The 129,157-nt window shown below is 52.5% G+C and overlaps 1 protein-coding gene and 1 pseudogene across 2 annotated transcripts; both read right to left on the bottom strand.

Annotated features, from left to right (window-relative positions):
- Positions 1 to 72,343: 72,343 nt before the first annotated feature.
- LOC108177337 (CDGSH iron-sulfur domain-containing protein 2 pseudogene) lies at positions 72,344 to 75,103 on the bottom strand (annotated as a pseudogene).
- A 321-nt stretch (positions 75,104 to 75,424) lies between these two features.
- Positions 75,425 to 113,971, bottom strand: KCNK5 (potassium two pore domain channel subfamily K member 5). 2 transcript variants are annotated; one of them, XM_017344780.3, is made up of 6 exons: positions 113,811 to 113,971; positions 113,414 to 113,526; positions 81,487 to 81,598; positions 80,454 to 80,620; positions 80,122 to 80,290; positions 75,425 to 77,876 (listed from the first exon to the last, which is right to left on the bottom strand). In XM_017344780.3, exons 3-6 carry the CDS (start codon positions 81,518 to 81,520, stop codon positions 77,014 to 77,016), a joined length of 1,233 nt encoding a protein of 410 aa, XP_017200269.1. In that variant the 5' UTR covers positions 81,521 to 81,598; positions 113,414 to 113,526; positions 113,811 to 113,971; the 3' UTR covers positions 75,425 to 77,013. The 2 variants fall into 2 exon arrangements, with proteins under 2 accessions (XP_017200269.1, NP_001076174.1); NM_001082705.2 differs by lacking the exon at positions 113,811 to 113,971 and having other exon boundaries at positions 76,599 to 77,876; positions 113,414 to 113,704.
- Positions 113,972 to 129,157: the final 15,186 nt, after the last annotated feature.

Below are 129,157 nucleotides of genomic sequence, written 5' to 3'. Positions count from 1 at the left end.
CTCGGCCCTGTCACTCTCGGAATTTGGGGACATCTGGGGACAGGTAATTCTTTGTTGTGTGGGCTCTCCTGTTTTCTTGCAAGCTTCTTCATCCCATCCCTCAGCACTACCATCGGCTAGTTATAACAAGCACAGATGTCTCCAGACAGTGCCCAATGGTCTCTGGGAGTCAAACTTTCACCCGGTTGAAAACCACTGGTTTTAGGGCCACCCTGCCATGAGAATGGTAAAGGTAGTGGATGATTCAGACCAGTCCTGGTGAAAACACATCCCGTGCATTTTATGAATTCACTTGAAAATACTCTTGTGATGGAGAGGAGAATCCTTCTATGGAACTCCAGAGTGGCAGAACTAAGTTGGGAATTACAAGGTGACAAATGTGGAATCTGACAACAAGAGGGGTTTGGGGGCCACACAGCAACAGAATGTGTTGAGGAGCAAGTTCCCACACTAGCAGTATTCAGGAGGAGAGGCTGGCTGACCCCTTGTTGGGATGTTGTAGACGGGAACTAAAGAGAGTGATTAACCTGCATGACTGCCAAATCCCTTCCAACTGGAGAACCTTATGTTTGCATCCAAGCACAGCAAACTGGGAGAAGATAATGGAATGCCTAGGGGCATCAAATTATAAGGCGCCAGAGGACAGGACCCTACGTGGCTTCGGCCAACCCAACTCTTTCCTGCTATTGCTTGCAGTTCTCAGGAAGAATGCAGCATCTTAAAAAAATTATCAATGTACTTGAAAGGCAGAGTTACGGGGCTGGGGAGACAGAGAGAGAAATTCCATACACTGGCTCATTCTCCAGATGGCCACAATGGCCGGGGCTGGGCCAGGTTTAAGCCAGGAGCCAGGAGCTTCTTCTGGATCTCCCATGTCGGGGCAGGGGCCCAAGCACTTGAGCCATCTTCTGCTGCTTTTCACAGATGCATTAGCAGGGGGCTGGATCAGAAGTGGAGCAGCTGGGACTCGAACCAGAGCCCATATGGGAAGCCAGTGTTTCAGGCAGTGGCTTAATCTGCTACACTATAATGCTGGCCCCAGAATACAGCATCTTGAGATGAGGAGGAACTGTCCAGGACAACCTGGGTTCTTCCCTTGACCCTCTTGCAATAGGATGTCCTGCAATGCCTGAGTTCCATGAACCAAGGGGCACCCAGGGTATAAAACCCAGAGCAGAAGATGGCCTCGTGGTACAATGGGTTAAACTGCTGTTTACAACACAGGCATCCCATATTGGAGAGCTGGTTCAAGTCCTGGCTACTTTGCTTTCAATCCAACTTCCTGGTAATGGGCCTGGAAAGACAACAGAAAATGGCCCAAGTCCTTGAGCCCCTGCTACCCACCTGGGAGATCCAGAGAGAGTTCCTGGTTCCTGGCTTTAGTCTGGCCCAGTCCTGGCTGTTGTGGCCATTTGGTGAGTGAATCAATGGATTAATGGAAAATCTCTCTCTGTTTCAAATAAAGAAATAAATCTTTAAAAAGCAAAAGCAGGGGCTGGTGCTGTGGTGTAGCAGGTTAACACCCTGGCCTGAAGCGCCAGAATCCCATATGGGCGCCGGTTCAAGTCTCAGCTGCTCCTCTTCCAATCTAGCTCTCTGTTATGGCCTGGGAAAGCAGTAGAAGATGGCCCAGGTCCTTGGGCCCCTGCACCTGCATGGGAGGCCCAGAAGAAGCTCCTGGCTCCTCGCTTCGGATCAGCGCAGCTCCGGCTGCTGCAGCCATCTGGGAAGTGAACCAGCAGATGGAAGACCTCTCTCTGTCTCTGCCTTTCTCTGTAACTCTGTCTTTCAAATAAATAAAATAAATCTTAAAAAAAAAAAAAAAGCAAAAGCAAAAACCTGGAGTGGAGTGCTTCCAGGGTTGCACAGCTGCCCTGAAAGATGGGGCATACCTAGGTGATACCCCATTTGCCCTGAGCAGCTGTCCTGAGCCCTGGGGGAGGTTGGCTCCCCCAGAATCCTAAGCTTCTGTTGATTCTTGTTGCCTGAATGAAAGTGGAGTAAAGTTGGTTTGCCTGATGTAACACTTAGAAGTTCTGTATTACAGGATCAGACCCAGTGTGCAAATGGTAGAGGTGTGTCCGCTGCAGCAGCCAGGTGTGCTTTGAGCCTTTGCCAAAGTCAAGAACACTTGTAGAAATCTGGCTGCTGGGTTTGAGCAACACCTCCTTCCAGAGTTAGAACAAGACACAGTGAGCTTGGGACTGGTAACAGGTCCACAATTTTCTTTTTTTTTTTTTTAATATTTATTTATTTGAGAGGTAGAGAGAGAGAGAGAGAGAGAGAGAGAGATGTCTGCATCAGCTGGTTCATTCTCCAGATGGCCAAAATCGGCAGAGCTGAACTGAAGCCAGGAGATTCTTCCAAGTCTCCCACAAGGGTGCAGGGGTGCAAGCACCTGGGCCATTTTCCACAACTTTCCCCATGCCATCCATGAGCAGAGAGCTGGAAAGGAAAAGGAGCAGCTGGGACTTGAACTGGCGCCTATATATGATGCCAGCACCGCAAGTGGAGGCTTAGTCTACTGTGCCACAGCACCGGCTGCAAGTGCACAGTTTTCTGCTTTATCTGAAGTGTTGGTGCCATGGCCCATATCCCCTTAGAGCTCATTATTGTTGTATGTGCTGATGGCTTGCTTCTACAAGCACCTGAGGTCTTCTTCTGGCTGCAGGAGTATATCTTAACTAGTGCCTGAGACAGACCAGTAGTGTGGGGGAATTACTCCTCCCGTGCTTAAATAGCATTCCACCAAGTTTGGGTGGGAGTTGGTGGATAAATACCCCAACCCCTTCACTCCTTATGTGGGGATCACTCCAAAGTGTATTCCCTAGTAGCCTAGGGTCTTCAACAGGAATGAGCCTCAGTTGCCCACAGCAGTGCCTGCTCACTTTTGCACCCTGTGTCACCTTTCTTCCCATTCTCACTTTCCTGCTCCCTGTTCCTGGAATCACTTTGTCAATAAGTTTCTCGCATTCCACTCTTTATCGCGGGATCTTCTTCCAAGGAAATCTAAGATAAGCCCCATGCAAGACCTAAGCAAGGCCCCTGACTTGCTGGCAGAAGGGAACCGCATTAGAGGGCTGAGTGGTAGTTCACCGTCTTGTAAACAGAGTTTTAGACTGCCGTGGCCTAGGGTCCAAGGAGAAGGATCTCTGGAGATAGTAAGTTTCTTGAAACCAAGACTGAGGAAGGAGTGGGGGGAACACGGTGCTTCAGTGGAGTCATCGTGCCCAGTATGGCTTCTGGGAAGGTGACCCAGCCCTCAAAGAACAGCTTAGGCAGTCATTCTCCAACTCTGTGCTCCACCCTGCCCCCAACCCTGGGAAGACCTGCATTCCAGGCCCCCAGCCAGGCTCTGAGGATTCAACCCTTAGGAGTTCTAGGTCTAGCTGTGCTGAACCGATCCGAAGCCAGGAGCTGGGTATTTCTTCCTGGTCTCCCATGCGGGTGCAGGGACCTAAGCACTTGGGCCATCCTCTGCTGTCCTCCTGGGCCACAGCAGAGAGCTGTACTGGAAGAGGAGCAACCAGGACTAGAACCCGGGGTGCTATTGCTGCAGGTGGAGGATTAGCCAAGTGAGCCACGGCACTGGCCTCCTTCAGGTTTAAATACAGAGAAACTGAGGCTCAGGGAGGGAAAGCAGATGCAGTCATACAATTCCCGGTCATTGCTGCAGGCAAGAAATCATCCTTTCAATTCCTATAGCATTGTTTTACACATTTGCATGGGTGTTGGTTCATGCTCTTTGTACCCCTACCTGCTCTTGGCTTGGAAGTCACAACTGCTTCTCCTGACAGCTGCTGCTGGCTTGCCCTTCACTGTTCTGTGTAGCCCCCACCACCAACCCACCCCAACTGCAGGGATCTGTGTTCCTAAAGAGCCCAGCCGTCTCTGCTGTTTTTCCCAGTCAGCCCTGCCCAGTCCCATTCTTGCCCTCTTCTACTCCCTAATTCCCTTTAGTTTCCTTCATCTCAGGATGTGACAATTTCCTGCCCACCTGACTCGCCAGTTCTGTTATGCTTAGCTCTGATGCGCAGAGAAATGCCTCCTGTGGCTTGTAGGGCAGACGAGCAGACAAAGCCCACAGAACTGCCACCAAGACGACCTATTTGCAACACCCATCCCAAAACTCTCCCGGAAACTAATTTGGGAAGGAATTGCTTTGCACATGAAAATGGCCATGAAGAAAGTAACTTGTCATCCAGGGTTATGCATGAGGATAAAATTGGGAGACAAGCTTTTGCCCTTTAAAGTCCTTGGAAGAAATGGGTTGTTTTATTAAAATATGTGTGCATCCACCCAGAGCAGTGTATTTCCTGACTCTTAACAAAAACCGGCTGATCAACCAGCTCCCTGGAAATTTCTGCTTTAGCCCTCGCATTTCTCTTTGCCATCGACCTTCTAATGTCTTGCCTAAACACCAGAGTTTGGGACTCAAAAGGACCCATCTTTCATCCTAGCAGCATTAGCTGCTCCTGGAGCTCAAAGACAAAGCGGACCCTTTCTGCATGACTTAGCAGCGGGAACGGTGCCCAGCAGCCTGGGCCCCTGCCTCTGCCCGGTGTTGCTCGGCTGTTAGTCATGGCAGCGCCCTGCACACTGGGGAGCCATTACTGCAGTCTAGCAAGACGGTCATGATGGAGGGGAAGTGAGGCGACTCCTACCCAACGCTCGGCCTTCTTCCAACATGGGTGTTACTTCTTCTAGACTTGGTTCCTATGGGAAACAGAGTTTCTATCTCTGAGCTCACACTTCAGATAGATAGATAAGTAGATGATAGATAGATAGATAGATGATATTTATTTTTTAACCTGGAGGACCAGTTGATTCATTTACCATCAACGACAAATACTTGCTGAGTTCCTAATCATAGCTGACCTTTGGACAGTGACTAATGTTTGCCAGGCATTGTGTCATTTACCTGAAAATTATTATGTACTTTAATTTTCTCAACAACACTTCAGGAAGCCAACCAGATAGGGATTACCTAATTTGATGTCACAAAGCGAGCAACTGGCAGGGCTGCCATCAAACCTCCCCCAAAACTGATTGGAGGAGTCACTGTAGAACCCAGAACTGGGTCCACTTGCCCAAGTGGCAAGCCAGTCACTGCCATTGAGGTGATGGAAAAGGGCAGGCAATTATTGTAAAGCACAAAGCAAGGAGTCAGGTGGGTACTGCTCGATTCCCAGACTCCCCAAAGGGAGTAAAGGCAGTGAATCTTATAGTTCAAAGTTGGCCATGAGCAGCACACGACCAGCTCACGTGTGGGCATCTGGTTGGTTCAGAGTGCACTGGCCTTCCTTTGGTCAGTGATATGGGCCAGTATGTCTTCTTTGGAATGGCAAAGGTGGACTCCAGTCTGTTTCTATGGGTAGACTGGGTGTTGGTTTCTTTGACCAGAGACTGGTAGTCCCTGTAAAGGTTCTCAGAATAGAGGCTAGCATTGAGAAAATAGCATTCACTATTTTACCTGTAGGAGCAATTATGATCCAGGATCTGTTACCCATGTGTCACTCCCTTAACTTGAGTTAATCTTCACAGAGAAATTCCAAGCTAAAGAAGAGATATTGAGGCCCAATAAAATCTGCATCAAAAGCATCAGGGGTTGAGGTTGGCTTGGGTCCAGGATTTGAACCTGCAGACTATGATTCCAGAGCCAAGGAATCCATTGTTCTTTCTCCTGCAGACCACTCTCAAGATTCTGGGAAGACAAACAGGTGTCAATTATGATCCCCAAACCCCAAAAACCTTGTAAGATCAGAGGGAAGATAAAACAAAAATGTGAAATGATAAATAGTGCCAAAAACTACTGCCAAGTGTCTTACCAGAGGAACAGACAGCAGGAACTTACCAGGCAGAGGAAGAGATCAGTAAGAGAGGGTGCCTGAAGACTCCAGAGGAGCATGGTATTTGATTGACTTTGAAAGGTGGTAGCCGGCGCTGCGGCTCACAAGGCTAATCCTCCACCTAGCGGCGCCGGCACACCAGGTTCTAGTCCCGGTTGGGGGCGCTGGATTCTGTCCCGGTTGCCCCCTCTTCCAGGCCAGCTCTCTGCTGTGGCCAGGGAGTGCAGTGGAGGATGGGCCAAGTGCTTGTGCCCTGCACCCCATGGGAGACCAGGAGAAATACCTGGCTCCTGCCATCGGATCAGCGCGGTGCACTGGCCATGGCAGCCATTGGAGGGTGAACCAACAGCAAAAGGAAGACCTTTCTCTCTGTCTCTCTCTCTCACTGTCCACTCTGCCTGTAAAAAAAAAAAAAAAAAAAAAAAAAAGAGGTGGTTAGAACTTAGGTAATCTGGGAGGAGAAAATCAACCGAGAGCTTTGAATGCATGGGTTCAAGTCCCAGTTCTGACACCATCTGTGCAATCATGGGAAAGTCGTTTCTTCTCTTTGTTCCATTTCCTTTTCTGTAAAGAGAGTCTCAGGCAAGTGATATGAAGTAAAGGAGAGAAGAAATTTCAACTCAGAAGACCTGGCTTCACAGAGGCGTTGGGGGAGGAGTTAATGATTTGGGAGAGAGGGGTGTTTACAAAGTTCTTACTCTTCTTTTTTTTTTGTTTTTTTAATTTGACAGGCAGAGTTAGACAGTGAGAGAGAGAGACAGAGAGAAAGGTCTTCCTTCTGTTGGTTCACCCCCCAAATGGCCGCTATGGCCTGCGCACTGCGCCAATCCGAAGCCAGGAGCCAGGTGCTTCCTCCTGGTCTCCCATGCGGGTACAGGGCCCAAGCACTTAGGCCATCCTCCATTGCCTTCCCGGGCCACAGCAGAGAGCTAGACTAGAAGAGGAGCAACCAGGACAGAATCTGGCGCCCATATGGGGTGCTGGCGCCGCAGGCAGAGGACTAACTTAGTGAGCCTCAGCGCTGGCCCAAAAGTTCTCCTTCTGAAGACTGGTTCCATGGATAATCACTTTGTGGTGATTCACCAAGCTGTAAAAGTTAACAAATAAAGAAATAACTTCTAGGTTTCATTTTGTCATGGGCAAGGTACTTGGTGCCTTTGTTTCTTCATCTGCAGACAATGATAATACCTCCCAGGAAGGCTATCAGGAATGAGGAGAGCTGACGGGTGAGTACCGGTTTCACCATAGACCCTTAGTCAACCTGTACAGCTAACAGAGTGTGAAACCAGCATGGTCCAAACTCAGAGGACTAAAGCCCTGGGAAGACACAGAAGAAAGATAAGAAGATCTTCCTATCTCAGACAACATTGGAATTCGTAGGGGCCGGCACTGTGGTACAATGGGTAAACTGCTGCCTGCAGTGCTGGCATCCCATTTGGACACTGGTTCGAGTCCCGGCTGCTCTTCTTCCAGTCCAGCTCTCTGCGATGGCCTGGAAAAGCAGTAGAAGATGGCCAAACTGATTGGGCCCCTTCACTGACATGGGAGACCTGGAAGAAGTTCCTGACTCCTGGCTTCAGTCTAGCCATTTGGGAAGTGAACCAATGGATGAAAGCATTTCTCTCTCTCTCTCTCTTCCTCCCTCTCTGTCTCTGTCTCTCTCTGTAACTCTTTCAAATAAATAATCTTTAAAAATTTTTTAATTGGGATGTGTACGGATAATCCACACCTTGATAGGTTTTCTTCTTAAAGATTTATTTTTTTATTTATTGGAAAGAGTTACAGAGAGAGGAAGACACACACACCCACACACACACAGAGAGAGAGAACTCCACTGGTTCACTCCCCAAATGTCTACAATGGCCAAAGCTGAGCCAATCTGAAGCCAGAAGCCAGGATCTTCATCCGGGTCTCCCACACAGGTCAGGGGCCCAAGGACTCGGGCTGTCTTCCACTGCTTTCCCAGGCCATAGCAGAGAGCTGGATCAGAAGTGGAGCAGCCGGGACTCGAACTGGTGCCCACATGGGATGCCGGCTCTGTAGGCTGGGGCTTTGGCCCACTGAGCCACAGCGCTGGACCCCTTGATAGGTTTTGGACTAGGGAAGCTACTATTCATCTGAGCTGACTGAAATTGTCTCCTCATAAAAATGACTGACAGGTGGCTTCTGTTCCTGCCTTCTCCCCGACTCCCTTCACTCTCCAGGGCTTGTCTGAACCAAAACCAGCTTCTTTCTCTCATTACCTTAGTGGGCTTGGAATACGTTTCCTGAGTCACTGATATTGCTGTGAGGTGCTCTAGAGGGGCCTATCGGCCAGCTAGCCTCCCACAGTCTATTTTCAGGAAACTTTGGGGATTCTTGTCTGCTCAAAAGAAATCCAGTTGGTAGGGACAATGGGCCAAGCCCTCTATGAATTGGAGATCTCCATCAGGAAGCTAATAGTAGGGAGAAACCATATGGCACTTATCTTTAAATTTCAGTCTCTCCCCCCACCCAGAATAGCCAAAGGCCTGGAAGTTTCAATGATGAGGGGGTTCCCTGGTGAGGGATCCCTGGTGAGTGTTGCATGTTGAGAGTTCCAATGGGAGGACTCCTTGGTGATGGTTACATTATGAGGAGCTCCAGGGGGAGGGGGTCCCGTGGTGAGGGCGCTCTGATTGGGGCATTCCTCACATGATCACACCCCTGGCTTTCCCAAACAAGCCCCGGTCTCAAGCCCTAGCCTTGTTACTTCCATTCCTTGCAATGCTGAACCACAATTTCCTAAACATCCAATGCTGTTAATGCTTCTGTTCCTTTGCCCACACTTTCCCCCTTCTCTGGGCATTCTTTTCTTTCTTCCTCAGTGGGCTAAGTGCCGCTCACCCCACATTCTTGGCTTAAATATTTCCTTCCCTAGGAAGTCCCTCAAGCCTTGTTCCCCAGGTAGGGTTTAGTTCCCTCAGGTGTGTTCTCTCAGCACCCAGTACACCCTCTATCCCAACCTTATTCATCTGTATTACAATGTTTGGTTGCTAGTTGATAGGGTATGGCTTCTTATTTATTATTAGAGACCAAAAGGGATAGTGGCTTGAATTAAATAGCATTTTTAAAACATATTTATTTATTTGAAAAGCAGAGTTACAGAAGTAGAGGCAGAGGCAGAGAGCCCCTCCATCAGCTGGTTCACTCTTCAGATGGCTGCAACAGCCAGGACTTGGCCAGGCTGAATCCAGGAGCCAGGAGTTTCATCCAGGTCTCCCATGTGGGTGCAGGGGCCCCAAATACTTGGGACATCCTCTTCTGCTTTCCCAGGCATGTTACCAGGGAGCTGGATCAGAAGTGGAACAGCTGAGAATCGAACCAGCACCCATATTATGCAGCAGCTTAACCCACACCACCACAATTCTGGCACTCAAACAGTGGTTTATGCTCTTCCTGTAGGCATCACAGGAGAGTGCCATTAGGTAATGACCCAGGTCCCTTCCATCTTGTTGCTCTTCCATCCTTATGATATTGTCTGGCATAGTGCAAGTTGACTCACAACCACACCAGAATTCTAGCCTGCCTTACCTGCCAAGCCAACCCCTTAACCAGCCAGTTAGTGAAGCTGAGCTCATGATAGGTGAAGAAAGATGTGAAGAAAAGTAGAAAAATCCAAGTTGCATTGGGAGATGCTTGAGTACCTGGTGGGTAAAGGTGGGGGATGAGGTCAGGAAGGTCAGACCTCCTTGTGCAGAACTTGGACATCACAAATAAACTTGATGATGACAGTGGCCTTCGTTGCCAGGTGGTATCACCTCTCAGACATATTCCAAAATTATTGCCTCTGAAACGGGAATCAGACTCAAGTGCCTCTGAAGACTCTCTAAATCTTTTTACATAATTTGGAGAGACGTGGGTCAGCTCTCGACCAAGAGAAATGGAGCAGACAAGTTGGCACTCAATGAATCACTTTTAAAGCAGAAGCCCATGGGCCTGAGCCATCCACCTTCTGAGCTATTTCCAAACCTGACTGATCATCATAATCACCTTGACACTTGAATAATAAAAAAGGAACAAGATCCTGAGCTTTCCCCACAGCTCCTTGAACTTCTAGGGTGGGACTTGGGGATCCATATACATGTGTAAAATTCTCCCAGTGATTCTGATGAAGAGCTGGAGATGGGCACATTTGCCCCAGGAGACCCAAGACCACTCCATATATTGTAGCTGCAGATTCACCAGCTGAACTCCTTCTTCTTTCAGGGTGGAGGTGTTTTTCTCTTTTTGGACCCATGGCAAAGTGATTCTTGTTTGACATTCTCTCTGAATGTGAAGCCCCAAGTTATTGCAAAGTTCAGAAAGTCTTGCACCTTCTCCAAGCCTACTCAGGGACAAATCCATTCTTTCGAAGTTTAAATACAGAGCTGAGCAGCTCTAAGTTTTTGTTAACCTCAAACCCAACCCCTGTATATCTTGTAAAGAAGCTTGGAAGATCATTCAACCTTAGCATTTCAAGAGGACACTGATAGGGTCCAACACTGCGGCATGGTAGGATAAGTCTCTGCCTGTGGCACCGGCATCCAATATGGGCACTGGTTCGTGTCCCGGCTGCTTCTCTGCTGATCCAGTTCTCTGCTATGGCCTGGGAAAGCAGTGGAAGATGGCCAAGTGCTTGGGCCCTGCACTGACATGGGAGACCTGGAAGAAACTCCTGGCTCTTGGCTTTGGATCAGCTCAGCTTCAGTTGTTGTGGTCATTTGGCGAGTGAACCAGAAGATGGAAGACCTTTCTCTCTGTCTCTCCCTCTCTTTGTCTGTAACTTTACCTCTAAAATAAATAAATAAAATCTTTAACAAAAGAGGATGCTGACAGAGATTTCTTCTTAGCTTTGACCATCCATCCTCCATGAATCCCAACTTATCAAACTCCTAGACAAAGCTTTCTGTTTTTGGAAAATTGCCCAGGCAGGAGCCTGATTGCAATAGCAGAAACTTTATTTAGTGCCTCCATGAGCCATGCACTTTCTACATGTCATCTCATATAGACCCTCTTGCTAAGCTGGAGAGACTAACGTGATTAGTCCCAATTTATGGATGAGGAATACGAAGCTCAGAGAAGTAGGAAGATTGGGTTTCAAACCCAAATAGGTTTGGATCTAAATTCTGAGCTAGCCAACTGCTTTTCTGAGGCGGGGGGGGGGGGGGGTAGGTGGAGAAACAAGCATTTTCTTGGTGGGACCTGCTCTCCCTCCACATTCTCAACATCTGCCAACACAGGAAGAGCCACTGATGCTCCAAAGCAACTCAGCAGAAAAAGTTGAGCTCCTTCTGCAGAAACCGGCTTCTCCTCTGCATTGTATTGCCTCAGTGGGCCCATAAATTGCACTTCCAGCTAATCATGTATGCGCCAGACAGTTAGGATATACAATAAGTGATTAACACGTTCAGCAGATTCCCTTGAAGACAATTCTCCAGATTTATTGGAAGGCATTTTATTCAAGAGACCACACAGATCTCCCTTTCCCGTATCTCCTTCCTTTGCTGATTCACCCTGTATTGTGCCTGAACCATTTGGCTTTTCTAACTCCACAGAGCTGAATGAGAGAAGTCTGGGTACATGATGACTCCTGGGAAAATGGCAGGTGTGACTCATGAGAGACAAGGTTGGTTCTCTTGGGGGTCAAAAACATTCCACACTGAAGCACTGGAAGAGTAAGGTGGCTGTTGCATTTGCTTCAAGGCTTCCCTTGAGACGGAGTTCACCCCCCACCCCTCCCACAAATGCTGTTATTTGCTGATAGGAGGAGAATTATGCTGGATCCCTTTGGTCTGTAGCAATTACAGTGAACTCTCCTGTGGCAGCCTGGGTCCTCTAGAGCTTTAATTGGTTTTAATGCAGAGTGGTTTAAAATAACTCACTCTTCCACAAGCTAATCTCTCCTTTCCCAGAGCAGATTGAATTGTGCGGAAATGAGCCATTGAAAGAATTCTTCTCACTCTGCCCTAAATTTGTAATGTATCTTTCCAGAAAAAAAAAAAAAAGAAAAAAAGAAAAGAAGCTGTTGTGAGGCTGGGGTTGGGGGAAGCCAACTGTGTCTGTTCTGTAACTCCAGAATTTTTTCTCTAGTCGAAAAAAAAACTCATCCCTGTCTTCCACACCCGATTTCTGAGATGTGTACTGGGAAAGACATTCTATTCCCCCACCATTCAGAGCACTGGATGACTAAAACATAATGTTAGCCAAGGGCAACTGTGGGGAAAGTGTGTCACGGTACAAGTTCATGCCCTGGCCCTACAGCTACCTATCTCAATTTTCTTGTCTGCAAATCGAGTCAGTTGGATTGGATTCACAGCTCTCTGAAGACTAAAATTGGAGAACAGTTTGATGAAATCCGCTTCATTATTCTAAAACAAGGTTTCTCAATCTCAACACAAATAACATTTGTGGTCAGATAATTCTCTATTGCAGGAATTGTCTTGTGTATTGTAGAATGTTTAAAAGCATCCATGGCAGGCTGGCATTGTGATGTGGTGGGTTAGCCACCAACAGCATCCCATATTTGAGTGCTGATTCAAGTCCCAACTGTTCCACTTCTGATTCAACTCCCTGCTACCTGGAAAAGTAGCAGAAAGTGGCGCATATGACTGAGTCCCTGCCACACATGTGGGAGACAAGTTTGGAGCTCCTGGCTCCTCACTTTCAGCCTGGCCCAGTCCCAGTCATTTTGGCCATTTGGGGAGTGAATCAGCAGATGGAAGATACCTCTCTTTCTCTCTCCTCTCTTTCTGTAATTGTCTTTCAAATGAACATATATTTTAAAGAGCATCCATAGTCTATTTACTGTATGTGTTTTGATCATCTGTCCCTGAGTTGCAACAACAAAAATTATTTCCAGACATCAACAAATATCTCTTAGGGAACAAAATTGCCCCTGATTGAGGATGACCTTCAATAGCACCCCAGTGCCTACAATAAACACACTCATTATTGAATTTTTAATATTATTTATTGGATACCTACTAGGACCAAAGATACATGAAACTCAGTCCCTGCCTCAAGGAACTCATAGGTTAATGATGGCAGAGGGGGCAAAGTGATCATTATAATCTAATGTGGCTCTGGTGTGGCACATCTAATGACCAAGAGAGATTCATAGAAAGAAAGAAAAAAATCACTGAGGGTTAAGGTGGAGGGAGATCAGAAAGTTTTCAAAGAAGTGAGTGTTTAAATGGAACATTAGAGGGTGAGTAGAAGTTGGCCACCAGGGACAGGCATTTAGCCTAGCAGTTAAGACACCTAGGTTCTACATCAGAGTACCTGGATTTGCTTCCCAGCTCTGGCTCCTGACTCCAGCTTCCTGCTAATGCAGACCCTGGGAAGCAGCAGTGATGATTCAAGTAATTGGGTTCCTGCCACCCATGTGAGGGACCTGCATTGTGTTTCCAGCTCCCAGCCATTTTAGGCATTTGGGGAATGAACTGGTATGTGGGAGCTCTTGTCTGTCTCTAAAACATATTAAATTAATTTTAAAAATAAATTAGCCAGGCATTCTCAACTGAAGGAACAGCATGAGAAAAGGAATAGTGGTGAGAAAAATTACTCAATCCCGTGGGGCCAGTGCCATGGCTCCCTTGGTTAATCCTCTGCCTGTGGTGCGGGCATTCCATATGGGTGCCAGTTCTAGTCCCGGCTACTCCTCTTCCAGTCCAGCTCTCTGCTGTGGCCTGGGAAGGCAGTGGAGGATGGCTCAAGTGCTTGGGCACCTGTACCCGTGTGGGAGACCAGGAGGAAGCACCTGGCTCCGGGCTTCAGATTGGCGTAGCTCCGGCTGTAGCGGCCATTTAGGGGGTGAACCAATGGAAGGAAGACCTTTCTCTCTGTCTCTCTCTCTCTCTCTCACTGTCTAACTCTCTCTCTCAAATAAATAAAATAAAAAAATTAAAAAAAGTATCCACTCCCATAAAGCTCTCAGAACCAGGGAGTGGTGAGGATGAATTCTCCAAGGACAAAGAGATGACCCCAGCCCCCAAATCTCAGCAGCTTATGGTGCCTTGTAACTTCCCATTCTGGGGAAGTAGTAGAACCCTAAAGAGCTCCCAGCCCATGGCCTGCTGAGTCCATCACCGAAGCCTACTGTTGTGGAGCTCTCCAGGGTACTGAACTGTATTCCTTGGAACCCTCTTTAATCAGAATCCTTCTACTCAGACCCAGACACCTGCCTAGGCCCCTGCCACTTCTTGCCTAATTCTGCTACCCTTGGCTGATGTCATATAGCAGAAATAGCACAGGCTTACCAACCTGAAAAACAAGAAGAGAGGCAAATAGATGGTAAGTTAATTGTTATAAATTATGATGAATTTCTATGAAAGATATTACACTGTTTTAGTGGCTTTATAGTTGTCTTTTAAAAATGTATTTAGAACTTTATGTTTTCTAATATACTTATAATAAACATGAATTTCTTTACTCATAAAAAATACCATGTAAAACATAATGATGAAGAGTTTTGGGATCAATAGCCTGGGATGTGAATCCTAATTCTGCCACTTAAAAGCCATCTGACCTTGGGGCAGTTAATTTACTCTCTTGGGCTATTTACTCAACTGAAAAATTAAATATATGAGTGTGTACACACACACACACACATTCATTTTCAATACTTCCCCAATGCCTGCTGCATTAGTCAGCTCTTAGTTACTTTAAAAATACCATAGATAAGCTACTTAGGAAGGAAGTAGCTTCCAGGGAGCAGAGAGAGACAGGAAACACACCCTGCTCTATAACCAACCCTCTCAGGAGAACTACCTTCCGAAGACAAGCCCTCAGGGACCCAAAGACCTCTCACTAGGACCACTTCCTAGATGCCATCCTTAGGCAAAACCTCTACCCGTAGTCCATCAGCCATTAATATTAATCTACTAACCATCAACATGAGACTTTGGCGTTTAAATGTCTGCTGAGTCTGGGGAGCCAAAACTATTCAGACCACAGCATCTACCATGCAAGCCTCGTGTGGATGGTGAATGAGCTTAAGCTCAAGCACCTGCTTACTGTGGGTAAATAAGAGACACATTCAGCAAATTCTTGTTTGTCATTCCTTATCTCATCATCTGGATGCTCAGTTTTCTTCTACATCGAGGGGATGCTGGTGTATAACAAGGTGACAACAGGTCTGGTAGGGATGAACTGACAGTGCCTTTTCTACCTCCCATTCTTGGGACTCTCATTAGAAACATTGCTCTGTGGGCCAGCATTGAGGCACAAGCCACCACCTGTGAAACCAGCTTTCCCTAAGAGTCCCAGCTGCTCCCCTTCTGATCCAGCTCCCTGCTAATGTGCCTGGGAGAGCAGCAGAAGAGGATGCTACCCATGTGACAGACCCAGACTCAGATGGTGTTCCAGGCTCCTGGATTCAGCCTGGCCCACCCCCAGCCAGTTTGACCACCTTTGGGAGAGAACCAGCAACTAGAAAGTTAATTTCTCTCTCTTCCTCCTTTGGTCTCTGTAACTATGCCTTTCAAATAAATAAATAAATCTAAAATTTTTTTTTTTTTTTGACAGGCAGAGTGGACAGTGAGAGAGAGAGAGACAGGTGAGAAAGGTCTTCCTTTGCCGTTGGTTCACCCTCCAATGGCCGCCGCGGCCGGCGCGCTGCGGCCAGCGCACCGCGCTGATCCGATGGCAGGAGCCAGGAGCCAGGTGCTTTTCCTGGTCTCCCATGGGGTGCAGGGCCCAAGCACCTGGGCCATCCTCCACTGCACTCCCTGGCCACAGCAGAGGGCTGGCCTGGAAGAGGGGCAACCGGGACAGAATCCGGCGCCCCGACCGGGACTAGAACCCGGTGTGCCGGCGCCGCTAGGCGGAGGATTAGCCTAGTGAGCCGCGGCGCCGGCCAAATCTAAATTTTTTTTAAAAAAAGGAAACATTACTGTGGGGTAGAATTAACTGTGACTTAAAATGCTTCTGTCATTTCCACATGTGGCTCCCATTAGGTTAGCATCTAGACCTAACCCTCATGGCAAGTTACTGGAAGACTGTTTCCTGGTAATCTGATCATCTGAAGAATAAATGCCTAAGGACAATTGGGTGTTCTCCCAACAAGAGGCCCAGATAATCTTACTTTGAAGCTCAAGGTCGATAGACTCCACTAGCCTGCTCAGAACTTCCATTTGGTCTATTGTTTTTCACTTTTCCTTCCTTATTACAAGCTGCAAGCCCAGTCTTACTTCTTTGTTTTACATAAAGATTTATTTATTGGCTGGTGCCGCGGCTCATTTGGCTCATTTGGCTGCGGTGGCATTCCAGGTTCTAGTCCTGGTTGGGGCGCCGGTTCTGTCCCGGTTACTCCTCTTCCAGTCCAGCTCTCTGCTGTGGCCTGGGAAGGCAATGGAGGATGGCCCAAGTGCTTGGGCCCTGCACCCACATGGGAGACCAGGAGGAAGCACCTGGCTCCTGGCTTCAGATCAGTGCGGTGCACCAGCCGTGGCAGCCATTTGGGGGGTGAACCAATGAAAGGAAGACCTTTCTCTCTGTCTCTCTCACTGTCTAACTCTGCCTGTCCAAAAAAAAATTATTTATTTATTTTGAAAGTCAAAGTTACAGAGAGAGAGGGAGAGAGACAGAGATCTCCCACAATGGCCAGCACTGGGCCAGGCTGAAGATAGTAGCCAGGAGCTTCTTCCTGGTCTGCCACATGGGTGGCATGGGCCCAAACACTTGGGCCATCTTCTGCTGCTTTTCCCGGGCCATTAGCAGGGAACTGGATCAGAAGTGGGGCAGCTGGAACATGAACCCATGCCCATATGGGATGCAAGCATTGCAGGCGGTGACTTTACCTGCTTCGCCATAATGTGCACGCCCCAAGTCTTACTTCTTTTTTTTTTTTTTTGTAGATTTATTTATTTATTTGAAAGGCAGAGTTGCAGAAAGAGAGAGAGAGAGAGAGATCTCCTATCTGCTGGTTCACGCCCCAGCTGGCCACTAATGCCAGAGCTGGGCTGATCTAAAGCCAGGAGCCAGGAACTTCTTCTGGGTCTCCCATGTGAGTGCAGGGGCCCAAGTACTTGGCCCATCCTCCACTGCCTTCCTAGGAGTACCATCAGGGAGCTGGATCAGAAGTAAGGCAGGGGGACGGCACTCTTGCATACTGGGCTAAGCCTCCACCTGCGGTGCTGGCATCCCATACGGGCACCAATTCTAGTCCTGGCTGCTCCTCTTCTGATCCAGCTCTCTGCTATGGCCTGGGAAAGCAGTAGAAGATGGCCCAAGTCCTTGGGCCCCTGCACCTATGTGGGAGACCTGGAAAAAACTCCTGGCTTTGGATTGGCCCAACTTCAACTGTTGAGGCCATTTTGGGAGTGAACCATCAGTGGAAGACCTCTCTCTTTCTCTCTGCCTCTACCTCTCTCTCTGTAACTCTTCCTCTTGAATAAATACATAAATAAAATCTTAAAAAAAAACCTTGAACCAGCGCCCATATGGGATGGCAGCAGCTTTACTTGCTATGTTATCATGCCAGTTCCCCAAGTGTTACCTCTTTTTATTTTTTAAGATTTATCTATTTATTTAAAAGTCAGAGTTACACACAGAGAGAAAGAGAGGCAGAGAGAGAGAGAAGTCTTCCATCTGCTGGTTCACTCCCCAGTAGGCTGCAATGGCTGGAGCTGTGCTGATCCGAAGCCAGGAGCCAGGAGCTTCTTCCAGGCCTCCCATGCAAGTGCAGGGACCCAAGGACTTGAGCCATCTTCTCCTGCTTTCCCAAGCCATAGAAGAGAGCTAGATCAGAAGTGGAGCAGCCGGGAGTTGAACTGGCACCCATATGGGATACCGGCACTGCAGGCAGTGGCTTTAACTGCTATACCACAGTGCTGACCCCTCTAAATCTTACTTCTTTTTTTTAAGATTTTTATTTATTTATTTGACAGGCAGAGTTACAGACAGTGAGAGAGAGAGAGACAGAGAGAAAGGTCTTCCTTCCGTTGATTCACTCCCCAAATGGCCACTACGGCCGGAGCTACGCCTATCCGAAGCCAAGAGCCAGTTTCTTCTTCCTGGTCTGCCACACGGGTGCAGGGGCCCAAGCACTTGGGCCATCCTCCACTGCCTTCCCCGGGCCACAGCAGAGAGCTGGATTGGAAGAGGAACAACCGGGACTAGAACCTGGCGCCCATATGGGATGCCAGTGCCACAGGTGGAGGATTAACCTAGTGTGCCACCAGGCTGGCCCCAGTATTTACTTCCAAGGAAAGACTCTAACATGAGGAAGAGATCTCAAAACACAAACAAAAAGGCAATTTGGCAGAAACAAAAATTTTACAGGGAAATAAAACATTTTAAGTAAATTCTGAAATTAATATTCTTAAAGTAAAAGAAAAGCTCCTATGGAAGAAGAGCAAGATGCTATAGGGAAAGCAAGTATATTTAAGGAACAGGGAATGTTCTTGAACATTAGAAACCAATGGACAATAAAAACTCTAACCAGGAAGGAGGATAATGTGGAGGAAATCTCACCTCATTGCCACATTCCCTCAGCTCCCCCAAGAACCATTCATAGAAACAGACTAATAGAAAACAAATTACGGAGCTGGTGCTGTGGCGTAGTTGGCCCGCAGTGCCAACATCCCATATGGGCGCTGGTTCGAGTTCCAGCTGCTCCACTTCTGATCCAGCTCTCTGCTATGGCCTGAAAAAGCAGTGGAAGATGGCCCAAGTGCTTGGACCCCTGCACCCACGACAGACCTGGAAGAAGCTCCTGGCTCCTGGCTTTGGATCTGCGCAGCTCTGGCCATTGTAGCCATCTGGAGAGTGAACCAGAGGATGGAAGACCTCTCTTTCTCTCTCTGCCTCTCCTTCTTTCTCTGTGTAACTCCGACTTTCAAATAAACAAATAAATCTTTAAAAAAATTAAAGGGCCAGTCATGAAGGTCCAACATCAGAAGAATGGAAATTCTGAAGATGAAGAACAGAGAATATGAGGAAAAGGAGGAAATTCTCAGAGGGAAAAGGCAAGAGATTTCCCTAAATAGAAGGACGCAGCCTAGTAAATGAAAGAAATAAGAGAACTTGGAATGCATATTTGTCCCTGTGAGATGTGATATCATGGGCAAGAGTTGTGTGCAGTGGTTACTATGTGGGTAAGGATGCCCACATCCCATATCAGAGTTCTGGATCTGAGTCTCAGCTCTGCTACTGAGTCCTGCTTCTGCTGAAGTGCACCCTGGGAGGCAGCAGGTGACGGTTCAAGTACTTGGATCCCTGTCACCCATGCAGGAGACGTGGACTGAGCTCCCAGCTCCTGGCTTCAGCCTGGCCCACCCCTAGCTGCTGTGGACATCTCAGGAGTGAACCAGCATTTGAGATATCTTTGTTTCTCCACCTCTCTCTCTTCCTTTGTGCCTTTTAAATAAATAAAATCATAAAATAAGGTAATTAAATAAAAATTTTTAAAAAGAGAGATTTCAGATCAACAGGGACTAAGAGAAAATTCTACAAGTTACCAGAGAGATTATCAAAGATCGGAAGCAGAATGGCTTCAGATTTCTCAACAGTAATATTCAAAGCAAGCAAGCAATGGAGAAACAACTTCAAAATACAACAGAAAAAAACGAACCCCATCTATACCCAGCCCAAGCATGAATCAAGAACTATACACTAAGAACATTTCTAGATATGTAAAAATGGCATGCCAGGGAGACACCAATGCCGCACCATGTTGGGAGGTAATGAGATCATATGTTCACACGTGCTGTCTGGGCTTTGAACTGAGAGAAATAAGAGAGCTCAGGGCCAGTGGTGTGTACAATGGGTTAAGTCTGTCCCACTGGCATCCCATATGGGTGCCAGTTCGAGTCCTGGCTGCTCCGCTTCCAATCCAGCCCCCTGCTAATGTGGCTGGGAGAGCAGCGGAAGATGGCCTAAGTGGCTGGGCCTTGCCATCCACATGGGAGACTCAGATGGAGTTCCAGGCTCCTGACTTTGGCTTGGCCCAGCCCTGGCAGCTGTAGCCATGTGGGGCGTGAACCAGCAATGGAAGATGTTCTCTCCCTACCCTTCTCTTTCCCTCTATCACTCTGCCTTTCAAATAAACTAAATCTTTAAAAAAGGGGATGGGGTGAAGTGGGGCCTGTGTAACAGGTGAAGCCACCGCCTGCAGTACCGGTATCCCATATAGGCGCAGGTTCGAGTCCCAGCTGCTCCACTTCCAATCCAGCTTTCTGCTATGGCCTGGGAAAGCAGTAGAAGGTGGCCCAAGTCCTTAGGCCCCTGCATTTGCATGGGAGACCCAGAAGAAGCTCCTGGCTCCTGGCTTCAGGTCGGCACAGCTCTGGCTGTTGCAGCCATCTGGGGAATGAACCAGAGAGTGGAAGACCTCCCCCCACCCCTGCCTCTGCCTCTCCCTAACTCTGCCTTTCAAATAAATAAACCTTTAAAAGGAAAAAAAAAGGGGGGGGGTGTTCTCGAGTTCTCTCTCTCCCTTTCAGAGACATAATCGGGAGCAGCAGGGATAGCAATGAAATACCAAGCAGCAGCACAATGGTGAGGATTTGCAGAGCAGGTTTTTTTTTTTTTTTTTTTTTTTTTTTTTTTTTTTTTTTTTTGACAGGCTGAGTGGATAGTGAGAGAGAGAGACAGAGAGAAAGGTCTTCCTTTACCATTGGTTCACCCTCCAATGGCTGCTGTGCTGGGCGTGCTGCGCCGATCTGAAGCCAGGAGCCAGGTGCTTCTCCTGGTCTCCCATGGGGTGCAGGGCCCAAGCACTTGGGCCATCCTCCACTGCACTCTGGGGCCGCAGCAGAGAGCTGGACAGCAAGAGGAGCAACCAGGACAGAATCCGGCGCCCCGACCGGGACTAGAACCCGGGGTGCCGGTGCCGCAGGCGGAGGATTAGCCTAGTTAGCTGCAGCGCCTGCCTGCAGAGCATTAACAAAGGGATTTCACAGTGGCTGAACGTCCCCAAAAGACCTCTGTACCAACAACCGCCGGTGAGCTGACGGCGAGAGGCTGGCTAGCTGCGTTTTCTTCCTTTGGCCACCCAGTAACCTCCTCCGCCCCTTCCACTTTGCCCTGTGCCCCCTCGGCTGACTTCCTTGCTTCCTCCAGGCTCCCCTGCTCCTCGGCTTTTAGCGGGGTCCTGTGGGTGGGAGGCACTGGCAGGGGGTGGGAGGGCAGGAGGAAGGAACGAGGAGGCCGCCCCCGCTCCCCACCCCTCACCATCCCTTCCGAGGTCCCCACCGGCAGCCTCCTATTAAATTCTCTTCAGTGCCTTCCATTTCCTGCCAGGACTCTGTGACTGGTTTAGTCTCTACACATCCCTGCCCAGAGGGGACCTTTCGGTGTGAATATGGGGTTGAGGACCAGAAGGTCCTAGGAGCCCAACGAAGCGGCTCCCGGATGGGCCGGTGTGTCAAGCCCTGTCCCACAGGCGTTCCCACGCCCACCATCGCCTCACACCGTGCAGCTGGCTGGGCTCCACAGGCAGCCGCGCCTGGGAGAGGGAAACTTCTGGACCCTCCGCCCTGCAGCTCCGGCTTCTTGAGAACAGCGCAGACCTTGGCTGGGTAGCCCACGAGTGACAGCGAGGCCTGGGAGCATCTGCCTGGGCCTCGTGGACTCCTTATTCCCTTTGCACCCCTGCGTCAGAGCGCAGGAAGACGGGCAGGCATGCTCGGTTCTCACAGCATCCTCGGCGCTTCGTTCTGCGCTGACCCCCTCTTCACATCTCTCCTCTTCCTGCCGCCCTTCCCCTCTGAAGATCAAAGGCCACCTCAGGGGAACCTCCAGAGGGAAGAAGTGGCCAGCAGAGTCCCTAGGGACAGGCCGGGAAAGCAAGGAAACAAGGGACTGACGCACTTGTAGCCAGTCTCCGCTGGGGGCCGGGGCGAGGAGGGAAGCTGAGGAAGCCATCCCGGATGGGGGCGGAGCCCCGGAGGGCTGGGGACCCGCGCATTGTTCCGTGGGGTTCCCAGGGAACCAAGCAGGCGTCCAGCTAAACAAACGCGCCAGGAGGACCGGCTCTTACACACGAGAGACGGGCAGCGACTGGCTGGCGAGAGGGTGGGTGTAAGTGCAAGGGGCTGCTCTGGGAATCCGTGCACTTGGCTCCTAGGGGACTCTGGGGGAAGAGGGAGAGAAGCCGGGGCAGGAGGAGGCGGTGCTGGGGAGCGTTGGACACAGGGGGGCCTCTGTAACTGTGGCCTTGGAAGGGGACTGGTCAGCCCTCAGTCAGCCATCTTCCCAGAAGACTTCATGAGATAATCCACCGCCAGTGTCTGGCACACAGGACGTCCTCCCAGAGTCGCCTGCGCTTGCAGGTTAAGGGGCGTGGGGAAGAGTGAGGAGGAGGCCCGCTGAGGAGAGGCACCCACCTGGCTCTGGATGAGATTCTGGCACAAGGTCATCGCGAGAACCTGAACAACATCTGGATCTCACCTCCCTGGAATGATGGTGCCCAGGATTTGTTTTTGTGCCAAGATCTGGACCCCAGAGAACTACATCCACGGGGTGACTAGGAAATTCCAGGACTCAAAACACAAGAATTCGTAGGCAGCACGGGAGGTGTCTGCTCCCCCTCACAGTCGCCTCCCTTGGAATTCGACCCTCATTATAAGGATGCTGCTGTTTCTCCAAACACACTCAGGTTCATTGGCTGAGAATCACCTGCAGAGCCGAATTAGAAAACTGTCTTATTGCTTTATAGCCGCAAGCTGCTTCTTTCTTTTAGTCTATTTCAACATTTAATCAAAAAAGAAAGGAAGGAGGGGAGGGGAGGAGGGGGGAGGGGAGGGGTGGGTAGGGTCTCATTCCTCATTCCTTTAAAGCCAATTAGACTCCAGTGCCAGTGCAGCTAGCTCACAGCCTGACTGGAGTCAGGGCCTGGGGCAGCAGGTCCCGGGAGGTGCTCAGCTCTTGGCTCCCAGCAGGCAGTAAAACAGGAACACAATTAAGAACACACAGTATTTGAGGGGACTTCAAAAAGTTTGGAAAATGGAATTAAAAGATTTGTTTATTTTTGGTGAAAAAGAATTGGAATCCATGTATACTTGATTTATAATATGCATTTTTCCATGAACTCTTTGAAGACCCCTCATATGTATGGTTCCCCCTCCCCCTTTTTTTTTCTTTGCACTGGAGCAGCTCCCTGCAAATGTGGACCCTGGAAGGCAGGGGTGACAGCTCAGGTAGCTGGGTTCCTACCTTGGCCATTGTGGAGTGAACTAATGCATGACAACTCTGCCTCTAAAATAAATGGGAAAATTTTTTTTAATGGGCACCAAAGTAAAGTCACTTTTAGCTTCATTTTCCAGAAGTTTCAGAAGTCCCCTCATGTATATCTTCCTGCCTTCCTCCTGCCTTCCTCCCTGCCCACCATCTTTACTGCTTTCTCCTCGACATAAATTCACAGAATACTCAACGATCAGCCTCCAAGTGATTTCTTCCACTTCCCAAAACCCACCTTCTTCAAGACTTGCTACCCTGAAGGATATTCAAACGGATGTGCTCAGGTTCTCAAGATTTCTCTTCACAGTGAGACTGTCTGTGTGGCTGCATGAGTATGTGTATGCGGGCACTTCAAAGTGATCATGGGAAATGGAATTAAACGATAAGGGGCTCTTGGGTGCAAAAAATTTTGAAATTTATGCATACTATTTTCATAATAGCCATTTTCCATGAGCTTTAAAAAATATTTGTTTATTTGAGAGGCAGAGAGACTGGGGTGTGTGGAGAGAGAGAGAGAGAGAGAGAGAGAGAGAGAGAGAGAGAAATATTCCGCTGGTTCACTCCCCAAATGCCCATGATGGCTGAGGCTGGGCCAGGGGCAGGGCCAGGGAGCTGAAGCCAGAAGCCAGGAACTCGAACTTGGTCTCTCACGCAGGTATCAGGAATCCAACCACTTGAACCACTGCTGTTGTCTCCCAGGGTCTGCGTTAGCAGGAAGCTGGAGTCAGGAGCTGTAGGAAGATGTTGAACCCAGCTGCTAGGGATGTGGGAAGCCAATGTCTTAACTGCTAGGCCAAATGCCTGCCCCCATGAACTTGGTGAAGTGCCCTCATACATTTGATATTTGGTAAAATACTTCACCCCTGTGAGACCAGCAGAGAGAGCCACACCTACACTGAGATGCCGGCCCAGCCCCTGGCTTCAGAAGGCAGGGGTCAGGATGACACAGAGAGGCAGAGACACACGGAGGACCAGGACTCACATTGCAGCCAGCCAGACCTGGCCTCCAGGCTTAGAAAAGCCCCCCTGGCTGGCTGCCTCTGTCACTCACAGCATCCTTTGAAGTCTCTGTTTATTCACCAGGAAAATGGGGATGATAACACAAACCTCCTAAAGCTGCTCTGTAGACTCTAAGTGCTCATTTTATGAATGGGCAAGAGGCATCAGTGGGTGGGACTGTTAAGTTATACAGAAGTGCATTGCACAAGGCACCGACATGGGAGGGGACTTCAAAAGGGCCATGGAAAATGGAATTTAAAATCCACGCATAGTCTGTTCATAACATGCATTTCCATAAATCCGTGATGTATCCTCATACTTGCTCCACACCCCTGGGAAATCATTTCTCAGCCTCTCTCCAGGGCCAGTGCGCCCAAAGCCACCAGGCACGCCTCAAGTGTTTACCAGCTTCTGCCTGAAGCTGCCTGATTGGTTTATCAGCCCAGCCCTGGGAACGTTTCCTGACAATGAGCAGTGACATTTACAGCTTTGAGAAGTGCAAGGGAAACATTTTTCTTGCTGACTCCTCTTTCTCTCTCTAATGAAGCAGTCATTATGGTCTTTGAAAGGTGGACTCTGACGGTCAAAGATGGAGCATAACTTCCCAGCAGGGAAACACAGCAAATGTCAGACCCCTGACAACACTGTCTGAGGTGCACATGCTCAGCTGCCTGAAAACCATTGTCTTCCTGTTCTGCCACCAGAGCTGGCCTCACAGGCAGCCCACCTGCACAGTGACACACGATTCTGAGCTTGGAAGGGCCCTGCCCTTGGCTTAAAAGTGGCATTGGGGGTTGGGGGACCAGCGTCAGCTTTGTGGCATAGCAAGTAAAGCTACCACCTGCAATGTCCACATTCCATAAAGTGTGCTGGTTTGAGTCCCAGCTGCTCCACTTCTGATCCAGCTCCCTGTGAACCCACCTGGGAAAGCAGCGGCGAACGGCCCAAGTCTTTGGGCCCCTGTACCCATGTGGGAGACCCGGATGAAGCACCTGGCTCCTGGCTTCTGTTTGGACCAGCCCTGGCCATTGTGGCCATCTGGGAAATGAACCAGCAGATAGAAGACCTCTCTATGTCTTTCCCTCTTTCTCTTTGTAACTCTGCCTTTAAAAATAGATAGATAAATAAATAAATAAATAAAAACAAAAATGATTAAGAAAGAATAAAAAGTGGCATTGCACAATATAGAGCACAGTGAAATACATGATAATAATTTGGTTTTGAGGTTTTTTTATGCTAATAATTTGAGACCTTGATTTTTCTTAGAATAACTTTAGGGGCTGGTGTTGTGGCATAGTAGGTTAAGCTGCCGCCTGCAATGCCAGCATCCCAGATATCCCACGTGGGTGTGGGTGTGTATCTCGGCTGCTCCACTTCCTATCCAGCTCCCTGCTAATGCACCTGGGAAAGCAGTGGAAGATGGCCCAAGTGCTTGGGCCCCTGTACCCATGTGGGAGACCCGAAAGAAGCTCCTGGCTCCTGGCTTCGGATCAGCCCAGCTCTGGCTATTACAGCCATTTAGGGAGTGAACCAACAGATGGAAGATCATTCTCTCTGTCTCTCCTTCTGTCTGTTTGTAACTCTGCTTCTCAACTAAATAAATCTTTAAAAAATAACAAAGGAAAAGTTGAAAAACAGAAGAGAGGAAAAAAACTATATTTTTGTGCATCTGATGGTACTTTTCCCTTGCTCTCTGAAGGAGTCCTGCAAATTAAGTAGCCAGCCCTGTCTTCAGCAGGACACACAATGGACATGTCTATCATAAGGATAGAAAATAAACATAGTGGCCTGTGCTGTGGCATAAGGGGTAAAGCTGCCACCTGCAGTGCTGACATCCCATATGGGCACCAGTTCGCATCCTGGCTGCTCCACTTCCTATCCAGCTCTCTGCTGTGGCCTGGGAAAGCAGAATAAGATGGCCCAAGTCCTTGGGCCCCTGCACCCACATTGAAGACCCAGAAGAAGCTCCTGGCTCCTGGCTTCAGATTGGCACAGCTCTGACCGTTGTGGCCAACTGGGGAGTGAATCAGTGGATGGAATAATGAACAAGGGCATAAGCCTCAGCCATTCTTGCTCATTGCCCAAAAGATAGATAAACACTGGAATGTGTTCCTTGCCCTTGACTCTCAATTGACTCTCATAGCTTACTGCCTTCATACCCCACCCTGCATTCTTTTCCAGGTTCCCAAGCCCCTGCACCCCCAACTCCAGGGAATTCCCCTCAATCCACTGCCTCCTCCCCCACCCCCATCCCTAGCCCTCCTTTCAAAGGCCCAGCCTCTGGGGGAGGGAGTCAGGACCTTCTGCCACGTGTTCCATCAATGTGCACGTGGGCAGTTGGTCACCCACCTCTACGAATTGATTTTCTCTAAATAAATTTGATCTGGCTGTAAATTTCTACACTGCCTCCTCTCTATTCTGGGATTTTTTTCCTAACATGGAAGACCTCTCCCTCTTTCTCTGCCTCTCCTTCTCTCTGTGTGTAATTCTGATTTTTAAATCAGTGAATACATACTTTTTAAAAAAGAAAATGAACATAAACACAAAGTGTAGACGCGTGGGCACAACTCACCTAGCAGTGGTGGCTTTTGTCAAGTCTCCTCTCTAGCGTGTGTCTATTCCCTGCTGTCTGCATATATTTATTCTTTTTTTTTTTTAAGATCTAGTTTACTTATTTGAAAGAGTTACAGAGAGAGGTAGAGACAGAGAGAGAAAGAGGGGGGTCTTCTATCCGCTGTTTCACTACCCAGTTGGCCACAATGACCAGAGCTGCGCTGATCCAAAGCCAGGAGCCAGGAGCTTCTTCCGTGTCTTGCATGTGGGTTCAGGGGCCCAAGGACTTGGGCCATCTTCTGCTGCTTTCCCAGGCCACAGAGGAGAGCTGAATGGGAAGAGGAACAGCCGGGACTCGAACCAGCACCCAAGTAGGATGCCGGCACTGCAAGCTGCAGCTTTACCCTCTATGCCACAGTGCTGGCCCCTATATTTATTCTTGTCTACACACAAAAAAGCTGTCCACTGCAGCACATGTGTTCCTCTCCATTCCCACTGTCTGGTGTTTTGTCTGCAGTCAGCTGTAGAATGCTTTGCTAGGCCATGGTTGTCACCAGGACTCTCAGTGGCCCCGTCTCTCCGTTGTTCTCCTTGCTCTTTCCCATCACTGTCAGTTTTCTCACCTGCGTCAGAGCTCCTGAGGAGGTTGGATTGAAGTCAGTAGTATCCAAGAATCTGCAGACACAACCCGGCCTCCTCCACCATCGCGGTCCAGGAGAGCTGGCCCTGGTGCACTTGTCTCTGCCACACCCCCTGATCAAACCACACCAGCGATTCGAGGTTTGGTCTAACCTCAACTAAGAAGGGATTTCCCAAAATGTGTTGTAAGGAACTGCTCTCTGAGAACGGCCTTCAGCACTCAGAGGCATTGCAGAAGTGCTGTGTCACTGCAGTTGTCTGCTAAGGGCCCAGAGAAGTCCTGCAGCAAAGACAGACACAGAAGCCCGTCTGCTTCTCCTGGATCTACTCAGAACTCAAAGCTCAAAACTCACCACTGGGGGCCGGCGCTGAGGCGCAGTAGGTTGATCCTCTGCCTGCAGAGCCGGCATCCCATATGGGCGCCCGTTCTAGTCCCGGCTGCTCCTCTTCCAACCCAGCTCTCTGCTGTGGCCTGGGAAAGCAGTAGAAGATAGCCCAAGTTCTTGGGCCCTTGCACCCATATGGGAGACCGGGAAGAAGCTCCTGGCTCCTAGCTTCGGATCGGCGCAGCTCCAACCGTTGCAACCACTGGGAAGTGAACCAGTGGACAGAAGATCTCTGTTTTTCTCTCTTACTCTCTGTAACTCTACCTCTCAAATAAATAAATAAAATCTTAAAAAATTCACCATTGTTTAAACTAGTTTTGACCCCCTTCCTTGTGTAGCACCTCTGAACATCCTTGGAATCATAGAGTAGCACCAGGCTTACACGCCTGGCTCTGGACCCACACTCTCTGGATTTGAATCCTGCTTCCCCCAGGGTCCTGGAGGAAGTCTGTTAATCCCCCTAAACCTCGGCTTTCCCAGAAGTAAAATGGGGCTAATGATTGCATGTTATGAGGAATACGATCAGAAGTAGTGAGCATTTAGCACAGTGGTTAATCTGCCGCTTGGGACATCCGCATCCCAAGTCGGAGGGCCTGAGTTTGAGTCCTGACTCTGCTCCTGACTGCAGCTTCCTGCTAGTGTACACCCTGGGAGGGAGCAGGCGGCGGCCCAAGTGCCTGGGGTCCTACCACCCAGGCGGAAGGCCTGGATTGAATTCCTGGCTCCTGACTTTAACCTAGCCCAGACCTGGTTGTTAGAAGCATTTAGGAAGTGAACCAGTGGATAGGAGATCTCTCTCTCTCTCTCTCTGACTCTACGGTTTCCTAAATAAATAAATAAATAGTAATATGTGAAATGCACACAGTAGATTCTTTTTTAATATTTATTTATTTATTTGAAAGGCAGAGTTACAGAGTGGCAGAGGCAGAGAGAGAGAGAGAGAGAGAGGTCTTCCATCCACTGGTTCACTCCCCAGGTGGCCACAATGTCCTAGCTGCACTGCTCTGAAGCCAGAAGCTAGGAGCTTCTTCTGGGTCTCCCATGTGGATACTGGGGCCCAAGTACTTCCACTGCTTTTCCAGGCCATAGCAGAGACCTGGATCAGAAGTGGAGCAGCTGGGACTCGAACCATGCCCATGTGGGATGTCGGCACTGCAGGCAGTAGCTTTACCCGCTATGTCATAGCGCCAGCTCCCACACAGCAGATTATTGTTAAAGGCAAAGCCATTGTTGTTACTGAATTCCTAGGAAGCACTTCCCTGCACAAGCTGTTTTGGCCCTCAGTGGTCCTGTGCTGTCTTCATGTTCCTGGCCCCTCTGTCTCTCCCCGTTCTCCTCACCCTATTATGAGCTCGACTTTGGTCCACTTCGTCATAAGGTCCACACCCGCCAGCCTGATAGCTTGTGTCTGTGGCTCTTGTCTGCAGTAGTTTTTCTCAGCACCAGCCTCAAACTGGACTGCAGTGGGGAGTGGGCCAGGGGAGGGTGAATCCACATTTGCTGCACCCAAGAGGAAGAGTCTGTGGCCTCCCTCTTCATTTGAGAATATGTTTGTGTTAAGATGTTCCTCTCGATGCACCCAGTGTTTGCAGTTGTAAATATTACAAAGTCATAAAATCTGGCTGGGCCGACTGGCGTCTGAGAGGCAGACACAGAGTCCAGGGCTGAGCAACAACCAGAGACAGAACATTATGTTCACGAAGGTTCCGTTAGTGGAACTGTCTGCCCGACATGGAGATTTCAATCCAAAGCAAAAGCGCCAGTGCAGTTAGTAAAATGTCCTGTGCCAGGGTGGCTCTGGCTGATGCTCGCTCTGTTTTGTAGGTCGTCATGGCAGCCCTCATCACAGGGCCTGCTAGGCAGGATCGGGAGACCTTCCCAGACAGGGTCAGGGGTCGGAGAGGCGGCGTCACGCAGCCACCCTTGGTGACGTCTTCTGCAGCAGCCAGGTCTCAGAGCAGGAAGCAGAGCCCACACTAGGCATTTCCGGCCTAAAGCAATGACACTGAAGACAGGCAATCCAGTACTGAAGAGAGAAGAGAGGTCAGAGGTCACTCCAAGGCTAATAGTGTGTCGCTCCCCCTCTTCGTGGAGGAACGACACTAAATCCTGCCTAGGCTTCATATCCGAGTCACGGCACCATTATGTCGCTCCCCGTCTTCGTGGAGGAACGACACAGGACCCTGCGCTGTTCTTTTGTCTGCTCGGCCCTTCCCGGGTTTGCTGCTGGTTCTTCCCAGGTTGGCTACCGACCCTTCCACCTCCGTGGAAGGGCGGTTCCCCCTGCCACTTTCCCCACTTCCGCGGGGGAGCGGCACACCGCCGGCTGGCTCTCTCGGGGGCTGCACAGGTGTTCCTTCAGATAGATGTTCCTCTTAGATGTTCCTGGTGCATGTTGTCTCTCTCCTCCTTTATAGTCCTCTTCCACCAATCCCAACTCTGCTACCCACACGCTGAGTATGCTGCTCTCCTCCAATCAGGAGCAGGTCCTACAGTTTATTGGTTGAACTGGAGGCAGCTGTGTAGAAGCTGTTTACTCCTCTCCCAGCGCCATATTGTGGGAGAGCAGATGCATAGAATAAGTCTTAATTCCAGTAACTTAGTCTAGTCCGAGTTGCTCCCAGTTGCTCCCCACAATAATGGTTCAAGGATACACCACCACAGCCTGAGGCTGGAGGTCAAAACCTGCTGTTACCACGATGTGAACAAATGAAGTTGGTTGGACCACCACTCGGCCGCAGGCAGGGTGAGATCCTGTCACTACGTGAAGTGAGCTAGGACAAGCACAGGAGGACAATTACTGCAAGACCTCACTCAGAGATCATTTTTAGAGGTGGGATCTAAAATAGTTGATTTCATAGAGGTTCAGAGTCTGATGGTGGTTACCAGGGGCAGGGGAGAGGAAAGGTTGAAGTTACAGTTAGAAAGAATAATGGGGGCCGGCGCCGTGGTGTAGGAGGTGAAGCCTCTGCCTGCGCCACCAGCAAACCTTATGGATGCCAGTTCAAGTCCCGGCTGCTGCTCTTCTGATCCAACTCCCTGCTGATGGCCTGGGAAAGCAGTGGAAGATGGCCAGAGTGCTTGGGCCCCTGCACCTGCGTGGGAGACTTGGAAGAAGCTCCTGGCTCCTGGCCTTGGATTGGCCCAGCTCCGGCTGTTGCAGCCATTCAGGAACTGAACCAATGGATGGAAGACCTTTCTCCTTCTCTCTCTCTCTCTCTCTCTCTCTCTCTCTCTCTCTCTCTCCCCCGCCTCTTTCTCTCTCTCTCTGCCTCTCTATAACCCTGCTTCTTAAATAAATGAATAATTTTTCTCTCTGTCTCTCTCTCTCACTGTCCACTCTGCCTGTCAAAAAAAATAAATGAATAATTAAAAAAAAAATAAGAAGCTCTGGTGCTCTGTGGCATAGTACAGCAACTATAAATAGTGATCTTGGGGGCCGATGCTGTGGCATAGTGGGTAAAGCCGCCACCTGCATCCCATATGAGAGCCAGTTCAAGTTCTGGCTATTCCACTTCTGATCCAGCTCTCTGCTATGGCCTGAGAAAGCAGTAGAAGATGGCCCGAGTCCTCGGACCCCTGCACCTGCTTGGGAGACCTGGAAGAAGCTCCTGGCCTCAGACTGGTGTAGTTCCAGCTATTGCAGCCAATTGGGGAGTGAACCAGTGGGTGGAAGACCTCTCTCTCTCTCTCTCTCTCTCTCTCTCTCTCTCTGCCTCTCCTTCTTTGTGTAACTCTTTCAAATAAATAAATAAATCTTAAAAAAAAAAACAAAACAGTGATCATGTATGAGTGTTTCTCTAAACACACCCTCACACACAACTGGAAGAAAAGATTTTAAATGTTTCACCATAAAGAAATGCTGGATGTGTGACAGATCGATAGGCCTGCCCTGGTTAGACATTGTGCATATGCCTTGTGCACCCTTGGTACCCCCTACCAGGACCTGCAGCTTCCCTGAGCCTGAGCCTGAGCCTGGGCTGGCCCCTGGGTGGGAAGGAGAGGGGCAGGAGGAGGAATCACACAGACAGGCCGCGTCCGCAGGAAGCCAGAGTGTGCCAGTGGGGAGAAGACAGGCTTCCTTGGCGCCAGGCCAGCGGCTGTCTACGCCCATTGTCAAGGCTTAGAGGGTTAGAGGAAGAGTCCTGCTGGCTGAGAAGCCAATTTCCTGTATGAATTTCTGCAACTATCAGATCAAGGAAAAGCAGTGCTCACTCCAAGTTTATACACAAAGGTGACTCAGAAGTCTATATATATTGTGACTTCCGCTTTGGAGCAGGCTGGAGTAAGACGGCTTGGATTTACCCTTCGCCTAAATTAAATTACATTTAATTTAAAGAGCAAACAAAACATTTGAAGCAGTAATGCTCAAAATATTGAACATCCTTCAGTGACATTCCCTGATCCCTGTGAGATGGGAAATAAACAAGAGTCCTACAGTTGTCCCTGGTTGTGGCTTAGTGAGTTTCCAGGTCACAGCGCAGAACAGAGAAAAGTCGGGCAGAGCTGGGTGCTCTCTCGGTTCAGGAGATGCAGCTCAGAGTCCTGAGAGCCTGAGAGAGCTGGGGTTTTCAGGACAAAGAGAAGCGAGAGAGGGAGGAAGGCAGGGAAGGAGAGAGTGGGAGGGAAAGAGAGAGAGAGATCTACAGAGGGCCCCCTGGAATATTTAGCTGAATATTGATCAGTGCATGCTTCCAAGAAAGCTCGCTGAGGCCAGGGCAAGACAAGAACCATCTGCAGAGCTGGAGGGAAAATTCTCTGTAAGATCACAAGGAGGCAAGTGCTCTCATCCCTTCTACTGATACAAGCAACACCACGGACAGATACGAATTTCATAATAATTATACTGAGTTACAAAGGTGCTGGTTCCTGGTACTTGACTTTGGAAATATCAATGCCCCAAAATATGGCCAAGAAATATACTCGGAAAAGCAGCCATGCCTGACCGCAGTGGAGACTGAGAGCTGAATGGGTACATTCGTTTTCTATATTCTGTTTCTCCTAATCATATCTACACACATGTAATTCCTTTTCCATCAACTTATTTGAGAGGCAGACATATGAGAGCGAGAGTGAGAGAGAGAGATCTTCCTTCTGCTGTTTCACTCCCCAAATGGCCACAGCAGCCGAGGCTAGGCCAAGCTGAAGCCAGGAGCCAGGAGCTTCTTCTGGGTCTCCCATGTGGGTGCAGAGGTCCCAGCACTTGTGCCATCCTCTTATGCTTTCCCAGGAGCATTAGCGTGGAGCTGGATCAGAAGCAGAGCAGCCAGAACTTGACTGACACCCATATGGGATGCCAGCATTGCAGGCAATGGCTTAAACCCCTTCTCCACAATGCTGGCCCTGAGGGCTGGATTTTTATAATATGTGCTGGGAATATGGAATGTCTGTGGCTGTGCAGGGAATGGAACATGTGTCACTTTCATTGGAGGAACATTATTTTCCATAAAGACTAGAAGACATCAGATGACTGGGTAACAGTGCCCAGAAGCTTTATATGATCTTGGTAAAAAACGGAGAAAGCATTTAAACATTGTCAAACTTATTTTGTGGATAATTAAGGACATTTTAATTTAATGTGGTTCACACTTTAGATTTTGGAATTATTATTGATTTTCTGAGATGTGAACATGGTACTATGGTTATGTAGAAAAATGTCTATTTGTACATTTATGCTGAAATGCACAAGGGAGTCTTTAAAACATTTTTGGAACTGAAATAAAAAAGTTCATTTTGGTGCAAACAAATTTTGAAATCTATGCATATGGGGCTGACACTGTGGCATAGCAGGTAAAGCCACTGTTGGCAGTGTGGCATCCCATATGGGCGCTGGTTCCAGTCCTGGCTGCTCCACTTCTGATCCAGCTCTCTGCTATGGCCTGGGAAATCAGTAGAAGATGGCCCAGGTCCTTGGGTTCCTGTACCCAAGAGGGACAAAGCTCTGACTCCTGGCTTCAAATCAGCACAACACCGGCCATTGTGGCCAACTGGGGAGTGAATCAGCAGATGGAAGACCGACCTCTCTCTCTGTCTCTCCTTCTCTGTATAACTCTGACTTTCAAATAAATAAGTAAATCTTGGGGAAAAAAAAGGAAATCTATGCATATGAGCAATTTTCATCCTGGCTGATCGACTTTTGAGCCATATTCCTGCTAATGGCCTGGGAAAAGCAGCAGAAGATGGCCCAAGTGCTTGGGCCCCTGCACCCAAGTGAGAGACCTGGATGAAGCTCCTGGCTCCTGGTTTCAGCCTTGCCTGGTTCTGGCCACTGCAGCCATTTGGGGAGTGAACCAACACATGGAAGGTCTCTCTCTCTCTCTCTCTCTCTCTTTCCTCTTCCCTCTCTGTAACTCTGCCTCTCAAAAAATCTTTAAAAAAAAAGTTAATGAAAAAAACTAGGCATGTATTTTAAAATTTGTTTGCACCAAAATAAATTTATCTTTTGATTCTATTTTCCACATATTCTTTGGACTGCCCTCGTATAGGGTGAAGTGCCATAATACCCGTGATTTGCTCTCAAATGATTGGTGAAAAAAACTGTAGAGAACACACAAAGAAAAGGAAATAGAGTGAAATGTTAACAATTAGTGAATGCTGGTGTTGATTAGACTAACCGGTCAACTTATCGCCAGGTGTGAAGCTTCCAGAATAGAAAGTTACCTAGTTAAGAACAGAACATCAAAGCAGCAAGACACCGTTTGGGATACCAAGACCTAAAACAAACATCTCCCCGAGGAAGTATCTGGGCTTAAAAACACAATCAGATGACCTGAAATTATGCAAATACATAGGACCGTGTACCTACAGCCTGAGATCTGGGAAGTAGAAGGCACTGGAAGACTGGGACTCTGTGGAAAGTTCACACCGTTTTTTAAAATATTTATTTCTATTTTATGTGAAAGGCAGAGAGAGAGAGAGAGAGAATCTTCCATCCACTGGTTCACTCCCCAAATGGCCACAACAGCCTGACCTGGCCAAAGCCAGGAGCCAGGAGCTTCATCCACGTCTCCCACGTGGGTGCAGGGGCCCTTGCACTTGGGCCGTCATCTCTGCCTTCCTGATACGTGAGCAGGGAGCTGGATCGAAGTGGAGCAGCTAGGACTCGAACCAGCTCCCATATGGGATGCTGGCATCCCAGGTTATGGCCTCACCAACTGTACCACAACACCGGCTCTGGAAGGGTTACACATTTTTGCTAGTAACTTTATAAAAATTTCCTCTAAGTAGAGAGAAAATGGTGCATGTGCTGTAATAAGTTCAAGGAGAAAAAAAAAAAAGTCCAGATTTAAGTTAGCATGGAACTATTATTGCTTGAAAAGGAGAAGACTGGAATGAATGAAATACTGAGCTCAATGAATCAAATCCCATCCGAATTTTGGAAATTGCTGGGAGAAACTTTATTGCACAAAGAGAATGAAAATCACTTTGAATAATTACACTGGGCTGCTGAAACCTGATGACCTGGCTGAGCAGATAAGAAGTCCGGGAAGACAGACAATAGCTACCTCTTGGGCAACATTAAGAATGGTTAAAAAAGTGGAGTTCATTTCCAATCCAAAGTGAGGAAGGAGGTGGCAGCCAGGCCTAAGCACACCAGCACAGGGAAGCTGGACTCAGACCCTGGGCAGAGCTTTCCATTCAAGCTCACGTGGAAAGTGGCTGCACAGCCTGCAGCCGAAGCCCAGGTTCTTAATGACCAGGACAGGCAGGCTGTGCCTTGGCTGGAGTATGACTGGGAAGAGGGACCAAGGACAGGCAGAGCGCTCAGCGACAGAGGAAGAGAAAGCTTCTAGGCAGATAATTTAAAATCAGGAGGAAGAATTACGAGGTGGAGGGATGAGATCTCGTAGGACCCACATTGCAGAAGGGTCGGGACAGGAGGCTGACGGCTGGTGCTGCATCTGGAGCCCTCGTTGGAGGCAAGTGAGCCTGGGGTGGAAACTGACACAAGCAAAACCAAGACATGACTGCTTTAAATACCAATGGCCGTAACGCCAGGAGGACACGACCATCAGAGCCTACCGCGGAGAGGGCCTCTGGGCCCAGGCTGCTCTCCTGGTCCCCTTGCAGGAATGGGAGGTGTCCACTACCCAGAACCAGCTACTTGGTTTGCTGGGTCCACTGAAAAGGGAAAAATTCGAGTCCCTTGGTCAAAATGCAGAGAAAAAATGCTATTAGAGATACTAAAAAATATATCCCTTTCTTTCTTCTGAGGCCTCTCTTTCTCTTTCTCTCTCGCTCTCTCTCTCAGCTTGGTATGGTGCTCTCTATTTGCTACTTAAAGTCAATGTAAGGTTGGGACTGGCACTGTGGCATAGTGGGTTAAGCTGCTGCCTGCAGTGCCAGTATCCCATTTGGGCGCCGGTTCGAGACCCGGCTGCTCCACTTCTGATCTAGCTCTCTGCTGTGGCCTGGGAAAGTAGTAGAAGATGGCCCAAGTCCTTGGGCTCCTGCATCCGCATGGGAGACCTGGAAGAGGCTCCTGGCTCCTGGCTTCGGATTGGCACAGCTCTGGCCATTGCAGCCAATTGGGGAGTGAACCAGTGGATGGAAGACCTGTCTCTCTCTCACTCTCGCTCTCGCTCTCGCTCTCTCTCTCTGTCTCCTCTCTCTCTCACTCTGCCTCTCCTTCTCTCTCTGTGTAGCTCTGACTTTCAAATAAATAAATAAATGAATCTATCTTTTTTTAAAAAAAGTCAATGTAAGTAAAAAAATTGACAAATTTTAACTATTGGCATGAATTTTACTAATCATCTTCATATTACCCAATGACAATGTTGCATGCAAATGGACTAGCATTTGCCTCATATGCAATCGCTGAAGTTACATCATTGATTTCATAGCTCACACATGCGTGTGGGTGCACTTCTTACCAGAACAGCGCAAGGGCCGTCGTTTGCCTCTGGCACACACACATGCCACCAACAGCCTCTGCCTGGATTACTGACGAGGCAGGAAGGCCTGAAGGAAGAAGAGCGCTGAGTGACCTGTCTCTCCCACTCCTCCTGCGTAACGGCTGCAGTGTAGCGTGGGCTACTACAGGGGAGTGGCACGGTGCCAAGGATGCAGCAGAGTTTCTCGGTCCCTCATGACTCTTAGGACACCACGGTCTCCTTTCTGTGCTCAAAACACGTTCTGGTTAAAGGGAAAGCACGGGCTAGCGCCGCAGCTCACTAGGCTAATCCTCCACCTAGCGGCGCTGGCACACCGGGTTCTAGTCCTGGTTGGGGCACTGGATTCTGTCCCGGTTGCCCCTCTTCCAGGCCAGCTCTCTGCTGTGGCCTGGGAAGGCAGTGGAGGATGGCCCAAGTACTTGTGCCCTGCACCCCATGGGAGACCAGGAGAAGCACCTGGCTCCTGCCTTCGGAGCAGCGCAGTGCGCCGGCTGCAGTGCACCAGCCGTGGCGGCCATTGGAGGGTGAACCAACGGCAAAAGGAAGACCTTTCTCTCTGTCTCTCTCTCTCACTATCCACTCTGCCTGTCAAAAAAAAAATAACACACTTACCTTGCTGTCTACTTTTCTTACCTAACTCTCAGGCCTGGTGGGTCCACCAAATTCTAATTGCATGAAGCCAAAACACAAGACCAAAGAGAAAAGTATAGAGTATTTCAAGATGGCAGCCACAGAGTGTTGGACCAAGCCTGGGACTTGTGTGGCTGGGGCTCTGTGCATCTGTGCCAGCTGCATGCCCACAATGCCAGCCCTGCCTCTGTTCCCCAGATTGGGATGGGTCACCCTGGGAGTCTTTTTCTCTTTAAGAGCAGGATTTGGAGAGGGATATATGACTGTCCATCAGCCCCTGCCTAGTTCTAGAAGCCTCTCTCCTCCATGCCCTGATGGATGACATAGTTGGTGGCACCTAGCAATGTCAGTGTGATTGCACCCAAAGAAAATGCCATCGCTTTGGCAACTCTACCAGCTCCTGACCATGGCCACCTAAGGGGCCTCCACCTCTTCTCCTTGGAGAGTACCCCCAACCTCCGCCAGAAATATGGGTCTTGTGAGTGTTTCATGGATACCCATCTTCCATGTTGTTAGTTTTTCGACCCAAAGCCACACTTTTCTTCTTGTGCCCACTTCCCCCTCCCACCCTCACTGCCATCCAAGCGTTGCTTCCAGCTTTAGCTGGGATGATAGCCCAAGTCCTTCGGCCCCTGCACCCCCGTGAGAGACCTGGAAGAAGCTCCTGGTTCCTGGCTTCAGATCAGATCAGCTCAGCTCCAGCCATTGTGGCCATTTGGGGAGTGAACTGGGAGATGGAAGTCCTCTCTCTCTCCCCCTCTGTTACTCTGTTTCTCTCTCTCTGTAACTTTGTCTTTCAAATAAATCTTAAAAAGAAAAAGTCTATCTACTGACCAAGACTACTCTGAGTTTTGTAGTTGGGAAAAATAATTATATTTATTCAAATAATGATTACTTTAGAAACTTCATCTTGCTACATATTTGTTCTGGTTTTAGCTTCTATAGTTTGGATAATTGATAAGTTTCTGTAAGAGATATATTTATTTGAAAGGCAGTGAGAGAAAGAGACAGAGAGAGAAAGAAGGAAGGAAGGAAGGAAGGAAGGAAGGAAGGAAGGAAGGAAGGAAGGAAGGAAGGAAGGAAGGAGGGAGGAGTTATCTGCAGGTTCACTTTCCAGATGGCTACAACAGCTGGGGCTGGTCTGAGCTGAGGCTAGGAGCTCAGAACTCCATCTGGGGTCTCCACTCACATGGCAGGGGCCCAAGCACTTGGGCCATTTTCCACTGTTTTCCCAGGTACATTAACTGGACGTTGGACCAGAAGCAGAGCAGCTGGGACTTGAACCGGCACTCTGCTGTACAAGATACCAGAGTTGCAAGCTGCGGCTTAACCTGCTGCACCACAACTGCAGCCCCTGGTAAATGTTTTTAAATGTTATGAAAACATCAGACTTTTAAATATTTTTTCTTTTCCAAATTCGGAAAACACCCGGTCCCATCCTACCAGTAGAAGATGACTTCATTGATGAATACACACAACAATCCCAAGACATCTGGGAACACCTCACTGTGCACTGATTCCTGGGGGTGGCACCTCAGCTAGAAGCACAGCTGCTCCCCTCCTGGACTTGTAGCCAGGCCTCATCATCCTGCACAGGGCAGCGCGGGTGAGCCTCAGCTCCCCCAAGGAGCCCCAGATCCCGGGCCAACCTGCAAGCTGAAACCACCCCCTCCGAGCCCCTCAGCACTCTCATTTCCCCCTTCAATTACCTTCTGCCCATCATCAAACTGCTGAATTCTTTTCCCAGACAAGAGTCTACATTTGGAGCATGTGGCCCAGAGTGTTTCCAACTATGACCCCAGACCCTCCAGGGCTGGGTTGGGACTGCAGAGACTGTTAAAGTTCAGACGCCAGCCTCTTCGGCAGGTACTTCAGGGCAGAAGCTCTGAGAATCCTAGGCACCTGTAGCTTTAACAAGTTCCCTAGAGAATTCCAAAGGCCACTGGAGTGTTAAAAAAATCACCAGAAAAAAAAAAAAAAAGGCGTGTGCGGAGGAGGCGATGTGGTGCAGCAGATAAAGCCACCGTCTGTGACACCAGTATTCCATACGGGCACCAGTTTGTGTCCTGGCTGCTCCACTTCTGATCCAGCTCCCTGCTAATGGCTAGCAAAAGCAGTGGAAGACGGCCTAAGCTCCTGGCTCTTGGCTCCTGCCTGGCCCAGCATTGGCCATTGCAGCCATCTGGGGAATGATCGAGCAGATTGAAGATTCTCTCTGTCTCTTTGTCTCTCTGTCTCTGTCTCTCTCTCTCTGTAAGTCTGCCTTTCAAAACAAATAAATAAATCTACAAATAAACAAAAAATCACTGACCTCATTCCACCACCCATTGTACAGTTGAGAAAACTGAGGCTCTGAGATCATCCAAGTCCAAAGCCGTGGAGTAGGAAGTAAAACCCAGCTCCTCCCCCTCCTGTTCTATCCTGAGTCCCTAAGCCGGGAGGTCTGGTTGCCCCACGGGGTTTTGGTCTGCATCTTGATGCTCAGTCACTCTGTGAAGCTTTCCAAGACAGGGACCAGGTGAATTGAGCTTTGTACCCAGTACGGGGCTGGGAGCAAAGGTGTGAGCCGTTAGCTTAGCAGGTACACCAATGAATGAATGAATGATCCCTTCAGGGAGTCTTCCCAGATAATTTTAAAATCACTCCTAGGTGTCTTTATTGCTGGCCATTATAGATCTTCCTTGGCAAAGGGTGAGTTTAAAAAATAAAATAAATGAGACGAATGAAAGCAAGATGTCCTGGTGGACCCCAAAACCTCTGCCTGCCCATTCGTGTGCCCAGACCAGGGGCCCCAGCATAAGCCCTCCTCAGCAGTGCCATCCTCCACTCCTGCCCTCCGCCCACACTCTGACTGCAGTCCTGCCTCAGCCATGGCTCTCTTCACCCTCCCCACGTGCACCCAAGGTCAATCTGATGTAATATTTATCATTGTCTGTTGCCTCCCGTTTGAGCTGCCGATGCTTTGATTACAAAAACACCTGCTGCTTCTCACAGGGCCAGGGGCTGGTGCGGAGAAGTTCATTATCGTTCCCAGCCGTGGTAATATTTCATGTCCAGTCCGTGGGTGGAACAGCCCACGCATACTCCAGCCTGTCCGCACGGCATGGCTGGCTGTGGGCGCTGGGGGTTAGTGGCTGCCTCTTTAACGACTGCACGGCTGTTGCTGGAACAGGACACGGCGATACCTCTGCGGTCAGGTGGGAGCGGCGGGGTCTCTGACAAAGGCAGATAGGTGTCCTCAGAGCGCAGGACAGGTGTCAACAGGTGCATCCTTTCCCCACAAACCTTAACCCCGCCGCTCCCACTGGGTGCCCCATTCCTGATGTGGATGGTTGAGTGGAATCACGACAGCTGAACCAACAATAGTGCCAGAGCGTCCAGAGTGAGAGGACCCTGTAGACCTCTGGGTCTGACATGCTCAGAGGAAATGGAGGCTCAGTGAAAATTCCTAAAGATGCAGGACAAACCCAGAATATTCCAGACTCCCGCATGGATGCATATGCCTATCCCGACGTTGTACCGGCTGCCCCTCGCCCATGTCGAGGCTCTCTGCAGGTGGGAAAGCATGCCCCCATTCCTCCCGGTGACCCCAGCCCCGCGCCAGGGGCGCCTGGCGTGATGAGCAGGGTGCAACTGGATGTGAGCCCCTTGAACAGAATACAACCTGCCCACACGTCCCCAGAGGCTCTGGGGAAGTGCAAAGCTTGTCCCCCCGGGGGGCCGGCTGTCATCAAGTGCTGGGCCTCTCCAGCTCTGGGACGTGATGGAAGAAAGGAGAGGGGAGACGGAGCAATACTCAATGTCCTTGGAAATCTCTTACATGAAGCTTCGGGGAGGAACAAACAAGCAAAGCCCAACAGCCCGCGTGGTAGAGGAAAAGAAAGCCAAATGCAATCGAGCCCAATTCGTTTGCTTAAACAACATTAGACTCCAGAGGAAAACGGAAAGAGAGGCCCGCCGACAAGCTCTGAGCTGCAGAGAGGGGCCAGACAATTATATTAGGGAAAACAGATAAGTGTGTGAGTTGCCAAATAAAGAGGCAATCATGGAGATAAAAGCAGGCGCTTTCCCCAAACGGAAAGCAAAACTCAATCATTTATCAACTTCCCAGGCGGGGCCCCTGCACCTGATCTGCAGACAAATAAGGGGGCTTTGTTTTTAAACGGTGTTATCTGAGTAGCCTGATTCCTTTGCCTGCAGCTAATTGGGATTAATCTGTCTCCGCAGGAGGCTATAAAATTCTTCCTCTCCTTCATAAACCTCTGTGAGGGTGATCACTCCTGTGTAAGCGAAGTTTGAATTTTCTCCTTACTCCGGTGGGGGGCGGAGGGTGGAGAGGAAGAGTCTGGAGGAGATGATGTTGTCATGAGCACAGAGGCCGGCACTGTGGTGCTGTGGTGGGAATGCCCACATTCCATACCCCAGGACCTGGGTTTGAGTCCTGGCTGTTCCACTTCCAATCCAGCTCCCTGACAAAGTGCCTGGGAAAGCAGTGGAAGATGGGCCAAGTGCTTGGGCCCCTGAATCCACGTGGGAGACCCTGATGGAGCTCCAGGCTCCAGGCTTTTCTCTGGCCCAGCTCCAGCCACTGCAGCCATTTGGGAATGGATGACCTCTCTCTGTCCCTCTCCCTCTCTTTCTGTAACTCTGACTTTCAAATAAATAAAATATTTTCAAAAGAGATTTACTTATTTAAGGGAGCCAGAGCAAGAAAGAGAGATCTTCCATCTGTTGATTCACTCCCCAAATGGCCACAACAGCTGGGTATGGGCCAGGCCGAAGCCAGGAGACCAGAACTTTATGCAGGTATCCTATATGGGGAGGAACCCAAGCACTTGGGCCATCTTCCACTTCCAGGCACATTAGCAGGGAGCTGGATCGGAAGTGGAGTAGCCAGGACTCAAACCGGTGCCCCTATGAGATATGGGTGCTGCAGGCCGTGGTTTTAAATTGCTGTACCGTGGCTCCGGCCCCCGCTGCCCTCCTCTTAAAGTCATCTCTGGCCTGTGTCACCCCAGAGCGGGAGTCACTGTTTCCCTTGGGAATCTAGTCCCCGCCTCAGAAAAGATGTGTATTTGCATATGCTCGCACACTTAGACAAGCAATTTCAGAGTGCCTGCCCCTACCCCCACCCCCACCCCTCAGGGCTGGTGCTTGCATCCCAAGTTAAAAACACCTGCTCTAAAGTCCAGAACAGAAGCCATTTGGGAGAAGATTCTGGAAGCTTACATGTAACACCATTGTCCATTTTGCATTTTAAATGAGTTCTAAGGCCTCGTCGCTTTGTAAGAAGAGGAAGCTTGGAAGTCAACTTCTAGAGGCGTTAGTGAGGCCTTGCGGGAGAAGGAGCAGAAACCGGCAGGGAAGCGCCAGCACGATTTTTTTTCCCAAAGAAATCTTTAATTTAAGAAATACAAACTTCATGCATTCATAAATACAGCTTTAGGAATATAATGATTCTTCCCGCCATACCAGTCCTCCCTCCCCACCTCCTCCTCCTTCTCCCATTCCCAGTCCCATTCTCTGCTAAGATCCATTTTCAATTAACTTTATACACAGAAGACCAACTCTATACCAAGTAAAGAGTTCAACAATTTGCACAGAAAAACAACAACAAAACTGTTCCTCAACAGTTACGGGCTGGTCAAAGTCATTGCATCTTGAAGTTAATTTCATTTTTTCTTTTTCTTTTTTAGAAAATTAACTTTAAAGAAGCACCCAAGAATGATACATCTTTTGTGAGCACTTAGACATAATTGTAATATAACTTTTTGAGGACAGAGGTCCTGCATGGGAGTTAGTACACAGTGACTCTTGTTGATTTAACAATTAACATTCTTATGTATGACGTCATTGATCACCCAAAGCTCTTGACATGAGCTGCCTAGGCTGTGGAAGCCTTTTGGATCCACTAGCTCAACAAGGCAAAGTGGAAGTTCTCTCTTCCCTGCAGAGAAAAGTACATTCTTCTTTGATGGCCACTTCTTTCGGTCTCACCCACAGAGGTCCTTCGTGTAGGACATTTTTTGCCACAGTGTCTTGGCTTCCCATGCCTGAAATGCTCCCGTGGGATTTTCAGCCAGACCAGAGTGCCTTAAGGGCTGGTTCTGAGGTCAGAGGCCAGCACGATTTTGTAAGGGGCCTTCAACACTCAAGATGTTAGGTTTCCAGGGAAGATAGCCTGTAATTTACCAATACCGCCACAAGGTGGCAGTGCTGTAGCCACACTGCTTTTGCAAGTACACTTGGGTTCCAAAATCAAACCAGTTATTTTCCACTCCACTTCCACAATAACTCAAGAATATACCCGGAGTGAGCCAGACACTTGCCTACCAAGTGACAAAGATAAAGAAGGTGCACAGCGTCCTTATGTTCCAGTCTTTCTTCCTCAAGTAACAACTTGCTGTTGCGGGCTGTATTTTCATCCCTAAAACTTTTTTTTTTAAGATTTATTTTGTTTATTTTAAAGACAGAGCAACAGACAGAGAGGGAGGGAGGGAGAGAGAGAGAGAGAGAGAGAGAGAGAGAGAGAATCTTCCATACACTGGAGGCGGCTGCATTCCCAGATGGCCTCAATGGCCAGGGCTGGGCCAGGCTGAAGCCAAGAGTCCAGAACTCCTTCCAGGCTCCCAAGTGGGTAGCAGGGGGCTGGGTATGTGCCCATCTTCTGTTGTTTTCCCAGGTGCACTAGCAGGGAGCTGGATCAAAAGTGGAGCAGCCGGGACTCAAACCAGTGCTCTGCCCCGGGGTGCTGGTGTTGCAGGTGGCGGCGTCACCCTCTGCCCCAACACTGGTCCAGTCCCTGAAGCTCTTTCCAGCATTTTCTCTTTCAGAGAGAGGTGGTGAGCGCCTCCGTATATTTTCCTTTAATTTCAGGAAATCTGCCTGGTATTTTTCTTCCTGGACCTCTTGAACTCTGAGACGCTGTGAGGTCTTTTCTCTGATTAATCAAAATAAGAATTGTGTACTAAGCTAGCTAACTATTAGGCAGATGACAAGGTAGTGCTTGTCACCAAGGTATTCACAAAGCTCTTCATAGGCTAGAGCTCCTAGATGTCCCTGCACCACACTTCTAACACACACACACACGCACACACATGCATACATACATATACCCATGCACGTGGGCACACACGCCCATGCAAACACATATACACACAGGGCCCCAGCCACCCCCCACACACATGCACACACACCCATGCATACACAGGGACCCAGCCCCCACCACATGCACACACACACACATTCATGCACATGCATACATGCCCATGCACACACTCACACATGCATATACAGGGCCCCAGCCCCCCCACATGTATATACACGTGTGCACATGGGGCCCCAGCCCCCCACACACATATACATGTATACACACATGCACACATACCCAAGCACACACATGCACATACAGGGGCCCCAGCCCCCCACATGTACACATACATGTATACACACATGCACCCATGCCCATGCACACACATGCACACACAGGGTTCCAGACCCCCCACATGTATAACACATGCACACATGGGGCCCCAGTCTCCACAATGCATACACACGTATAGACACACGCACCCATGCCCATGTGCACACATGCACACATGTATACACACGTGTGCACACATATGTATGCACACATGCACACACAGGGTCCTGTCAGTGCTGTGATTGCAGCCCCTAGTGCTGCAGTTGTCCTTCTGGACTCCAGAGCTTTGAGAATGAACGTCTGCAGCCGAAGCTGTGTGTGCAGTGTGTGGTCATTGTTACCATGGTTTTTACTGTATGTCGGCATACCACATGGGTGCTATTAGAGAACTGGCTGCTCCACTTTCCATCCAGCTCCCCGCTAATGCACCTGGGAAAGCAGTGGAGGATGGCCCAAATCCTTGGGCCCCTGCACGCACATGGGAGACCCGGAAGAAGCTCCTGGCTCCTGGCTCCAGCCTGGCCAAGCCCTGGACGTTGAAGCCATTTGGAGAGCGAACCAGCAGATGCAAGACCTCTGTGTGTGTGTGTGTGTGTGTGTGTCTGTAACTCTGCCTCTCAAATAAAAACAAATCTTAAAAAAAATTTTTTTGAAAAAACCTGGAGCTTCAAAAAGGAGACGTGGCACCAAGCTCTCCCAAACTTTGCAGGGTCCTGCAGACGACTGAGCAAGGCAGGGCCCCTGCAGGGCGTCGCAGCCAAGCTGAGCCTGGGAAAAGGTGGGCGGGGACGCTGAGCGCCCGTTTCTGGGGGTTCTGTCCTTCTCGCGCCCCTTCCCGGGCTGGCCTCTGCCTGTGGCCCCTGGCAGCGTCCTTGGCCTGGGCTCTGCGCTGCGAGTCCCACTTTATAAATGAGGACAGAGAGGCTCAGAGAGGGGATCCGACTTACCCGGGACACACAGCGTGGTGCAGGCGGCTGCATTCCAAGCCCGGAGCGGGCGGACCCCGCGGCCTCGGCTCCTGGCGGCGGTTCCCGTGTCGGGACGCCGAGCCGGAAGGGAACTTGAAGCCAGCAACAGCCGTGTCCTGCGTTGCCCAGTGCAGGCCCAGGCCAGGGAGCCTCTCGGGCTTCGGCGAGGGCCTTCGCGGCCACAGGCGCTGGGGGTTTGCCGCCTCCCTCGCCCGTGGCCGGGGGCCAGGGACCTGCAGCGCTGCGGCGGCTGTGACCGCGCGGGGGCAGTGGCGCCTGCGGGATGGCTTGCGGGGCGCCGGCGCACGGGTCCTGCTCGGGTCTTGCTCGGGGCTTTGCTTTTCCTGGGCCCTTCCCTGAGCCCTGCCGCAGCCGCCTGAAGCAAGGCGGCCCTGGCCTACGGGGGTCTTCTCCAGGGTGTCCTGCGCTGGGGCTCGGCTTCCTGCTGGACACGGGGCGGGGCGGGGCGGGGCGGGGCGGGGGGGGGGGGCAGGCAGAGAGGATCTGCACCACTCCCCACCACCACCACCAGGATTCTAGAATTGGGACAAAAAAGCGCCTGCAGGGGCTCCCGACCTGGATCCCGGGAGGGGCCTCAAGGGCCCCGCGTGGGCCGGGGAGGGGTGACTGCACCCCGGCCCCTCCAGTCCCGTCACCCCTTCAAAACTGGGGCAGGGGGGCAGTCTGTGAAACACTGACCTGACCAGCTCCCATTTCACGGATGAAGAAACTGAGCCCCGGGGAAGGACCTGCCGGCCTGGACCCCGGGAGAGGAGCAGAGGCAACCCAGGTCTCCAGGCCGCCTGGGGGACATCCAGGGCGGGGTGGAGGGAACCAGAAAACCACCCACGGGGTTGTCACTCATTCAGTAGAGGAAGCAAGTGCCTATTATGGGCCAGTTTCTAGGCACTGAGGTGCAACACCAGCAAAGCTCCAACCTCTGAGAAACTTACTTTCCTGGGGTGTCCTGTTTGTTCTGTGTCCAAGCAAAAGTGCTGAAATAGAGGTGGGTGTCGGGCACAGCGATTCAGACACCCAGAAGGGAGTGCCTGGGTTTGATCCCAGCTCTGCTCCTGTCCCCGGCTTCCTGCTGATGGAGACGCTGAGAGGCAGGGATGACTCGGGCACTTGGGTCCCTGCCACCCACATGGGAGACCTGGACTGAGTCCCTGGCTCCTGGTTCTGTCCTGGTCCAGCCATGAGGGCATTTGGAGAGTAAACCAGCAGATGCAAGATCTCTGCTTGTGTCTTCCTCTCAAAGAAATGAAATGCATTTGAAAAAGAATTGATGCATTTAGAAAAAAGATTTATTATTTATTTATGCACTTGAAATGCAGAGTGACAGAGAGAGAGAAAGAGAGAGATCTTCCATGCACTGGTTCACTCCTCAAATGCCCACTGCAGCCAGGGCTGGGTCAGGCCATAACCAGGAGCCTGGAATTCCATCCTAGTCTCCCAGGTGAGTGGCAGGGATATGTGGGCCTTCCCAGATGCTTTCTGGGAGGCCGAATTAAAAGTGGAGCAGCTGGGACTAGAACCTGCACTCCGATATGGGATGTGGGTGTTGCATGCGGTGCCTCAACCTGCTGTAGCGCAACAGCCACCTGCTTTCTTTTCCTTTAATGGTAAGGTGGGAACTGGACAAACCATCCTGCCTCGGCTGCCTTCAGGGCTCTTCAAGGTTTTCTGCCCAGTTCATCCATGATCCTCATCCCACTCTGCCTTTCCCTCTCTCTGTCTGCAACTCTGCCTCCCAAATAAATCTTTAAAAAAAAAAGAACCTTTACTTAGTATAGGGTTGGTCTTCTGTATACAAAGTTAATTGAAAATGGATCTTAGTGGAGAATGGGGCTGGGAAGGGGAGAGGGAGGAGGAGGAGGAGGGGTGGGAGTGTGGGTGGGAGGGCTGGTATGGTGGAAAGAATCACTTTATTCCGAAAGGTGTACCTGTGAAATTGGCATCCCTTAAAAAATCAATTTATAAAATAAATAAACAAGGTTAGAGTCTTATGAAAAAATCAAATTAAATTTTAAAAGAGGTGGGCTTGTCACCCCATCCCGGTTACCATGGAGACAACCATGGGTCATCCCCTGAGCATGCGCAGGGTTGACAGATCTAGCCCGCAGGTGAGGTGTGCAGCCTCGCACCTGGCAGCCCAACCTCCAGGTTCCCCAGACTCAGCCCCCTCTCAGAGCCTACAACATGCTTGCAGCTTTGCTTCTGCACAGGGATTGAGATGTTATCTTCAGTGCCTGCTTAGAAGACTTCTTTCTGGGCCAGCCCCGCGGCTCACTAGGCTAATCCTCCACCTAGCGGCGCTGGCACACCGGGTTCTGGTCCCGGTCAGGGCGCTGGATTCTTTCCTGGTTGCCCCTCTTCCAGGCCAGCTCTCTGCTGTGGCCCGGGAGTGCAGTGGAGGATGGCCCAGGTGCTTGGGCCCTGCACCCCATGGGAGACCAGGAGAAGCACCTGGCTCCTGCCTTCGGATCAGCGCGGTGCGCCGGCTGCATTGGAGGGTGAACCAACGGCAAAGGAAGACCTTTCTCTCTGTCTCTCTCGCTCACTATCCACTCTGCCTGTCAAGAAAAAAAAAAAGACTTCTTTCTGAATGTGCGCATGTGATGCATGCATGTTGCCACGTGTGTGCGAGTGTACATGCATGAGCGAATGAAGCAGACAGAAGGGAACAGAGACAGAAAGACAGTGGCAGGGGACGCTATATAAACCCCTGCCCCCTGCTCCCCACCCTGCCCCTCACTGAACAGGGACTCCAGCTCAGCGGCTCAGGCTCCTGATTCAAGGGCACAAGTGCTGGCCGGGGGCGTGGTGCAGCAGGACCTCTGCTCCCTCCCTCTCTGCCTGCCCACCTCGGGATCAGCTCTCGCCAGCCCTGGGTGGGCACCTCGTGCCTGTCTCCATATCTCCCTGGAGGAGGGCGGTGAGGAGGGGTGCAGAGGCAGGTCTCCCACGTGGATGGCTGAGGCCCAAGCACTTGAGCCATCGCCTGTTACCTCCCAGGGTGTACATCAGCAGGAAGCTGGCATTGGGAATGGAGCTGAGACTTAAACCCAGGTACTGTGATCAGAGTGCGGGCAACCCAGGCAGGATCTTAGCCGCTGGCTAGTGCCTGCCCCTGAACTCACCATTCTGTCTCATCTTCCGCAAACGTTCTGAGGAATCCTTTCAGGCCCAGCTTCCTTAGCGTCCAGACCAGGTACCAGCCTGTGAGCCTGCCAGCAAACAGCTCCAAGAGGCCAGGACTCCGGGCCTGCACTGTGGCACAGCGGGCTAAGCCTCCGCTTGCGGTGCCAACATCCCATATGGGCACTGGTTCAAATCCTGGACACTCCATTTCCAATCCAGCTCCCAGCTCACTGCTTCCCTACCTGGGAAAGCAGTAGAAGATGGCCCAAGTCCTTGGGCCCCTGCACCCACATGGGAGACCTGGAAGAAGCTCCTGGCTCCTGGCTTCAGATTGGCCCAACTGCCATTGCAGCCATTTGGGGAGTGAACCAGTGGACCCCTCCACCCCCCATCTCTCTCTTTCTCTCTCTCTCTCCCTTCTCCCTCTCTGTAACTCTGCCTTTCAAATAAATAAATAAATCTTTTTTAAAAACTATGCACAAATTTCAATTTTTTTTGCACCAAAATAAGCCTATATTTAAATTCTATTTTTCCATGAACTGTTTTTCTTTCCCTCTTCCAGTGTCTGAAGACCTTGTTTGGTGTGGATGAAGCTGTCCAAGAGGCAGGGAGCTCCCTGACATGTGTGCTGAGCCGCAGAGCTCAGGGAGACAGCAGGGCTGGTGTCGTCCATGGATGCCCCCCGCTGTCCTTATTTGGGTCTCTGTGCTGGGGAGGGTCAGGGGTGTGAGGAGGAGGGGACCCTAAGGGGGTTCCATCCACTGACATTTGGGAAACACCCTCTGGCACTCGCACGATCCTTGTTGCTTTCTCCCCCCATGCAAAGGGACACGCCAGTTCATCCAGAAACATAGAAGCCCAGAGCTGTGCCCAAGAACCAGCCCTGAGCGAGAGAGCGGAGGGGACGGGAAGGAAAAGTCAAGAAAGCCGAGAAGCCAGGAAGCTTCTCGTTTCCCCAAACGTCTTTCCTAGGGCTCTGCAATGTCTTCCTCTGTGCAGCCTGGAAGCAGAGAGAGAAACAACTCGCCACCCTGGACCACAGCAGCTCCGAGTGACAATGTCACCTGTTCCGCAGTGACAGTCGCCCTACCTGTTGTCATGGCACAGGGCACAGGGCTCCCCCCTGAGAAGCCGCCCTGCCCCGGCTGCGCAGCACTGGCTGCGCGAACTGGGCTGAGAGGCTGCTGGCTCCCCTGCCTTCCGTCTGATCTCGGCTGACCCTGGCTAAGACGGGAAGCAAGGGGGTGGGGGTGAGCTTGAGTCCCGCTGACGGGTCTCAGAGCCTTCGTGGCTCCCTGGGAATTTCACCCTGGGAAGACAGATTTCGGGGATGGGACGTTGTTCCTGGTGGCAGCAGGGAGGTGGAGGCGTCGTGGTGAGGAGGCTGGGGTCGGAGCCGTGCTGGGAGCCTGGCACATCTGCCCAGGGCCCAGCCCTGTCCCATCAGCAGGGCTGGGGCGGGAGGCGGGTGCCGGGGCTGGCACGGCGCCTCTTGCTTTGGCACTTCCCACACCTGGATGTCGGTCCAGCCAGACTTCCTGTGCAGGTCTGGCCAGTCCTGAGCCCTTGGGGGTGTGGTGGGTCAGTGCAGGAAGAGGCGTACATGCCCTAGGGCTACTCTGCCTGTCTCATGGACAAACAAGATGTGTATTGAGTGCAAGTGAAAAGAGGCAGGACGGGCATGAAGCTGCAGTGCCCTGGCCCTTCCTGCCTGCCTTCCCCTCCTAAAGCCTCGTGAACCAGCCAGGAACTCAGCACTGCAGTCAGAGGCCCAGGGAGACCCCAGTACCAAGGACCCACAAGCAGAAGTCAATCAACCCTGGAAGAACACAAGGTCAAAAGGGTGGCTCTAGTCCACAGGTGCCTGGAGAGCTGGCCTGCCGAGGGCAGGGGGTGCTGGCTGGCTGCAGGGGTGAGGCGTGTGGAGCACAGCTGCCAGGCTTGTGGTATGCACAGACTTGGCCTTGATCTTGGATGCTGTCCTAGGAGGCCGATCGGACCTGCCTTCCTGGAGTAAGGAGCCAAGCTGTAGGGCCCCAGCCAGAGACAGACAGAGTCGGAAAGTGGGCAGATGGATAAATGGACCACAGGAGGGAATCTGAGGCCTGCCAGGGCCTTGCTGCTGTTCCAGAGAGCGGCTCCAGGGCCGGCAGCATCAGCACGTGGGAGCCATCAGACATGGGAGCCTCTCTGAGATGCAGCACCTCGGGCCCCCCCCGCCCCCGGACCTACTGAACCAGAGCCTGGGCATTCACTGTGCGTGATGTTCAAAACGGCTGTGGAAAATGTGTGCCATGAACAAGCTATGCGTGGCTTTCAATACGTTTTCATACCAAAATAAACTTTCATTTCATTTTTCCACACACTTTTGGAAGTTCCCCCTTACGTGCAAGTCTCAGAGGCATTTTCCAGGAGCTTTCTGGACCCCGATGAGGGCTTTGCGTGCCTATGGCTGGGATGATCCCGCTCACAGCAGGCTCCTCTCCTGGGCTGGAAGGCACCTTGTGAGGTCAGTCCAGCTGTTTCCAAAGCTGCAGGTGGGGGAGCAGCCCTGGCTTCTCAGGTGCATCCAGCCGTTAAGTTCGCAAGTGCTTGTGGTAGTTCCACGCTAGGCATGAGAGAGGCAATAACAAGCAAACACCGGACATGGCCCTCTGTCCTCTTGGTGATTCAGGCCAGTGAGCCTGACCAGTAAGGTTTCCCAGGGAAGCACTGTTTGAGCTGCATTAGGAAGAGGTCCCTTTGGTGAAAAGCGTGGAGAAACAGATTCCAGACAGTGAGAGCAGCCCATGCAAAGGCCCTGCGGTAAGACAGGGCACGACTGGTTTATAAAATTCAAAGGCCAATGTGGCTTGGGGGGCAGAGTAGAGAAGTCCATTGTATCTGACAAGGCAAATGGAAGAATCTCCAGTGAGCCAGAGGTCCCCGGTGCCGGCCGCATCCTTGCCTATAGGTTTCAGAAGATGCTAGAATGTCCACCACGAGCGGGGCTTGGGCTTCAGCTAGACTGGCTTTGAGCCTGGCCCCAAGCCTCATGCCTGTCGCAGCTGAGCTGTCAGTGTGGCCTGTTTGCTGTTTCTCATTTGAGAAGTGCAGGGCTGCAAGAAGTGACGCGTTTGCCTGGGCCGGGAGGGGGTCCCCTAAGGCTCCGTGGAGGATTTACTTTAGTTAGGATACATAGGAGGCCACTGTTGAAAAGCAAACCCAAACACAGTGGCTTAAGCCAGAAATCATCTCATTTGTCTCTCGTGAAAGTCTGGCTAGATAGCCCAAGGTTACAGCAGCTCGGAGTGGGGGCAGGGGCAGGGGCAGGGGGATGGCGGTTGTCTCCTCCCTTGTAGTAGAACACCATCCTCGACACATGGCCTCCATTTCTCATCATCCAGCATGGTCCCTCCTGCTCCTGCCATCACATCTGCACCTGCTTCCTTCTAAGGCACCGTCTAGATGTTGCAGGTGGCACTTTTGCTCCTATCTCATTGGCCAAAATGTACGCCACACCTAGCTGTAAGAGAGGCTGGGAAATGTAGTCTTTTTTTTTTTTTTTTTTTTTTTTTGACAGGCAGAGTGGATAGTGAGAGAGAGAGACAGAGAGAAAGGTCTTCCTTTTGCCGTTGGTTCACCCTCCAATGACCGCCATGGCTGGTGTGCTGCGGCCGGCACACCGCGCTGATCCGAAGGCAGGAGCCAGGTGCTTCTCCTGGTCTCCCATGGGGTGCAGGGCCCAAGCACTTGGGCCATCCTCCACTGCCTTCCCGGGCCACAGCAGAGAGCTGGCCTGCAAGAGGGGCAACCGGGAAAGAATCCAGCGCCCCAACTGGGACTAGAACCCGGTGTGCCGGCGCCACTAGGTGGAGGATTAGCCTAGTGAGCCGCGGCGCCGGCCGGAAATGTAGTCTTAAGCTAGGCAGCCATGTGCCCAGCTGGAAAGTCAGTGACTAAGTAGGATCAGGAGAATGGATGCTGGGGCGGGGGGGGGGGGGGGGGGGCGGGAAGCAACTGATAGCCTCACCGCAGTCGGAAGGAAAAGTCGGAGCCAGGGCAGCCAGGGGACTCTCCGGGGTTCTCTGCACGGATTTGAGCTGCCTGGCCTCCTCCATTGAATTCAGCAGAGTAGGGCTCCCTCCTGCTCCACAATCTGCCCCGTTCCTGCCAACGTCAGGAAGTGGACCCAGCCTGCAGGGGCTTCTGTAGTGTGGGGCTGCAGCCACGGCAGGAGGACCAGGCCTTGGCCTCCTCCCCCGCCCCCCGCCTCACACCTTGCACTGGGCTCTGGCCGGGCCAGCTTGGGAAGAGGTAGGAGCCTGACACTGACCTCCTGATGGCCGCCCACTTGCACCCTTGCAGCAGCCAGGGAGGCCAGTCTGGTGTGGGCAGTGGGCTGCTGGCCCTGCTCCTGAGCCAGGGCGAGGGGTGGTCCCCCAGTCAGGCAGCAGCCAGAGCATCTCAGGGTCTCTTTTCCATCCGATTGTCTGACCTCGAGAAGGCCAAAGCCAACAGCAGCAGATTCTGGAGGCTTGCATCCCACCCACTGCCTGGGCTGCTTGTCCCAGTCCTCCCTGTCGGGGCCTCTGCCCGCCACTCCTGTTTTCTGTGAGTGGGATTAGGGGTGTGGGTGAAGCAGGGGTTACAGCAGACCAGGCTTTCTCAGCGTCGGCACTGTTGACCACTGGGGCTGGAGAGGTCTTGGTGGGGGTGGGGAGCTGCCCTGCGTACCACAGGACGTGGAGCAGCCTCCCTGGCCTTCCACCCACTGGAGGCCATGGCTCCCACCCTCGCCCCCTCCTCCTCACTCCCACCCGCCCCAGTTCCCAAAAGTCTGCAGGGACTGTAGCAGGAAGCAAAAGTCTAAAACTAAAAACCACTGGCGCTGGTTCAGGAGGTTCTGATTTAGCAAAGGAAGAAGCCAGGGATGGATGAAAGGAGAGAGTGAATGAGAGAGAGAGAGAGAGAGAGGATGGAGGAGCAGGATGGGACAGTCACAGGTGCAGAGAGGAAAAATAAGGAAGGGGAGTTGCTGAGTGAAAAGTGAGCTAAAAAGAGAAAAGAAATAACAGGAGCCAAAGAGAGAGGCAAGCGAAGGGGACCGCGAGGGTTGGGCCCCCAAAGGGGTGGGTGGCAGGAGGGGTGTGGCCGGCAGGCAGACAGGCAGGCCCTCAGGACTGCGCCCCTGGGGCTGGAACGCGCTGGGGCTGTGCTCCACAGTGAGGCCCTGGCACCCCCACCTCCTCCCAGCCGGAGAGCGCCTAGTGGTCATTCCTAAGAGCGGGCCAACAGACCAGCCTCCAGAAGTTTCCTCCAGGTCTCCAGCTGTTGTGCTTTCTTAGCAGGGTTGGGAGTGGGACATGGTGCCTCCTCAGCGATTCTCCAAGTCTCAGTTTTCACCTCCAGAGAATGGGCCAATGCTGAAGAGAAAGCATGGAGCATGACCACTTACTTCTCATCTCCGCTCACTCCCTAAAGCTCACTGAGATGTTAATGGTAAGGCAGGAGGACAAGAGAAGCAAAACCTTGGCTTCCGGGTCTGCTGCCTGCTGCTAATAGTGAGATGCACCTGCTGGGAAGGTCGGGTTCTGCCCCAGGCCAAGAGACTGCATCTGGTGACAACCTTCCCTCCTGCCAACAGTCCTGAGGACATCACACAGCCAGAGGCAGGGAACACTAGAGACCAAACTGGCTTGCAGGGCAGACCTCACTTCCACATAAGCACATTCACACAAATGGATTAATCCACTTCTTCAAGGTGGCACCCTTAATAGCTCATAAAGGAGATTAAATTTCCACCAGAGTGTTGGAGGAGACCAACATGATTCAGATCACAGCATGGGACCATCAGCAAAGTTCTGGAAGCCAGAAAGGGGATGGCCTGTCACTCACCTCATGGAAGAGGCTGCACAGTGCCTGGGGTGGGGCTGGGAGGCCGGGCAAGACCGCCAAGGAAGCAGGCTGCTTTGAATGCGGCTTCCTTGGAGGGCCCAGCAGGTGGAAATGCCAGCTGCCTCTCAAGGGGTGCAGGATGGAGCTGGGGGCAGCGGGTCAGGAAGCATCGAGAGCCCCAGGTCCCCATCCACTTCTTGCAAAACTGGACATGCCTTCCCCCACCTCGCAGAAAATGGGCTGGCTTATTTAAAAAAATATTTATTTATTTATTTATTTGGAAATCAGAGAAAGAGAGAGAGCTTCTGTCCACTTCCTAAATGGTTGCAATGGCCAGAGCTGAGCCAGGCTGAAGCCAGGAGCCAGAAGTCTCTTCTGGGTCTCCCACATGGCTGCAGGGGCCCAAGGACTTGGGCCATCTTCTACTGCTTTTCCAGGCCATAGCAGAGAGCTGGATCGGAAGTGGAGCACCCGGGACTCAAACCGTCACCCACAAGGACACCCATGTGCGATGCCTGCACCACAGATGGCAGCTTAACCTGACTGAGCGACAGTGCAGGCCCTGGCTGGCTTTCTTACAACGAGGTCCCCAAGCAAGGCTAGGAATTCAGGGTGAGTCTGCACATCGAATGGCATGTTTCCCAGAGCCCTTGCCCAATCAGCATCAGTCACTGAAAGTAGGGCTGGAGTCCCCAGGAGAAAACACCCACAGATCCTGACACTTAAGGGTTTCTCAAAGAAAAGTGTGTCGACTACCAGGTCTGGCACAAGCCCTGTTCAGGTCGTCAGAGATTCAGACTTAATTATAAATACACAACCACCACAGCACATACAAGAGTAGACCCAAGGCATTACATCACTTAGTCATGTGGCAGCCCTGCAGTTAGTGAAAGCACACTCTGTGATGTTCCCACACAATAAAATCACCCAAGGATGCATCTCTCAGGACATATCCTGAGACTATGCTGTCTTGTTGAGCCCTACTCAGAACAGTACTGACACACTGTGGAAACAGGAATAAGGTGCTATAAGAAGGAAGTCACAATTGCAGAATAAGAAGAAGTTAAAACTGTGATAGTCACCTAGGCAGTATCCTTGCTAAAGATATTTAAGCCGCGTCTAAGCATTATCCAACTTCTGGTCTCTACCAGACACAGAGGATAGAGGAATGAACTAACTCACATCAAGAGGAAGCAATGGATACATCCAGAATGTAGAACATTCTGCAAGTCTTGCCTGGACCCTTAGAAGGTCGACGTCACAGGGGAACAAAAGGATAGGAGTCCTATGGAAGATGTTAAAAAGACCAAGGCGATCCAACAACCAAATGGACTAGTCTGGATTCCAGTTCAAACTGATGGGCCATGGGGCGGGCACTGTGGTACAGGGGGTTAAGCCGTGGCTTGAGATGCCCGTATGCCGTATGAGAGTGCCAGTTTGAGTCCCAGCTACTCTGCTTCCTGTACAGCTCACAGCTAATGTGCTTAGGAAGCAATGGATGATGGCCCAAGTGCTTGAGTTCCTGCCACCCATGTAGGAGCCCCAGATGGAGTTTCAGGCTCCTGCCTTTGGCCAAGCCCAACCCCAGGTTTTGTGGCCATTGGGGAGTGAACCAGTGAAGAACTCTCTCTCTCTGTGTCACTCTACTTTCCAAATAAATAAATAAATCTGTTTTAAAAAAACAAACCTGACCAGCTACAAAAGAAATTCTGAGCAAAATTAAGGAAATTTGAATACAGACAAGCTATGACAGTTATTAGGGGATTTTTCAGTTTGTAGGAGGTGTGATAATGGTGGTATCATTATGTATAAAACCCTTAATTTTAGGATCTGCAGGCTAAAGTATTTAAAGGCCAAGTATAATGTTGTCAGTGCGGTCTACAAGTGTCTTTCAAATGTTTCTGCCAAAATACACAGGCAGTCCATTTGTAATTAGCGGCTGCTCATTCTAGTTCTGCACTGATTCAGTAGGAATCAGTCACACCCTCTGAGCACCTGCCGCCACTGGAACAGGTTGTGAGCACAAAACACACTCTGAATTTCAACACTTAGCACAAAGAATCTAAAGCATCACATTAATGATATTACATTCATTTCATGTAGAAACAATATTCTCAAATAAATAACATTTGTTGCTAGAGTTAATTTTACCTCTCTTTTTTTTACTTTTTTTTTTTTCTTTTTTGGGACAGGTAGAGTGGATAGTGAGAGAGAGAGACAGAGAGAAAGGTCTTCCTTTGCCGTTGGTTCACCCTCCAATGGCCACCACGGCTGGCGCGCTGCAGCCGGCGCACCGCGCTGATCTGAAGGCAGGAGCCAGGTGCTTCTCCTGGTCTCCCATGGGGTGCAGGGCCCAAGCACTTGGGCCATCCTCCACTGCCTTCCCGGGCCACAGCAAAGAGCTGGCCTGGAAGAGGGGCAACCGGGACAGAATCCGGCGCCCCGACCAGGACTAGAACCCGGTGTGCCGGCGCCGCTAGGTGGAGGATTAGCCTATTGAGCTGTGGCGCCGACCTCTTTTTTTTTTACTTTTTAATGTGGCTACTGGACAGTTTAAAATTGCACACATGGTTCATATTATATTTCTTTTTTAAAACGATTTATTTATTTATTTATTTGAAAGGCAGGGCTACAGAGAAGGAGAGAGAGAGAGAGGGAGGGAGAGAGATGTTCCATCTGCTGGTTCACTCCCCAGGTGGTCACAATGACCAGATCTGAGCTTCTCCAAAGCCAGGAGCCAGGAGCTTCTTCCAGGTCTCCCACATGGGCGCAAGGGCCCAAGGACTTGAGCCATCTTCCACTGCTTTCCCAGGCCACAGCAGAGAGCTAGATCAGAAGTAGAATAGCCAGGACACGAACCGGCGCCCATATGGGATGCCAGCACTGCAGGTAATGGCTTCACCTGCTACACCAAAGCAGGAAAATGATATTAAGGTACTTTTTCAACTTTTCTGGATAGCTGCGATTCTCTTAATAAAGAGAAAGTGACTACAAGGTAGTAGAACTTCTTTTTAATCAATTGGGTGCTTGAGAGATCAAGTTTAGAAAATCCTCTTTCAAGTAGGAGAAGGGGTGGACATTTGGTCTAGCAGTTAAGATGCCACTGGGATGCCTGCATTCTCCATTAGAGAGCCTGATTACAGACCCCACCCTGCCACCCATTCCAGTGTCCTGGTGATGTACACTCTGAAAGACAACAGGCAATCGATCACTCAAGGGCTCACACCACCACGGGAGGCCTGGATGGAGTTCTTGGCTCCTGGTTTTGTCCTAGCCCAACCCCAACCAGCTGTTGCAGGCATTTGAGGAGCAAATCAACAGATGCGAGCTGTCTATCTCTTTGCCTCTCAATAAAATAAAATATATCATTTATTTAAAAGGATATAGGATAAGAAGACAAAAGGCAAACATTAGAAAATCAGAGGGCTGGGGCTGGCAGGGTGGCACAGTGAGTAAAGCTGCCATCTGCAATGCCAGCATCCCATATGGGCACCGGTTTGAGTCCCAGCTGCTCTACTTCCAATCCAGCTCCCTGAAAATATGTCTGGGAAAGCACCAGAAGGTGGCCTAAGTGCTTGGGTCCCTGAACCCATGTGGGAGACCCAGAAGAGGTTCCTGGCTCCTGGCTCCTGGCTTTGGATTGGCCCAGCTCTGGCTGTTGCACCCATTTGGGGAGTGAACCAGTGGATGAAAGCTCCTTCTCTCTCTCTCTGTCTCTCTCTTTCTCCTCTCTCTGTAACTCTGCCTTTCAAATAAATAAATAAATAAATCTTAAAAAAAAAAAAAAAGGATGCAACCAAAGATTAAAAAAAAAAATCAGAGGACAAATCTCAGTGACCCTAACCAAAAAGAACATAATTAGCATAGACAGGAAGAAAAGGACATGAGCTTCATACTGAAGTGTGGCTCTAAGAAACCAGAAGGTAAATGAAGAAATATACAAACCAATGCATTTGAAGTAAAAAAACATTCTAAAGAATTTTCAGAGAGGAAGGAAAAAAAAAAAGGCCACATATGAAGGCCTAGAAATTAAAAAGTCACTGAGCTTCTCCATAACCACACAAGAAGCTGGACTACAAAGAAAAAAAACTCTCAAAATTCTGAAGGAAAAAAAAATCCTAGTTAGAATTGGATACCCAGCCAAACTATCACTAAAGCTTGAGGATATTTTTACATGTCCAAAGTCTCAAGACTTCTTCCTCCCTCACTTCAGTTCTCAAAAAACTGTTGAAGGAGGTACTCCATCAATCAGGGAAGTAAACGAGGAAAGATAGTTGGCATTGAACTCAGGAAACAGAGGCTCCAATTAGGAAGGAGGCGCAGGGACTCCCGATGAATGAAGACAGGTTTCTCCAGGCTTAAAAGCAGCAGGTGCAGAAAGGTGGCAGATTCTGCAAGAAAATAAAGGTGAGCCTGACAGTTAAGGCTTCAGAGGGGAGTTTACAATTGCAGCAGGGAGTCTGGGAGTGAATTAGTGCTAAGAACACACAAAACTAAGCAGACTTAAAAGACCTAGAAAACATGCAGGATAGACACAATGACAAAAGCATGTTATGTGACATCTATGCATTCTTTGTCATGAAGCACTGAGTTGAGATCCAACTCCATCTATTGGGAGCAGAGGGAAAAGCATCCATATGTTGGGGTAGAACAGGGTTAATACTCATCTGTGGTCATGGAAAGAGAATCAATAACAACTAACATTGTTCAATTATCACGGGATAATTAAAATAATTTTTAACATTTTTTTTTATTTTAGAAAAGTGGAGGGAAAGTAGCAAGAAATAAGTTGAAAGTCTGAAAGAAATTGCCTCTGGGGCCTGGGGCTGGGGAAGGGAGGAACAGGTAATTGTTGTTTTCCACTGCAATCTGTGTAGTACTATTTGACTTTTTGACGGCATTCATTTACATATATATCTATCACCTGGCCAAAAATAAAAGTTGAATTAAAAAGATTAAAAAGAAAACCTACAGGGCCCAGCACTGTGGCACAGCAGGCTAAGCTGCCACCTGCAGTGCCAGCATCCCATCTGGGCACTGGTTTGAGTCCCGGCTGCTCCAGTTCTGATCCAGCTCCTGGCTCAAGTGGCTGAGAAAGCAGCAGAGGAAGGCCCATCTAGGAAGTAAACCAGTGGATGGAAGATTCTCTCTCTTTCTCTCTCTCTCTCTCTCTCTCTCTCTCTCTCTCTCTCTCTCCTCCTCCTCCTCCTCCTCCTTCTCCTCCTCCTCTTTCCCCTTCTCTCCCTATAACTCTTTCAAATAAATAAATAAATCTTAAAAAATAAAAACAAAAAAGATAAGACAAGAAAATCTACATTGGCCAGGGCAAGGCGAATGCCTGCCCAGAACCAGGGTGTCACTGCCTGTCAGCTGTCTACGTCAGCGCCTCCGGATGCAGCCAAAGGGAGCCTCTTTGGAGAAACGTTATCCTGCCTTACCCCCGTGACTCATAGGTCACCATTGTTTCCACACCCCTGCCACTCTCCTGCCATGGGGCTGTGTGTGCTGAGACCGGGAGCAGCAGCAGCGGCTTTCTCGGCCTCTTTGTTCACTGCCCTGCCTCCCTCCCATCCCCAGGGGTTCAGGCTTCCTTGCCAGGGACCAGGTGTCAGGCACGGGACACTGGGTGCCAAGAAGGATTACGAAAAACAATCTTAAAATACTGCTATCCATTGTGGAAATTCAGAATCACATGGGTGAGCAGGAACCGTGAGATCAACTTGCCAGGATCTCCAATAGGTAAACACCTACCCTTTGCCTGAACGCTTTCAATGGCGGGAAATGCAGTGCCTTTGGGGGTGGGTACTGGAGTGAGGGTCTTTTGGGAGTTCCCTGGCCCTAGGCAGGGCAAAGCCCTTCGAGCATCAAGGAACCCGCGGGTTCTATACGGTGAGGGTCAGAGTAAGAACAGAGATCTCGGAAGAACCCAGGCCTGCCTGGCCCCGTCTCTGTCCCCTCCCCGTGTGCTATGACTGGATTGCTGGCACTCCTCTAAAATTGTTGTTGAAATGTGATTCCCAGTGCAAGAGTATTAGCAAAGGTAGCTATGGGGCCAGCGTGTGGCATAGCAGGTAAAAGCGCCATCTGTAATGCCGACATCCCCTCTGTGCACCGGCTCATGTCCCGGCTGCTCCACTTCCAATCCAGCTCCCTGCCAATGGTCTGACAAAGCAGCAGAGGATGGCTCAAGTCCTTGGGCCCCTGCACCCGTGTGGGAGACCCAGAAGAAGCTCCTGGCTCCTAGCCTTGGCCTAGCCCAGCCCTGACCATTGTGGCCATCTTGGGGGTGAACCAGTGGGTGGACGATCTCTCTTTTTGTCTCTCCCTCTCTCTCTGTAACTCTGACTTTCAAATGAATAAACAAATCTTTAAAAAAGGAAAGAAACATGGCACTGTGACATAATGGGTGAAGCTGACTGCAGTGCCGGAATCCTTCAAGTCCTGGCTGCTCCTCTTCTGATCCAGCTCTCTGCTGTGGCCTGGGAAAGCAGTGGAAGATGGCCCAAGTCCTTGGGTCCCTGCACCAATGTGGGAAGCCCAGGAAGAAGCTCCTGGCTTTGGACTGGTACAGCTATGGCTATTGAGGCCATTTGGGGAGTGAACCAGCAGATGAAAGACCTCTCTCTCTGTCTCTCTGCCTCTGCTTCTCTGTAACTTTGCCTTTCAAATAAATAAATAGAAAGAGAGAAAGAGGAGAGAGAAAGAGAGAGAGAGAGAGAGAAAGAAAGACAGCCTTTGAGAGGTGGTTGATCCTGGGGGCCCTGCCCTCATGAGTAGGATCAGCATCCTTACACAAGGGTCCCAGTTCTGCCAAGTGAGGTTACAGAGTTTGTCACTCCAACTCTCATGGGAGGAAGCCAAGAGCAGCCCTCAGTAGACGTGAATCCTGCAGCGACTTCACCTTGGACTTCCCAGCCACCAGAAATGTTAGAGGTGAATGTCTATTGTTTACAAGTGACCTCATCTGTGCCATTTTGTGATAGCAACACAATGGAGCCAAGACACACACCCTCTGCCTTCTCTCTGCACACTCTTGTCCTCTCCCTGTCCACCAGCTCCTGCACAGCCACAGAGGCTACCTCACTGCATCAGCTCGTCTCCTGGGTCCACCTGGGTTCAGGCTTCCTCCACTAGTCCAATCGGCTTTGCCAAGGTGGATCACACAGTTCGAAGACCAGGACGTAGGCAGACCCCTCTTCAGTAGGGACTGTGGGCAGGGAAATCATGTCAAGTGCATGCACCACACTCACCCTTCTCTCCCTCCCACGCCATGCAAATTCCTGATGGCTTTAGCAAATACTGACCGAGTATCTCCAGGAAGGACACTGCGAGTTTGTGGGTGGAGGAACGCGGCCCGCATGTGTGACCCTGGGGAAGGTGCCGCTCCTCTGCGGAACTCAGCTGTCTCCTCTGGAACATGACGAGGACCAGGTTTCAACGATGAGATCAGAAATTCTAACCCAGGGAGAACTCAGAACCACACAGGGGATTTTTAAATGACATTCTGATAGCCATCACCCCTCCACCAGGCAAAGCTTCCGGACAGTTTGACAAACCCCCAGGGGATTCTCAACCAGAGTTGAGAACCATTGGGTGAAAATTTGGTCACAGATTGTTGCTGATATTTGATGGTTACAGTGGTGATCGGCTTGCAACAGGCTCCATACAGCGGTACTTATCAGAAGTTCAAGGAAAGGGGCTGGCGCTGTGGCGTAGTGGGTAAAGCCACCACCTGCAGGACACCGGTCCAAGTCCTGGCTGCTCCACTTCCAATCCAGCTCTCTGCTATGGGAAAGCAGTAGAAGATGGCCCAAGTCTTTGGGCCTCTGCACCCATGTGGGAGACCCAGAAGAAGCTCCTGGCTCCTGGCTTCAGATCGGCATAACTCTACCTATGGTGGCCATCTGGGGAGTGAACCAGCTGATGGAAGACTTCTATCTCTCTCTCTCTCTGAGTCTGCCTCTCTGTAAATCTACCTTTCAAATAAATGCATACATCTTTTAAAAAAAATTTCAAGAAAAATGGAATGAAGGGATCAGTTTATTGTGGTGCAAAAAATTTTGAAATCCATACTTACGAGAGATCCTTAAAAAGCCCATAGAGAATGCATATTATGGAAAAACCAGGCATGGATTTCAATTTTTTACACGAGTGCGAACACTTCTTTGAATTCCTGCTTTCCATGAGCCTTGTGAAGTCCCCTCGTGGGTGCTGCTCCAAGGACACAGGTGGGTTTGGGGTGTGGAGGGGCTCTAATTGGGCTGGAATGAAAGGTTTGCCCAGAAGCAGGGGCAGAGAGATACTGGAGGGAGAGGCCGCTGGCAGTTAAGGAGGAATCTTGGAGTTGTGCTTCTTTGGAGAGGGAGCAAACGGATTTCTCCGATTCCCTTGAAAAAAAGGTATTTATTTATCTTCATTTTATTTGAAATTCAGAGAGAGAGAGAGAGAGAGAGAGAGAGAAATCTATCCACTGGTCCATTCCCCAAATGCCCACACAGCTGGGACTGGGCCAGGTTGAAGCCAGGAGCTAGAACTCCATCCAGGACTCCCACAGGGAGTAGCAGGGACCCAAGCACTTGACCCATCATCTGCTGCCTCCTAAGCTGTGCATTAGCAGGAATCTGGATTCGAAGCAGAGCAAGCCAGGACTCAAGTTAGGCATCCCAAGAGGTGGCTTAGCAGCTGTGCCAAGTGTCCACCCCTGTCCGAGTCCTTTTGTACCCCCTCCACCATGGGAGCCTGGCGGAGGGAGGACTGCCTTGCCACGTGGAGATCTTGGGAGTCTGAAACACCGAGGCCCCTCCCCCAAATCCTGAGAACTAGGAAGCTGATGAAACACCAGTTTTCACCTGCCACGCAGGAACTGGTATTTCTCCTTCACTAGTTACTGAGAGGCTTGAAGGAGACAAGCATTGGAAAGCACCAGGTGCGTCTAAGGCACTATTCATATCAGATCCTCTTGCAGGTAAATCACAGGTATGTAGCAGCCTCAAGGTTCCCTGAAGGAGCCAGAGAAGGAGGGCACTAAATTGCTCAGGTCTGACCTGGGACATGAAGCCGCCCAGTCATGGTTCTTCCAGGACCTTCAAAGAGTCGTTGCTAAGCCCTCTCGGGGGAGGAAGGAATGAGAGCAGTGTGCCTCCTGCCCCTGTGATACAGACATGGAGCAATGGTGGGTGCCCTGCACGCTGCCCTCTGAAGCAAGGAAGAAGCAGAGCCCAGCCCAGGGCCACACAGCGCGCCAAGGGGCCAATCCTGGAATCTGTGGCCATCCGGCCGCAGTCCTTTCCCACTCTTTCCATGAAACCTCCAGAAAGCAAGTTGGCAGCTCCAGATGTGAGGTCACCTGCCAGGCAGGGGAGAGCAGGGAGGCAGGCTGGGGAGGGGCGGGCAGGTTCCACACCCTGAGACTCCCCTAGGAGGATAATGGGGAAGCAGCTCCCAGCGGAGGAGTGCAGGAAGAAAAGCCTTCTCCTGGACTCAGGTCCTGGGGTAGAGAATCAGGGGTGGGATGGGGAGGGCTCTGTGACCAGAGAGCACCTTCACTGGCTCAAGGGAGGACGCTTGTGTGGTCAGGAGGCACCCACGGGGGGGAGCAGTCTCATCTGAGAAGAACCCTCAGGGCTGGACAGATGTCGTCCTGTGCCCCTGTTGCTCCCCTCCATCTCTCAGTGTGCGTCTCTCTGTCCCTGCCTGCCTGCCTGATCCCCTGCCCCATGCCCCTGTCTCTCTGTCTTGCTCCACTCCTCCCTCCTGTCTGACTTTCCCGTGTGACCATGCTTTCTGCTCCCTGGCACCTGTGTATGAAGGCCATGAACTTGTCTCCGGCAGGCCTCCAAGCACAGGAGGTGTAACTGGCCAAGGCCCCCATCATGCCTCTAAAATCCATTACCACGTTTGTGCCTGGCTCTGGGCTGCTCCCAGCCAGGGGCCGCGTGCAGCCAGCTTAGCCAGGCGGGTCCATTCCTGCGAAGCTATGGCGCCAGGCCTCCCCTTGCTTGCACCGCCACCTGCAATGCCAACATGTCCTCTGACCAGCTGCTCCACTTCCAATCCAGCTTGCTGCTAAAGTGCTTGGGAAAGCAGTGGAAGATTGCCCAAGTGCTTGAACCCCTGGAGTTCCTGGCTCCTGGCTTCAACTTGACCCAACTCCGGCCATTGTGGCCATTTGAGGAGTAAACCAGCAGATGAAAGATCTCTCTCTCTGTCTCTCCCTCTTTCTTTCTGATTCACACCTTTAAAATAAATAATAATAATAAAAAAAGAGGGGATGAGAACAAAGACAGAGGAGTGTCTCCTCTAAGTCCCCTGTGAAGTGCCCAGCACAGAGCCTGTCGCGGAGAGGGAGCCCAGTGGACAGAGTCAGGCAGCACATAACAGCATACAGACGATGGCAGACCACAGACATGGCGAGGATCCCATAGAACTGCAAAGGAGCTGCAGAATTCCTATCGCCTGGTGACACGGTGGCCACTGTGGTGTCATCATAGTACACTGCATCCCTCCCATGTCCATGATGGCACGGTGTAAACAAATCTGCTGTGCCACCCAGCTGCACCTGCAGTGACCTACAGGACCTGGTGCTTGGCAGGAAGAATCGATGACCGCGTTATCGGTTTATGCATTGACTATAGAGTACTTTCTGTCATCAGAGTATGTTCCTTCTACTTATGAAAAATGAGTTCACTGGAGCTGGCACTGTGGTGTAGCAGGTAAAGCCATTGCCTGCGATGCTGACATTCCATATGAGCACCGGTTTGTGTCCCGGATGCTCCAGTTCTGACCCAGCTCCCTGCTAACGTGCCTGGGAAAGCAGCAGAAGATGCCCTGAGTGCTTGGACCCCTGCCACCTACATGGGAGACCCAGATGAAGCTTCTGACTTCAGCCTGGCTCAGCCCTGGCCATTGTGGCCACTTGGGGAGTGAACCAGTGGATGGAAGATCTCTCTCTCTCTCTCTCTCTCTCTTCCATTCTGTCTGTAACTCTGAGTTTCGAAATAAATAAATCTTTTAAAAAAATAAGCAAATAAAAAAAAAAGCCAGCCTCCTGGGAAGCTGTGTGTCCTGTTCATCCCCAGAGCCTCACATGTCCCATGTTCTCAGCATGGAAAGGCCACATCGAGTGATTGACCCACACCACGTACCCTTGCGTAAGTCTCTCGGTGATACTCACACCACGACGAAATCGGTGAATGACATGCAGCTCAGAGCAGATCCCGGAGTGGCTGCGGTGCTGGCTGTTAGCACCACCTGTGGATCAGCAGCCCGTGGCCGCAGCCTGGGGCCTGCAGGACACTGCCTGCCCGGGTAGGTGGGGCTGTTTTGTGGCTGGCACACGGAGCACACCTGCTGGGAGAATCCTGTAGGCCTTGGACCCACAGCAGCCCCTTCCGACCGACGCCACCGCGGACATCCTGCGTGGAATTTCTCGACGGCCTCAGATTCCCTTCTGTGCTGGCCGGCGCCAGGCACAGAGCCCCATGGGTCAGCTGGGTGTTTTTGCTCAGCAATGTGATCCTCGCAAAGCCTTTGTAGGGATCCACCCCACTTAATAGCCTCGTCCTGTTGCCAGGACCTAGTCCTTGCCCGGGAGGGGAGGGAGGGCTCCTCTTTAGCCACAGAGCCATCCCAGATGGGGGGCATGTGGAGCGCAGGCCAGCCCTTGGAGCAGGCTTTAGCTTTGGGCAGTCTCAGAACGGCAGGCACCAGTAGAACTGCACAGCTCTTGCTGCCCTGGACCCCTGCCTTTGTCGCGGCTGTTACAGGCTGCCCAGAACAGCAACAAAATGGGGATCTGAACTGACTCGTGTGCGGTGTCCACACCCCGAGTGGAGCAGCTCAGCCGGCCAGAGCTGCAGGCGAGGGGATCAAAGACTGTGGAGTTTCTGCCTCCAGGTCTGGCCACAGTCCATGAGCTGGGGCAAGAACACGTGTAAAACATGGAAGCAGTCCGGTCGGTGCTCAGGGCCCTAGAACCCTGCCCCGTGGGCAATGGACAGGGGAGTGTAGGAGACAATAAGTTATGTTCTTCTGAAACCCAGACACTGCTTCTTCCTCTCTGGGGTGGACCAAACCTCACTGCCCACCGCTACCCGGCTGGCACAATACAGCAGGCGACAGTGGGGCGACATGCTGGTACTTGCTTACCTGCTGCCTCTCTGGGCAAGGAGACAGTCCTAGTTTATAGGGTCTGTCCATCTCATAAATATTCCTACTCTGACCCATTTTAAGCTCGCAATATGATGCTATAAAACATGGAGTGGGGGGATGGCGTTGTGGCTCAGTGGGTTAAGTTGCTGCCTGCAACTCTGGCATCTCATATGAGCACTGGTTTGAGTCCTGTCTGCTTCACTTCAGATCCAGCTTCCTATTAATGAGCCTAGGAAAGCAGCAGCAGATGGCCCAAGTCCTTGGGCTCCTACCACCTATGTGGAAGACCTGGACGAAGCTCCTGGCTTCTGGCTTTGGCCTGACCCAGCCCTGGCTGCTGCAGCCTTTTGAAGGGTGAATTGGTAGATGGAAGATCTCTAGCTTCGTTAGTCTGCCTTTCAGATAAATGAATAAATCTTTAAAACAAAACAAAACAAAATAAACCATGGAGATGGGAAGAGAAAATGTGGTAACACATCATTCTATGGTATTTTCACCACATACCTACAGTAGATGCAAAACAGCCTAACGCATAAATATAATAGAAACATGCACAATAATTAAGAAGTGATGCATTTTAAGCACTTGTGACCTTTATTCTTTTTTAAAAGATTTATTTATTTATTTGAAAGAGTTACACAGAGAGGAGAGAGAGAGAGAGAGAGAGAGAGAGGTCTTCTATCCGATGGTTCACTCCCCAGATGGCTGCAATGGCCAGAGCTGTGCTGATCTGAAGCCAGGAGCCAGGAGCTTCTTCTGGGTCTCCCATGCGGGTGCAGGGGCCCAAGGACTTGGGCCATCTTCTACTGCTTTCCCAGGCCATAGCAGAGAGCTGGATCGGAAGTGGAGCGGCCGGGTCAAACTGGCGCCCATATGGGATGCTGGCTCTTCAGGTCAGGGCATTAACACTGTGCCACAGCACTGGCCCCATGACCTTTATTTTTAATACAATTTCATTTTAGATTTAGGTGCTTGAGGTTTAACAAGCAGCTTGAGAATTTCTGGAAAGTTAACTCTTGGCTCCCATGGGCTTGTGTAAATGGGCTCCAGGTCACAGTGAACCTTTGCCCTGGAGAGAGCTGCTCAGGTAGGGACCTGAGCAGATAGAGCGACAAAGAGAGGGGAGCTCCAATCCAGTGGCAGGCAATTATTCTTCATTTTCCTTCCTCCTCAATCACCAACATCAGGTGTTCCAGGCAACCTACAAGAGACTCAACAAATACAGACATCTGAACTGAACCGTGTGTGATGTCAACACCCCAACAGAGCAGCCCAGCTGGCCAGAGCTGCAGGTGGAGGAATCCAAGACAGAGGAGGAAGCTGCACGTGACTCGAGGTAAACATAGATTGCGATGCAGTTTGCAAACACAGGCAGGAGTGGGTTGGCACAGGAGGCTGGGAGCGAGGAGCAGCCTCGACCTCTGAGGTCTCCAGACGGGTACTCCCGGGACCTGGGCACTTCTGGGACTGACCCCTGACTTTCGGAACCAGAGTCCCCTGGGGATTCTCAGGGCAGTCCCTGCATGGCCAGGATACTCATTTGTCCTCTCACTAGTCTCGAAAGTGAGGAGGGCAGAGTGTCCGGGGAGCAGCTGGGCGCTGCAGCTGGGACACGCTCCCTGGCGTCTTGCCTGTGAGCAGGAGAGTGTTGTCTCAAGCAGCCTTGTACGGGAATTAAGAACGTGGGCTCTGCCTCTCGCCATGGGAGTTGGGCAAGTAACAGAACCTCTCTGAGCCTCTGCTTCCAAATGGGGATCATAGTCCTGACCTTAGGGTGTGGTGATGAAGTGAGAGCGTGGGCATCAAGTGTCCTGCTCAGTGCCTGTGGGGTAAGCTCCCTTACAAACCACAGCTGTGCCTATGAAGGTCCGGCGGGGTAGACAGAAGCCCAGAGCTCCCAACTCTGTTTGAACATATCAGAGAGACTTCAAATAAGAGGGGCTTCACTATCTTGAAGATAAGAAACTTGGATCTCACATAAGCAAAAGGGTCCCTGCTGAGGAGTTAAGGACCTGGTGACATTTGGTCGCACCTCTGCCACTGCAAAGAACTTTAGTCTGAGTAGGAGGTACTGTTTGTGACCCGATGACAGTGACAGTGACCAGATCCCTGGGCCCATTTTGCATTTCACTGCAGCTGCAGGGGAGGGCTGACACCACAGTGCCTGGTTGCCTCTCCGCTCTTCCGCCTTAGAGCTTTCTCCAAAATCCAACAGAACGTCTTGCAGCTCAGGGCAAGGCCAGCCAGGGTTTCAGTTGTCTATTGCTGCCTAACACACCAACCCCAACATTACCGTCTGCTATGGTTTCAACATGGTTTTCCCCAACAGTTCATGCGTGGAGCCGTGGTTCCCAATTGAACAGCACTGAGAGGTTGTGGAAGATTTAAGATGTGGTACCTGGGGCCTGGTGTTGTGGTGCAGCAGGTAAAGTCTCTGCCTACAACACCAACATCCCATATGGGAGCTGGTTTGAGTCCTGGTTGTTCCACTTCTGATCCAGCTCCCTGATAATGTGCCTGGGAAAGCAGAAAAAGATGGCCCAAGTGCTTGGGCCTCTGCACCCACATGGGAGACCCAGATGAAGCTCCTGCCTCCTGGCTTTGGCCTGGCTCTATCCTGGTCATTGTGGCCAATTGGGGAGTGAACCAGTGGATGGAAGATTTCTCTCTCTCTCTCTCTCTCTTAACTCTGACCTTCAAAATAAATAAATAAATCTTTTAGAAGAAAAAAAAAAGGTGGTAATAGGAAGTGATTAGGCCATTAATCCCTTCTGATAGATTCTCGTGGGAGTGCATCAGGTCTTGAAGGATTGGATTAGTTACTTTGAGAGCAGAATGCTACAAAGCCAGTTTGGCTTTCTAGACCTAGTCTTTTGCTTCCTGTCTCACCATGTGACCTGTCACATGTGCACCTGCTCCTGCCATGAGGCGCTACCCGCCAGGAGGCCCTCACCAGAAGCTGATGCCAATGCCTTGCCCTTGGACCCTCAGAACTCCTGTTACCTGCTCAGCCTCAGTATTTTCTTACACCAACACAAAGCACACGGAGACACAGGCTTACAGCAACCATGATTTATTTGCTCATGATTCTGCCGTTTGCAAGATCACAGGGCTCTGTTCCTCTGGGCATCAGCTGGGCCTGGAATCTCCAAGAAGGCGGCTCAGTTGGGCCAGTTCTCTGTCCACATGGCCTCCCTGTGGCTACTTTGGTCATTCACAGGATGAGTCTTGGTACTTGGTTTTCTTCTTTTTAAAAAAAATTATTTATTTATTTATTTTGAAAGAGTTAGAGAGAGGCAGAGGCAGAGAGAGCGAGAGAGAGATCTTCCATCCGCTGGTTCACTCCCCAGGTGGCTGCAATAGCCAGAGCTGTGCTGATCCAAAGCCAGGAGCCAGGAGCTTCCTTCAGGTCTCCCACGTGGGAAAGGGACCCAAGGACTTGGACCATCTTCCACTACTTTCCCAGACCACAGCAGGGAGCTGGATCAGAAGTGGAGCAGCTGGATGTTATCCCAAGTACTTACTGGGCCCCTCCTTAACCCTTGTGTGAGACTCAGATGGAATTCCTAGCCCTGATTTTGGCCTGGCCCACCCCTGGCTGTTACAGCCATTTGGGGAGTGAACCAGTGGATGGAAAACCTCTGTCTGTGACCCTTTGCCTTTCAAACAAGTAGATCAATCTTCAAAAACAAACAAACAGGCTGGCGCTGCGGCTCACTAAGCTAATCCTCCGCCTGCGGTGCCGGCACCCCAGATTCTAGTCCCGGTTGGGGCGCCGGATCCTGTCCCGGTTGCTCCTCTTCCAGTCCAGCTCTCTGCTGTGGCCCAGGAAGGCAGTGGAGGATGGCCCAGGTGCTTGGACCCTGCACCCGCCTGGGAGACCAGGAGGAAGCACCTGGCTCCTGACTTCGGATCAGCGCAGCGCACTGGCCGTAGCGGCCATTTGGGGAGTGAATCAATGGAAGGAAGACCTTTCTCTTTCTTTCTCTCTCTCTCTCACTAACTTTGCCTGAAAAAACAAACAAACAAAACAAACAAACAAAAACCCACACAACTCAGCAGCAGCTCCTGTCCTGCAGGGGGCGCTGTCTTCAGAGTCTGCAGAGGGGCTGCAGCAGGGCAGAGCCCAGAGCTCAAGGCTGCACCTTGATGGCAGGTCTTTAGCTCCACATCCCTTTCTGCTACTCCTTCCTTCCACACCCCAGCTCCAGCACTGGCCTTGCACTGGGGAGCCAAACCAACAGACTGAATTTCCTCAATTGCAAAAGCCTGTAAATGGGGCTGTAAAGTGCTGCACCTGGCTCCTGGGGCAGTTGAGTAATCCACGGGGGAACAGGTGTGACGGCGCTGTGTCAAGGGTGGGGGGTGGGGGGGCACCACGAGAGGTCACCGGGAGCAGAGATTTTCTCCAGGGATGCACGGGGATTTGGGAGCTATTGGGGGGGGCCCAGCTCTCGGATCATTTGGGGTTGGTGAGAAGACAGTGAGGAGGGTGGGGCATGCCGATGCAAGGTAGACAACAGCACGCCCTGAGAGGGGGCAGATGAGGTGCTGCGCTCCAGGTTCAGGTGCTTGGCACGAGACGGGGTGAGTCAGCGAGTCACCTTGGCCTGCGACAAGGTCCCTCCAGGCCATCCACCGGGCTCTGCAGGGACTCGCCCTTGTGGAACCAAGCCTGCCCCTGGTCTGCCCCGGGAACAGAAGACGGCACAGTCTGCAGCAGGGGCCAGGACTCTAGCTCATGCTCTGTCCTTCCAGGGACCCTCGGATGCCTCCAGTCAGGGCCGGGGACAGGAGCTCGGGGGACAGCACTGTGGAGGCTTGCTGAGGGCACAGAGCTGGACACCTGTCCCGGCACCCAGGCATGGGGGCCGGTAATTGTGGGACGCTTCCTGGAGAAACTCACCCAGGAGAAAGAGCAAGGGCATCTGAAGATACTGCACGGACAGAGGCTGTGCCAGATCGACAGGCGGGGCAGGAAGAACAAGTGCACGGGAACTGGGGTTGGGGGAGGGCACACGACCCCCTGGTAGGGAGTTTAAAGCAAGGGAGAAAGGGGGCTTAGGATAAACCCTGCTGGTCGCTGTGATGGCCAGTGCAAGGTGAGTCTATACTGAGACAGGGAGACTCCTTCATTCAACACTCAGGTGGCAGTGCCCTGGGCAAGTGAGGGCCTGTAACTGTTGGGCTGTGGCACCAGGGGACAGGATGGCCTCAGTGTCCTCATCTGTAAAATGGGACGAAAGGTTAATGCTCTTGTGAGGCCCGCATTGTGGTTGAAGCTGCTCGATGCTTGGGATGCCAGCATCCCATTCGAGCCCTGGCTGCCCTGCTTCCGATCCAGCTCCCTGCAAAGGCACATGGGAAGGCAGCAAAGGCACTAGATGGTGGCCCAAGTACTCCCACCCAGTGGGAGACCCAGATAGTTCCTGGCTCCTGGCTTCAGCGAGGTCATTTTGGGAGTGAAACAATGGATGCTTCAGATTTCTCTCTTTCCCTGCCTTTTGAATAAATAAATCTTTAAAAGGAAATAATGGCATTGTGAAGATTAAAAGACATTAAAAGAGTTGGGAGAAAGGGACAGAATTTACAAGGACACTTGAAAATGTTCACAGAAAATGCAATTAAAATGTTTATTTTGGTGCAAAAAAACTTTCAAAACCCATGCATAGTTTTTATAGTTAACAGGAAACAGGAAAATTTCTCAAGTGCAGATTCTGTTGAAGATATTGATATTCAAAGAAATAACTTTGGACCCATTGCCCAAATTCAGATTTTCTTCAAGTAATTCAAATCAGAAATGTTGATTTTACTGTTGAAAGTTACATTCTTTTTTTTTTTTTTTTTTTTTTTTTTTGACAGGCAGAGTGGACAGTGAGAGAGAGAGACAGAGAGAAAGGTCTTCCTTTGCCGTTAGTTCACCCTCCAATGGCCAGCGCTGCGGCCGACGCACCATGCTGATCTGAAGCCAGGAGCCAAGTACTTCTCCTGGTCTCCCATGGGGTGCAGGGCCCAAGCACTTGGGCCATCCTCCACTGCACTCCCTGGCCACAGCAGAGGGCTGGCCTGGAAGAGGAGCAAGCGGGACAGAATCCGGTGCCCCGACCGGGACTAGAACCCGGTGTGCCGGCGCCGCAAGGTGGAGGATTAGCCTAGTGAGCAGTGGCGCCTGCGAAAGTTACATTCATTCTTGGGAAGTCAGAATGAGGTTTGACAATTTAATGTCTACATAAATGACTATATAAAGTATCAAATATAAATACTACTGTAGCAAGAAAATAAATTGGCAGAAATAATTATTCAACCAGTAGAGATAATGAAGACCACCATTTCATATATTCTGCAAAGACTGAGAAACCATTATAAGACTTTACAGCACACAACTGACTCCAATCCTGGTTCATTACTGTTAGACCTTTTTCTTCAGTATTAGCGGGCCCACATCCTCTCCTGTCCGTTCACCGTGTTTAATATCTGAGCCGCCCCTGGCAGGAAGTGTCCGAGCACGCCAGCGAGCTGCTTTAGTTAGACACAGGTCTTCAACATGGGTTTCATTCACTGCTTCTGGATTTTCCTTTTGTATTGTAAGATTCACCAAGCTGGCCTTCTGTCCCTTTCTCCTTCTGGAAAAATGGTCTAACTGCAAGGTAGCTGTGTAGCGTGAGTACACCAAGGGCAGCAGCTGAGCCATTCTGAAACTGCGAGTCGGGGAACCCGATGATGCTTTCCGGGACTGGGAGCCGCTTCAGACACGCGGGAGCTGCGCCTTCACACTGCTGGCCACGCTCTCCAGCACCACCCTGGCAGGCGGCGTCGTTCCTCTCCGGAGCCTGCCGCCTAGTTTCTCATAATAGGCACTCCCTCAACCTTTTGGAAGACTTTTAGGATGCATGCCTGCATGTCAAATTTTTTTGCATCAAATTTATTTTTTATTCCATTTCTTTTTTTAAAAAAAATTATTTATTTATTTATTTATTTGAGAGGCAGAGTTACAGAGAAGGAGAAGCAAAGAGAGGTCTTCCATCCCCTGGTTCACTCCCAAAATGGCCACGACGGCTGGAGCTGAGCCGATCCAAAGCCAGGAGCCAGGAGCTTCTTCCAGGTCTCCCACACAGGTGCAGGAGCCCAAGCACTTGTGCCATTTCCCACAGCTTTCTCCAGGCCATAACAGGGAGCTGGATCGGAAGAGGAGCAGCCGGGACATGAACCAGCACCCATATGGGATGCTGGCACCGCAGGTTTAGGATTAACCTACTGAGCCACAGCACTGTCCTCTTTCTATTCCATTCTCAATGAACTGCTTTTGAAGGACTATGGTAGATACAAAGCACAAGTCATGAAAAACGGCCAGGGATGAGAGCATCAGGTGTGCCCGAGGGCTCTGTGGCTGTAGGGTTTCCGCCCATTTACATAGCTGTACCCCAGGCTGCACAGCGTTAGCGGAACAGATCAATGGTAAGTCCAGGAGGGGCTGGGGTGGAACAGGGCTGCTGGCTTAGTTCTGGGGCACAGCATGGCCAGAGGCCAGGGGTGCTGTTGGGAAGGGCCCAGTGGAGCCCAAGCGCCCCCTTCGGGGCTCTAAGGGGCGCAGGTGAGGACCCTGCTGATGGTGTCTCACTTGTCAAGGTCTCTGCCCTGGGTTAGAAACTCACTAGGGGCTTCCACAGGGGGATTTTCCTTCCTGTCCCCTGTGATTTCCAAAGCACCTGGGGTCAGCCCACCTGCCTCCCATCCCCCACCTCTCACCACACCCCTGCACAGCACCCCGCCTCTGCCCATGACCCTTCGCCACCTGGGGGCCTTCCGGGCCCTGCCCTTTTATGTCCTGCCTCTGTCCACCTTCCACCCTTTTCTTGGAAAGCTCCTGGCCGGCTCCACCGGGCTTTATCACCCCCAAGCCCCAACTGTGTGTACTGCGGAAGTCACCCTCTCTGGGCCCCCGTCTCAGCCGCAGCGGGGTCAAGCCTGAATACAGGTAGTGCTCGCAGTGTTGCACACCAGGGCACCTGGGACCTGTGTGGGAGAGAGGGCAGGGAGCAGATACAGAACTGGCCAGGGAACACGCAGGACCCTTTTAAATACATCCACGCTCTCAAGAAAAGATGGGCTTCCCTCTTGACGTCAGAAAACTCGACTCCTAGGCCCTCAGCACTTTGCTTTCTCCAGGAGACTCTGTGTTGAGAAGGGCACCTGGGAACGTTCAGCTCCTTTCAGCGGAGGGAGATGGGGGCCAGCTCGGCCTGGGACCACAGGCCCACACCCAGCCCCCGAGCTCGGAATCCGTCCTGGAGACCACACCCCGCCCAGGGAGCCCCGCCTCGCCCCCATCAGCCTGGGAGCCAGGCTGCCTGGATTTGAATCCAGACTCACCATCCTTACCGACAATGTCCCCGTGCCTCAGTTTCCCCATCTGTACAGTGGGGTTGCGGCAGCCCCCTCACAGGGCTGTCATGATGTCAGCCGAGCTCATGCATGTCACTGAGAGTTAGGCCCAGACACTGCTGCTGCCAGGGTCACCCCTGCCCTCCTCCCCTGACCCTGGCCGACCCTGGCCCTCCACACGTCTCTCCATTCTCGCCCGACCCAAGAGGCTGCCTCCTCTCCTCCCTTCACCCCTTCATTCCTTTCCTCCCAGACCATCCGACCCTCTTGACGCCGCCCTGAGATCCCCCTGCTTTTTCTGGACCCTCCCAGGGTCCTCACCCTCCAAACACACACACCCCAAAACGGCTTATCTGTCTCATGTTTTATTGTAAAAATGTTAAAATAAATTACATTTGACATGGTTGCCATCCGCGGATACAGCGTGCGCTGCAGGGACAGCCAGCAGCAAGACGCGCTCGTGGGAACGACTCAGACACAGGGCGGCTCCTGCCTGGCCCTGCTGGGCACCCACCCTGCCACCCAGTAGGGAATGGACACACGCCCACCACCTTCATGGGTGGGGGATGGGTTGGTTTCTGGCCCCATCTGCCCCCACAGCAGAGGGTGAGCTGAGGGTGGGGCTGGGGGCCTGGCTCCCGGTCACATGGATGCCCCTTGCTCCTCTGCTCACCTGCCAACAGGTGCTCCCTCCCACCTGCATGGGGCCCAGTGCCGGGGGCAGGCAGCACAGGACACCTCGGTTCTCGGGACTCTGCTCTGTAACCGGTTCTGAAACCACAGGTGCCAGGAATAGAAAAACAGCAGTTCATTGGAAAAAAAAAAAAAAATCACAACATTCAGATCAGAATGGGCTGGGGCCTCAGGGAGCGCTAAGAACCCGGGCAGCAGCGCGCCCCGCCCGCCTCTCAGCAGAAACAGAGTCCGTGCACAGTTTCACATTATCGTCTGCTCCCCGCCAACACCTTTCCTGCTGGGCCCCACACACACGTGTGCGCGTGACAGGCAGGAGCTGGAGATAGGAGTTTGATTCACATATTTGGCCGCTCCCCACGTGTGAGCCCAGAGTGATCTGGCTGGGTGGGGGGTGGGGGGCGGCAGGTGGGACAGGGAGGGGCATGGTGAGGACTTGAATGGGGAGACCCTGGGCCAGGGCGGGGCTGGGCAGGGAGAACTGGCCAGAGCCAAGCCTCCCTGGAGCTCCCTGGCTGCCAGCCCAGGGCACCCATCTCCCAGGGGCCCAGGCCCTATGCCCTCCGTTCCGTTCCTCCCAGCGCTCCCAGGGTTGGGGTGGAGGTGGACAGAGGCCATCACCAGGCCACAGGGAGGCCGAGGCAGGAAACAGGGCTCTGGGCTAGGTCTGAGGAAATTAGCAAGGAGGAGCAGTCTCCTGGGTCCACCGAAGCAGGACCGTTTCAGCACCCGCCCGTCATCATCCTCACTCCTCCCCCACCCCCAGCAGCCATCGCGCAGACAGGCGGCCTTGGGGGACAGGCGCCACCACTGCGGCCCTGGAATGCCTGCGCCCCAGGGGGCAGAACTGTACCTCCCCAAAGGCAGAGCCCTCCTCCTCTCTCTTTCTCTCTGAAACATCTAGCCCGGTGCCAGGCACACACAGACATCGCCCCTTAATACCATGTGACATTCAACCAGGCGAAGAGGCCCGGGCCTCCTGGGGTCAGTCCTAACCATCATGTACCTGCCACGCTGGGGACAGCCGCCTCCTCACTGCCAGGGCACCGCTCAGCTGGGGAGCAGGCCCCATCCCAGCAGTGGCATCGAACTGGAGGGGCTGGAAGGTAAGGAAGGCCCCTGGCCCCCCACTCCCAGTGCCAGGTCTGTCCCCCGCCAGAGTTCCAGGGGTCCCAGCCGTCACGGGACACCCCAGGGCGAGGGCCAAAGGAGCCATCGAGGGTGGGGTGGGGAGCCGGCCCCGCCTCACGTGCCCTTGGGGCCACTGGCCTTGTTGTACTCATTCAGCAGCTGCTCGTAAGGCACAGAGAGCTCAGACTCAGTGCTGGTGAACGTGGACTCGTCCGACGAGGGGACCTCGGCCGTGGTCAGCGGTGCCTCGGCCCTGGCGCCCTCCGGCGGCCTCTCCTCCACCGCCAGGTTGTCCTCCAGTGAGGACTTGGAGGTTTCTTCGTCCGAGAGGCCGGCGTCCTCGTGGACAAAGTTGATGTTGGCGTTCTGGAAGATGAGCGGGTGGTAGTCCTGGGCGTCCCACGGCTCGCCCTCCTCGCTGATGCGGTCCAGCTGGTTGATGAACACCTCGGAGCTGGGGGAGCCATCCTCAGGGGCCTGTGCCCCGTCCTGCTCGCCGCCCGGCGGCCTGGACACGTGGCCTTTGCTGCGCAGGGTCTGGGACACCTCCTCCAGGCTGGGCACCCGGTTCTTGGAGTAGACTACCAGGGGCGCCAGGGAAGGGGGCAGGGCTGGCAGCCCACCTGCCTGAGGCCCAGGGCCTGGGCCCCTCTCGCCAGCCGTGCTTGTCTTCATGGCTTTCTTGCCAATCTGCTTGATGAGGTCATTGTAAGTCTCCTCCTTCTTGGACAAGAAGCTGAAGATGTTGACGTCCTTGGAGGCGGTGCTCCCGGCCACTTGTAGGGCCTGTCTGGAGCGCGGGGAGCTGTCGAAGGACTCCTTCCGCCGCCGCCGCCGCTTCTTAATGGCCTTGTGGACCTCCACGAACATGCTCACCTTCCAGTTGACAAACAGGGACAGCCAGGCCAGCCCCAGGTAGATCCAGAGCTCCACAAAGTAGCGGTAAAGGGCGTGGTAGTTGGCGCTGGGGTTCACACCTAGGACAGGAAGCGCGGAAGGTCAGCGAGGGCTCCCAGGGACCGGCGCCGTAACTGCTACACACTCTGCTCCTACCCAGCCGTCGGCCGTGTCGCAGCTTAGCTAAGAGCAGGATGGCGAGTCCGCCGCACAGGTGGGGATGGACTCACACGTCTACTATGACAGAGACCAGTGGCTGACCCTGGCAGGAGCCACGGAGGCACTTCAGAAAAACTTGTGGGTAAATAGGACTAAGGCCTAACTTTCTGTTGTTGCAAAGATTTTGAAATCCATGCGTGGCTTTTTTCAGAACACACATTTTCCTTGGACTTTGAAAAATGACTGTGCTGAGAGGCAGAGGCAGATACAGCTCCCATCTGCTGGTTCACTCCCCCAAATGCCTGCAGCAGCACATGGGTGCCAGGCGCCAGGACTGGCTTTGGCAGGAGCTGGTCTTGGAGCCTAGACACTCTGGTGTGGGACATGGGAATCTTAACCGGCCTGTTCAGGGGAAGACCTCCCGGGTGCAGATTGCAAAATGTCCTTGCACCAAAACAACCTTTATCTTTGGATTTCACTCCCCCATGAACTTTGAGAGGCTCCTTTGTATTCTGAACCTTTTTTCTAGAAGGTCTGATCTGCAACCCCTCCCCCCCCTTCTTGTTTCTGCCCTCCTCAGATGGGCTCTTTCTTTGGCCTAGAAGGCTGTGGCTGCTCAAATTCCCTCTCCTCTGAGGCTACGCTCCTGAAGCCTGCTCTAGGAAGCCTTCCTGGGTTACTCCCACCAGCTCAGATGGTTCTCCCACACTTGAGGATTATGTGAGAATTCTTTTTTGCCTTCACAGTGACAAGTGTCTCTAGCCTGTCTGCTGAGTGAGCAGCCAAGAGAAAGGACTAGAGGTAGTGGGCTGACCTACAGCAGATCAGAGGTTGCCCCGGGCTGGGGCTGTGTCTCCCTCATCGGACAAGCTGCTTTACCTGTGGGGCACTGTCAGTCTTGCTCAAGCATCTCATCCCCAGTGGGGAAACTGATGCAATGTGGACACACACTGACTTGGCCGGCCTTCTCAGCACTTCTGAGGACTTCAGAGAGGCGATGGGAAAATGGAATTATGAGATAAGCGCATTTGGGTGTAGAGCATTTCAAAATCCATGCATAGCTTTTTCATAGTCAACATTCTTCCATGAACTTTTTAAAGACCCCTTGTGGGCATGGATTTCAAACCTTTTGCGCCAATATCAGTTACCTGTTAGCTTTATTTCCCCCAGACCTTTGGAAGCGCCCTCATCTGTCATCTTCCACCATCCTGTGTGGCAGGGGATGCTGTTTGTATACCAATTTCACAGATGAGAAAACTGAGGCAGAGGTCTAGCGTCTTGCTGGAGCTGGGGGAGCATGGTTCAATACACTGCTGTGCTGCCCCAGCGTACCACAGGCTTCTCCGGGGGGCTGTGCGGGGCCCCCACGGCTCCATAATGGCAGGGCCGGGCCTCTATCTCCCAAGACAGGCAGGCCAGGATTTGCCAGGGTCAGGAGTGGTCCTGCCTCTCCCCTGTCCCTTCCCAGCATTCCACACACAGTGGGGCAGAAGGGCAGTGACCCTTCCTGCCCCCAGGCCAGGAGCTGGGGGTGAGAGATGAGAGGCCCCAGGAGCAGCGCAGGAGGTCAAGTGGGCAGGGCTTGGGCATGGAGGGGACAAAGGCTGGGTCAACAGGGCCATACAGGGCACCAGGGAGACAAAGAACCAAGCCATTGTGCAGGCCGCGGGCACAAGCACACAAGTGTCCTTCAGACCCCTCCCTGCAAGGAGAGGAGGAGGAGGAGGAGGCTGAGGGGCGGGGCAGCTTGGGAGAAGGCCTCTCTTGTCTTGAAACTGCCTGTGGCCTCTGAACACTCCCCCGACAGCCCCCTGGGCCCTAGTGAATGAGGGGAGACTGTTCATAGAGGGCCAAGGCTCTTGGCTCAGCTCAGGGGCTGTGTGGGTGACAGGCACAAGGCTGGGGGCAGAAGTTCTGGCCCTGTGTGAATCCCAGCACCCCCCACTCCCACTCCCGGAAGTTCTGGATGAGAGAAGAAAGAAGAAAAGCCATGCCCAAGTGGAAGGACTTCTCTGGGCCCTCCTTTCCTCCTGTACCTGGCAGGGTGGGCTGAGAACCCCATCACCGCCTGCCAGGGCCCCCTGGCAAGGGTTTGTCAAACTGAAGTTGAGGAGAAGCAGAGAGAGTGATGGGGAGTAGAGGCCGGGCGCAGGTGCAGGGACTCACCGGCCACGAAGTCACCGAAGCCGATGGTGGAGATGGTGATGAAGGAGTAGTAGAAGCCCTCGATGTAGTCCCACTCCTCGGTCACCATGAACACGAAGGGCGGGATGACCAGGTGGACCAGGACGCCCCATACGATGAAGATGGCCGTGCACGTGATCTGTGCTTTCCGCTGGGGGGTGGGGTGGGGTGACGGGAGAAGAGACTCAAGGAACCCAGCAGGGGCTCGCAGAGGGTCCCAGCCTGACCCAGGAGGGAGGGGAGCTCTGACACCATCCCCCAACTATGGGCACCTCCCTTCCCATCCTCCCGGAACCCAGGGCTTGAGGACACACCAGGCTCACGCCTCTCCTGGTGAGGAACTGGCCCAGCCTCTTGGCACGTCCCCCGAAGAACTTGCCCAGGGCGCTGATCCACGTTAGGCAGAGCGGCACCCCGAAGAGACCGTAGAAGACACAGAAGAGGCGCCCGGCGGGGGTCTTGGGTGCCACATTGCCATAACCTGGGGGAGGGAGGAGATGGTGAGGCTGAGGGCAGAGCCTCAGCAGGAGTGGTATCTCTCTCTCTCTCTCTCTCACACACACACACACACACACACCCAACCCGAAGATTGCGATCTCCTATGAATACTTGATCATGGTCTGAGCGTGACCATTCACATAGCAATGACAATGGCCTGGGCTATGCCGCCTCCACCTGGCGCCACTGTGCAAACTAGGAGAGGACACTCTCTGGGCAGACATCCCAGAAGCACAGCCTTAGATGGCTTCCAGACACGGCCACCCTCCATTCCCGCCCCAGGGTGAGGCCAGCTCTCCTCCCGGGGCTCGACCACAGAACGCAAAGCACAGGTGATGCAGGACAGGCTGAAGTCCAAGACGCCTGCTGTTTCTGCCCTTGATCCCCTTGAAATGCTCACATTGGAGATGCTCCCTCATCCAGCCCCCCATTGTGTGAAACATTCAAGCCACATCCGGGGTGAGCTTCTGCCCAGCTGCCAGACAGCACCGGCCGTCACCCGGGATGGGCAGGAGGAGCTGTAGCCCACACAAAGACAGCCTAGGCTCCAGCGTGACCCCAGATCCGGTCAGCATTTGATTGACAGTCCAAGCAGGAATCTGCCAGTGGAACCTGCTTCACCCACAGGATGGGGCACAGTCCTGGTGTGTGTAGTAAATGACCTTAGGTTCCCCATCTCTGCTGTCAGACGGTGTCACTGTTTCTACTCAAGGTCAGGATTCACAGAAGGTCCCCCAGGCATGGACAGCCACCAAGGACCTCCTAGGTACCAGGAAAGTATCAATAGGACCAACTGCAACTGGCCTGACTTCACCCTGCACGAGACCATGGGAACAAGAGCAAACTTACCAATGGTGGTGATGACCGTGGCTGCAAAAATCATTGCATTGGGCCAGTTCCAGTTGTTGAAGGTCTGGTTCCCTGTGATGGCCACCCCCTGCCCTGAGGCATCAGACACTACCTACAGAGAGAGAGATCACAACGAAGGTCAGAGTAGGGGCCACACTCACAGATCCTTTGAGTGACATTAAACTCAGAGTCTCTGCTTCAGCAACACAATGGTGTTCCATTTTACAAGTGAAGAACTTTATAGAGAACAATGAGGTTCAAGTGATTTGCCCAAGGTCACGCAGCCGATAAGGAAACGAACCCAGACAATCTGGCTCCAAAGCACACTCGCTAGCGCTTACCAGAATCACCTGGAGACTGCTCGGGCTGCTGATTCAGTCGGTCTGGGAAGGGGCAGTTCTGACAAGTTCTCAGGTGAGGCTGACGCTACTTACAGGTCAGGCACCATGCTCTGAGAATCACACCTTTAGCTCTCAGTGGTGGCCAAAGTAGCACAGACAGTGGAGGTCCCCTACGCCCCCTCACCTCACCCCCAACCCTCCACTGAGTGTGTCCTACTTGCAGAGGCCGAGTGCCTGCTCAGGGTTGGTCTGGGAGGCACTCATACCCTTCAGCCCAGCATAGGGTTCCTGCTAAGGTCGGCTGGATGCTCTCCTGCTCCGTCCGCCTCTCTCTAATCCACCCTCTCCCTCCCCTGGATCTTACCCTCAGTGCCCTGGGCTGGGCAGACCGTCTGGGCAGGGAGAGAGGTGATGGTGGCTAGCACCTCTCAGGAGTGAATGGAGATTGTGCTCAGTCTCTAGCTCCAAGCAGTAGCTCCGGACAGCAAGTGGGAGGCCCCCTGGGTTAAGTCCACACTGAGAGGCCCAGGAGGGGTCTCGTCTGCTGGGGGTTACTGAGCAACACAAATCCTGTTCCCTGTGACGAGACCCTGCTGCCCACCCATCCTCCATTCTCACCCCTACCTAATGATTGGGGCGGGGAGGCTCTGATGCCTGAGCCTGCACCTTGGCCATGCCCAAAAGAGGCACTAAACCTAGGGTTGGAGTCCCATCCCCGGATGGGCCGCCCAGCCCAGAGACCAGAAACTCAGCTGAATTCCCTATAGAAGCCAAGCCGAGGGGTGGGGGTGGGGGTGGGGGTGGGGTGGGGGGACTGAAGGAGAAGTGATGGAGTGAGCGAGGGAAGCAGGGACACAGGAAAACCATGGCTGCAAACCGCCCGCGGCACGACCGAGGCTTGGTGGGAGAAGCGGGTGGCCTGCTCGGATGGAATGTGCGTTTTGCAGATGCAGCAGCAGGCCTGTGTAAATGGATCTGCACACTCTATAAAGAATTTTCCATGATGACATGTTTGTCTGACAAGCCATCAAACCACACGGCTCGCTGCCCTGCCTCCACGCCATCTCTGAAGGCTGTGCCGGCTGCACCGCATCCTTACAGGGACGGACGACTCGTACGACGCGGGGGCCAGGCTGCTGAAATGTGACACAACCACAGCACACTTAGTTAGCAACAGCCAACAGGAGATAGCACCGAATCAGGGACCATCCAAAAGGTGTTTGACAAAATTACATCTTATGTTTGGGGCAGGAGAATGAGGAAGTAACCAGGGCCCTGTGGGTTAATATTAAACAGATGGCAGAGAAAGCTGACCCGCTCAGCTCCCCTTTGGCTGCCTATCTTGTTATCTCAGCATCAGTCTTAAGTCGGAAATCCTAAAGCAGACAGAGAGAGTGAGCAAAAGCACCTGTGAGCGGGGGACTGGACCCCTGGCCGGCGCTCGATGTGGGGAACAGGAAAGATAAGCTGGCCCTGCCGTCGCAAAACAGGAAAGGCTATAGGTCCTAGGAACTCAGAAAGCAAAGCATCCTGAACTGCTGGGACTTTCTCCATGGTGCATTCAGGGGGGTGGGGCGCGCCAGAATGTCTGGAACATTCCAAAGAGGAAGTGGTGGGCATGGGAGGCTTGCACAGACACGAGCAGGTCACACTCGGCAAAGTGCATCTCTCTTTCCACAGGAACCCAAGGCCTTGAAGATCCGTGGAATGCGGCCAGTCTCGATTTCAGCAGGGCAGCTTGCAGATGGACTTCAAGATATTCACGCGGACAAGACACAGAAATGTGGGGCAGAGCTAGGATGAGTGGGGCTCGCTCGGAGGCGGCCGAACAACCCCAAGAGGCACTGCTCATCATCCACCCGGACTCGGGACTCTACCACCGGGTCCAGGGCCTGGCTTCTCTAGTGTGTGGGTCACCAACATGGTGCAGACAGTGACTGTCACCCCTCTGATGTGCCCAGGATACAACCTTGCAGACAACGACAGCACGGGAAGGGAGTGAACATGAAACGTGGGCAGGACGGAGGTTCCAATCCCTCTGGACTGGAAACGTGGGCCAAAAGCATCAAGAGATGAGTCTGCTTAAGTCGTCAAGTCTTATGCTTGGGACTGGAAAAGGGCAGCACAGGATCAAAGGGGAAAGTCCTTGGGTTTTAGCTGGTTACTGACCCAACAAACAAACACTAGGGCGGCCGCCAGAGGGTAAGCAAATAGGCGCTCAGCCGGCGTCACCGCCTATCTACCCGGGCTGGGCCGAGATCAGTCCATTGTTCTCCAGGGCAGGGCCGCACGTGAGGTTCACTGCGCCATTCTGGGCGTTGGACTTCACACGGGACGGTTACCAAGGGGCCCAGGACCAGGAGGGGACAGTGGTGGCTTTTCTGGATAACGAGCTATCTCAGAGGGGGCTGAGTCATGGATTTCTGATCATGCGGAAGTGCTGAGAGCAGGGAGGACCACCCTCCTCCGGGGGTGCTCTACAACAGGAATTTCCAGCTGCAGGCACCAGAGCCTTCTGGAACACTGGGAAATGCTGTTTCTCGGGGCGTGTCGTGTGGCAGGCACTGTTCTAGAAACTCGGGACCCAGGCGAGAGTGGGCAGAATCCTGTTTCCCTCCCACAGGTCCACTCTAGTGGAGGATGGGGGTGTGGCTGGCACTGGGCCCACAGGGGGCCAGCAGGCCCTGCAATTCATTGGACATCCCCTCCCAAGGTCAACACTGCTGCCAGGGACATGCCGAGTGTTCTCGTGCTTTGGGGATCAGTAGGTGAGTGCTAAGGGGATGGGCAGCAGAAGAGCTGGCAAAACTGGGTGCCTGAAGGGGGCCTGTAGGTTGGGACAGTGAAAGGGTCGAAAGCTGGACTGCGGGTCCTTCTCCCAGCTGACACTGCCAGCTCTGGTCCGGGGGCATTGGGGAGCCACAGTCTTGCGCGCTTTCCCTACCTCCCTGGGATCACCCAGCAAGAGGCAGCTTTCCCGAGGGCCCCAGCTCCCCAGGGCAGGAAGCAGCATTAGCTGCAGATCACACGTAGGAAGGAGCGGCAGCAGGGTTTACGGCCCCAGGCGGTACAGGGACTGGGGTAGGACTGGGCTAGGCTGGGTTAGGCTGCTCACTGGTCTCCAGCCTCTGCAGCCTGCTTCCCAGCACGGCTCTGCCTGCCAGTCCTGGGGCTCCCCCAGTGCCCCTTGCTGGTTCCTGAGGCCTGGGAATCAGCATAGTCCACCCTCGCCAGGGGGAGGGGAAGACACAGGTGCTGCTGCTTGTCAGCATACCCTCCAGCAGACTCAGACACACTCTTCACCTAACCCCTCTGCCTGTGGCTCCGCCCAGTGCCACTGCACGGGAGCCGAGTCCGGACATGAAATTGGGGTGCCAGCTGTCTGCTCCCATCCACATGCAGCTATGGCTCTGGCCGGAGTGCCTCACTGGTTACGGCTGGGATTTCTTCAGGATAGGAGGAGGCCTCAACCAGTCTCCCACAATCAGATGAGTTGACCCGGCAGGGAGGCCGTGGCTGGGTTAGGCAGAGAGAAAGCAAGAGCCAGGCCAACACCCTGTTAGACGGGGCAGCCCGTCCTCGGGGTTAGCGAAACAGCTTTCGCGGGAGGAGGTGGCCCCTGCGTGCTCGCAGGATTCTTTAGCTTGGCTCCCAATTTCATACACAGCAATGTTTTCCTTTTCTATCCCAGCCTGGAGAGTGATGGGAGAAGGGAGCCCGCACACAGTCCTGGGCCAGCTCTTGTTTGGGGATGGAACGGAGCTCCCTGTCGCTGTCACCTTCCTCATAAAGTGGCTGTGATTTATTGAGGGATTACTATGCACCCTGTGTTGTGCTAAGCATTTTATGAGCCTCCAGCTCACTTCATGAGGACAGATTCCTGCTGGAAAGATACTGATTTTTCCATTCTGCAAATGAGGATTTTGAGAGGTTAAAGAAGTAGACCAAGGTCACAAGCGCTAAAGGCAACGAAGCCAGGACTAGAACCCAGGCCCATCTGGGTCCTAACCACTGCTATCCACCTCTTTCCCCACAAAGGCCACAGGAAGGAGGCCTGTGCATACTTCCATCCCTTCCCACCAGCTGAAAAAACAGTGCCGAAAACCAGTCCAGCCACTCTGACCCAGCACTCCAACGAGGCGGTAGCCGTGCCCCTGCCCAGAGATTCCAACCGCCAGCTGCCCTGACCCCACCTCCCCCGGTGCCCACTGTCCACACCACCTGGGTTCCCAGGCAGCCCCTCATCCCAGGGTTTGGGGCTTCCCAAGCACCTGCAGAGGCCGGACACCCCCTCCCTGGAGAGACTCATCCTGACCTGCGGCCACATCCAGGGCTTTGGGGCTTGCTGCCAACCTACAGACACGAGGCGGGGCGGGGGGTGGGGAGCTGAGGCTGGCCTTCCCCTTCGTTATGGGTTAGAGTAGAGGAAACAGAGCAAGGGGTGAGCCTGCCGGGGATGGCTGCTACCTGACGCTCACAGAGTCACTTCTGCCTAATCTCCAGCTCCTGCAGTGGCCATGGCTGCAGATCACAGAAGTTACGCCTTGCCCTGCTACGTAGAAGCAGCCTTGGACAATCTTCCCTGAAGCCTCCACAGGACCCATGGATCTGCTAGTGGTCTAGGAGGCAAACCTCTCTCCCTACCCTGGGCCGTGGGATCCTTAATTTACCCCATGAAAGCTCACTTGGCCCCTGTGGCATGGAAGGTGGAACAGGCTAATCCTGGGGCTTGGTAGCACCACACTTCTGTCACTCCTCCCACCTAGCCCTTCCAGCCACCTTGCAAGGTGGACGGGCACTACTTACTGATCATTCCCTCATGGATAATAATAAGCTGATGCCTATATTTGAATAACCACTGGTATTTTATCACTTATTGTAACCAGCACCAATCTAAGAATTTTCGAAAACATAGTTTCATCTACTTGAAAGGTAGAGTGACAGAGAGAGACAGAGACAGAGAGAAAGAGATATCTTCCATCCACTGGTTTACTTCTCCAAATGCCTGCAACAGACAGGGTTGGGTCAGGCCGGAGCCAGGAGGCTGGAACTCCATCCAGGTCTCCCATGTGGGTGGCAAGGACCCAAGTACTTAAATCATCATCCACTGCCTCCCAGGATGCATTAGCAGGAAGCTGGATTGAAAACAGTGTAGCTGGGACTTTAACCAGCAGCAGCTTCAACAGCTGTAGCACAACACTCGCCGGATCTAAGCACTTTATTTATTTTTATTTATTTTTTACTTTTATTTTTTTACAGGCAGAGTGGACAGTGAGAGACAGAGACAGAGAGAAAGGTCTTCCTTTTGCCGTTGGTGCACCCTGCAATGGCCGTCGCGGCCGGCGTGCTGCGGCTGGAGCACCGCGCTGATCCGAAGGCAGGAGCCAGGTGCTTCTCCTGGTCTCCCATGGGGTGCAGGGCCCAAGCACTTGGGCCATCCTCCACTGCACTCCCGGGCCACAGCAGAGAGCTGGTCTGGAAAAGGGGCAACCAGGACAGAATCCAGTGCCCCGATCAGGACTAGAACCTGGTGTGCCAGCGCCGCTAGGCGGAGGATTAGCCTAGTGAGCCGCGGCGCCGGCTGGATCTAAGCACTTTAAATCACTTAGCTCATGAATCTTTCTACCATGTAACACAGGTATTATTGTTAACCATATTTTACAGATGAGGAAACAAAGGCACTTGCCCAAGGTCACACAGCTAGTCAGTGGTGAAGCTGGGGTGGGAAGCCAGGCAGTGCGGCTCTTTACCACTGTACAACCCATAGGTGGCGCAGAGCCAGTACAGGGCAGGCTTTCTGCTACCAGAGAAGCCAAGTCTGGAACCCAAAACCCTGGCAATTGTAAGGGAGATCTATGCAGGAATGTAGAGACTTCTTTGGAGTATAAGTCTTTGTTTTGTTTTTTAATATTCTAAAAAATGTTATTCAGTCATTCCTTCCTTCATTTTCAAAGGCAGAGTGACAGAGACAGAGACAGATCTCCCATCTGCTGGTTCACTCCCTAAAGGGCTCAATGGCCAGGGCTAGGCCAGGTCAAAGCCAGGAGCCAGAACTCCATCTGGGTCTCCCATGGGGTGGGCAGGGACCCAAGAACTTGGGCCATCTACTGCTGCCTTCCCAGGTGTGTCAGCAGGGAACTAGATCAGAAGTGGAGCAGAGACTCAAATGGGTATTTTGATACAGGTTGCTATTGTGGCAAGCAATGGCTTAACCCATTGCACACAGTGTAGGCCCAAGGGCAGGCACTTGTATCTTTTTCCACTGCTGAATTTCCATGGCCTGGGTTGCTGCCTGGTATACAGCAGCTGCTCGACACTTGTTGAATGAGTGAACACATGAAGCTGAGTGAGGCCTCTCGTACCTCGGCTCACTCATTCTCCAACACCCCTCTACCCCTGACATCCCCCAGCACTCTTGGAACTGGATTTTCATTAAATTCGCCAGCAGCAAAGGGAGGACCTTGACCCAGCAAGAAGTTGGGAAGGAGGTACAGGTCCCAGCAATGGGGCTTGCAGGCTGAGAGTCTGACATCACCAACACCCAAGCCTCAGGGCACAGTATTGCCAGGCAAAGAGAGGGCAGGAGTGGGGCAGGCAGCAGCAGGGGGCTGTGGGAGGTCTCCCAGGTGAGCGGGACTGTCCTGGTGGAAAGGGGGGGCTGTCCCTTCTGCAAATTCTCTAACGGGGCAGTGGCTGCGCCAGGAGCAGGATAAGGGATAGAAAAATCAACATGGCTCGAAACATTTCCTCACTGGACCCTGAAACAAGCCCGGGCCCTCCGCAGACACCCAGGGCCACTCAGTGCAGGGCCACTGTAGGAAAGGACAGGGCCAGCAAGTGCAGATCTGTGCTCGTGGACATGGCAGGAGCGGCCGGGTTTGGATGGGAGGGGTCTCTCATTTGCAATAGTGCAAACTGCTCTGCGCAAATAAGCTAGCCCCTCAGCCTCAGTGTCTCTGTCTGACAAACATGACAGAGGGAAGCAGGCAGGACAGGGCAGGCCCCCGGTAGCCCAGGAAAGGAGGCTGTGCCATGATACAGACCCCTGAGCACAGACACGCAGGCTGGCACCCCTTGAGGAAGGGCTCCAAAGGACAAGGGGCTCACATGACCCCTGTCTTCCTCACCCCACCTCCTCTTCCCACCTCTTCCCAATCTGTCAGCCTCCTTGGCCACATAGGGAAGAGGATGTGGAGAGGGGAGGGGGCTGTGCCTTCACAGGCGTTCTCTGGCCACCTGGCAGTGGGAAGCTAGGACTCGGGGGTTAGAAGCAGAGGCGATGCCCCAGCTACCCCACCCCATCCTTTGGAAGGCCCAGGTCTCCTGACCTCTGCCCTCAGAGGCCTGGGCAACCCCAACGAGTTTCCTGTCCAGACAAGCAAACCCAGCTGGCTGGCAAAAGGAGCAATGCCGCCTCTGTTCCCGCCTCCTCCCTGCAGGCCCGAGCGAGGCAGTGGCCGGGAGCGGGCAAATGGTGACTTCTTGGATCTCAAGCCCCTCCTCCAGCTGCCCCAGCTCCCCAATGCGGCAAACGCCAACCTGCCTGCATGCTGGCCTCTAGGCTGGGCTTTCTGCCTGTGCTGCTGGCCTCTAGCAAGGATTCCCTGCAGGCAGAAGGAGACTGGTACACTTACTGCAGCAACTTCTCCTGCAAACGATGCGGTTAGGACTGGTCTCCTACGTGGGTTTTCACATTTCTCTAAACAGACAAAACAGACACAAGCAGGAGTGGCGGCCCCAGACCCTATGTATGGGGACTCGCCCTCCCGCCCTGGTTTGAGAAGGGGCAATGGAGAGGGTAGACACTGGTGATGGCTAGTCCTGCATTTGACTCGCAGTATCAAAAGTATCTCAGAAAGTGTGCACCTGCTAAGTATCTTACTACCCATGACTTAAGCCTTGAATTATCATCTCTTCCTTTCATTTTCCATCCCAGACTGACCTAACTTGTCAAACTATTTCTTTAAGGCTAAGTGACTTAGACACCACACAGCCATGGAAGCCCCCAGCCCAGGATGGACTGCCCAGTGAAATCACCCGAGTTGAAATAAACACAATATCTGCGGGGGGGGAGGGGCCAGTTTTCAGGACCCCTCTGGTTAGCACAATCTTCAGGTGCTCAAATCCCTTCCATCAAACAGTGTAGTGTTTGCATAGAAGGTACTCACATCCTCTAGCTGGAAGTCTGGTGACTTACAAAGCCATCTCCAGGTGACTTTCTCCAACATAAGTGCCCTGTACACAGTTGTTACGCTGTAGAGTTTAGGAATAATGACAAGTAAAGAGAGCTGGGCACTCGGTTCAGACGCATTTCTACCCAAGAGTGACTGAATTTGCAGGTGCTACACCTGCAGACACGGAAGGAGGCAGAACGCATCGTGCCCCGGCCCCAGATGCAGATATCCTGTTCACTGGGCTTGGCTTTTAAAAATCCAGGACAATTCTAATGTGCAGTGGCTGTCTTGGTGGGGGTGACGGGGTCCAGTGGACAGGAGGTGTGGGGCGCTGGGCTCAGCTTTCTCCTTCCTGTCTAAGGGAGTGCGCGTGGCAGGAGAAGGAATTCTCGGTATTTTCCTTGCTGCCCTCCCCTGCCAGCCCAGGTGACCAGGGTGTGGCTCCCAGGGCAGCTGGAGTTTATGAGCAAGGTATTGGCAAGAGCCCAGTGGTGCCACCCTGATACCTCCTCCAGCTGCAGGCCCAGCTTGCTTGGGCTCTCTCCCGGGGAAGCAGTGGGTGTCTGGGGGCAGAGGCCACACCAAGTCCCCCTTATGATCAGAGCTGGGCGGCTGTAAATTGGACTCTGTTAACCTGCTTACCTGCACTTTCAGGTTTGCTCCAGCACCTGCATAGAGTATGTATCATGTTTGTAGCAGAGGGAAGGACGGACAAATCAATCGTTGGCGACTCTGCCATGCTCTAGGATGTTGATACAGGGTCCGAAGTCCCAGGTCCAGCTCAGTTCTACAAGAACCTTGAAATTTTCCAAGAACCTTTGATCCCTGCCTACTTCCTTCTGTTAAATGAGGCTAGACTATGACTACTGGAGTCCCCTACTTGGGTAGGTGACACCTCTCTAAAATTCATGAATTCTGAGCAAGTCCAGGGGCTCTTCCCCATAACTCCCTGATCCCATCACTCTAAAGCACGTTCAAGAAAACACATTTTCATTCCTAGGACTCAGCTCACTGGCCACCAGCTCCAGCCCCTTCAGAACCTCAGAGGGTCAGGCTTCTGGGTCGAGTGCCCCATTCACCCGAGCTTTCCTTCTGTTTCTCGCACAGTCCAGCAGTTTGGAGAGGAGACCCTCTCTCCTAACTCCTCTTTGGTCCTAGATGTAATATGCCCAGGGCCTGGCCTGTGGCTGCTCAGCCCACATTATCACAGGTGGGGCTGTGTACAAACTCTGCTCCCCACCTCCCTCCCATACTCTATTGGTCACAACTGAATTAAACCCCCAAGCCCCAGAAGTGTAGGCAACCCCCTTAGGTGAGGCACACCATTCAGTATGCAAGGTACACCTCACTGCATACTCTAGGGGTCGCTAAAAGGGGCCCCCCAACCCGTTGGGGATAGGTTCCAAATAAATGACCCCCAGAAGATGCCAGAAATCACGCAAGGTACACAAACCCTATATATAACCCAAGCACAGCCATCCCGTGACAGCTGATCTGATAACCTGGTTGCTACCAAGTGACTAACGGGATGTGCTGGACAAAGAGGATGATTCACGCCCAGGCAGGACAATTCCATCGCACAGCTCAGACTGGTTCACAGCTTAACACTTAGGAACTGTTTGTTTCTAGAATTTTCCATCTCATGCTTTTGGTCCCTGGTTACCACACTGGCATCTGAAGCCACAGAAAGTGACGCCGTGAATGAAGAGGAACTACTTGTCCCTTGCGGCTGCTTAACTTGGACTGTACACCACGGTCACCTGGGGGAGCCCCAGAAACTGCGACACAAATAGTCTGCGGCCACGTCCGCGAATAAAGATGGTCACCCTGCACCCCAGGTGATTCTAACATCTAGCCACACGTGGACACCGCTGCCCGACACCCTGACCATCTTCCCTCCCTGTTAGGGACCAAGTCCAGCCCCACCCAAGTCAGTGTTCTGCAGGACGGGCACCCACACACGTGCCACAGTCCACTCCTCGACTGCCTTCCTGGCCACTGCGCGGCAGTCCCTGCAGAGCCCGAGGCAGCGCTGGGTCTCACGCTCACGGCGGTGAGCCCGTGCCAGATGGGAGCAGGTTTTCAGCAGAAACCTCTGGGTTTCCGACTTTCACAGGCCTGGGAGCCCTGTCCTCCCCTGGGAGGGACAAAGAAAACAAGCCAGGTGACCCTGCACTCATTGTTCTCAGGCCTGGGACAGTCACCCCCCTCACAGCCAGGGGCCCCTCCCGTGAGAGCTGAGCCCAGGGCAGAGCTTTGCAGGGACTGGCTGACCTGGGAGGGCTGACGCTCGGCTAAAGCAAACAGTAGTGGGCTGGTGGGGCTGAACTTAGCACAGAACCATAGCAAGCAGTTTCAATGAGCCACGCCAGAAACCCCTGGGTGTGTGGGCACAGGGGGCCTTGCAAGCCCCCTCCTGGGCCCATCGTACCACTGCCTGCCTGAGAACTGACCCTGGGGAGCAAGAAAGAGCCCTTCCCTCCCAAACACACACATGCGCGCACACACACACACACACACACACACACACAAATGCTCCCTGGAGCCCTGCCCTCAAAATCTACCCTACCTCACTCTGCAAAGGACTCAGGCCAGGGAGGGGAGATAAGGCTTAAATGACAAGGGGGCATCATCCACCTGCAGCCTCTCCAACCCCCAAGTCATAACCACTGCCTTGCCCAGACGCGCCCGGTCCCTAGCCCTGTGCTGGTGGCTGTGCCCTATCTCCCATGCTGGAGCCTGGCCCTCATCCCTGCCCTGACTGATGCCAAGAGGCACCTCCCAACTACTGGGTCAACAACACGAGCAAGGGCAGGAGATGGTCTTGGCCTGGACCCCAGAGCTTGCCGAGCCCGACACAGTAGCCTCCTCTCCTCCCTCTCCCTTAAGAGTGTGGGTCCCCAGAGGCCTCTGCACTGGATTTGGCTGGAGTCTCACTGTGCTTTCCAGGTGGGCTGGTGATCCTCGATAGCCCCATTTACTCTTCCATGACAAGGTTTGCCGGAGCCCGATTTGGCTTCCGACACCCCAAGTCCCAAGTTCACCATGCATTTCCCATTCCTGTAACTCCTCCACCACAATTTCGTGGATGCACAAGACCCTGCAGGGCAACCAGGTACAGCAGCCATTACTGTCGAGAGGTGAAGAGCCTGCATAGAAGCCTAGTGACACAGTCAAAGCCACACATAGCAGGGGCCAGCTCTGTGACACAGCGGGTAATGCCACTGCCTGCAGCCCATATGGGCGCTGGTCTGAGTTCCGGCTGCTCCACTTCCGATCCAGCTCCCTTCTAATGTGCCTGGGAAAGCAACAGAGGATGGCCCACTGTTTGGACCATCTCCCCTGCACTCATGTGGGAGACCCGAACAAGCTCCTGGCTCCTGGCTTCAGCCTGGCCCAGTCCCTGCTGTTGTAGCCATTTGGGGAGTGAACCAGCAGGTGGAAGATTTGTCTCTCCTTCTCCCTCTCCTCTCTCTCTCTGTGACTCTGCCTTTCAAGTAAAATAAAGTAAATAAAATAAAAATAAATTAAAAAAAATCTACATAGCAAGATGGAGAGCAGCAGGTGCAGAGTAGAACTTGCCAGAAGCCCATCTCTCAGCCATTGGCTGTTTCCACAGTGAAACCAGACCATCCCTCTCCAGCCTTGGGAATGAGCTAAGGCATGCCAACCCCAGCAAGCAGGACAGGTGCCAGAAAGACACAGGTGACAGGCAGAGCCGTGAGGGCTAGGCAGTCACACCTAGGGGTTAATTCCCACTGCTATTTACAGTCAGCATACACTCAGGCTCCCTAACCCATGCCCCAGAGACGCTCTTGGGTTTACCCTCAGCTTAAGGAGGGGTGGAGGAGCAAACCCAGGAAGTCATCAGCACTTCAGGTTTCTAAAAACAGCCCTCGGAGCAGGCCACAAAGGAGGTCACAGGAACTGCTGACTCGCCATCTCCCCAGCCCGGGCACACGAGCCGGGGAGGATCTGCGGCATCGCTGCCCAGCTGCCCTGCCACGTGCCAGCTTGCTCCCTGGCCTCCAGAGCCCAGGCCTGCCAGGGGACACACAAGCAGGGGTGGAGAGTCCACGGCAAAATCACAGCACGAACACAGAGGGCCTGGGCTTTAGGAACAGACACACCTGGGTTCCAATCCCAACCCCGGCACCCACCTGCAGAGCACCTGGGCGTGTCCTACCCCCTCTTCCCAGCTGAACTTTCTGGATCTGTTAAACAAGAGGACCATGACTGCACTGGCTTGGTGCTGAGTACACGGGGCATGTTCCAGGAAGAAAGGAGTGGACAGAGCAGCGGGCCTGGGGGGGTCAGCCTCCTGCTGACGGGTCTGTGCCCACTGCAGGGCCCTCACCTTCCCCGTGCATGGGACAGTCCCTGTGGCTCAGCAGCACCCACTCCTTGTGCTGCTGCAGGTGTCCTCCCACGGCTCTCTCACTTCCATCAGGTTTTCCCCCACAGGTGTCACCCCTTCCAGAACAGGAAACACCCATCCCTGTCCAGTCCCTCTCCTCACTGCACGTATTGCTACATAACATTCTAACAGGTGTCGGCATATCTGGCCTATGGTTTCTCTTCCAAGTGGGCCGGCAGCTCTGAAGGCAGGGGTTTCACTCGCGCCTTGTTCACTCTACAGGACCTGGCTCTGGCAGACTCTCTGTGCTTGCAAATGAATGACAGAGATTCTGAGACGTGTGCCTTCAGGGGCTGCCCTTTAAGTCGCTGGCTCTACTGACTGAGGCAGGAAGCCCTGACAGCTGCTCGCCAGTCAAACCAGGGCTGATGGCCTTTCCCCCTGGGACTTTGGAACCACCAGGATGCCAGAGAAGGAGGCAGGCAGGTGGGAAGGGGTGTGGGTGGAGGCCAAGGGGTGTCCAATGCAGGCCCAAAGCGGCAGGTCTCCCCATGCATGCCGCTGCTTCCCCTGGACACAGCTGCCTGCCACCCAGAGCCCTCTTGCAGGGGCTTCTCTAAGCATAGGGCTCCCCACAGCCAACACCCCAACTCCTGACCTCCAAGGGAAGAAGGCTGCTCCCCATCCCCTGCCACCTTCACCCCTCCAGGTCATACCCTCGAGAAGGGTTGAGGCTGTCCAGCCAGGATGCCCCGGGCACCCCAGCCAATTCCCCCACCCGCTCTTCCAAGGCTGCCCCTCGCCCTTGGCCTGTGGCTGGCAGTGTTGGGTAATAAGTAACTGCCCACCATCATCTCAGGCTGCAGTTCTGATAAGGGATAATCAAACCTGCCTGTTTATTATAATTGGTTTGGGATGATCAAATGGTTAAACTGTAAACCTCTTCACTAATTAACAAAGCAGAGCAGTGGCAGCCAACTGCTCCCACAGGTGGGGCGCTCAGTGTCGCTCCTGGGAGGGAAACCTCCCTACCTGCCAATCATAAACCACCCCTCAGGAGCTCATCCGAGGCGGCACTGGCCTTCTCATCCACCCATTCTCCAAGCATCACCTCATCCCCATGCCTCTCAACACAGCTCCCTGCAGGATCCTCCCGAGAGCCAGCCACCTGTCACGAAATCCTTCCTTATTGTCTGGCTCTAACCTAAATCCCTCCGGCTGCAGTCCAAGCCCATTTCCTTTTGTTCAGTCTCCGGCAGGAGACAGACAACAGCTGGCTTGCATCCTCCCTGGAATAAATTGTACAAGAAACTACCAGCAGCCCGGCATAGGCATCTTGGGACCAATGACCCCCTTGGCCAGGTGGGGGAGCTTTCTGCCGTGATGGTCTCCCAAATTCCAGATTCCAACCCACCAGAAGACTGAGTCACAACTAGAGGCCAGGGCCAAGGCCACGATGCCCACACAACCTTGAATCACTGGCCAGGATGCAAAGGGATCTTTGTTTTGGAGTTCAGACTCCCCTGCCCCAGACCCAGTTACATACAGCAGAGGCTCCGGCCACTGACGCTCCCCCTAGAGATCAAAACAGGGATGTGGCACACAGAGGACCCGCCCAGAGAGTGCGGGAGAGGGTGGCCTGATGCACATGGCTGGTGCCCCCTGACCACTCACCAGCCCCGCCACGGCGACACAACCAGGCCCGGCCTTTCCCAGTGGATGGTCCCCCGCCCTCCTCCCACCCTGGCTGACTGGGGAGTCGGGTGTGACCCGGGTTAAGAAACACAGGGCTGTTTTGTGCTGAAGGTATGGAAAAACACAGCCCGCCCTTCCAAGGACAGAAAGGCTGCGCTGAGGTGAGGGGTGAGGGGTGGAGGGGTTGGAAAAACCTCCCACCCACCCGCCCCCACCAACCTGGGGCCCAGGACCAGGCCAGGCAACAGGAAATGGAAACTCCCACCATCACAGCAAGGACCTTAACTCTGAGACACAACACAGCCCCACTGGGAAGCCTCGCTCCCTTCCACAAGCACATTTTCCAAGCCTGTTTAACCCCCAGCACCTGCCTGGGCAGAATGTTTGACCAGCAGGCTGGCGCAGCATGGACTACACCATTGCCTCAGTTTCTTCATCTGTAACATGGGAACAACATCACCTTCCCACTGATTCTCAGGCTTATGGATCGAAAGGCTGGAAGACGAGCCTAGCAAGTGAGAGAAAGCTCCCATTCATAAGCTTCAAGTTTACCAACTGCACCCAGGGTCACTGGGGGTAAGGATGAGGTGTGCGTGTGTGGCTGGGGGAGGCAGAAAGAAGGGAAAATAAACACCACCCACGCCAGCCCGGGTCAGGAAGGGCAGCAGAACCCATCTGGGTGGCTGCAGCCCAAGTCCCTGCAGAACTCAGCTCCTGTACTGGTAACAGGGTGGCTGCCTCAGGAGCTTGGCTGACCCAGACAGGCCCATGTACCCCCAGGCCTGGGGAAGCAAGCCCCTGTGTCGTGGGCCACTGAGGACCCAGCTCCCAGCCTGCACTCCCCTGTATGTCAAAATGAGGCTCCTGGTCACTTCCCAGAAAGGGCGGGGTCGGGGCAGAGGGCGAGGGGAGAACAAGGGCTCTCTTCACCTCCACTGCCCCTCAGGGCTCCTGGGCCATCTCCCTCTCTGAAGGGACAAAAGTGTGCCTGTGCAAGCCTGCTGCAAATGTCACATGCAGCCAGACACCAGCCCCCGACCCAGAGTCACAGAGTCTCCGAGCTCAGGGCAGGGCCAACTGGGTTTTTATTTGTTGAGCACCAACAAGTGCCAAGACCCCAGGCAAAACAAAGGCAGTGCAAGATAGAGGCCCTGGCATAGCCTAACCAGGGACAGGTAGGCAGGCAGAAAGGCAAGAATTACATGAAAAGACAGTATGGAACGCAGTGGACAAACTAGCCATGAGGCCAGCAAAGCGTCCTGCCCCTTTCAAGTTCAAGTAGGCTGGGCACGAAGCAGGGCGAGAAGTCCCAACACAGCTGGGGAAACTGGAGCTTAAAAGACAGGAACAAACTAGAACCAGAGCAACCTCCCAGTCAGGTGCTCCCCCTACTAAAAGCTGCACTCACCCCTTCCCCTATGCTCACCCTGGGGCCTTCCACCTTCCCTGGCCCAGAACCCCACCATGGACCCTAGAAATATACTGGAAAACCCCTGAAAACTTAAGTCTCTTCTTTCATTCCTTCCAGATTCATAGAGGGAAGACATACTCATCCTGGAGGGGAGAGGTGCCCAGGTAGCAGGTATACTCACCCAACCACTTCAGGCAGGTGAGGACACAGGCTTCCCTCCTGGGGGCATGGGGGGCACAGTTGGCTAAGGGAGAAGGCCGGAGCAAGCGAGTAGAAGGAACGTGAACTACAAGGCAGAGCCATGAAAAAGGATTCGACAGTCTATGCCCGTGGCAAAGAGAGTGGGCCAAGGAAGACCCATCTGAGTGTGCTGGGGGACAAGGCGGTCCCACGGCATCTGCATACTCTGCCACCTGGATGGGAGGTGTGCGCACCTGGGCAGTGCCTACAGCCCCAGCCCCAGGATTCTCAGGCCAGCCCCCTTCCGCCTTGTCAGGCTGTCAGCTCTCCAACCGCACAGCAGGAACGAAGGCTGACTGGACACGGAGCAAAGCTCTGGGTAGACAGTAAGAAACCCCAAGAGATAAGACCATTCTGCTCTCCATCTGCATGGCTGCAGGTGACCAGGGAGCCACTGTGAAATGTGCTCAGTGAGGGCTGGCGTGGGGGTGCAGTGTGCAAAGCCAGCATCCCATATATGGGCACAGTTCCACTTACAATCCAGCTCCCTGCTGATGCACCTGGGGAAGCAGCAGAAGTCGGGCCAAGTGTTTGGGCTCCTGCCACCCACATGGGGGACTTGGATAGAGTTCTTCACTTTGGCATGGCCCAACACTGGCCTTTTGGCCATTTGGGGAGTGAAACAGTGGATGGAAGATCTCTCTCTCTCTCTGTAACTCTTCTTAAAAAAAAAAATGCACTCAGAGGAACTCAATCCTTTTAATTTAAACAGCCATACAATTAGAAATACATTAAGAAGTAAAATTCCACAGGGGCATGCGAGCGCATAGACTACCATACAGACAATATAGCACACACATGGGCTGCAGAGTATATATTAGGCACCTCCCACCCAGCATGCTCCCCTAGCTAGTGTCTGCCTTCCCTGGACCCTGGCATTGCCCCAAGCCTCAGGCCACTCTCCACAGCACAGCCCTGCCTCTGAATGACATGTGTGGCCATCACCTGCCTGTTTTTTTTTTTTTTTTAAAGATTTATTTATTTATTTGAAAGTCAGAGTTACACAGAGAAAGAAGGAAAGGCAGAGAGAGAGAGAGGTCTTCCTCCACTGGTTCACTCCCCAAATGGCCACAATGGTCAGAACTGTGCCAATCCAAAGCCAGGAGCCAGGAGCCAGGAGCTTCTTCCGGGTCTTCCCATGCAGGCGAAGGGGCCCAAGGACTTGGGCCATCTTCCACTGCTTTCTCAGGTCAGAGAGCTGGATTGGAAGTGGAGAAGCCAGGACTCGAACCAGCACCCATATGGGATGCCAGCACTGCAGGCAGCAACTTTACCAGCTACATCACAGCGCTGGCCCCATTTCCTGGGTTTTGCTAATCCATGGGACAAGGCAGGGCCTTTCGGGCTCACATGGGACTCGGTAGGGCTGGGTACATACCAGGTTGTCCACGGGCCTCGGGGGGACCCTCTGCCTTATGCAGCACATTGGCAAACACTGGGTACAGCTGCTGGGGATCTGGACTGGGGAGCCGTCCTCTCTTCCTGGGGACTATCAGGCCGAGACACAAACTTCTGGGCCTGCAGACCAAAGCCTAGTCTCTGAGACCCTTCAGTTGGAAGTGTTTCACAGGACTGCTGCCCCGGAAGCTGCCACTGTGGGAGCTGAACTGAAGGCCCACAGAAAGACTGCTCAGTGGTTAGTGAAGAGAGGCGAGCTCCCATCAGGCTCTGCTGAAACCGTGACTCTCTGTGCTTGGTGTACCTCATCCATTAAAAACTCGCAGTGCAGATGCAGCTAACGGTGGATGCAAATATTTCTCTCCCTTAAAGAAATTGAATTCTTTGTTATAAAAGCAATACAAGTGCATTCTGTGGGGGAAATGTGGGAGGCAGAGGAAGAGAAAGCCATGAATAATCCTGTCTCCCCGACTCGGCGCTTGCCTGGCTTCTGTTTTTAAATCGAGTTTCTGTGACTCAATGCTAACAGAGCCACACTTCATCGCGTGCCTCCCTGCCTCCCTCACCCTCACCCACCCCACCCCAGCTTGTGTTTGTGTAACTTTCAGTCCGGCTCAGAATGCAGACCTATTCTGAGAAACACCAGCAGGAACATCACCACGCCTGGGGCAGCTCCAGCATCAGGGCCCCCAGGTCCAGTCTAAGAACTCCCGAACCACAGGCCGGGGCCCACCACCTCCATGGATAAGCACACATTAAGTAGTGTGTGCAGCGCCGTGGGGAAAGAGGAATGTGGGAGCGTGGGTGCACACAGGAAGCTGGCTTCAGGAAGCCTGGCGTCCTGGGGAAACTTTAAGGCTTCCACACAATGGTCCCAAGCACAGCAGGTGGAGGAGGGTCTAACCCTGTCGCCTTCAGTCCCGGCTATTCCAAACACAGAGGCTAGGTCTGACAGAGCTCTATGAGCTCTCTCTCCCCAGCGGGCTGGGTGGACATGGGAACCTGGGAAACACCCAAAACAGGACCCCAAGGTGCCCCCAAGGCTTTTGCCCTGCCTTGGCCTCACACAGCCTGTGCTGGGTCTGGACAGGTCCACCTCCCGGGGGGATGCTGACGCACGCTTCCCCCAGGCAAACTATGGACCTGGCCACAGGGCACACAGTGTCCTCAGCCAGGAGGGCACTGTACACCTGAGCAGCGGGGGGGGTGAGGCCAGGGCTGGGGCACTTGCCAGGCAGGGCCCCCACCCAGAGAATACAGTCGGTTTCCCAGGGAGGGCTGGGATGGCACCACCTCTGGGTCTGAGGGCTGCTGGGACAGAGGCCAGAGACAGAAAGACAGCTTCAGGACATTCTTTAATTATTGCCCTAACAGGGTGCCAGGTTGGGGTTCCAATGGAGCACTGGTCAGGTGTTGTGACGAGGGGCTGGGGGAGGGCAGACAAGACACAAACCTCCGTGGAAGAGTGAAAAGCACCAAAGCAGGCAACCCCAAGGTCAAGGGAGCTGCCCCTAACAGCCCCAGCCTAGGGGAATTTGACCCACTTGGAGGGAGCTCCTAATGGCCCTACAGTATGCCTCTCACTACACACTGCACGGCGCCAACCTCCCCAGACAGGAAAGGCAGGAAAGATGTCCAGTACCTCTCATTAAATCCCCTCAGTGCTTACACCAGTACTGGGCATACGGTTGGCACTCACTATGTTTCACATGCCTCCGTGAGCAAGTTCTCAGCTGCGAGGCGTGCGGTGGGTGAGCAGACCTGGCTACACAGCCCAGGCCCTGGCTGTCTCTTAGCTCAAGAGACATGGCGAGTACAATCACAGAGCTGCTCGTTCTGGTCAACAGGCTGCAGTCTGGGACATGGGGTGGAGAGAAGGGGGGAGTGTTGAAAAGCTGTTAACCAGGACACCCTCCCCTTTCCTGCTACCCCTGGCGGGGAAGGTGCTGACCAGACACTCCCGTAGCAGTGGGGCCCCACTCCGCCCACTCAGCACTTATCCCCTTGGCGCGAGGCGGCCCTTCCACCCACCCGCTGCTCGGTCGGGGGCAGGGATGCTGAGAAGGGAAGGGCAGCCTTCCAAAGCTAACACTGTCAGGATGCATTCCGCAGCCCGGGAGGTGAGTTTTATTTGAACAGGAGGGATGGGAAAGGTATGGGACTGACGCTCTTTCTCCTCCAAAGGGTCTGTGAACAGGTGCCCACTTCCGTCCTGCACTGGGGGAGGGGCAAGGGAGGAGAAGGAGGCAAACAGCACTCAAGCCAAAATCAACGTCCGTGAACACGGGCCAGCCCCAGGGACCTCGGCATATTACATGATATAACCTGCCATCTGTGCCTAGCCAGGCAGGCAGTATCTGGGCTATCATGAGACCCCTTTAGAAAGGAGACTAAGCAGTCCCCTCCCAAAATGCAGACCAGAGTCCTGCCATGAGCTAACCCTGGGAGCCCAGAGGAGAGCCAGGAGGCAGCAGGGCATGTGGGGACTGAGACGGAAACCCCACAGCTAACGGCCCACTGCACCTCCTCTCCAGCTCCCTGATCCTCTCTTGGGGGCTTCAGTCCCAGGGTCCACTGACCTACAAACCCACCAAGAACAAAGGTCAGGGACCTGTTAGGGTTGGCTGTTAGGGCCGGGGTGGGACAGGAGGAAGGGTGGGGTAAGTGGCAGCACCCACTTATACAACCCAGGTTTTCCTGCTTTAAAATGTTTTATGTTCAAATTAGCAAACAAATCTAAGTAAGATCAATATGATCAGCAAACAGCAGTGCTTTGGTGTCAGAACCCCCAAGGCTGAGCAGAGCGGTACCTGGCCAAGGGCAGCAGGCAAGTGCACAGGGCACTTCCTGGGTGCAGACACAGCCTGGGGTATACAGGGGAGAACTGAAGGCTGGTCACAGTTGAGGGCACTACAACATCAAAATGACAGGCAGCTCTTACAGAGCTCCAGCCCTGGGCTCAGAAGGCCTGGGTTCAAGCAACCTAGTGTGTGACCTGGACTGTTATTTAACCTCTGCTTCAGGTGCCCAGACTACAGAATAGCATTCCCCATAGTCCCTTACCATAGTTGGGGAGCTGAGAAGCCAGGCGTGCCCTGTGACAGGTGCACCTGACCTTGCCTCTGCCCCTCAAAGTCATCTCTTTATCAGTCGACCTAGAAGTTCTCGGGGCAAGCTGAAACTTGCTACTCCTGTGGAAGGTCACAGCACAGCTCTCCCCCCTTGCAAGATGGCCTCCAAAGTTTGTATGGGGGTCCACCAGCATCAAGGGCAGGGGTTTAGAAAGAGGGTGAGGTCACATAGGTTGCAGAGGCCAACTCACACTACCAGGGATTTGGCTCTCTGTCAGAGGGAGGAGACACCAGAGGGCTGTGAGTTTTGGGGTCACGACCTGGCTATCAGGATCCTTGAGGGCTGTGGTGACCAGGACACCTGTTAGGGTACGGCAATCACCTTTCCACCAATCATCATCCTCTTTGGGGCCACTGCTTCCAAGAAGCCTCCCCTAATTGCCCCCACTTAGCTCTAATTGCTCCTTTATTGTACTTCCGCCACCCCACCCCCGGTGAGCAGAGTAACCTTGGACAACTTACATAAACTCCCAAGGCCTGGGTCTTGACTCCAGGCGGCTGGAGGCCAGTTAAATAACCACGAAGCTCCCCGCAGCCTTGCGTTCTGGTTCATTGCCAGGAGAGGTACCTGCCAACCTCCAAGCCCAGCCTGCAGCTCCTGGGGTGCAGGGTCCTAGGGAACTGAGCATAGGGCTAGAAGAACTCCCTGGGGAGCAGGGAGCTCAGATTCTCGGCCCCAGGCTCTGGTTGGCCCAGAAAAACATCCTCCTTCTGAGCCTTTGGCTTACCGCACTTTCGGCTGCTGCCTCTTCTTCCAGGACTCACGGTGGGGTGGGGAAGCAGGCACCCAAGATCACAGGAAGGGGTGTGCTGGGCAGGTGAGGAACCCAGGCAGGCCCAGCAGGTGAGTGGAAGTAGGTTTCTGATGTGAGTGAAGTAGGCTTAGAAGTGGGGCTGAGAAATGGGTCAAAGAAACCTCCATAGCTCGGAGCTGCTAGATTCACCTGACCTTGGCTTTGGAGACAGCTCTGCCCCAGCCTCCTCATTTCTCACCAGGTCTCTGTTTTCCCATCTAGCAAATGGGATGGTAGCCTTTCGGCTGCCAGACCTCCCAGAGTCAGGCCCACAGGATGTCAGGGGGTCGCAGGATGAAGGTCTCAGATGAATGGTGTGCATACGGACAAGGTGTGTGTGAGGGTGGGGGCAGTGAGTGCCAGAGCAGAGTCTGTGTATGTGCAAACTTCTCAGGTAGTGTCACACACTCCCTCGGTGCCCAAGGCAACATCCTGCCAATCCTCTTGCTCCCCCGGGTCCAGGACAGGGTGCTCCACTCATGCCAAGGTGCTATCCGCTGGGGAGGGCCCCTTCTCTGCTCTGCAAACAGTGTGGGCTTCCCCCAGGCGCCTGCTCAGAGAGCCCTGCAGGTTAAGCACAGGAAGGAAGATGTGTGCGTGGCTTCCTCCCTCAGCTCCTATACTTGCGCCCTTGGTTTCTCAAGACATTCCCTAAAGGCAAGGCCCAGGGCTCATTCCCCCCACAGCAGTCCTCAGACAGGTCTGAGTGCAAGTCTGCATGCACTACACAAATAGTCACACGTGCTCGGTAGACATGGGCCGTGCGCGGGACTAGATGTCAGCTCTGCCGGGATGGCAGCATGGGTAGGGGTTCCTGGAGAAGACAGGTTCACACCAGGAGAGCTGGTCTGAAAGGTTAACCCACGCTGGAAGCTACACAGAGTGGAATGGACACGTCTCCCACATGACCTGCACACCCTCACGTTCAGGCGAAATAAGGGGCTCCGGGTCTTAACGATCTGTAGACGAGGAATGGGTACAAAATCCCAGGGTTGACTTGAAAGACTGTCCTCGCCAAGCACAGACAGACAGACATCACATAACCCACTGCTACCACAAAGCTGATTTCAAAGGAGACAGCAGAACAGCGGTCAGGAGAGGCTGGGAAGAGCAGGAGGAGGGGACAGTGGATGGGCAGTTGGATACCGGGTGCAGAATGCAGTGAGATGGGAGGGACAAGTCCTGGTGTGCCACAAATCACAGCAAAGTGTCTCTCACAGGTTCCCAGCACAAAGAAACGTACTTACCTTGACTTGATCACATATGCATATCAGCACACTGCACCCCATAAATATGCAATTATAAGTCAGTCCAACAAGAGGCAGCAGCCCATCCTTGCCATCTCTTGTGGTTTGAAGGGGAAGCAGGAATCAATTTTGATCACGGCAAAACCCACGCCCCTTTCACTGACTCAGGGTCTGGGCTGGCTCTCCCCACGGAACTCACGCTGCCTTCACCTTGCAGGGGGCTCTGCCCCTCCTGTCTGGGCTTCCAGCTGGAAGTGCCCCCTCAGAGCCTGGCACACTGCTGGGCACACAGGCACAACGGATCACTGAGCAAGACTAAAACCCACAAATCTACAGAGCATGTCAGAGTTAGGCCTGGTAATAAAGCAGGCTCAGGGGTAGAGATACGGCCACTGGCCACACAGGGCTCAAACGGCCAAGTGGGGCCTAGTTGAACAGGCACTCTAAGCCTCCCTAAGTGAATGAATGAGGGAATGAATGAATGAATGACTTCAGAGAGGTGAGATGGGGTGAGGGTCACTTGTCACAAACCAGTATGCAGGCAGAACTGGAATGCAAGTCAGAATCACTGGTCCAACACAGTGGTTCAGATAAGGTGCCTCGTCCCCAGCTCTAAGAACGGATCCACAGACAGATGGAGGGGGTCCACTGTGGGCCCATCAGGTACTCCCCCTGGCCCCTCAATGTGGCTGACAAGGCCCCTGGCAGCCCACATGGCCAGTCACCAGCTAGGCCAGCGAGCAGGGCTGATCCACCACCAACTGCCCTGTACGGCTTCTCTCCTGAGTGCAAGGGGCCAGTGTCCCCTGGAAGGAGGGGCCCAGCTAAGCAGCTGCTGCCAGATTACAGTGGGGCATGGGAGGTGACAACCACCAGAAGTACACAGTCCTGCCGAAATGTTTCAGCAGGAAGCCCAAATATTTAGATGGAGAAGAAAAAGAATGCACATTTCAGTCAATCAAAGAGTCCCGGCCAGCACAGGACCTCGGAGGGAAGGCGGGGGCCGTCTGTCCCCAGTGAGGGCTCAACTCCGACTCCAGATCCTGGGTGGCCACCATCTGTAAGTATGTGATGGCCTCTGAGGCCATCTGGACCCAGGAATTCTCCATAAGATTGAACCAAGGCCTGGGATTGGCCGTGGGAATCAGGGAGGAAGAGGTAAACCTTCCGTATGTTAGGGGTTGGCCATCAACTCTTTTGGGGAAAAAGATGTGGGTTAATCTGCAGAAAATGGGCAACCAGATATGACTACACTAGGAAAGACTGTGGATTACCAGCCTCCCTTGTCCCCACCTCCCACTTGGAAGATCAATGCATAGTGGGCGTGCAGGGAGCTGTCAGGAACAAGGGGCCCAGAGAAACGAGGTACGGGAGAAACAGCAGGTACTACAGTGTGGGTCACCTGTTCAATGCACCAGGCACTCTCACATGTTTACACTGTGTCCACGGGCAGGAGGGAGACATTGCACTAATATTATCCTATTTCACAGGTGAAGAGAGAACTTCCGGGTCACACAGTTCACTCCTGCAAGCTTAGCACCAGATACCCGAGACTCAGGACGCCATACAGGCCCTGCACTTTCCCATCTCCATTTCCTTGTTCTACTTTTTCCACCTTCAATGCAGCCTATCACAGAGCCATGTGGTTCAGCGCGTGAGCTCTGGATGCAAATCCCCATTCTAGCTGTATGGCTTCAGACAAGTGATTTAACTTCTATGGTCCATCCTATTGCTTCCACCATGAGGCAGTGCTGGTCACAACACCTACAGCACAGGGGGTCTGTGAGGAGTCGAGGAGACGATGCACCTCAGCCTGCGGCCAGGTAACTCAGTTGGTAGTTGCTTGCCCATACCATACCTCCACTCGTGAACACGACTGAAGACTCTGAGTTAGCAAGGGGGAGTTGAGTCTCAGCCTTCTACTGTGCTGTGTAGACCTGCCCTCCAGTTCCTTGTGCAAGGGTAATAGGAATACCCATTCCTCGGCGCTGGTTCAAGCAGACACAGGCAACGTGGCCACCCAATGCCCTGCACACAGTAGCCCGCAAGGCTAAGGGCTTTTACAGGCATTGGGAAACAGGAACCAAATCCTCTGAGGCCCTCCCACCCTCATCCACCTCTCCAGCCTCTACCATCTGCAGCCCATCGCTCAGCACTCCGGACTGCATTTCCGGGTTTCCCCACCATGGCCCAATTTCCTCTCCCCAGCTCGATGGAGCTCTCGAGGGCTGAAGACTCTCTGGTCCTCACAGATGACAGCCAGCAGCGAGGCCCCCTCTGTGCTCCCACGGCCACTCTGCCCAGGGCTCTGAGGTCTGGGGCTGGAGGTAACTTCACGCAAAAAGCCTGCAGGTCTTAGGCAGCTGTGTAGAGCTGGAACACAATGCCCCGCTTTGAACATAAAGAAGTCACTAAGGGGCAACACAGGGAGGTTATCAAATGAGAGGCCAAGCACCCTGACTCCCACTTCCCACCCAGAGGCTCATGACAGGACGCCAGTGCCCCCACCTGAAAGCTGGGGGTCCGTGAGGGTGGTGGGTTGTGGCGGGGAGGGGGAACTGTAGGCTCCCTGAGCTTTCTGGAAAAACCCGCACTCCTTCACATCAGGAGGAAAAGGGAGGTGTCCTTATCACAACATCCATGGTGGGGGAAGGGGCAGCCCGCAGAAACGTGGTTAGAGAATATTCCACTGCTTTAAGTTCTTAACAGCTGTAAAGGAAGAGGGAACTGCCTCAGATGTTTTCTCCACTCCCCTAACTTGAAAACTGCACAAAGTTTGATGGAGTTCAAATTCCTTGGCTAAACGCAGAAAGGCCATGTCCCCTAACCCTCACCTCTCTGGTTACTAGGGGCTGCAGCCAGCAGGGTGGTCGCACAATGCTACACCTCCCCAGGGGCCACAGGCAAGAAAGGGCCACTACTCCCTCTCTTTCCTGTTCTTTAAAAGTCAGCTGAGGGACTGGTGTTCAGCTCAGTGGTTAAGATGCCACTTAGGACCCTGTGGCCCATGTCAAAGTGCCTGGGTTCGAGTCTGGCTCTGCTTCCAATCCAGTTTCCTGCTAAAGCTCCTGGGAAGACAGCAGAAGCTGGTCGCACTGATTGGGCCCCTGCCACCCACATGGGAGACTCAGATAGAGTTCCTGGCTCCTGACTTAGGCCTGGCCCACTTCCAGCTGCTGTAGGCATCTGGGGAGTGAACCAGCATCCGGAAGATCTCTTTCTTTCTCTTTCAAATAAATCCTTAAAAATAAAAAAAGATTTTCCTCATTCTGTCGTTCTGTCTTTTGAATAAATGAATATTTAATTTTAAGAAACTTGTGATATATGCCCAGAAGTGGGACTGCTGATCATATGGTAGTTGTGTTTTTAATTGTCTAAGGAAACTCCACACTGTAGTTCCACAGTGGTTGAACCATTTCACATATGAAAAGAGAAATACTCTGAAGCTGTCAAATTCATAGAAACAGAGAGTACAACAGAGAGGGTGGAGAGGGAAAAGGAGAGCTGTTTAATGGGTTTAGTTTGTTTTGCAAAAGGGAGCTCATTTTCAAAACAATCTGAATATATACACCTGAGACTCAAAGTACAGTGTTGAAAATTGCTATGATGGCAAATTCTATGTTTACTTTGTTTTATATTAAAAAAAAAAAAAAGCCACAGTGGACCTTGCCTCTGCTCTAGGAAGGTCTTGCTGATTCTTTGTAATTCCCTAACTCACGTGCATGGGCCACCCCACTGCAGGGTAGGGGCATCCAGGGCTTCTGCTCATGGCTGCTAACAACGGGCTCCTGCCATGGGGCAGGCACTGCTCTAAGCAAACCTGCACATGCCGTCAGCAACCACCCCACAACCACCAAGCACAAGGCTCGGATGATGAGTCTTTAAGCAGCGGTGGGTTCTGCAGAGGTGTGTGGAGGAGGAAGACCCCTGCCTGTCCCCCAGCCACATGGCCATCCACGGAGGCTGGACAGGGTCTTAGCCCAAGGGTACAGAGGGCACAGAGAAACTTCAGAAAGAGACTCATTTGTCCCTCCCCACTCCCTAAAAGAAACACTAGAAAGAGACAAGCCTAGCTCCCCTGCTCTCTTCTCCTTGGCATCACCCCAGATCCCATCCATCAGGCCTTACAGCACCGCTGAGGCACTGTCATCTGACTTTGTAGGGTTCTGTCGGGGGCATGGATCCTCTGCTCCCCAAAGCCTTGTACTTCCCTGCCTCCAACCCCAACACAACCACAGAGTTCAGAGGCTGAGCCCAATCTGAAAGCAAACAGCCAAGTTCAAGATGAAAGCCTTTGGCCTAAGGTCAGGGCCAGCCAAGCACAGCATCCCAAACCGGAGGATTGTGTTTCTTTTAAACGCCAGACTATAAATAGGGCAAAACCCCAGGAAAATACTTAGAAGCAACAATCATCACCTCCTTTGTACCCAGTCCTGTAAGAAACCCCCCACACTGAAACCTTTCAACACTTGCAAATCTCTACCCTCAATAATTCTCTTCTCTACTCCTGTGCCACCTGTAATCGTGGTTAAAACTCTCAAAACTGGTTGAATAAACACTCGCTTGAATGATTAAAACTCTAACCGGAACAGTTAGCACAAATAAGAAGCCACTTGGAAGGGGACTGTGGTCCATTTCCTCTCAAAAAACCCAACTTATCCGCGGTGCACTTCTGCCCACTCTAGAACCGAGAATTCACACTCAAACTAAAGATGCAGACGGACAGTGCCCGATAATCAAAAGGTCCATTGTGTTCCCTTCACTTACAAAGGCGGTTAAGTGGACCAGTGCATTTTACAATTTCCAACAAAGTTCGAAACAAAGGGTGTGTGTGTTAGAGTGGGAGGGGGGAGGAAACGTTCTTATTAACCCTTAGTTCCCCAGAGAACCCAGTGTGCCGCATTCTAAGCATTTTGGCTAGATGTAATTTTATCGTGGGCTTGTGGTTTTATTTATCAAACTTGGGAGGAGGACGGGCGTTAATAACAGGATGTCAGAGACTCAAAGCGGAATTCGCCTTACCACTGTAGGCAGACCGCAGTACGGGCAGGGTAGTGTGAAGGGTGCAGGAAATGAAAGGAGACACGCAGAGCAGACGGGGAGCACACACTGCATAGGAGGGGAGCCATGAGGGCCACCACAGGTCAGCTAGGGCAGGGGACCAGAGCAGAGGCAGGCCCTGCAGGGACGCGGGGATCTCAAGAACCACATCACAAAACCCCAGCTAGGAAAATGGACAACTCACTCTCTTGTTGGGACCTACGTCTCCCTCCTCTTCCCAGCCAGGATTTTCTAATCCCAAGACCTCACTTAGGCTCAAAGACCCTCCTGACTCAGCTCATCATTAGACATCCATCATTGCCATAAATTTGCACAATTTTTGTATCTGTTATTTTTTTAATTGAAAAATTTTTAAACCCAGCTATCACTGAGACACCTTTCCAGGAGCTGGCATTGAGCCTGGCGGCTTAAGACACCCAGCATCCCACTTCAAGAGTGCCTAGACTCAGTCTCAGCCCAGGCGCCTGACTCCAGCTTCCTGCTAACACAGACCTTGGGAGGCAGCAGGTGATGGCTCAAGTAAGTGGGTCCCTGCCACCCACACAGGAGACCTGGGTTGTACATCTGGGCTCCTAGCTTCAAGCTGGGCCTGGGGCTGCCGTGGGCATTTGGAGAGAGAATGAGTGGATGAGAGCACACTGCTCACTCTGTCTCTGAAACAAATACAAATGAGGGGCGTCAAGGAAAAAATCAGAGACACCCCCCTGAGCACCTCAGTTGTAGCCACACCCTCTGGCTTGCTCCAGGTAGGTATATCTCTCCTTTACCCCAGCAGCTCTGAGCTGGGCCATACTCTCTCTAGTCCCACTCCCAGAGCCTTGTCCAGTGCTTGCAAATAGTGATTAATAGAGTCTTACTAATTTCTGTGTACTCTGAAAGATGACACACTTAGATCTGAAATCTGGACTCTGCCCTGTATGATTGAGCAGTATCATCTTTTTTCACATTTCCCTTTGCTCAGGGGCGGTCATCATGATTAAGAGTGCATGAGAGTGCCTCTTCCAAGTGGCCTTGGGGGAGCTCTCAAATCCTTCCTGTTTTGTAAGCACCGCAAACCGACAACGGCAGAAGGTTGACAAGAGCAGTCACCTTCACCTGTTTTGGGGAAAGGGACTTCCACAAGTGCAGATGGGCAGACGGATACATGACACAGTAACAGAGGAGGGGCCCGGGTCAGCCGGGCAACAGCACGCGGAAGCCTGCGTGCCAGTGCCTGCTGTAGAGGAAATAGAAAATAGAATTCCCCAGCAGAGCAGAGTCCAGCTCAACAACTTACTAAGCTCACTGACACAGCAACAATGGGAGAGCTTCAGGTACCTAACAGCAAGGGCAAAGGTGGGTGAGGCCTCCGGATCCCAAGGGAGAAAGGCTGGAAGTCCCTTTCTCCCCCGGGCTCTGCCTCCCGCTGTGCCTTTGTTGATGGCTGAATTTCTCTGGAGTCCCAGACAAGAGTCCCGTGCCGGGCAACAATGCAGGTACAGTGCTCTGTCGATGCTGGCCACATACCTGCTCACTGGAACCTCAACAAAGGCCAGTGCACATTAACCAGCTCGAAGGGTAAATGTCCAAGCCAGCCCGTGCTCTGTCACACAGTGAGGACACCACCCACAGTGCCCAGCACAGAGCAGGTGCACTGTTAACCGGAACTTCCTCTAGGGGAGCCTCTGCAGTTTACAAAGAGGTTGGTGGTGTGACCGACCGCTAGAGAGCAAGGGTTCAAGATGGTTCTATGAGCAGGAAAGAGGGCAACCACGCGCTCCCAGGCGCACTGAGCACTTGAAAGACCACCTAAGTTCGCCTCCGTTCAAAACCACAACTGAGAGCAGGGCAGAAAGCACCAGAAAACCCCTGGAGTATTTCTAAAGAAAGGTGAGTTAACTCCCTTTCTCATGCATCTGAAAGTAGGAAAACAGTTTCCTGCATAAGAAAAACCCCAAACCAGGCTGGGGTATCTCCCCTCCCAAATCCCAGCATCTCCCCTCCCAAATCCCCGGGCCACATCCCAGCTCCCATCCCAGGAATTCCTAGCTAGAGACTCTTCCTTGAACACGAGGCGATTCAGAATCAGTTACAACACAGACCTGCAGGTGGAAAACCCCCAAACAGCCTGATGATGGGAAAGAAGATTTGGGGCGTTTCATTTCTTTCCTTCAACCAATTTCCTGAGGCCCAAGGCGGTGCCCACAGTCACAGATCAAAAAGCAAAGCAAGGCAGATTTCTACAGTCTAAAACATGCTGGCAAATGCTTGCACTGGTCCGTTGTCCCTCTCTTGGGTTTTTCCTAGGGGAGAAGGGGACTTGCCCAGTTGGGGCTGGTTTGACAGTTTTTTTTTTTTTTTTTTTTTTTTTTTTTTTTAGCTGGGGATGGGGACAGGGCTGCCCTTGTTCAAGAACTTATCTATAATCGTCTCCAAATCAGACTGGCCTGATGCCCAAATCCTCTCTCTGAAAGTTACCTGCCCACTTCTGGGGATTAACTGTTGACTGATTTAGCAGGATCTCACATAAGAGACATTCTGTTTGTTCCAACACCTTAAGGAAGCTGTCTGGACTCCAAAGCTACCACCACCAGCTGCACCCGGCTGCCTAGCCCCTGGACACCACCCCCCCCCTTCCCTCCTCCTTGTGTTTTGAAGTTTATTTTCCCACATTTAGCCTTGAATTCTTTCCTTCCTTCCCTTGCAGTGGCAAAGGAGGGGTGAAGAGGGAAGCCCTCCGAGGGCAGCTAAAGGCTCTATCACACCCTTCCCCTCCAAAGCTAGCCCTGGGCAAACTAAACAAAGCTCTGGTTCTTGGAGGAATTGTTTCCTCCGGGGAAATCATAAGGTGGCCCCTCCCCGCCAAGTCAGGCCCGGCAGAGGGAAGTCGCGGCATCCCCTAAGTTCTGCAATTAGGAGCCCAACCAAATCACCACCTTGAAACATCCTCTCCACGCCCCAGCCCAGGACCCGCTGCAGGCAGGAGACTCCCCCCTAAAACCCTACACTGAACCCAGCGCCTACCCCTGCCTCCTTAGAGCACCAGTGCACAGGCCTGGCCGGCAGCTCACCCAGGGACCCTGGGCGGAGAGGTGGCACCACTACTTAAAGGCTTTTCCACCTCCCAACAGCCTGGGGCAAAAGAGGGATTCGGATAAGCTCCTTCTCACTTGGCTGATGGGGTTACCCTGGAAAATGAACCCTACCAGCTAGAGAGGCACTAAGTACAGGGGAGTCCCTGTAGATGAAAATTGTCCTCATCAGACCTCCCTTGCGGCCAAGAAGTGGGGGATAACTGATGCTGAGACCTCAAGAAACTGGGCTAGAAGACCTCGGTCCCCAAGCTGGCCCAAGGTCCCAGCTAGTACCGGCAACCCTAGTTGATCTGAGCGAGGTCAAGACCATCCACAGGGCTGGTGCACCGTAAGAGGCTCTCCATGCCAATGCGGAGTAAGCCCCCACAATCCCCGCGCCAAACACCCACCGTGTCGCATCCCCTTCCCCTCAAAGAGGGACTATCCGGCTTCGTTGGCCCGTGAAACCTCCGGCGCGCACGAAGTTTAACTCAAGCCTTTAGGGATGTCTCCGCGAGATAAGCCTTCCCGGAAACCCGCGCACGACCCCAGCATTCCAGCCGCCAGCCCCTCCGCCGGTGGGCTCGCGCCCCTCCCCTGCCCCTGGCCCAGGCTCGGACCCCCGGACACCTCCCGCACTCTCTGCCGGGCTCCAGTTCCTGAATTAGAGCCGCCCGGGGGGAGGGGGGCGCGGCACCGGCTCCGGAGCGCAGAGGTGGAGGCGCGAGGGGTGGCACCCGGCCCGGCTCCCGGACTCCGGGAGCGTCTCCAAGGAAAGATAAATGGCTTTATCCGCCCGCACACCCACACCAAGCCACCCCGAAACCCGGGTCGCCCGGGCGCTCTGTCCCGCGCGTGGGGGGCCCCGTGTCCGCGGGCGGGCGACACAGCCCCGCGACCTGAACCTCGGTGGGAACTCCGTGGCGTCCCCCACGGGGACTGAGGGTGATGCGAAGCTGCGCCTGGCCAGGGCTGCGGCCGCCTCCAGGTACAGGCTCCCTGCCGGGGTACAGGCGGCGACTCACCTGCAGGATCTTGTCCAGGCCCTCCTGGCCCAGGCACGGGAACTCCTTGAGCAGATGCAGCTTCTGCGTGTAGTAGTTTTTCTTGGCCTCCTTCCAGTGCGGCTCCTCGAGCACTTCGAAGATCGCCGCCCCGATGGCCAGGTAGAAGATGATGGCCGAAGTGAGCAGAGGGCCCCGGTCCACCATGGCTCCCGAGCAGCCTCCCCCTGGCGAAAGCCTCCCCTAGCCCAGCGGCTCGCGGTCCGCCCGCCCTCCGGCCTCTGGGAACAGCTGTTTGAATTTGGAGCTCCGCATGCGCAGTGCCCCGTCCCCCCTCCCCTCAGCGCCGCTCCCCGGACCGAGTTGCTCGGCCAAGTTCGGCCACTGAGCTTGGGGAACTACGTGGGGCCCCACTCACGCAGGCAGGGGTGGGCAAGCACCAAAGGAGCCGAGGGGGCAGCCCGGACCACCAAGCCGTCAGGATCAAGGGGAACTCGGGGCCGGACCCTGAGAGACACGTGTGCGGCTCCTCAGCGCGCCACAGGCAGTGTGCGCGGCGCCCGCCTCCGCGCGCCTCTTTAACCCGGGCCAAGCGCGCTCTGCCCGCCCGCCCCGGACCCTGGAGGGGGCGGGGCCCGCGCAGGGCACGCCCCCTGAGGCCCCGCCCCTAGCCGGCCCCGCGGCGGACTCCGGAGTAACCGCGAGGTGCACGCGGCCAGGAGCTGGGTCGGTGCTGCGCTCTCCCGAGCCGGCGCCGCGAAAGTCTGCGTGGGCCGGCTCGACCTCGGCGCCCCCCTGGGCCGGAGGGGTTGCGGTCCCTGGGACTCCAGTTTGTTATTCGTGCAGGTACATTAGCTAAAGTGATTGTGCACCTTGTGGCTGAGGTCAGGAATTTATTGCTATTGTTATTTTTATTGTAACTGAATTTTTTATTTACTGGTGCTACTTCCAGGAAAGCTTGATTCTCAGTCTCTCTCTCACACACACACCTTCCTAAGAGCCCAGGAAAAGGGGACTAGAAAGGGGCCCAAGAAACTGTATAGGACCAGCGTACCAGGAACTGCTCCGACGAAAAGCATAATTCCCCTCTGGCCCCATTCTCACCTGCCTCTTTGAGACGGCCGCAGCTGGAGAGGGGCCGTCAGGCTGCCACGTGCAGGCTTTGTGACTGCAGTGGAAACACCACCTCGATCCCGCTCCCAAGCCCACTTACAATTGCCCGCCGCCCCTCCCCCACCAGTACACTAACACGACAGCGGGAAGGTGGGGGAGGGCTGGTTTTGCTCCAGGATGGATCCGCTGCTGCGCCTGCCACTTGGTAGAAACTACAAATGGGAACAGTGAAGAAGTGCCAGAATATGGCAAGCCTCTCTCTCCCCACGCTACCGGCTTCTGAGTGTCTGTAAACCCCTCTTCTTTTCTTCTTTTTAAAGATCTATTTACTTATTTGAAAGGCAGAGTTAGAGAAAGAAAAATCTGGGGCCATCACTGTGGCACAGCAGGTTAAAACGCCAGCCTGCAGTGCCGGCATCCCATTTGGGCGCCGGTTCCAGTCCCGGCTGCTCCACTTCTGATCCAGCTCCCTGTTAACGCCTGGGAAAGAAACAGAAGATGGTCCCTGCACCCATGCAAGATTCCTGGAAGCAGCTCCTGGCTCCTAGCTTCGGATTGGCTCAGCTTGGGTTGTTGTGGCCTTTTGGGGACCGTCTCTAACTCTCTGTAACTCTGTCTTTCAAATAAATAAGAAAGAGAAATCTTCCATCTGCTGGTCCACTCTCCAAATGACTGCAATGGCCGCTGGAGCTGAGGTGATCCAAACGCAGGAGCCAGGAGATGCTTCCGGGTCTCCCAAGTGGATGCAGAGGCCCAAGGACTTGGGCCATCCTCCACTGCTTTCCCAGGCCATAGCAGAGAGCTAGATCAGAAGTGGAGCAGCCGGGACTCGAACCGGCACCCATATGGGAAGCTGGCATCACTAAGCATCCTAAGCAGGGCCTGTCAGGAGACCCCTGTGTAGCAAGCAGTTTGGAGCTCAGGCAGGTTAGCTTGCTCCACATCCCAACCAGCAGCAGCCAGAAGTCAGAAGGTACACTGGCTCCAGCGCCCTGTAACCACAGCCCACCCTGACCCTCTGTGAGGGCAGGTGCCTAACAGTGACTGCAGTCCCTTTCATGCTATGGAGCAGGGGTAGTGGGTGTTCTTTGGGGAGAAGGGAGGAGATTATCTGTGGGATCTGCAAGTTCCATGGCGTGGAAGGGCTAAGGGTGTGGTTTGAAGGGCTGATTGGAGTTTGTGGATGTTCTTGTCTCTCTTCTATGGCGCCCCACACAGGCCTGGAGGAGGAGGCAGCCCAGGAGGCTGGGGCAGGGAGCTGGGAAACACCAAGTTTCCTTCATTCTGCCTCTCTGAAGCCTGCCTCTCCCAAACAAGACTCGCCCTGGACAAGACCTTTGGGTAGCCCCCTCCAGAAACAACCCACTCCCCAGCCCACGAAGATCCTCCCCGTTAACCCTTGCAAACCTCCTACCCATCCAGCCCCCCCACCCCCGCCGTGGCCCGTGCCCCAAATGCAATCTCACTCTGGGTGAGTCCCTGGGTCTCTGTCCCTGTCCTCCTTCCTCTCTCTCCCCGCCTCTGGGACATCAGGGGCTGCCTGTGTGTGTGTGTGTGTGTGTGAGTGAACACTTCAGCCAGCATGGGGTGGGGGCCCTCTGAGAGGCCAGGGGCTCTCCCTTTGTGTGGAAAATTCTCTGCCATTCCTCTCCCACCTCTGATCTGTGTTCTTTCCCTAAGAAAATAAAGGGCCTCTTCCTATTTCACTCTCATTGCCTCACAAAAATACTGCCGAATGCTTAGGGATGAATAGGTTTTTATATGAAGCGTTTAGAATTTCTGACTTCTCTCTCCTTCCACCTTGTCTGTTGCTCCAGTTCTTGCATCCTTTCTGTTTTTTTTTTAATTGCCTCTTTTATTTATTTTTATGTGCTTGAAAGTGAGACCAACACAGAGAAACAAAGGGATCCTCCATCGACTGGTTCATTCCACAGATGCTCAGAACAGCCAGGGCCAGGTAGAAGCCAGGAGCCTGGAACTCCATCCAGGTCTCCTATGTGGGTGGTAGGGGCCCAAGCACTTGAGCCATCATCCACTGCCTCCCTGGGTGTGTTAGCTGGGAGCTGGATCAGAAGCAGAGCATCCGGGACTCAAACCCACACTCTGATACGAGGTGTGGACTTAGAAAGCAGCAGCTTAACCTGCTGCAGCACAAGGCCCGCCCCACCTGTTCTCTTTCTTGCTTCTCCCTCCTCTTTCTCTCTGGTTGCCTCATCCCTCACCTTCCAGTACTTTCCGTAACTCTTTTTCTAGCTCTTCCTTCTCCCTCCTCCTTCCCTCCCCCCACCTCCAGGCTCCTCCCCCTGCTGAACGTGTTTCTCTCCCCTCCCCCCACCTCCGCTCACTCCTTCCCCCTAGTCCTCTACACGCCCCCCTGGCCTAGCCCCACATTCGAATCAGCAGTTTCTCAAGGAGCTGCAGAGCAGGCAGAGGACAGCAGCGCTGGGTCCCTTCTCTGTGCTTGGCTGCAGCTGGCGCTTTTGTATAAACTCTACTGAAACCCTTGAGTGTTGATACAATGTGAACCTTGAGGACGTAAAAGGGAAAGTTGGTCTCTAGGGGTGGGGTGGGGATGCAAATCCCTTCTGGTCATTTGCACATATTTCCCATTATTATGCTGAACTTGTCCTGGCTGCTATCCTTCCTTGAGAAGCCCTCAGTTTTGAGAGTGGAGTTGAGCTTTAGCGAGAGGGCAGATGAATGAGTCTAGTTAATTAGACTCCCTCCCCACCTGGAGAAACTGGCAGGGTAGATGCTGGCCGTGCTGTCCTAGGGCGAGCTTGGTCACAAAAGGATCTTCGGCCACCTTTCTTTCTCCCTTCTTTCGGTTAGGTGTAGGGATTATCCCCTCAGTAAGACTAAATACTTGGCGATCTCTCCAAAATCCTAAAACAGCACTGACTCTCCTGGGCTCAGTGGGTGAAACCAGCACACGTAACACTGGATTCCACGTTGGAGCGCTGGGCATTGGAGTCCAGCATTCCTGCTAATGAGCACCAGAGAGGCAGCAAGGGCTTGGGTCCCTGCCATCCACGTGGAAAACCCAGACTGGGATCTCTATTCCTGGCTTTGGCCTGCAGCTGTTGCCTCCTCCCAGGCATTTGGGGAGTGAACCAGTGGATGGAAGGTCTCTCTGTGTGTCTCCTTCTTTTTCTTCATCTCTCTGCCTTTCAAATAAAATGAAAATAAGTAATTAATTTTTTAAAATCACAGAGCAATAGAGTTTTGTAAGAACTAGTGGGAATGGTATATATACAGACCATGGAATATTACCCAGCCTAAAAAAAGAAGGCCCTGACTCCTGCTACTGTAAGGTTAAACCAGGAGGACCTGATACTGCATGAAATAAACCAGTCACGAAAGGGCCCTTAGGGCATGGTTCCACTCCCTCTGGAGGAGGTAAAGAAATCAAACGCAGAAACAGAAAGTAGGGTGAATGGTGATTTCCAGGATTTGAGGAGGAGTGGGCGGAGCTGTTGAGTGTCAGGTGCACAGAATGAAAGAGTTGAAGACCCCTGAGGCCCAACCACCTGCATTCAGACAATGCTACTAGGCTGCACACTTGAAAACAGTTAAGACAGTAGATTTTATGTTATGTATTTGCCACCACAAAGCAAGTAATAATAATAAAAAAGAACCTGTAAGCTCGATGTAAGGCATTCGAAGTTCCGAGAATTAGCTGGACCTTGGGAAGGGAGCTGCAGCTAACTGACAATAATAAAGTTAGGTAAGCGTGGCCTCCTCGGCCTCCAGCTTGGCCAGGTCTCAGATACTCCCACAGGGGTGGGGAACCTTTTTTCTGCCAAGGGCTCCTTGAATATTTATAACATCATTCGTGGGCCATACAAAATGATCAACTTGGAAATGAGCCTGCTCCAGACTTACTGAATTTCCAGTCCCGCCTGCCGTGGCCTGGCTGGGCAAGACCCAGTGATTTTGCAGGCCTTATACTGCCCGGGGGCTGCACAGTTCCCACCACTGCCCGCAAAGCTGTCTGTCTTTAGCCCCAGGGCTGGTTAGGCTACTGAGAATCCAGTCCTAGGGTAGGAGCAGCGCTCAAGCCCTGACTTATTTGTATTCGAAGACTTCATCGTGGGTCTCCTTTGCCGTTTCGATGTCTCTCCTTTAAAAAGAGAGCGTGTCCATATCAAAATTTCGTTGCTGCCTGGCAACAGGCCAGGGAAAACAGCTCAGTAAGGAGAGAGGCCCTCCCTCTGTGCCGAGGTCATCTGAAGCTGGGTCATTTTCAGAACAACATCACAGGCTGTGATTTATGGGACCTACCCTTAAACCTTTCCTTCCCCCAATCGCTGGCTCCTGAAATTCCACCATTCGAGAGCCATTTCTCTGCCTTAAACCTCCTCTTCTTGCCAAGACTTTTTTTTTTCAAACCCAGGAAGCAGTATCACACTTTACTTCCGTGACTCCCAGTCTTTTGTTTGTTTGTTTTCATTATCGCTTTGATCTATGATTATTTCCCTGGGGAAAAAAACGCACGCATGGACATACTCCAATATTTTTTACAAGAATTTAGCATATTTTGTACCAAACACTTGACAATGTACGTTTAGCCCAGTTTCATGGCGAGGTCTCTAACCTTTGCCTCTCCTAGCTTGGCAAAGCGGGCTACAGATTTGGGATCCATGTCGTGTTCGCCTCCCTGGTGGCTGCAGTGCCTATCCATGTAACGGGTGCTGATGGCTCCCGCCAGCTCAGCCAAGGCTCCTTTGTCTTCGAAGTTGTTCCGTATGAAGTGAGGGGCGACGGTGGTGCAGATCTTCCTCTGGCCTTCCCCTGCTGAGGCAGCAGGAACCCCCCCTGACAACATAGGACAGGCAGGAAGACCAGCCCCGCTGAGCCCTCTGGGTCTCCCCAGGTGGTAGCAGCACTAACCCTGGCCCAGAGGACTCGTGGTCTCTTCGTGGAACATTCCCTTTGCCAACCGCCTCTGCTTCTTCTCTTGCTCTGTCGCAGGTCTGTATTTGAGAGCTGGCTTAGTCAGCTGAGTAGCTGTGCAGCAGCCCCAGACCTGGGCAAACTGGTTAGTCACCGGACAGGCGGGCAGCTGCTCCGAGGCCAGCCCTGGATGGAGTGGGGACTGGATGTCCTGTCCACTGCCCATACTCTCTGGCCTTAAAAAAAAAAAAAGATTTATTTATTTATAAGTCAGAATTACTGAGTGGGGGGGAGAGAAATGATCCACAGGGACAATTAGCCATACTGACCCTTCAAGTATCTTTGGGAGACTGCATATTTATACATTTATTGAATGGATTCATTCATTCCTTCAATTTTTTTTTAGCAACTACTATGTGCCAGGCACTGAACCACACATTGGGGGTAGAGCATAGCATGTCACCATTTGTGTCCCAGAGTCTTTGAATGAGCTGGAGTAGTCTCTCTAGGGTTGGGGGCCAGGGAGCACAGGAGGGGTGGGGATTTATTGGTGGTTGGGGGAGTGCTCAGTGCTATCCAGGTGAGGTACAGAATGACTTCAAAGAAGGGCCCTCCTTGGTGTTTGTCTTGGACTCGAGGAGGACTGGGTGGGAACAGAGGTGTGGAGTACTCCCCGGCCACGAAGGCAGGAAGCAAGAGGTGACTTACCACTGCAAGAGACCCAGCACGGCCAGCACTGCCAGGAGAGAACAGCCAGAGACTGGAGCGGGGGCTCTAACCTACAGTCACCCCCCTCTCAGCCCGTCCTTGGGCCCCTCGCCCCTTTGGACCAGGGTCCGCTTGTCTCTAGGCTCTTTACGTCTCTGAGGCACAGCCAGGTTGGGGCCAGATGGGGCTGCTCTAGACATTAAACAGTGAGTCTGAGGGACCAGTGCTGTGGCGTAGAGGGTAAAGCTGCCACCTGCAGTGCGAGCATCTCATATGGGCACCGGTTCGAGTCCTGGCTGCTCCACTTCCAATCCAGCTCTCTGCTATGGCCTGAGAAAGCAGTAGAGGATGGCCCCAATGCTTGAGCCCCTGCACCCATGTGGAAGACCCTGAGGAAGCTCCTGGCTCCTGGCTTTGGATTGGCGCCGCTCCGACCACTGTGGCCATTTGGGGAGTGAGCCAGCAGATGGAAGACCTCTCTCTCTCTCTCTCTCTCTCTCTCTCTCTCTCTCTCTCTCCCCCCCCCCCGTGACTTTCAAATAAATAAATAAATCTTTTACAAAAGATTGTGTTTATACATAATCAGTTTGCTGGTATATACGGTGTATTTTACTTAAGTCATTTGAAAACATTGCACTGGAAGACATCTGTAGGCTTCCCCAGACTGCCAGGGGGTGTGTGCACAAAAAACAAGTCCTTTCGAGCATTTCACCCAGGTAGCTGTGTCCTCTAAAGGGGGTGGCCATAGTCCAGGGGTGAGATGGGAGGGGCCAGGAGGGAGGCAGGGGTAGTGAGAGGGAGGGCTGACCCAGGAGATGCCGGGGAGCGACCGCTTTGCCACATGGGGCCAGTTGGTGCTGCTGCACCGGTGGCAATCTGCCTGAATCCCTCGCTCACACCCACACTCGCTCTCAGCCTGCCTCCCTCACCTCGCTCGCCCCCTGGCTGCACCCCAGCAGGCCTCCTCGGGCATCTGGTTTAATGCCCAGGGCAGCCCTGGCTGGCTCCAGCACACGACTATTTCTGAGGGACATAAAGATCCTAGAGACAATTGGCCATTTGTCCACCACATGGGCGAGGGGCCCGAGGATTGGTGGGAGGGGGGCGGGAAGGGTGGAGGAGGAGGAGGATGCCAAGGGGAAGGAGGAACCCAGATTCCTGGAATTTCTGCCTCCGGAGCCAACATCCAAGAGGGCAATGAAAAGAACTTGGGCAAACACAGGACGTTGGCCCTGGAGTCCTGGGATGCGTGTTCTGGGATGATGGCTCACAAGGCACTGGGGGCCCCCTCGGAGCCCCTTGTTATCACGGAACTCAGAGCACAGGGAACTCGGGGCTACTCACTCAATGTCTCGAGCACCTCCCTCCTCAAATGAGCCCACCCCCATCTCGTCCTTGAGGCATAGATCCATGCTCAGGGACCTTACTGAGATGAACACACCAGGGTGAAGGGTCTAATCCTTTCCCTCTCACTGTGCTCTCTGTTTGCAGGGCGAGGAAGCACCAAGTAGAAGCGGTACTTCTCTGTGCCGGACCCTGACTCAGCACTTTCGTTATTATTATTATTATTATTAAGAGTTACAGAGAGAGGGAGAGAAAAAGAGAAATCTTCCATCCTCTGATTCACTCCACAGATGGCCATAATGGCCAGCACTGAGCCAGGCCAAAGTCAAGAGTCAAGAACTTCATCTGGGTCTCCCATGTGGGTAGCAGGGCTTCAAGCACTTGGGTCATCTTCCACTGCTTTCCCCTAGGCCGTTAGCAGGGAGCTGGATTGAAGTGGAGCAGCTGGGACTTGAACCCTAGCACATATGGGATGCTGGGCTCCCAGGCAGCGGTTTTACACAGGCCCTGACTAGACACTTTATGGCATTCCTGCATTTAACCTCACCAAGGCCCTGTAAGGCAGGTTGTACAATTATCCCCATTTCTCATGTGAGGAAACTGAGGCCCACGGAGTTAAGTGACTTGGCTTTATGTGGTGGGTGGGGATGTCAGGACTGGGACCCAAGTTGGGCCCTGGCCCCGCAGAGCCAGGCTTCTACCTGTTGGGGCATGGCAAGTACAGCCTAAGGGACAAGGACAGCCCAGACAAGGTCAAGTTCTTTGCTAAGAGCAGCTGCTTGCAGAGAAGGCGTTCCCTACCAGGGGCAGAGAAACTTGAGCTGTCTGAGCTGGAAGAAAGAAAAAGGCCCAGGTTCACTGAGGTCCCTTCCTCAAGGCCTGCCTGGGTGAACAGTTTGCACCTGAGCATGCAACCTGCTCTTCCCTCCCTACCCGATGGGCTTATGTCCTTCCGGGGAGCACCAGTGGCCATCGGCATCCCCAGCAGCCTCCATAAGGAAGCACCCAATCCTCCCTGAAGGAGACTTTTGCCAAAAGTAGAACTTGAACCTGATGGAGTTCCGAGAACCAGCAACCCATTCTTCGGAAACACAGGGAACAGAGGAACTTATCAAACGACACTATGGGCACGTCGTAATTGGCAAGATGCAGGTCAAATGACCTAGTTCTTTAACAAATCAATAACAAGAGAAATAAAGAGGAAGGGCGGGGCTTGAAAGAGAGCCATCACTTACCCTTGTGGACCTTACTTGACTCTTGATTCCAGTGAACAGCAATTTCAAAAACAAAAACAAAGCAGCTCAACAATTGCAACGTTTATGAGACAATCGGAAACAGAACGCCAAATGCATATTTGATGATATTAAGAAAAAATTTTAGCGGGGGGTGACAGTGATGTGGCCTAGCACATTAAGCTGCTGCCTGTGATGTCGGCATCCCATATAAGGGTCTGTTCAAGTCTCAGCTGCTCCACTTCTGATCCAGTCCCTGCTAACGTGCCTGGGAAAGCAGTGGGAAATGGCCCAAGTATTTGGGCCCCTGCACCCACGTGAGAGACTCAGATGGAGTTTAGGCTTCTGACTTCAGTCTGGACCAACCCCAACTATTGCGGCCATTTGGGAAGTGAACCAGTGTATGGAAGATCTCTCCCTCTCTCTCTCTGTAACTCTGCCTCTCAAATAAATAAATAAAAATCTTCCCCCCAAAAAGAAATTTTTGCTAATTTTTTCCACTTGGTTAACTGCTGCCTTTATTTTTTCATTTGTGGTAAAACACACATAATATAAAATTTGCCTTTTAACCATTTCTAAGTGTACAATTCAGTGGCTTTAAGTACATGGCCGCTGTTATATAACCATAACCGCTATTCATTCCCAGATGTTAGTAATTTTAAGGTGTAATATGTTATTGTGGTTTTAAAAATAACATTTTAAAGTGATTAAATAAACTGCTTGTTAACTTTTTTTCCGTTGCTTATAGGATGAGGGACTAAATTTATACTACGGCTTGCAAGTGCAGCCCTCTCTCTGTCATGTCTGTCACTGTCTCCATGGCCCCCCTCACTGCTCCAGTTCCACGGGGCTTTGCCAGGGCCACGTTATGACTTTCCTGTGCCCCAGACATGTTTGCCTTTGAGAGTCTCTTGCTCCGTATAGGTTAATATCAAGACAGATATAGGAATATTATATGTTAAAGCATGTTCTTCAACTTAAACGTTATTTTTTCTTCTGATTTTAAAAGAGAACACTTTCTTTTTTTAAAATGTTTTATTTAAACTTTAAACATTCAATGTAGTTCATGTATATGGCTCTAGGAATATAATCGTATTTCTTCTCTTCCTCCCTCCCCTCTTCTCCCTCCCAGCCTTCCCCTATCCTTCCCCCTGTCTCCTTCACTGTTGAGATAACATATCTTCAATTTACATTACAGTCAAGGGCTTAATGCTCCGGTAAATAAACAGTTCAACAAGTAAAAGGCCAAAAGACCCTAGTTTAGCAGAAATATAGGCAAGGGCTATAAACAATAATTAAGCAGAAACATGACAATTTCACCCGTGTACAGTGAAAGAAATGAAAACGTTCTCATGAGCTCCTTCTGGCACAGCGGGCTGGACATGTGCAGACGGCAGCAAACTGGTGAGTCAGCTCGGCTTCTCAAATTCCATTTCTATCTCCCCAAACACCCGCCCATCTAAAGCGTTCATCTTGGCGAAGGTCCTCATCCCTGGAGAAGAGGTCCCCGGACTGCCCCACATCCCCACAGCTCCATCACCCGCATGCCTGCTTCCTCCGCCGGCGCTGCACGAGGAATGTATCCCAGTGGAGAACCACGGAGCGATTTGTCTGATGATTCGTTTGATGTCTCTCTCTGCTAGATCGTTCATCTCTGGGTGCCCAGCCTTAAGCCCAGGACTTGGCATATGGTGGCACTTAATGATCAAGCACTTGCTGAGTACATGTTTTTTTAAAAGAAGTATTTATTTGAAAGGCAGAGTGACTGGGGGCGGGGGAGAAAGGGCAGTGGGGGGTGGGGAGAGAACTTCTATCCTCTGGTTCACTCCCCAAGTAGCCACAATGGTCAGGGCTGAGCCAGGCTAAAGCCAGGAGCCTGAAACTCCATCTGGGTCTCCTTTGTCAGTAGGAGAGGCCCAAGTACTTGCCCCGTCTTCTGTTGCTTTCGCAGGCACATCAGCAGAGAGCTGGAATGGAAGGTTCTCGAACCACTGCTCTGATGGCTACATCAGTTCATCAGTGAGCTACAATGAACGCCAGCCCCATTATTTGCTGACTGTAGCCAACAACAATGTATTTTGTATGTGGGCACTTCAAAAGGTTTGTGGAAAAAATGGAATTAAGCGAACTTTATTTTAGTGCCAAAAAAAATGAAATCTATGGCATACAAGAGGTCTTTTTAAAAAACTTTATGGAAAATGTGTATTATACAAAAAAGACATGAATTCAAAATTGTTTTGCAGTCAAGTAAACTTACCTTTTAATTCCCCTCTTCATGAACTTTTTAAAGTTCCCTTGCACTTGACAATTACTGAGAGTAGATTTTTGATGTCTCTCCACAAATAAATGGTAAAGGTATGAGATAATGCATATGTTAGGTAGCTTGGTTTGGCGTTTCACACTATACATCATGCACATTTTGAAACATCACACCATATACCATAAATATGTATACTTTTGTCAATTAAAAAATAAAATGCTGGGGCTGGCACTGTGGCGTGGCGGGTTAAGCTGCTGCCTGCAATGCCAGCATCCCATGTGGACACTGGTTCGAGTCCTGGCTGCTCCACTTTCGATCTCACTCTCTGCTATGGCCTGGGAAAGCAGTAGAAGATGGCCCAGGTCCCTGGGCCCCTGCACCCATGTGGGAGACCTGGAGGAAGCTCCTGGCTCCTGGCTTAGGATTGGTGCAGTTCCAGCTGTTGCAGCCTATTGGGGAGTGAATCAGCGGATGGAAGACCTCTCTGTCTGCCTCTCCTTCTCTATGTAATTCTGACTTTCAAATAAATAATCTAAAAAAAATTTAAAAAAAATAAAATGCTAAGAAAAAATGTGTTGAATAAACAGGTAAATTAGGGACACCAGGGATGTTCAAATATTCAAATAGGAGAAAGAAAAATGTCTGGAAAGAAATGTTCCAAAAGGTTAACAACTTTTCTTTTTTGGGAGGAGAGGAAGGTAGGGAGATGCGTGATTTTTATTTCCTTGATCATACTTGCGTGCATTTTCTAGTGTTTTCTCAGTGAGCACCTGTTGCTCCTGTGTTAAAAATATTAGGGACCTGGCCGGCGCCGCGGCTCACTAGGCTAATCCTCCGCCTAGCGGCGCCAGCACAGCGGGTTCTAGTCCCGGTCGGGGTGCCGGATTCTGTCCTGGTTGCCCCTCTTCCAGGCCAGCCCTCTGCTGTGGCCAGGGAGTGCAGTGGAGGATGGCCCAGGTGCTTGGGCCCTGCACCCCATGGGAGACCAGGAAAAGCACCTGGCTCCTGGCTCCTGCCATCGGATCAGCGCGGTGCGCCGGCCGCAGCGCGCCGGCCGCAGCGGCCTTTGGAGGGTGAACCAACGGCAAAGGAAGACCTTTCTCTCTGTCTCTCTCTCTACTGTCCACTCTGCCTGTCAAAATATATATATATTAGGGACCAAGCACAGTGAGAAGCATTGTTTGCAGGCAGGCGCTGTAAGAGCAGACTGAGTCCGCGCAGCATGGCCCCTGTCCGTCCTGCTCTCTGTGGTGACCCTAGCCACAGCCACATATGTCTGTCGACTGGATGGCCATTCAGGGGCCTGGAGTGGAGTTGGGAGCACCCCAGGAAGGAGACTGCTGTCTCGCCCTGAAGGTGACAGGAGAGTGCTTCACCGTCAGCAGAAGATGCCGGAGTTAGGTCCTTTCAGAGGTGAATTGCAAAGTAAGGAAAAGGCAGGGAGAGCATTGCAGAGGGGCAAAGATAACGAACCCGTCTGGGGAGGGTTTAAGGGGAAGGTGCTCTTGGAACACCTCGGAGAGGACCAGAAAGAGTTCAGGAATCTGAAAAGATTGACTTGGGGGGCAGTGATGGGGGGGAGGGGCAAGGAGCAAGCAGACGGCAGCTGGCTTCTCCCAAGTGCATCCACCTGGGAGAAGATGTTAGCAGCTGTGGCTGGCTCCTTGCAGCAGACGCTTCACCGAGACAAGGATGTAAACTACGCCCGGGGGTGAGACAGCAACCAGTGAGAACTGGACTGACGCTCAGCCTGAGGACTGGAGCTGACTCAGCCGTCAGCTACGTGTCCTGAGTCAGAGTCCAAGCTGAAGTTCGAGAAGACAAACAAGATCACAGCGGGAGGCAGATCGAGCTGGAAGCAGACCTTTCTATACCGTGAAAATGGCCAGCTTGGACCAGCCGAGTTGTCCTTCAGCTCAGACCTAGGGGAGAATCGCTTCTCATACTGCGTGCACGCTTGCTCCAAAATGGGTGTCGGAGTCCCTGGGAGAAGCGGATTTGATTAGCAAAGATCCAATCAGACCACAGCTGTGGCAACCCTGCCCCTTGGACAGCCACAGTGACCATGCCGTATTTGTCTCTGCCGTGGCGTCTGTATCCCCAGTGTCACCATTAGGGCAGGTGCCTTTGGGTGCAATTCCCCTTTTGAAAAGTAAATGTCCCTTCCATGGTGGCACATACCAGGGACTTAGAACTTGTTGCAAAGTTGTTTTTCCGTTCTCTTTCCTCCTTGAGGGCTAGTGAGGCTCATGACCCCGAGAGAAAAGGAAGAAGAGAGATAGTTGTGTAATCTGGGGTGACGCAAGGGCTGGGGTGCATTTGAAGTCCATGGCCATGGGCATGGGCTGGGGAGGGGCTGTAGCGTGTCTCTATGGAGTCCTTTTCCAGGTGTGTGGGGAGTGGACTCTCGAGGAGCCCAGTAGGGCTGGTTTTTTAGAAGCTCCCATCGTCCCATGCCCGGTGCACCTCCCTGGATGCTTCTCAGGGTGGCCCACATAGGCTCCAAGGCCACTCCCCAAATGCATGCAAAATTGCTTCCAGGCAGGGTCCTATCTTTGGACTTCTGTGTCCCTCAGATCTCCTGAAAGTATCAAGAACACACACTCTGTGCTTAAATGACATGCTCCTTGTCAGCTCAGGGAGGAAAGGCCAGCTGGAAGCCAAGCCCTCAGCAGGCTTTGCAGGCTGCAGCATCCACAGACAGCCAGGAGCTCAGCAACCCCAAGTGTCTACGAATACCTATAGGCTATGCAGACAGCTGCTAGTTCTGCAAACAACTGCCTATTTCCCAGCAATTACAATTTGAGATTTAAAAGCTCCAAGACAACGACCAACTTGAGGCTTGACAAGCAGGAATGGCTCTGCCCAAAGCTGGAGGATCTGTGAACAGCTGTAGGCTTTGAAAAAAAAAAAAAGTGAGCAGTTCTGTAAACACCTGCAGGACTGCAAGCAACTGCAGCTTTCGCAAATAGCCGTCGGCGCTACAAACAGCTGGACGGTGAAAATCTGCTACTGCAATGACTGGCCTGGGCGGAAAAACACTATTAGAGCGTTTGAAACGCATTGATCATCACCTCTTCTCTCCACGAGAAATAGTATCTTGGGATAAAGTTGAGAAGGGATGGGAGGAAAGACTCGATTTTTGATGAACAAACAAGCTTGGGGGGCTCTCTTGGGTTTGCAAAGGCGTATGTTCAGACAGCACACACTGAGGGTGCTAGGAATGGTGCCGGGCACGTTGGAAGGCATGGAGAAGAACCGTGGGCTCTCACTGCTTGTGGGGATTCAGACACCCCCGGGCCTTTGCTGCTAACCATTGGAAGGAACTGCACAAAGCCCAGATTTATTTTCCTCTCGGTCTGATTGCTGTGTACGTGGCTAATGCCCCTTGTTATCGGCTGGAGCAATAAAATCCATTATACTCCACCTGGGCACTTCGCTTAAAGGTGATTGACACCTTTGTGGTAGGTTGTTGCCATTAGGGCTGGGACAGGCTTACCGGTGGTGACAGAGGCTCTCCAAGGACAAAGAGTGGACCAGGACTAAGGGCAGGACTGTCCCAGCTCGCGCTCCCAGGCACTCCTGGAGGGCCTGAGAAGCATGGGAATGGGAAGCACTTGCTCAATCAAAGCAGGCTTCCTGTAGGAGGAGATGTGCAGTGGATACATACCCTAGCTGAGGACTAGGGAGAAAGATGGTGGTTGCAGTGAGAGGATGTTGAAGCCCAGGCACAGATGGCTTCTGGCTCTGTGACCTTGGGAAGGTGCTGGAACCTTTCTGAGCTCAATTTCACTTCCCATGGAACATTGCTTGCTGGGAGGATTCAGTGAGTTCATACAAGTAAAACTGCTCAGAACAGTGATGGCATTCAGTTAGCTCCCTTGGGGTTAGATGACAGTGATGATGGTGGTGGAGGTGGTGGTGATGCCGATGATGGTATTGGAGATTACATGAGTTCCTAGAGCTGCTGCAAACTGTCTGTCTTAAACAACAGAACTTTCTGTCTCATAGTTCTGGATGCTACAAGCCCAGGATTAAGGAAAAAGGTGTCAGCAGGATTGGTTCCTTCTGAGAGTTGCCTCATGCCTCTCCACTGGCCTCTGCTGGCTTACCAGCTACCTGGCAAGCTTTGGTGCATCGGCCCAACATCCCGACCTCTGCCTTCACGCTCTCATGCTCCCCCTCTGTGCCCAAATCTCCACCTCCCTGCTC

The sequence above is a fragment of the Oryctolagus cuniculus genome, chromosome 5 (genome assembly GCF_964237555.1).
Source record: "Oryctolagus cuniculus chromosome 5, mOryCun1.1, whole genome shotgun sequence".
In the NCBI taxonomy this organism is placed as follows: domain Eukaryota; kingdom Metazoa; phylum Chordata; class Mammalia; order Lagomorpha; family Leporidae; genus Oryctolagus; species Oryctolagus cuniculus.
The sequence above is the reverse complement of the archived record's forward strand: the minus strand, read 5'-3'. Positions and strand labels throughout refer to the sequence as shown.

Bases quoted from the DNA above. Each gene is read 5' to 3' on its own strand.
- KCNK5 (NM_001082705.2), bottom strand. From the start codon at position 113,599: ATGGTGGACCGGGGCCCTCTGCTCACTTCGGCCATCATCTTCTACCTG. The intron at 80,621-81,486 runs GTAAGTTTGCTC...TCCCTCCCCCAG, and splicing joins CACGGTCATCACCACCATTG to GTTATGGCAATGTGGCACCC. The intron at 77,877-80,121 runs GTGAGTCCCTGC...TTCCTGTCCTAG, and splicing joins CTTCGGTGACTTCGTGGCCG to GTGTGAACCCCAGCGCCAAC.